The following is a 144,179-nucleotide window of genomic DNA, read 5'->3' on the forward strand; positions in this document are numbered from 1 at the left end:
TTAAGAGAGTTTGTGTGCAGTCTTTCTACACCAGAAAGCAAACAAAACAAGAACAAGAGGGTACTGATTACACAGTAAAAGACATTAAACCTAACGAAAATGGGCTGAGCCCTCACAGCGGGCCTCACAGTGGCCCACAGTCTTTATGTACAATCAGTGAATCTTCCCAACAGTCACCTTAAATAGATTCTCTTTTAATCCCTATTTAAGTGGGGAGAAAACTGAAGGGCAGACAGATGAAATGATTTGTTGCCCAGCTAGCTAATGGTGAGACTGGGATTTAATCTGTTGCAGCGTGGTATTAGAACAAGACAGGTCGGCCATACTTGTTCAGTGGTATAGGACACATGTAATAGATTTTTATAGTTTTATTAAATATTGAACTCAGGAAAATTAAATCATAGCAGGCTGCAAATATAATTCAAACTTTTATTAAATGTCAGGATATTGGCTCTTTGGATGCATTTTACTTCTGGGCAATGGCCCAGGCTCGACGCGTATTTAAGATTTTGCTGTCGTGATTTTGCATTGATTTACAATTGCAAACCAGATTATATGGCAGGGGAGATTAAATCACTAACACACTTCTGGGAGGAGACCTTTTGATCTTGGTGAACAAGTTCAAATGTGACCTGTAATCAGCAGACCTCTTTGGCCTGGGTATTTCCTTTAACTTACTATTCTATTGAATGACATGTTGTCCGCTTTGGCCTTTCCAAAAGGGAGGTTTATTCTGTATCTGTTAGCCAGGTGTATTACTACTGTAAATAAATCACTTTGCTTTATGAAGAGATGTATGTATGCTTTCAAAACTGTTTTCTGCTTCATTTAGAAAGCCTAAAATCACTAACTATGCCAACTTTCCTTTCTTTCCTCGGACTTCTCTAAAACATTATGAGAGTGGAAGAAAGAACAACTTTTTTTTTTTTTTTTTTTTTTTTTTTACCAGAATAAGGTCAAAAACGTTATTCTTCCAGGAATTGCCCTTATTACCCTGTCTCTGCCCACCCTCCTTTTGGCTACACCCTGTATCTCTTCCATTAAAGCTAGATTCCAAAGGGCTCTGACTCCATGCCCACCACAGTTGTGAGATAAATCCTGGTAGGAACTAAGCAGCTTCTTCTTTGGAATTAGTGCCCATCCGGGTCCAGTGACACGGGCCTGGTATGATTGCTGAGTACTTCCGGGTTGACAGGCCTGCAACACCCACTGCTAACCAACTGTCTGATGTCTGAATGGACTTCCCCATGAGTCTCCTGCTCCTGTGTTCCTCCCTTTGAGTTGAAGTTCTGAGTAATTCACAAACTGGGCCAGGCTTCAATCCACTACATCTTTTGAGGATTGTCCGAAAAGTTTCCTCTATCTAAGGGCCAAGGGAGAGTCCTGGGTGCCTGAGCTTGCCAATAGAGACAGTCACAGGAGTGGGTCCCCAAGGCAGACTAAAGGAACCTTGACGCTCATTATTTTAAGAGAAGTCATTTAAGCATTACCAAATAGAGAAGAAATGGCAGCCCCAGTGGTAGGTTGTGGTTGAAAAGGAAATGTAGATGGGGTGCCAGGGTGAAGCGTGCTCAAAGGAAGGAGCAGGGGGTTTGGAGAGCAAGCAGAACATGCAGGACACTGCAGGGCAGGTTGGGGAACGAATCCGGCAGGTTCTGGGATCCTTTAACCAGCAGTGACCGGCACCTGTCGGCATGGACACATGACTTTTGGGTTTGCAGCTGGCCTGGCTTGTACCCCGACTCCTCTTGCGTGTTTCTGCCTGTCTTTTGCTGCCAAGACCTCAGCAAGCCTCTGGCCTGCTGGACTCTGTGCTCTGTTCCATTTTCAGTTTAATAGAATTGATGTTGCTCGGTGCTCCCAGGACACACGGCATTGCTCTGTCTGGCGCTGGCAGTGCCTTCAACAGAAGAGGGGGCTGCGGTAGGGAGAGGACTGCCAAGAAGCTATTTCCTTCAGCTGGGGTCCCACTGCGCCTCCTGCTTCTTGTGAGCGACAAGCCTGAGTGGGCTTTTTAAATTAAAATGTTTGATGTTTTCTATCATGGAACATAGGAGATCATCTCTAATTAAAGTCAGCAAGTGCTTATTGAAGGCAGTGTTTACTAGCATTGCTTACTTTCCTAACCTCGTTATAAAAATCACAGAAGCATAATAATAATAACAACAACAATAATAATAGTATACAGTGAGGTTATAGAGTTCAAGGACATACTCACAAGTCATCACTGTTTCCTCTTTCCCTCCCCTCTCTCTTTCAGTTCTACAGATTGAACCCAAGGCCCGGTTTATGCTATGCAGTCATCCCACCACTGAGTACAATCCTGGTTACATTATAGCTCGAAACCATCTAATGCATATGGTCAGGTAGCTAACATTACAAACCCTTTCAGAACTTTCCGTATATCGTGACTCGGATGATGCCAGCTACAACCAAGCCACACAAAGAACATTTATTTCAGTCTCACTCCGGGATCTGAACAGATTCTGAATTTTTTTCCCCCTCAGCTTTGCTGAAGTTTGACAAATTGGAACTGTGCATACTTAAGACATTCAAGGTGTACAAGCCGATGTTTGGGTGTGCGTGTGAATTACGAAGTGATTGCCACGGTCAAACTATTCACATGTCTGTCACCTTGCAGAATTCCCATTTCCTGTTCTACCTGGAGTAGGAACATTGAAGAGGATTTTGAGGCTGTGACACGGTATTGTACAGCATAGTCACTCTCCAGACTAAGACAAGCATGATCTAAGAGGCTGGCATGGCAGCAGGAATAGAGAACTGAGAGTCTCGGGCATGAAGCAGAGAGAGCAAACTAGAGGTAGCGTGAAGTTTCCAACCCTTCAAGCCTGCCTCCAGTGATATACCTCCTCCCACGAGGCTACACATTCCGTACCTCCTCCAGAAAGCACCATCAATTGAGGACCAAGTGTCCAAACAGCTGAGCCTATTGTCATCCAAACCACCACAGGGTTGTGACTTAGATTCCACACTGAGATGCTATCAAGTCATCTTTATTTTGCCGAGTCTGGTTTATCAACAACCTAATGTACTCAGGATCATCCACATGGAGACATCTGGCTTGACAAGATGACAGGCACTTTAGTTATAATCCAGTGCATTGACCTGGACCCTGGAATTCATTCCAAGATATGTAGATCATCAGCTGAGTGTGATGTGCCGACCATGGCACCCAGGCTGATGCTAGGCGTTTCTGTAGTTTGGGGCAAGTTCAGGTACATTCGGTTGTCTTGTCATTCTCCAGCTTAGCATGTGACCCTTTTCCTTTTGTGCTGGAGTATGGAGATTCACCTGTATTGATGCCCCTTAAGAAACATTTGTTTTTGTCCCTAAATTCCCAACACATTTTTCTTCGTGTCATCCTGGATCCATCTGCCTGTTTCTGGTTTCATGGCCTTCTACCTTCAGGGGCCAGTTCTTGCCAGGACTGGGTTTTCCTGAAATGTCATGATGTCACAAATAACAAGGTTCTTGGCAACACACCAGTGCTTGTATGTATAGTCTCTCGGTCTGTCTCTCTGTCTCTGTCTCTCTGTCTCCGTCTCTCTGTCTCTGTCTCTCTGTCTCTGTGTCTGTGTCTCTGTCTCTCTGTCTCTCTGTTTCTGTGTCTGTGTCTCTGTCTCTCTGCCTCTGTCTCTCTGTTTCTCTGTCTCTCTGTCTCTCTGTCTCTCTGTCTCTGTCTCTCTGTCTCTGTCTCTGTCTCTCTGTTTCTCTGTCTCTCTGTCTCTGTCTCTCTGTTTCTCTGTCTCTCTGTCTCTGTCTCTCTGTCTCTGTCTCTCTGTCTCTCTGTTTCTGTGTCTGTGTCTCTGTCTCTCTGTTTCTCTGTCTCTGTCTCTCTGTTTCTGTGTCTGTGTCTCTCTGTCTCTGTCTCTTTGTTTCTGTCTCTTTCTGTCTCTATCTTTGTCTCTCTATCTGTCTCTGTCTCTCTGTCTGTCTCTGTCTCTGTGTGTGTGTGTGTTCTTAAAGATCACCTAAAGAACTCTGCATGCTAGATAAGCACTCTACCTGTGAACTATAACCACATCCCTATGCCACAATTTAAAGACAATATAACTTTAAGTTGGGTATGGCAGCACACACCTGTGATGTGAGCGTTCAGAAGGCTAAGGAGGAGTTAAAGGTCAGCCTGAGCCAAGTGCTGAGACTCTCGCTCAAAAAACCAAAAACAAATATATTAAGAGTTCTAACTTTACCTTTCTATGGATTTTTGAAATCATAACTAGTAATAAAACCTCTCCCTTCCTCTCTTTCACACACACACACACACACACACACACACACACACACACACACTTGTACTCTGCCAAATCAAATTAAATATATACAGCTAGCAAATAAATAGCTAGTGACTGACTAGATGATTAACCCATAGATTATTGGAAATGTTGAAACAAACCACAGAAAGAGTGCCCTCAGACCAACTGAAAGGGTTAACCTCATTTACTTTCTCCTACCAAAGGGCTCCATTTAATTTTCAAGTTCCCATGTCTGGTGTCCTTTGATGAAGTATGTCATCTGCTCTTCAAAACTTCCCTGCTGGTAAAAGACACACATTTATTTTTAAATACATTCATAATTTCTGCTCTATAGGAATAAACCATGCCTCTGGGAAAGAAGCACTTTGCATGGATACACTTTGTGAAGGTAAACACACAGAGACATTCTGCTTTCTGTTAATTAATGATAGCGATGCCAAGCTTTTATAGGAAACCAATTTTGCTTTTGAACACCAGGGAGATCTTTGAGCCTAAGAAATGTTTCAATTTAGGAAAACTATAGCTCAGCCAAAAGTGCAAACATAGCAGGTGAATTACGGTTGGTCTAGAAATTTGGATGCAGTAAGCATCTGTCCACGAATGCTCGGTAAGTACAAATGGGCCCCCGGAAGTATGTTCTTGAAACTACAGACAACTCTGGAAGTTGGAATTTGTTTCGGTGTTTCCCCAGGAGTAGGAGTTGAGACACGTAGACTGAGGCTGTGGGGGCTGAGAGAGGCTGGAGCTGTTGAGCAGCCCACCAGGGTAGAATTTTGCCTTGGGCATGCAAGGGCCTTGCTTGGCTGGTGACGGATCCATGTTCTCTGTCTCCGACGGAGATGTGCCTGATCTTTTGGCAGGGTGGAAGGTTGGCGTCCTCTTCTTTTTATTCATTGGGAGGTTATTTATGAAGCTCACTAACTGTGACATGACCTTTTTGGTGTATTTAAAGCAACCTTGGGCTGATGCGACTGGGGGTTGTTTTGTACAGGCAGATGCTCCTCGTCGGCAGGAATTTGTGATTAGACAAGGTGAGAGAAGAAGGGTAGGAATGCCAAGTCTCTCTGCAGAGCTCAGTAGAGGCATGCTTGCTGATCGAAGGCTAGTAGAAATCAATGTTACTTAAAGTGAAAATGAGGGAGCCAGGTCGTGGTGGTGCACACCTTTAATTCCAGCACTTGGGAGGCAGAGGCAGGGGGTCTCTGACTTTGAGGCCAGCCTGGTCTACTGAATGAGCCTCAGGAGAGCCAAGGCTACACAGAAAAACCCTGGTCTCAAAAACCAAAACAAAACTGAAGGAAAGGGTTTCTACTGAGTGAATACTCGGTGTAAGCTCTGCACAAATAAACCGTGTCCACACAGGTATATACACAGGAAGTCCGATACCGTATATAAGGTTTACCCATTGCAGGGCTGAAATATAGTTCATTTCTTAGAGTGCTTGCCTCGAATGTCTTCGATTTGATCTTTAGCACCAGACACATTAACCTGGGGTGGTGCTTCAAGCTTGTGATTCTGGCCCTTGAAAATGAAGGCTGGGACATGAGCTCTTCAGAGTGCCATCCTCTGCTGCATCCAATAGGAAGGCAACCATGAGCTACACGAGACCCTGCCTCGAAAATAAGTACAGATTGGAAATAACCTCATAAAAGAGCACAAGTCATAATGTATTTACAGTGGAGTATTATGTAACTGTGAAAAACAGCTCCCAGCTTTGTAAGGGTGAAATGCCCATCACAGATCCCTAAGTTTAACCATACTCCAATATGCACACATACATATGATTTATATATTTGGAACTGTCTGTGTGGACCAATGCTACCCATGGGGAACGGCATTGGGGAAGGTGAAGGGACTGTCCCCTGGACTTGGAATATTTCTGTATTAATGCAAAGATTATAGTTAGCATGTAGTATTCCTGTAGCTAAATATATACATATTTTAAAAAAGAAGTTTAAATGATTTAAAAGTGTTTCAGCCAAGTTTCTCAGAGTAAGCCTGGGACTGCATAATAACCAAAAGAACAAATTTGTGGCTGCCAAGGAGGTTTTATGGTAGCTTGGGGCTATCAGGAGACTGTTTCACAGGAGTGTAATTCTAAAGGATTCGCAAGCTTCTGAGACAGGGTGAGGCCATGAGTCTACCTCAGTGGTTCTCAACCTAACACTGCGTGGTCGACCCCCACTGGCCCCACCCCCACTGGCCCCACCCCCACTGGCCCCACCCCCACCCCCACCCCATTCCACCACCTTAATGAGATTGCCTCCGATGTACAGTCACTCTTTTCTTTTTCCGAGTTTACAAAGCACTTTTCAAGTCTTGAACAAGACAGGAAACCTGTGAGGGGCCCTATTGTCCCCATTTTCAGGGAGGCTAATGGAGGTTTAAGGGAGTTAGTTTACATGCTCCAGTGATACACACACAGCTAGCGTAGAGCTAGGACTCAGACAGGGAATCTACTCCCAGTGAGGCCATTAATCCCAGGTAAATCACTACTTTTCTAGGTCTCGGGCTCTTCAGCTATGAAAATAGGCTTACAGCAGTTTCCTAGGCATGAGAGTTTAGAGTTGTTTAAAGGAAAGCAGATGCCTTCCCCACCCCATTCCCAACTTTGAAACAGCGGCAGGCCCATCCCTCCAGAACACACCAGTTGGGGTTGGGTGGATGGGGGAAGGGTCTGTGTTCTGAAGGGACTTAAGGGACTGATTCTGCTCCTGCAGAACATCTGGAAAGGGCCGGAGGGAGCACATCTCTTCATCCCTGTCATCCTCCCTGGGGTGGTACAGGCATGACATCTAGAAGTTTGAAGACAGTGAGAGAGAACTGCTTTCTCCTGACCCCAATCTTTTCAGCCTCTTATGTAAGGGCTTGGCTTGAACACAGAGTGGAAAGATGGTTCTGTGCTGTTCTAGCTGGTGCCTAGAGTCTCTAAATAAACATGCTAAATGATTGGATTTGCTGTGTCACTGGCAATGGGTCAGAGTAAAGTCATCCTGTCTCATGACCCAGGACTGCCTTATGGTTATTTAATTTTTTAATCTTTATATGTGTCTACACTGTGTATGTCCACATGTGGGAGGGTTCTATAAGGTGTGTGGGCAAGAGCATGCCCCAGATAGCATGTGGTGGTCAGAGGACAGCTTTAGGTATCAGCCTTTGCTGTCACCTTTGAGGCTGCCGTGCTAGTTAAGGTAGCTGGTCTGTGAACTTCCAAACTTCCAGGGCATCTCCTGCCTCCACTCACCTCACTGCAGAAGTGCTGGGATTACAGGCAGACACTATCATGTCCAGCTTTACACAGGTTCCAGGCCATCCAAACCTGCTCATGCTTGTGCGGAGAGCACTTTATTCACCGAGCCATCTTCCCACCCCCCACAACTGCCACACTATTAATAGCATCGGCCAAGCAACTGAGCCCGAATCGCAGGCTAATCAACAAGGCTTCACACGCCTATGGCCACAAGGCGATGCTTTTGGGTATAGTTTTCTTAGTATTCTGGTATACTGTGGAAAAAAAACCAGAAGATGACTTCCTTTGGAAAGGAAACTTATACCTCACAGATCCTGAGAGGAGAAGGAGGAAACGGCCTATGGGGGCCCCAGGAAGGAGTTTAGGCCTGTTGGGAACCTGAAGAAGGAAGCAATAGGGAACACAGGCCTGAGTCTTTCTTGGAAGAGTTTTTCCTTCAGAAAGGAGTGGGCAAGTGAGGTAAGCAGGCTTACGGATAGCTAATTTGAATCTTCTAGAAGGTTCTAGCTTTAGCGAATATGGCCAGTTCAGAGAAGCAATATCTCTCAGGGCATAAACTCTCTTTCAAAGGGCCCAAGTTAATTCTTTAAAAGAAAAAAACATTATCAATGAATCTATATATCTAGGTATTTATTTATTTATCTGTCTTCTTCATTATCATCATCCACCTATTTACTTATCCACTATCATCTGTTATTTATCTTGTATCTATTATCTTCATCATTATCACCATCACCATCATCATCATCATCATCATCATCATCACCATAATCAATTTACTTAACTGTTTCCATTTATTATATATGTATGTATATGAGTACATATATGTACCTGTCTATCATTGATCTATCTCTTGTGCCTATGTATGTTTTGTGGTGTTGCTGCATACATTTGTGGAAGTGAAGGAACAACTCTCAAGACTCATACTTTCTTCAACCTTGGGGATCCTGGGGACTGAACTCGGCTCCTCACACCGGGCAGCAAACACCTTCATCTTCGTCTGCTGAGCCCTCTCATGGACTCCCACATTGTTTAACCAGAGCGACTTCTTTTCGTGGCTCATTCCTTGCTCCAGCCACTTTCCCACCAGCCCTACTCAGGTCTCTGTTCTGGGTGGTGTGCAGAGGCGGCAGTTCCAGAGGATGAGCCTGCTGTAGCAGGCTCAGTTCACAGGAAGCTTCTGCCCCCTGCTGTGCTGGTACCCTCCCCCATCCCTGTGCTAAGACTGATAGCTCATCTTCAACCTCTTCCCCTCCCCCTTGTTACTTTCCCCATGAAGTCTTTCTGTCTAGTCCTCCACATTCATCTGGATTTATTTTCGTTCCCCTTTTATTTTCACCGGTTTACCTCCATGTCTCTCCTCTCTCCAATACAGATGCTCACTCGGTGTAGATCTATCTGCCTGGAACTCTCAAAAAAAAAAAAAAAAGCTTGAGTCCTTTTGTGGCGTCCACAAGCAAAAGCCAAAGGCACCGCCTGTGGTCTTGGCACAGGTGAACTTGGGTTCAGGTAACCAAGGCAATTGCTACACTTGCTTTATTCTGTAAATGTCAAGTAGAAATCCATTCCGATAGCATCCCGTGTGTTGGAAGGGAAAGACATCTTCACTGCCGTGATACTGGAAACACGGGGTTCTGAACACTAAGAACTTCCTACACCGATCATGCCTAAGACTGTTAAGGACGTAATAACCCACACCTGGGCTTCTTTGTTGCTTTCTGGAGAATCTGTTACAATTATACCCAAACGCTTCCTGTTCGAGGTGGTACACAGGGCAGTGCCTTGGGCAACAGAGGAGGAGTGCTCAGGGAAATAGTGCCTGAAGGAAAGGAATTCCTGAAGCAGGAGGGGGGGGGTGGGAAGTGGGGGGGAGGGGAGGGTGGGGGGGAGAGAAGGGTAGGGGGTGGGGGGGTGGGGGGGGTGGGATCCCAGTCACTCTCCAGCTGTGTAGCCTTGGTGTTAAGGATTTCAATTTTGGAATCTCTTGGAATTCATTCAGTACAGTGAGGGGCTGTGGAGGAGGGAGGCCGTGGTGCGCTGGGGTGAGCTGGGGTGGGGTGGTCCTGTCTGAAAATGGCAGCTTGATAACCACCTTTACATCTACAGCTGCCATGACAAATTACTAGTAACTTAGCCACTTAATACACGATATCACAGTATAGGTCTGTAGATCAGAAGCCCAAAATTAGACCCACTGGGATGAAAGCAAGTGATTTCAGATGGGTTTCTTCTAGAGACCTGGGGAAAGTGGGTCTCATGTTTTTTCTGCCTTCTGGGGGTTAGCCTGCATTCTGTGACTCTTGCTACTTCCGTGTTCTGTAACATCCTTCAAGGCCAACGCTGCCCCTCTGCCCATTTTTCCACTGTCACACTGCTTCCTTTCTCTGACTATGGCAGGGAAAAGTTCTATGGTTCTTAAGATCTCATATTGATTAGATCAGATACATGTCTATAAATCAGGATAATCTCATTTCAACAAAATCCTTAAGTTTTCATTTTACTGCTTAAATTGCGTGCACGTGTTCACGTATGTGTGAGTGCATTTGTGGGTTGCATGGTGGCAGGTCTGGAGGTCAACCTCAGCTGTTTCTCAGTCAGTGCCCACCCTGTGTTTGAGACATGATCTCTCATGGTCTAGGCTAGCTGGCTAGCAGGCCCCAGAGATCCTTCTGCCTCTACCTTTTCAACACTGAGATCACACACATATACCACCATACCCAGCATTCCAACGTGGTCCTAAGATTGAACTCTGATCTCCGTGCTTGTGTGGCAAGCATTTTACTGACCATATCACACCTGCACAAGTCTTTTCTACCATGCACAGGTTCCTGGGATGTGGAGGAAGCTGGCAGTTACTGGATCCTACCCCAGTCACAAAGCTGACATTTTCACTGAGACCATGAATGAAATGCTTCTTCCTCACCACCAAAGTGCTCCCATCCATCTATGCCCCACCATCACGTCTGTGGATACTTCTGTTCATGGCTTCCCTATCCTCTTAACACACAACCACCGCCTGATCGGTAGATCACGAAATACCAATCAGCAAAGAGCTTCTGCAATGACAATTTATCACAGTTACTCATCTCTCGGCTCCCTCTGCTGGGTCCTCAGCTCTTTGACCACTGATGGCTGTAGGTGACAATGTTGTATACACCTGTGGCATTCTTTCTGTTTATTTAGCAGATCCGTTTCCTTCTTGCTTGTATATGTGAGATGAGAGATTAGGGAACAGACTAGCAGCCAGTGATCCATTTGGTTTGGGCTATGCACAACCATCTTCTACTAATTTATTAGGCACGACTTCTTGTAAGTACTAATGTATACACCTCTGAATATGGAGGGTATGGGGACAGATCTGACACAAGCTGGATTGTAGCACAAGTCAAAATTGTGTTTTTCAATAATCGATTAGCTTCCTAATACCTACCAATAATGGCATGCACATATTGACATCAGATGAATCAAGGAAAGAATAATTCTCAGTGAGCAAATGTTGATATAATCCAAGCTAAAAATCAAAAGAGAGAATCACTTGTTTGTACCCCTAGCACCAAAGCTTCCTTTTTGTGTGTATCCTACAAAAAAAAAAAAAAAAAAAAAAAAAAGGCCCAACCGGTACTTTGGAGCTTTGAGTATCTTCATACATGTGGCCCATGGTTCTCTTGTAGTATGTTCTGTTCCGTTGCTTCTCTTGAATAAAGTCTCCTCAGTAGTTTGTAAATCTGCATGAGCTATGATTTCAGGCAAAGAACCTGGAAACGCCTGGTCTAGATCCCGACTGCTATCCACACACCAACTTTGTCTAGGTTAAAAACAAAACAGAACAAAACAAGGCAAAAAGCAAAGACAAAATAAAAAAACTCTACAAAAGTGTCCGTTTCTTTGTGTTTTATTTTCCTCGTTGATCATTCTCTTCAGTGCGCACCCACATGCTATGCCTCATTGAAACACACTGCACCCCATTTCCACGGCACCCCCCACTTACTCCTACGGACAAGAACACTCTATTTCTTTCTCCTCCTAATCTTCCTCGGATATACTCCAGTCAAGCTCATACATCCCAGCACTGTTGAAACTCTTACAGTTAAACTTGCTGGTGACTTCTGCATTGCCAAACCCCACACTGAAGTCCCAGCTCTTGCCTCGCTGGACAAGTCGCTGCCTTTGGGGGCTGATGAATCCCTCCTGTCTGAAATTCTTGCTCTTGTATCATTGACCACATCCTTTTGGCTTCCCTTGCTTCCCTAGACTCTGATAGACAGCGATTTTTCCATGTCTCAGCCCTTGACCTTTCCTGTCAAGGTTTACTCTCTGGCTGACATCATACAGTCTCATGGTTGAAGCCTCATCTATATTTGGATTCTCTTGGTTCCAAGTTTCTATCTTTAGCTTGAACTTCTTCCTTTAACTCCATGCTTGCACATCCCGTGGCTTGCTTACTATCTGCACTCCGTAGCTAACAGAATTCTTCGTGTTCTCTGTCCGAGTGCCTAATGTGGCTCACACTTTCCTCCAGCAGCCTGTGCTTGTCTGTGGGCTGTCTTGCCACCTTCCATTTTGTCCTCATATTGGCATCCCTTTTGGTTTCACGTTCAAGACCTCCCCAGAAACCACACACTTGTCACCATTTGATAGGCTGCCTCCAGCATGGTCTAAAAACCGTTACCTGCTTATGCATTAAACCGACAGCAGGTACAAGTAGAGACCCTGAAGTCCTACCATGCACTAAAACAGTGGCTCTGCCAGTGAAGAAAGACCTGAACAAGGTGCTCAAATCTGCGTCTCCAGCTTCCTTAGGCTGGGACTTCAACAACAATGAATGACTAGGAGCTTTAGAAAGAATTAAAAAAAAAAAAAAAAAAAAAAAAACCTAAGAAATATCACCAGCCCCTGTCAAATAGCATGTGACCAATACATGCTAAGTCTCATCTATAAATCTATAAAAAAAAAACACTCCATGGTAACAGATAAAAGGTGGTCAGCAAAACCAGAGAAGTTATAGAAATACCCACTTGGCTGAGCACAAACCAACACGATCTTTAAACACCCAAACCTAAGACAAGTGTGGTGGCGTGTGCCAGTAATCTCAGCGCTTGGGAGGCAGAGGCAAGAGGGTCAAGATTTCAAGGCCATCTTCAGACAATAGTGAGTTCAAGTACAGCCTGGGCAGCATGAGATGCTATGTCAAAATGCAAATATGAATAAATAAATAAAAGTTAATTGATACCTAAACCCATGCTGAATCAGGATAAAGAATGTTTGCATCAGTTACTCTGACCTGTGCCTGTTGCTTGGCCCATGGCCTCCTGTGCAGCTATCCTCTGTCTTACAGTTCTGCAGACACAATCCATTGCCAAGATGCCTCGCTCTTGTAGTACTTAGTATTGCCACGTTGCTTCCCTCAGCTTTAAGAACAATTCCTTCTCCAAATCTCCTTCCAGATCCCAGATATCACAGACGGACAAATCTCAATCCTGGCTCTATTCTAGGTTGATCCCCCAATAACTCTTAGGGATACCATATCTGGTTTACTGTCGATGCTACTGATTGTCAGATTTAAAAGTGAGCTCTGGAATTCAAGTCTGCATGTCTCTGTGCCAGATCCTCTGCCTATACACTATGGCTTCCCTATATACTATGGGATTCCCAAGTGTGCAGACCAGTGGGTCTCTGACACTTGTGCCTTCTCTTGGGCTCTTTTCCTTCTGTTGATTTGTCTTGTCCAACTTTGAAGTATAGTTTTTTTTTTTATCTTATTATATTTTATTTTGCTATATTAAGAAGTGAATGAATGAATGAATGAATGAAAACATAGACAATAGAGTAAAGGTGAACAACTGAACGTTACTTAGACCTTCTGGGAGGGACACAAGAGTGACACTGGGTACATCAACCACGCCAGGACAGGCCTCATGTTCAGGAGCAGCTGACGGACACATAACTGGACTCCACAATTATTTTTTGTATGTGTAGTTTTATGTAGTTAAGGTATGGGGGTTTCTTTTTTCTTTTATAGCATTTTTTTACCTTGTTTTCTTGGTTTTGAGGGGCTCTGTTGTATTGAATATATATGTATATATATATATATATTTTTTTTTTTTTTTTGAGAAAGAACTTAAAGTTGGGTGGGTAAGGAGAGAGAGGGAATCTGGAAGGACAGGTAAGGTGAAGAATATGATTAAAATATATTAAAATTTAAAAATTATTTTAAATAGTAAGACATAATTAAAGATACATTAAAAATGAACCCTATAAATCTAATTAATGCAGCCATGAATACCATTTTAAGTTCTCATTTTATTGGGAAAAAAGCAAGCCTAGGCTTTTGAGAAAAGTGGTTGCTACAGAAAATTGTAAGCCACCAAGTGAGACTAGAAACACTAATAATTACCCACAAATTCCAAGGTGAGGCCAGCCAACCATGCCTCTTTGGGAGGAAAAAAAATGGTGTAATTAAATAATTTTCCTGAACACCCAAAAGTAACCTTTCCCATATGTGACTAAACTTTATCAGCAGTTATGAATTTTGTTTTAGCTAAATATGGGGGTTTCTAGGAGAGAACCACTTTCTGTGTTGTTGGGATTTCCACAGTGTTCCTAAAGTATGAGGTGCCTTGGCTAGAAAACACTAAGAGATGTCTCCCCCACTGCCAGTCCTCTCTCTGACTTGCCACTCACACAATCCAAGGTTCTCCATCACAAGCAGGTTGCCGACACCAAATAAATTAGGCAGATGGAGCTCATACATCAACGCCACCTACATGGATTCCTTTTTGGCTACTGATGCATTCCCCCTCTCTCTTTTAATCAGCCTCATAAATCTGACCCTGACAAGGTCCTGCCCATCTTCATCCTGTAGTCGGAGGTGAGATGGTAATTTGTCCCCAAGCTTTCATTCGAGTCTCTCTTTGAGTGACCATCAGTGCCATGTGGCGCCCATTTATTACAGGGGCTCAGGTGTGGCCATGAGGATCGTGTGCCAAGGGCTGCCAAACCGGTGGCTCCTTCCAGGAGGACGGCATGGTTCTCCAAGCACCGTGGGCATCAGATGCTCACACCCCACAGCGCTGATGAAGTCTGGCACACTGAGTGCTGTGTTGAATAGATCACACCTTGAGCTATTCTTCCAGGCATCCAGTTGTTGATAGCATTTTGCATCTAAGCTAACAAATACTTGGACTCACCCAGTTTTTCAAGAGATTTATCCAAAACAAGAATTGAAGACGAAAACAGAGCTGTCCAGAGTGCGACCTTGCTCTCACAGGTGAGGACAAATGTTTATGTGATCCTGTTGATTTGAGTTCAACTCAGTCTTTGTCTCCAGATCTTAGCCATGAGAATCAGGAATGTTGACCCAGATCATGCCAGCGGACTTTATGTTCCTCATTACTTAAGCAGTGGTGCCTTCTGATGCACTGAGCCATCTCTCCAGCCCCATCTCAGCTCTTTAAAACCATAGTTTCCTTGGGTATTGTCATCTAACCCCATAAATTTAACTGACAATGTGCAATTTGCACCTATATGTTGACATCGCTGAACCTAAGTCTCTGCTCTAAACTCTCCCAGGGCCTTGCACACATCAAGAAAACATTCCACCACCGAGTGACACCCTCAGCCAGACTGCTTCTCTTAGTCTTAAATTCACACATCCAACTGCCTTTTCCACTGGGCTTGCTAAGTGCCATCTCAAAGTCAACATGTCTAAAGCATTCTTCTACTTCTCTCTCTAAATGCTTTTCTCCTCTGGTCTTCCCCTCAGAGCTCTTGGCAAACATTTTGGAACTCACACTGAAAATGTCGTGTGGGGCTTGGTTTCTGGTCTCCATCACAGTCAGATCTCTACCTGTTTCCCTGTTTCAGCTGCTGCCTCTGTGGCCCGAGGGCTAATGGTACCTACCTTGACTAGACCATCCCCTCTGACTGGTTGTCCTGCATGAAACCGGCCATCCTCGGCCCCCAGGCAACTTCACGCAGCAGTCTGGGTGACATTTACAAACATGAGTCAATTCGTGCCCTTTCCCTGTTTAAAGACTTTCTGTTGGTTCAAGTCCAAGCTCCACTATGGTTGAACATGGCTGATGCCACAATGTCATCTGGAACTTGAGCTGTTTCTCATTCCTTCATCCCTCATCAACTATTCTCTGGCCACGTGCTCAGTTTTCAGTTCCTTCAAGATACAAAGTTCTTTCCTGCCTCGGGGCCTTCGTGCTGGCTATGAACTGTCTGCTTGGATGACTTTCTCCATGGCCTATCGGAACTCGGCAAATAGTGTTGAGTAAGTGAAGATAAAGGGTTGTCTCCTTTATTTGAATGTAAATAACAACATGGGCATGTGTCACTAATAAATTATTTAGCCACTTCGTCTATGACATCCGCATTGGATGTTCTTACTATAATAGACGCAGGCAAGGGAAGGGGGTGGGGTGGGAAGGATATGACGGCCATGTAAGGTAGACATTTGTAGCCTAGTTATTCAGAATTATGTATCTGAGAAGGTGGGTGATCACCTTCCTTGCAGCTCATAGTTAGAGAGCACTGAGTCTCTGTTAGTCAAACTGCTTTGACCTTGCAAGCACCCGTGTGGATTCCCCAGGTCCTGGGTTCTTTGTACAGATACAACTGTGATGAGAAAATGGGTAGACCTTTGGCAAGTCTGGTTCCTTTGTCCATCAGGGCGTACTCACAGATGGTTGCGAATAGGAAGCATTGGACATCTCAGCTACATTCAGTTCTACTTTGGTTGTCAAATAGTGACCCAAGAGCATAGACTTGAACCCTAGCATCTGCAAACACACACAAGGTGGGGGTGCAGTTAGGTATGGCAATTAATGAGCCGCCATCTGCCAGCACATCGCACTTTGAGTGGGACTTAACATGGTTATGGGTTTCTTCGAACATTTCCCCCTCTACCATATGTGCTTAAAGGATCCAAAAAGGAAACAGCTTAATCCAGGAATGTGTAAAAGAATGGTGACATTCTGTGGTGTGTCCGTGAGATGAGAAACTTAGCAGACATCATCTATTTCGGGGCTTTTGTGGTATTTTGTGGTCTCGGGCGTCTAGTCTGGGACAAAATGACACTGTCAGGATGATTTGCCACATGTGTGAGAGCCAGAAGATCACCATGGTGTGGGTGCTGTCTCTAAAATATACCTTTGGGTTTGCCCTGGACTTAGCTGACAGGAGAAATGGCTTCTTCTTCAAGGGCCTGAGAAGATGCTACTGCCATGTCTTTCAGAGTGGAAACGTCTGTCTCTGGACCAGGTTTTCCTCTTGGATGTTGCTTGTACCCCCATGACACATTTGTCCAAGCTTTTGATTGCCTTTTACATCTCTGTTTTCCTCCTCTGCTAACCTGAAGCTTCCTGAGGGCATGCATAGACCATGTTTTCCTCATGTTAGCAGAATTCAGTGAGACCTCGCACCAAGACTTACATTGGAAAGCGCTTAATATATCTTGAGTTAAAATAACATTGCTTCCAGAGAAAAACTTAGAGAAGATACCTCAAGTATTTTTAGAAACGACATATTGTAGATCAAAAACATAATTGACTACATCCTTACATTAAGTACTGAAAAAAAAATGTGTGATATTACCAGGAAAAAGAAATTCTTGCTTTTCATGAGTTAGCTCCTAGTTTTGGTTAAATGACATGGACTTAATCCAAGTGTACAAAATAAGGAAGGGTGGTACCTGGGGTCTTGGGGACTATTCCAGAAAAGCAAAGGTCTCTTAAAATATTTATGACCATCAATGTTAGCTTAGCATTGATGTATCAATAAACCATTGTCACAGCACCATAGCTTTAGGATACATGGAGGTGTGATGTGTGTGTGTGTGTGTGTGTATGTTGTAGACCTTTTTATAAGGAAATATTTATGCAAAGAACTTTTTACTCTAATGATAATTATGATCAGAGTTTGGCAGTCATATATTATGGCAAATGTGTTTGAGGAAGGCAAAAAAGTGTTCTGTGTTCTAATATTAAAAATGGCCAGTATATCATTTGGGACATTTAAATGCTATGGGAATGCTTAACAGTAACAAAGAAGGACTGTAGGGAAATCAGTGAATGATTCTCTCTGTCCTAAAGACTGGGACATGTAAGGTGACAGGAGGAAAGGGGCATTAAGAAGGACAAACTGGCAACTGTATCTGTGGTGACTGCGGAGAGAGCTGGTCCTGAAATCCTGGGGACCAAGGAGAACACTGCTATGCCATTCTGGTGCTGAGATTTAGAGGTGCTGCAAGGGCTGATGGGAAAGACCCAGAAGGATGGACCCCACTTCAAAAAGAAAAGCTGCATGATTTGGAAACTTCTGAGACACCGAATTTGAGTGGCTTATGCAGACTATCAACAGGAGAGAAAAAGAGATCGGGGGCAGGGCAGCTACAACACAGGGGAGAACAGTGAAGTTCCCAGGTGGAAATCCTCCAGATTTCTCTGTCCCCTCAGGACAGGGCTGTTTGGTGAGGGACACATTAGGTCTGGAGATGGCAAAGACAAATTTTAGATGAAAGTTTGAAATGTTGAGGTTCCAGCACTGCTAATGCAGAGCCATCTAAGAAGCTATTAGAGCAGCCCGACTAGATGACTTAAAGACTCGGAAAAATATTTGTTTTACAATGTCCATAAACACTGAAATTTCCAAATGTACTCGATGAGCATAAAACCGAAGCGTTATAACCTGAGTGGGATGCTAATATCGCTGATATTATTTCCTTGGCAACATTGAATCTCTCCTTAGAGAACTAAGTCAAATGCCTGTCCACAGCCCGCCTGGCTTCTGCCCCCCCCAGAGTCGGTCACTTTACGGTCCACCTTCCCACAGCACTCTGTTTATATCTCCGCCACAGCCCTCGCCTCTAGTTCTGTGCATGTTTCCCCTCAATGTCACCACACCAAACAGCACGAAGATGGGGACAGTCATCTCATCCCCGAATGCCCCACTCCCCAGGGGCAGTGGTTGGTGGATGACAATTCATCACTGGAAATCTCCAACAGAGGGACGCTGGAAACATGGATGGAGCAATGTGAAGTCTCCATAACAGAGCCAGTGTACACATCACATGTCACTCCTCTCCGACGCCGGCAATGCGGAGCCAGCAGAGGCACTCTCATAACACGCTGCTGGCCCGTATTTGTAATGTGCGACATTTTTTATGAAATGCTGTCAAAGGCAATCCATCATCGAATAACCTTTAGATTATATGCTGAGGTTGGTTTTAAACAGAGACATAAATGAACTCCAGGGCTGATGCTGGTTTCTAAGAAGGGCACGGTCAAAGAGTTCCACCATGTTCTATAGGCGGGAGGACACTGCATTCTTTCTAGTCACACAGCAATGACTGGACATGTTTTCTGCTATTTTCACTTGGGGACAGGGTTATTACGATGATAATCATGTGACTGTGAAATGTGGCTGAGTATTTGTGTCTTGTACATCTGGTGAGGGCATAATAAAGGGATGGAGACAACACAAGGGCAGGCAATCTTCGAGACTCTTCCGGTTTGTATCACTATCTTGAGAAATGTCATCTACGTATATATGTATGTATATGACACAGGTCACCCTAAGTTAATTTCAGATGCCAGTTGGACTCACAGTTAATGGGGCTCTGTATTTCTGGAAAGATCTAGAATCTTACACATATTATAGAATATAAATTAAATAAACCTTCTAAGTCCCGTCATTTCTGTGTAAATCCTGATAAAGCTGCCTCCGCTGGGTTTAGTGCTTCCTGTTAGGGGAAAGCTGATTGTGAGAAGAACACTAAAATTGTAATTCTTTGTCTTCCTTAATTAGACCCAGAGCTCACCACAGTTCTTGCTGAAGCTGTGAGAAAATCCCAGCAATAATTCACATTGTCAGGTCAGCAGAAACGGACACGGGGGCCCTGATATGACCAAGATTTGCTTAAGGGATCTTTCTATGAATTGAATAGCTCAGAAGAGGTACATGCTCTTCCACAGGAAAAAATATCCCTGAAGATGCTGAGCACAAGAAACAATGAAAATGGATCGCAGCAGCGTCTCAAACCACCTTTACAGATGCCATTCCATAGGATGCAGATAAACCACCTTGATACCAATTGATGTGGGGCACTAATTAATATGTCCCATTAAATCAGGGAGTAACGACATTTAGCATCTAATGAATGCCTCATAATCTCTTGAATCATTAATATTTCACAGCGTCAAAGGATAGCCGCCCTGGGCTGGTACAGCATGGTTTTCTGCCTCTGTCACGGCTCCAAGGGTCCCCAAGGAGGGACCCTGCAGAATATATGTGTGCATCATTCACTCCGTGCCTTGGTCCTAAGGATTCCTCTTTTAGGAAGATCCAGCCTGCCATTTTTGGAGCGAACATCTGTGACGCCCAAAAGCCACGGAAAAAAAAGCAGAAAGCTTCAGATGTTGACTGGTGTAGAGCACTGGTTTGTTGTTGACCCTTGATGACCACCAGAGAAACCAGCACGGGAGAAAATCATTACTTTGATTTATCACTGGAGGCGGTGTGTGTGTGGGGGGGGGGGTCTTGCTTTATTCAAAGGCAATAATCACATGGCAGAGCAGGTGCTACTGCAAGGCCATATTGATCCAGGAGGCCGTCAGTCACTCAGGCGTGGAGATAGCCCAAGAAAAAGAAGTCTATCTCAGAAGAGGAAGAAATGAAGTGGGCGGCTATTATCTCTGGCTGTGGTTCTGTGGCTCCAGGGACACTGGGTATCTTCTTATAGAAGAAGGGCTGGAGCGGAGAGAAGGGATCCAGGCTGCCATGGGAAAGCAGGTCTACAGAACTAGCTGTCAGGGTCTCTGAGACTGGATCCTTCAGAAGTCTTGAAAAGAGGCTGCTGCTCTAGATCAAGAGTCTAAAGAGTCAAAAGCTCCCACGTTCAAGGAAGGGATTTGCTCCTGGGGGCCAAACAGAGACAGAGATCAAAATCAACTTGGACAAGAGGCAAGATCCAGCCTGATGTTGGTGGATGTCTTTTAAGGTCGTGGGAGGGACAGAGGACGAGAGTCTGTGTGCTCAGGGGTAGGAGCAGAGAGGGTTGGAATCCAAGGCAAGTATTTAAAGGCAGAAGGAGCCAGGGACGCAAAAGCCCGCGGGAGTGGGGAAAGAGCGTCTGGAAGAGTTGAAGAAAAGTAAAGGGAAAGTAGGGACGGGGTTAAGGGGAGAAGACTGGAGAGAGCAAAGGGAGGACGGAGGTGAAGGAAGGGAGAGGTGGCTGGAGCGAGGGGGCTGGCCACGGGAGCTGGAAGCGGGAGAGGGACGAGGAGCGTGATCGGCCGGGGTAGGGGGTGGGTTGTGGAGTGTGGGGAGCTGGCTAGGGGAAGGGCCGCGGGAAAGTGAGGGCGCCGAGGGAGGGCGCGGGGCCGGGCGGGAGGAGGCTCCCGCGGGGGAGTGAGGCGGGCGGGCGGCCGTGGGAGGGAGAGTGCGGGGCAGGTGGCGGGGAGGGAGGGCGCTCGGCGGAGCGCCGAGGCCAAGTGCATTGTGTCTGGCGGCGGCGGCGGCGAGCCCACCGGCGGCTGCTGCTGGCCGGGAAGCCATGGAGCCACGGGCGCTCGTCACGGCGCTAAGCCTCGGCCTCAGCCTTTGCTCCCTGGGGCTGCTCGTCACGGCCATCTTCACCGATCACTGGTACGAGACCGACCCCCGGCGCCACAAGGAGAGCTGCGAGCGCAGCCGGGCGGGCGCCGACCCCCCGGATCAGAAGAACCGCTTGATGCCACTGTCGCACCTGCCGCTGCGGGACTCACCCCCCCTGGGGCGCCGGCTGCTGCCTGGCGGCCCCGGGCGCGCCGATCCTGAGTCCTGGCGCTCGCTGCTGGGGCTCGGCGGGCTGGACGCCGAGTGTGGCCGGCCGCTGTTCGCCACCTACTCGGGCCTCTGGAGGAAGTGCTACTTCCTGGGCATAGACCGGGACATCGACACCCTCATCCTGAAAGGTGAGCGGCGGGCCCGCCCCAGTCCCTGTGTCCGCGCGCGGAGCACACCCCAGGCATCCCAGGGGCGCGCGGGTCCCCGCGGTCGCCCCTCCAGCCGCTGCGCTCCGCTGCCCCGCGCATTTTTCACCCTTCCAGACTGCTTCCCTGCATTCCTCCCCCAGCTACTCTTCTCTCTCCCTTTCCTAGCTCCTTCATTCTACCCTTCTTTTACCATTTCCCTGGACTCTGGTTTACCCTTCACCGCTGTCTCTTTCTTTTCCCTTTGACTCTCCTCTGGTCCTTCTCCGCCTGTGCACCTGGCTAACTTGGGATGTAGATATGAATTTTCTTGACACTGTTCCCAGGGAGAGTGACAGCCACAAAGACTGATCTTTCTCAACTAGGTTTCCTCCCTCAAGTTGCATTTTCCTTTGAGAAATGCCCTCTGGAAGAGACAAGGTGTAAACCTCAGAACAGGGAAAGAGGGCTTTCTCATGGATTGATCTGGTTAAACTGAGGTGGGCATCCCAGCCTGGAGGGTTCATGGGGGAGAGAAGGTCTGTCCTCCAAACACTCCAAATTCAGGGTCTGTTAGGATTGGACTTCATATTCTCTAATTCACTAGCAAAGGGAGCTGAGACACCTGCTTTATTCATTATCCATGATGACCACCTTCCTCAGGGTCTAGGGAGGTAGGGAGAGCCAAGGGCCAAGTCCTTGAAAGTGGATTTGGGCTGGAGATTCTACCTGTCACACTCTTATGGTTGTGACACTTTGTAGGCTGTCTGTGTTGTGTTGTTATTGGGCTTTGCGTTGGTACAGCATCTCTTTGCTCTGCTGAGATCTCTGCAGCCCCCATCTTATGCATGTGATCCGGTAGTTGGAATATTTGTTTGCAGTCCCGTGCATGTAAGAATAGTCAATACAACAGTCCTCTTTTGTAGGGCTTCCTTTAACTTCTAAAGCTCAAACCTTAATCGAACCTTCGTTCCCCGAAAGAAAAACAAATGAACTTCTTTCCCTCGGAACTGCTGCTCCCAAAAGGAAGCCAGAGATCCGTCCATCCGAGGATATTCAGAAGCGAGCAAACAGACGCACATTGAATTACAGCTTGCTGTGGAACTACAGAGAAAGGAGAGGGTTAATAATGTGCTGGCCTTCCCCATCTTGTTCGTTGGCATAGTCTTCATTTCTCAAACATGTCAATTTCCTCCTTCCCATGGCTAGCCCAGCTGGGGACTGCCATCCAAATCTGTCTGTGTATGGAAGGGCTCCAGCAATCCAGGGGGCAATCGGATACAGTAACCTTCCTTTGGAAAGTAAACCTTTTTCTTTTCTGTTCCAACTTGCATCCAAATCTGCTTCCTCCTCATAAAAACACTGCATAATTAATCCTGATAGTAGCGTAATACATGGGCAAACTGTAAAGCTGACCGTGGAGGCTCTGTTATGGAGTGTTCATTTACGCAAGGCAATTTTCAAAGTAAGCAGTGTAGTCTGTCTTTGCACATGGCAGAATTGCACTTCTCACACACACATACACACACACACACACACACACACACACACACACACACACACACACACTCCTCTGTGCCTAGAGTATTTCACTGCATGCAATTTGGATAGAGTGTGGTGTTTGAAACAGCAGAGCAGAGTCTAACCCACAGCAGAATTCCCACAGGGATACTCCAGGATAGTTATGGAAGTGTGCTGGTTAGCTGAGGTCTCCAGCTCCTAGAGTACACAGAATCAAACGATCTTAGGAGATGAAGAATGTTATTAGAGGTCGGTGGATCCAATCTTTCAAAAAACTGTTCTAACCTTGCTCCAATTTCTGACAGATGGCTGCCCAATGCAGTGCCTGCACAATAGAACCCATACACCAGTTAGATGAATTACATTGTTCTGATCATGAATGCATCTTTCAGATGAAAAAAAAATTACCGCACACATATACTATTGATAGTTGCTGGTTAATCCCTTGTGGAGAACATTGGGGCTTTCTGGCCTGTCAGAAAATAGAGGGTCCCATACTGCGTCTGTTACTAAACCCCAGCATATTTTCTCCCACATTGTTCAAACTTATTTGGCCTTTGGTTTTGTTGTCTCTGCCTATGAGGGCCGACTGCTCTTTGGAGGACTTGCTAGAGCTGAGATGTATCCTCGTTTAAATAACAACAATGTGGATTTAGAGTCTTGGGAAGTTCATGAACTGGTACTGTTAGAAGATGAGGAGCAGAGGGTGACACCAGGTATCACGGGATCATAATTTGTCATTGGGGAGGCCAGAAGTGCCTCTAGTACTTCCAGCAGCATTCTGCTACTAACCTACATTAGGCTGGGTGAATAGCTTCTGGGTCTGTTTCACCTCTGGGAAATGCAGGGACACGGAAATTTCATTAAAATTTTGGTTCTGCGAATAATATGGAAAAAGCAGAACCGTACGTATTTACCTTCCTCCAGGAGATGGTTTGGGCCTCTATATTAGGAAACATTGTTAGCATCATTTTGGCGCCTGACTTGGAACGGCTGTGGTCTGACTTTCGTAGCATAAAACACTAGAAACTGTTGTCATGTGCACCTAAAACATCTGTCTAACTAGAGACTCAAAGTCCACTCGCTACTCTCCTCTCTGAACCACCTTACGGCTCTTATAATAATTTATAAATTTTGATTATTGACAAGTTGGCTCAGATGGGAGAATCGACGGGGTCAGAACGTGGCTTTACAAACTCTGTGGTATGTTTACTGAAGTTTTGAGACAAAAATAAGTCAGGCCATTTTAAACCTGGGGACATAGAAGGCAAAAGAACGCGGGCAAAGGCTGTGGAGAGGGCAGCATAGAAAATGCTCTTCCACCATAAATGTTAGTGCATCCTATTCCTGGAAACTCTCTAAGTATTTCTCATAGTTAAGAGATAAAACCGCACAAGACAAGTTGGTTTGGAAGTGATCTAGGTAGACTCTATTAATCAATCCAAGAGAAATCATACAAACAGAAAAGGCATCCATCTCAACGACACAGAGATTTAGGAGAAAAATCAAATTGTGGGTTTTTTGGTTTTGTTTTGTTTTTTGTTGGTTTTTATTTTTGGTCCCCCTTTTATGATTCTAATGCACGGTTATCTATTTTATTTTCTAGACAGCTTAGGTTGGACCTCCGAGTAGAACCTTCAGCAAGAATGGCTGATTTATTTTCCTCTTTTCTTCTTTCTCTCTCCCCTCCCTCCCTCCCTTCCTTCTGGATATGAGGCCGCATATGTCCCAGGCTGGCCACCAACCCACTAAGTGGCAGATGATGACCTTGAACTTTCAGGCTTCACCTCCCAGACGCTGGGATTTTATGTGTACCCCTGGTTTATGCAGTTCTGGGGATCAAATCCGGGGCATGCTAGACAAGTGATATCCTAGCTAAACTCCATCCCCAGCCCTAGGTAAAGTTATTGGTAAGCATTTTAAAGACCAGGTCTATAACGCTGTGCTGCCTTTCCAGGCCCACAGTGAGCTATTCCCCAACTGTTTGAACACATTGTTTCTCTGACATCAAGATCTCCCTGTCTGAACAGTTTCTGTTTCACCATCTTTCTCACTTGGTATGTTAATCAATCTTTTCTTGCTGTGTCAAAATACCTTATAAGACCAACTTACTTTTGAAGCATGTTTTAGGCTCATAAACTCTGTCCATAGTTGGTTGGTTCTGTTGCATTTAGTAACTTAGGGAAGCTACTTAACTGGTAGGGACCAGGAAGCAGAGACAGGAAGACCCCAGAAGACTCAGGGAAGGGTGTGGCTCTTCAAAGTATACCCTGAGTGACCCATTCCTCCAACTTCCTCGAAATAAAACCATCAAGTTTTGAATCTCTGGTCCAGTCAGTTCCCCAAAGGTGCATCTCTGAACATTGCATTAAGCACATGAATTTAATTTTAGGGGGAGGGGCAGGGTTCATGTTTAAATTTAATTCCAGGAGAACATGAAATCTTATCAAATGCTTTAAAAATAGTCCACGCCAAATTTCTTTAATTTACTTTCCAATTAAATTAAAAACAAAAGCTTATTCGTGGAAGGTAAAATTAGAAGATTTTGGGACGTATCGAGGGTTCTTTTGTGTCTCATTCTAAGTTATTTTTGCTATGTGTGTTCTTGTGGTTCTGGCTTTCTAAAAAGATTATTTGTGTATGTGAGTGTTTTGCCTGCATATATGTTTGTGTACATAGTTCATAGCTGTTGGGGGGAGGGGGGCAGAAGAGGGATTTGGATCCCCTGGATCTGGAGTTACTGATGGTATAAGCCATTATATAGGTGCTGGGAATCGAACCCTGGCTCTCTGGAAAAGCAGTCAGTGCTCTTAACTACTGAGCTGTCTTGCTGGCTGGTCACTGCTCTTTTGGCTCCAGGAAAGCTTTCTTGGCTAAAGGACTAGCTCTGAGAATATGCAAATGAGTCACTTCTGCCTAATCAAATGAGAGGTGTGGAATAGTTGAGCAAGTCAAGTAGGCACTTGAACAGAATAGACTTAATGCTCTGGGCTTCGTGCTCCTCTGTGCCGCTGGGAGCGCAGGAGGAGCAAGAAGCCTTTCTGTATAAGAATCAAAGAAAGGCTAGGCTCGTGGACTTGTCATGGTCTTTGTAAGGTCTCAGAAAATAGAAAGTAACCTAAAGATAGGTTCGTTTGTTTACTTAAGGAATAGATGGCGAAGTGTCAGGCATCGTCTTGGCGTAGAAGACACTGAGAACTGCACAGAATGGACAAATCCATTTCTTCTTAAGGGCACATTTCAAGGAGCAGAGTTTGTATTTCCTAGTGGATTGCACAGAAGCTACTCTTAGTAGGTGGGGGGAGATTGCCTGATTAGCGTGGAGAGCACTTTGGGAGAGCTGATAATGCTGGTGAGGAAGTGACAGGAATGCAGTGTGGTGTGCTGGAGTGTCCAGCCCTGTGGGAGCCGCTGACATCCTGTCCAAGTGCACGGTGAGCTAGAAGAGCGATGGAAGTCCTTCGGAAACGTTTTGCGTGCTTCCTTTCAGTGCCTGTACTGAAACATTTATATTTTATAAAAAAGTATCTGTGAGGCCTGTGTCTACTGCAGTATGTAGAACTTTGGAGAAATCGGGTGGGAATTGGAAAGGGTCACTGCGTTCTATAGGAAGTCCTCTCTACTTTATTAGCTTTAATGTAAAATTGTTTTCATTACAAGTTCTGGTTATGAACAATTAACATTACTTTTCAACTATATGCCCTTTGAACACACAAAATAAATTTTAGTCCTGTAGTCTGCCTACAATAAACACAATGAAAGTTAAAGTCCTATTTTGCTCTCATGAAATTAAAAATGACAGGATTTCAGAGATGTGAAGATCGTGACTCTGTGTGTGTAAGTCAGTGGGGATTGGGTTGAGGCCTGAAGTAGAAATCCGTCCTAATGATCTTTGAAGCAGGCTAATGAGATAAACAGAGACATCAAAGACAGTGAGTGCTACATAAATACTCTGTCACTTTGCTCTCTGTATGAAAAGGAGAGAGAGAAAGATCTGGAAGGAATTCACTAGGCCTGTTCTGCTTTGTGCTAATGATTTATCTGCTCCTCCTGTTGCTTATTCTCCACGAAATTAATAGTCTGCACAGGACCCACCAAGTTCTGCCTGACGCAGAAAGAGATGGATGGTTTTCTTCAACTCATTTGTAGACCAAAGTATCGTCTGTGTGGGAATCATCATCTAGCAAGGGCAGATCTATCTAGGGAAGCCGAAAGGCCGGCCTTCTTTCCCCTTGGCTCAGGAGGGTGCAGATTGTTGCAGACCTTGTCTGAGACACTGCTGGCACCGGGATGCCTCCATTTTAGGAAGTTTACAGTTCTGACTAGGAGTGGTCAAGAGCACCTGCTGCTCTTTCAGAGGACTCAGGTCCCTTTGCCAGCACATGTGTCAGGGTGCTTGCAGCTGTGTGTATCTACAGCTCCAAAGGAACTGGTGTCCTCTTCTGGCTTCACTGAACACTGTGTGTGTGTGTGTGTGTGTGTGTGCACTCTCCAACTCCAGTTTCAAGGGATCCACCACCCTCTGGCCTCTGAAGGCACCTGTACTCATGTACATGGTGCACATAAACTCTTACACACACACACACACACACACACACACACACACACACACACTCGATCTTAAAAAGATTCCCTTTATGTCTCTAGACAAGTGGTGTGTCTGGGATGTTTTTGAGAACGCACTACTCTGATGCTCATCTAGACATAATTTTCCTTATTCATTTAAAATTGTGTGCACCGTAAAGCAAAAATAAAAGCAAATTATGAGAGGGGTACTGTTAAAATGGTATAAATAGGCACTCAGCTTGAGCACCCAGTACCCCACACACTCTTTAAACCCTGCTTCTCTTGAAGCTCATCGGTTAGGCGACTCCTCCCTTCTGAGCGGAGGAAGGAGAGGTTTGCTGCTTGTGGCTGAGATGGATTTGTGTTTTCCCCAGTGTTCCGTTATGCCACACATCCATCTTGTGCAGAAGAGAGGAGATGCGTCTGATTTCCACATCAGCTCCGACATCAGGCCCAGTATGAAATGAGCCCTTTGGATTAAACAACCGCTACTTCCTCCTGCCCAACTCTTACGACTAGATTTGTAGTTTCAACTTGTCCCACGGCTCGTGGACACGGGCTGCGCACACCCGAGTGTGATATTCTGTTTGAACACTTTCTGTCAGCAACACTGATGAAGGTTGTCTAGACCAGGAATTAAGTTCCTGCTACTTTGTCATCAAAAGAAGTGACGAGTTTCATTCCTGCCTGTTCGTACACCAGCAATATCTTTGAAAAGTCATTTAGAAACACAAGAGCCAATGGTGCTTTAAGTGGCTTGTGATCAAACTTTCTATAACCACTGACATTTTCCACTCACTATGTCCCATGGACAACATTTAGCAATGGCCCTGAGGGGGAAAATGGAAACTATTTTTTTTTTTCCATGTCATAGAAAGTTCACATTCAATTATACCCAAGTTGCTGTGTTTTTTTTCCCTCTCCCCCTTAGCTTCTGATTTTTCTTCTTCAAAGTTCGGAAAAATGTCCTCCAACTCCATCAGGCAGACTGCTCGTAATTGCCGGTGTTCTTGATTGCCGAGCAACACAAGCTTTTGTTGGAGGAGCATCAGGGAACACAAAGGCTTCCCTGTGTCACTGTTAATCATGAGGTTCCAGGGAGAGGGATCGTCGATGGGTTGGAGGTGGTTTCAGGGCTTTCCCAACAGAACCAAGAACAAACTCAACTCCATCAACGTGAACACCCGTGGTGTCCCGACTCCAGCTTATCAGCCTGTGACTGTCAGATTCTCACTCCAGATTGCTAATACTGGGAGCTCTGCCGAGCAAGCTGCCATGGCAGACCATCTGGGCCTTAGCCCACCTTTTTTTTTTTTTTTTGTCTGTCTTATCTTCCAGGGAAAGTCCACCATCTATCTATGAGTCTAAAGCGTGTGGATGTCTGTGGTCTGTTTTCTCCTGCGGTTTGCTGGTTTCCAAGAAGGAGGGTAATCAGACTTTGTTGGACTCTTTTCTCGATATCTCATCCACTTCCAACAGCAGCAACTGGTGGGATGGGAGGGAAAACTGAAAGCAAACCAACCGAAAGGTTGGCAGATAATTCAAATAGAAAATATGTCTCCCTCAAAGCAAAATATTAGCTCATTATTTTGATGACAAAGATAATTTTTAACCCTGTAGATCTGCCTTAGGCTTCAAGATATTTGGTTTTATTTCAGTGTGTATGTGTGTCTGTGTCTGTGTGTGTGTGTGTGTGTGTGTGCACATAGGCATTTATGTATACCATGCACATGAATGCAGGTGCCTTCAGAGGCCAGAGGGTGTTGAAGTCCCTGAAACTAGAATTACAGGAGGCTGTGGCAACTGAGCCTGGGTCTTCTACAAGAGCATTTACATGCTTTTCACCACTGAGCCGTCCCTACAGCAGGAGTGATTAACTTAAAACAAAACAAAAACACCAAGTATTGATCTTATCTACAGCTGTGCATAGCTTTTGGTAAAGAGTTTTTAAAAATCAGAATAAAGACACTGTGGCTACAGAACAGATTTTATCTCCCAAAGCTGCTAAAATTGATAACGTTTGCTTGTTGGCTTGCTCATGGGGTTTCCCCGTGGTTAAGAGTGATTTCGAGGGGCTGGAGAGATGGCTCAGTGGTTAAGAGCACTGGCTGCTCTTCCAGAGGTGCTGAGTTCAATTCCCAGCAACCACATGGTGGCTCACAACCATCTGTAATGAATCTGAATCTGATGCCCTCTTCTGGTGTGTCTGAAGACAGCTACAATGTACTCATATGAATAAATAAACAAGCAAATCTAAAAAAAAAAAAAAAAAGAGTGATTTCGAGAATTTAATTGCAAATTAAATTTAGTTACAATACAAATTGTAACTAAAAAGATATAAGTGAACTTCTTGGAGTGTGAACTCTGGAGGTAATGTGGCAGACAGTGTCTGCTTGCAGTGCAAGGAAGGTACATTGCTGCATTCGTCTTTCCTGCAGCTCAGGCCTGATCAGCTGACTGTAGACCAAGCAATCATGTCTCCAGGGGACACCATCAGAGAGCTCAGCAGGAAAGGAAGAATAGGCCCTGTGATTTACTTTCTCCTTTCTTAAATTACAGAGGATAAAGTGAATTTCTTACCGGGTGTTCCCCCCAGCTTGAATTTTCAAAATATATTTTGTTTATAGTTTTTTGTTTTTTGTTTTTTTTTTTAAAGAAATCAATCAACTCTTTTTCTTCCCGTCAGAAACCGAAGGATTTCTGTTTCTTTTGGTTCCTCCGAGGTTTCTGACATATTTCAGCCAGAAACAGATTCCTGAAATTCTTGAAGTGGCAAATTATGTCTGTTCAGATGATTCTAGAAGGCTTGGTTGTCTTTATCACATGACACTTGCAAATCAGCAGTGATGTTTGTGTCTGCCTGGCGCACTTAGGATGTAGCTGTGGCAATCATAGAGAGGGTTGAGTGGGAAACCAGGATGGGGTGGGGAGACTTTATGTGACTGGAACCTCATTTCTCTACATTTTAAGAAATTTTTAATTTGGTGTGGGAGATGTAAGTATTTGCCTCATTCAACAGTCAATAAATATTACCAGTAAAAAAACCTATTTTAAGAAGTGGTTTCTTGGTCAAAAATGAATGCCAAATGCTGTACTTTCTTATCCTCAGAAATGGACGAGGGCCTCTAGGTTGGGATTAATTTCTTGCAGAAAGTTCCCTACAGTGATACTCTGATTATAGAGAGGTTTTAAGTCTGAGCATTGTGGAAATGCTATTCATAAGGTTATTGAGGAAAATTAAAACCCACAAAGTTTATACCTTATCGTATGATTGAGAAGTTATGGAGCAGGTCACTAGACCAGCAATTTCAACCGAGATAAAATTTCAGGGCCAGGGGTGGGGGAGAAGAAATTCTAATGGTCTACAAGTCTGTGCTACTTGGAGCTCAGGATTTGTGTTGGGCCACTGATGACTAGGAATAGCTCCTTGTAGCTCATTTAGTGCTGAGCGTCCGGCAAAATGGGGAAGTTTTGCCTGGCGGTTAGACCAAGTATTGGTAGAAGAAAGCTTAGACTCTCAAGTGTCGGAAAAGGAAGATGGGTGAATGGAAGAGCAAACAGGAGAGCAGCAGCCATGAGAGCCAACAGGAAGGGCTCTGCAAAAGACTATATTTTTCTTCAGATGCTTGAAACAAAGGATGCAAGGGTGCCATTTACTGCTCAGCAGTTAACAGGGGAAATCTAGCCAGATGTCTGCTGAAGGAAAGAACATGCAAGCTGTGTTACATTACTTTCTCAAGGGGCATCTCATTCTCTTGGAACTCTCTTCCTCTATGTCCGTCTCTGTCTCTCTTTCTGTATCTCTCTCCTACCTATCCTGTCCCCTTCTCCGATCTTTCTGTTCCCCCCTGTTCTCCTGCCCTCCCCCTCCCCTCCTCTCTCTTCTGAAGGGAACTCAAATTGGTAGAAGGTAGGTAGGAAAATACTGGCAGAATCAAATATCCCTGGCCGCCTGATTTTGCGCTGCAACTTCCCATCAGTTGCTCGCTGTTCCTCCGGCTTCCCCTCCCCCGCCCCTTCCTCTCTTAAAGCTTGTTAGCTGTCTGTGCATCGGGGTGAATGTTGTCATCAGCATAAACTCGAATTGGTTTTAAGTTATAAGCAGAAAGCATCGTCTGGAAGGAGAAGGCCCTTTGATTTTATGTAGAAGACGTGATGGAGGAGCTTAATCCACTGTTTTCTGGGGTGGAGGTTGTGGGGGGGGCAGCTGACAGGTACAGTGGCTTGGGCGCTTCAGTCCTTTAAAGTCATCCTTAGGTGCCACCACTGATTTTGAAAAGTGGCAGTTGTATAAATAACTCATTACCCGATGGTCCCCTGAACAGGTCCCTGAACACCTGACTTGGAGAACTTCAAAAGGACATGACAGGAGGGGATAACTGCGCATGTCCTCCAAATGTGACAGCTACTGAAATGAGTGTGTCTGATGGGCCCTGAGTGGAGTCCCCCCGCTCCCTTACGCATGCACACAGACGCATATGCAGTGGCGTTTCAATTACGCTGTGGCATGTTGGAAGTTTGTGGCAGGTGTACATCATCAAGTTAAAATGGCAGGCCCACCCCCATGCCCCCAAATTCTTCCATATATTTGTTCGTTTGTTTTTTTCCCTGAAGTTGATTTTATTTCCAAAAGGGTCAGGTATGGCATTGCTTCTGGTGGCGTATGACACATTATAATTTGGGCTGTGGTTGTAGTTTTGAAAAAGGAGTTAATAAAGTACTTGATAAACATTTATGCACTCCTCTGGGTAGGTTTATTGGTTACGAATTCTTTAGTGTCAAATACTAGAATATCCAAATAAAAATGGCCTAATCTAAGAGGAAAAGGCATTCCTGTGCATAATCAGGAGACTGGAGGAAGTTGGCATCCTGGCTGGTTTATCTCAGAGGTTAGGTGCTGGAAGGCTTTACAGTTCCAGCCATGGCAGCTTTGCCTTAAGCCTGCTTTCTTCCTGGACAAGGCTGTTCTGAGTCACCGCCTCCCACGGTGACAGTTTAAAAGCTAGGCACGACAAGAGGCTGAACCGTCTTCTTGGCCCACTTCTTGAGAAATGTTCAGTAATCTTTCCACAAGTCTCACCGGTCAGAATTATGTCGTGTGGTCATTTCTAAACCAACTCCAGGCAAACGATAATTAATTCTCATGGACTAATCGGCTTGGGTTGAGGGATGTCATTCTTCTCTGAAAACTCGTGGCTAACTGGTTTTCCTCAGAATCTAGCTTTGGGTAGCTGAGACGTGCACAGAAATGTGGAGCCTGCCATAGTGGGGGGACATTCGAATGACAGCCCTAGCCAATCTGTGACTATTGCAGGGTAAGTAAGGTTAGACTGAGACTAGAACTTGGAATTTTGTTGCTCGCTCTTCTAGTTTTCCGCTTCCTCCACACCCTGGGTGGGGGGGCTCTCCATTTTCTTTTCTGAAAATCCCATTGTCTTTCCTTAATCCAGAAAGATCCACAGGCTGTGCTGTTGTTCCTAACGGGTTTGTTTACAATTGCACTTTAAAAATGCAATACAAAAATGTCTACAATTATGCATTTTTGGAGATATAAATGTACTCTAAGGTGAGGTGGTTCAGTTAAAATCACATATACATTAGATTGGTTTGGTCCATATTCAAACACTCCCCAGATACGTAGGCATTGTCTTTTTACCTGTCCCAGTAAATTGATATCCAGCAGCTACCAGGAGAGTCTTGTGGAGACCATTACTTAGAACAAGCACATTTCCTTGCAGGCCAGTGTCTGATAGACCTGTTCACACTGCACCCTGGCTCAGTTTCATGCCTTGATTCTGAGGGAAAGAGCACAGCAATGACACTGTATTTCATTCTTACCTCTGGACTGATTCTAAGAGACTATCGTACCATCATCCAAATGGACCTATGGTAGGCATGAGGGGGAAATCAGCAAGGCCTTCTCTGATGTTGCTTTTGTCCTTGCATGGCCATAGAGGCGCATCTTCCAAATCTGAAGAACTAACCCCTTCCAATGCAAAGAAACGCCAGCTGCCTTTGAAATGACAGATCTAGAAGGGCAGCCAAGGAAGCCACTGCTTAACAGTGCTCTGTTCGGAGGAGGGGATGGAGGAAAGGCATGTCACCGTGGGTCCTTGTCATCGCAGCAGGAATGGGCAGGGCACAGTGCTCCAGTGCACATTGTGTTTCCTGAGGGAATGGCCATGTTCCTCTGCACTACGCCCTGGCCCCCGAGCGGTCTGTTTATTTAAGTCCGATATCTGCTCAGAGCAGGAATTACGAAGCAAAAGTGAACTCATGCAGATGGGCTGAGCTAGCAGGATTTTTTAGCACAGAAAGCCTGAGAAGATGCTGTAAAGCCACAAGGTGTGTGGGTGGGTACATATTTGGACCACCCGAATGCATGCCAACTTGTAGGTCTGACGGAGGGAAGGGGGAGGGGAGAGAGAGAGAGACAGACAGAGACAGAGACAGAGACAGAGAGAGAGACAGAGACAGAGAGAGACAGAGAGAGGAAGAGAGAGAGAGAGAGAGAGAGAGAGAGAGAGAGAGAGAGAGAGAGAAAGAGAGAGAGCAGCCAGGAGGAACAAGTGTTTGCTGAATCCCTGGGAAACCATCTGTATAGGATCTTACGTCCCCAGCAATCCATTACGAACAGTCAGCATTTCCAAATGCAATCTCACTATGTTTCATCTTCTCACTAAAAGAATCTGATGAGTTCTCCCTAAATCTAAACACATTATTTCCAAAGAAACGTACCACTGCATTATAGATACATACACAAACAATCACTTCTATTTATCCAGAGCAGCATTCTTCATTACAGCCAAGAGCGGGGACAACCCAAATGCCCATCACCAGATAAAGAAATGTGATATGTCCCTGTATCAGACCATTATTGGAGGTTAAAAGGGAGGTAGGGGATTTAGTGCTGGCACACGCTACAGTCCGATGGACTTTGTAAACTATGCTCAGTGAATGAAGCCAAGCACACAGGGCCATACACTGCATGGTTCCTTATGAAATAACCCGAGTGGGAAAGCAGGGGATGAGGAAGTGATTGCTTACTGGGCTTATGAAAAATGTTGTAGAAATAGTCGGAGGCTGCATGATGTGCTATCAGTAAAATGCACCATTTAAAATGGCGAACAGCAGCATCGAGAGTCTACAGAACTGGTGACTTCCTATTACTCACAGCTGCAGGTCTGGGCAAACACAAGCTTTTAACCATGAGGATCCAGCTACCACCTGACTACATGTTTCTACACACACGCCCTTTCTCTCCTTACAGCCATTTTCTCCCACTCTGTCCCTTGCATCTAGATCATGACTGCCTTTTTCTTGAAACTCAAGTACCATTGTATTTTCTCTCTGATTTTCAACTCTATCCTTAGCTCAGCTTTAAATCAAACTAGAATGAATTCGAACGGTTACTAATAGAATTGTTCTTTGACAGTCTCGTACATGTGTATGATACATGCTAGTTACTGCCCTCTATACTTCTCTGACTTCTCCCCCATCCCTCCCATCCCCCTCCTTCCTTAAAAATTTGTTTTTCTTGTTCACCGCTTTTTGTTTTGCCTAGTGTCCCACAGAGTTGAACTAGGGCCATCTGTGTGACCAGGGGCTTGTAACTATCTATTGCAGTCTGGTAGGCGCACACTGAATACTATGCTTCCCCTTCTCCCAGAGTCTGTTAGTTACCAGTAGATCAGCAATAAGTGGTAGCAACCCATTAGCCCCTTCCCAGTTGTTGACTATTGTGTGAGCCCTGTGACACTGGACCAGCTGCTCTGAGTTTATGAGAACCATCGATGCCTTGGACATTCTCCAAGACTTCTCCCAGATGGTTCTTAGTGAGTAAAGGTCCTTAGGCATCCTTTATTCTCAGAATCTTCTGTAGCCAGGGGTCTCTACATTCACTCTGTTCACTGCAATAAGAGACCTCTCTGAGTAAGGCTTAGAGTAGCCTTCATCTGTACAAAGTAGTTTGATATTATGTAAGTTCAGCAGTATTAGGTTCCCTCTCCCCATGGGGCCCTTTTAGTCATTACTTTTCATCCAGGTTTACAATACTAGATAAAGATAGCTTTCTGTGAAGCAGACACCAAAATCAAATCGAGGAACACTTGGTTACCTCCTTAACAGCTGTGCCACTATTGCGCCAATGGGCACAGTTGACTAGCAGGTTGGAACTGTAGCTTATAGAATTCACAACCAGATAAGATAGCTGACATCTTAAACCCCCAGAAGCCTGCATAACACCACTGGACACTGCCCCATTAGGGAGGAAGCTTCTGCCTCAGTTTCAGCTTGTTTTTTCTATACCTTGAATCGCACCTGTGTAGTATCCCCAGAAATAGGGTACTATCAACATGTTCTAGTGGGTAACCAAGAAGAGTAGTACGAGCCTGGATTGTTTAGAGGGCTTCTGAGTTCTTCCTGACCAATAATTCCTACAGAACTATTCAATATCAGGCACTGGATTTTGCTTAGCAAGCCTTTACTTCTAGGACTAGTAGTGTCTAGCCTTATGGGAATCTACAGGCTACCATCAAGTAGGTTTCTGAGTGATTTATTATATACTCACTTTATTTTGACCACCACCACCACACCCTCCTTCTGTCCCGACATCCCTCTCCCTGTTTGAACTTTTATACCAGAATGAATTTTTTTTACAGTATTTGATGTTACACCCACAGTTTTGCCATCAATGTCAATCAAGGTCCAAAATTATTAAATGAAAAGTTATGGAAATGAATAGTCCATAAATTTAAATGATACGGTATTCTGAGTGACATAATGAAATATTGTACCCTTCTGCTCGATGATGCCCAGGAATTGAGACTCTTCCCTTGGTCAGCATAACCACCTAGTATATGCTCCTGGCCCTCCAGTGACCTAGTAACTAACCACTGTGTTATCAGGCCTGCCATAACTTCTCAGTGCTTGTGTTCAGGTGATCCCTACTTCATGTAATAATACCCCAAAGTGCAAATGTGGTGATGCTGTTAGTTTTATTATGGTATATAGTGGTTATTTGGAGAGTTATTATAAATTTTAACTGTGTCTCATACATAAATCAAACCTTATCATAGTTAGTTATATACAGAAAAAGCATTAGGTATATAGGAATTTTGGTTCTAACTAAAGTTTCTGGTATTGTAGGCTTGGGGGCATTGAATAAAAAGGAACAATAATTGACTAGGACCCTCTGTGCCATCCATGTCTCAGTATAGCGATGTCTACCATGGACCATCCTTTCCTTGTCCATCCTTTCTTTGTACCTTGAAATAAAGAACAAACGGCAGCCAGCCTGTTATTTGGACCGTGCAGGTCTTCCCATTGATGGACTGCGAACAACCATGTTGGGCGGATCCAAATCACAGCCAGATCTGATCCCTTCTCATCATCTCCCTAAGGTTTTACTTCAAGCATAGAAAGGGAGCAATTGCTCCTTTTTCAGAGACTGAGGATTGATTAGACTAACACACTAATAAATAAGTACTCGGCATTTTAAAAGTACTCCTCATAGTAGAAAAAAAGCCAGCATTCGTGGTACTGTTTTCTTTTCACATCATTCAAAATAGGTGTAACATTAACAGAGAACTTCTTTCTGGTTTTTCCTCCCCAATCCTTAAGTAAAGGACTATGAGTCTATTTGGGTTTTCCTGTCTTGCTGTGTATCCTCACAGAAGTTTCTACCTCCAGGATAAATCGGGTGGTTTTCAAATGACAGGAATACAATATAGCGCTGTTGTTTTGCTAAGTTCCTTCTATGCATAGCCTCATACATTGGGCTGACTAAATGTCCCCTTTTAAATAAAATTATTGTAAGTTCAATTTTGTGTGTGCCATTACCAGAAAGTAGCATAGCAGGAGAGGGTTGCTGGAGGCCTCCTGGTTGGTGCCCTTGACTGGTCTTTCACCGAACTGCCTTCTGCTGCTAGACTTGTGAGACAGAAGGCTTCTCTCCTGCCCCTTCAAGAGAAGAGGGGCTTTGCTGGGATTCTGAGGTAGTTTATCAGCAAGTTTACACTACAGTTTATTGAAGTGACAGGTGTCAGGAGAGTCGGAGTCTTATTTCGCTGTGTTCTTAACTGGCTGTGTGACCTTGGGCAAGTCATAGACAGCACCTCTAGATCTGTTTGTTAGCTCATTTGTAGACACTGTGCTTGTGTGTGAGTAGAGCCTCTTCCAGTCTCTTTCAGGGTTTGCCACTGTGATGTTAGGTTGCCTAGATGACAGCAGCTTAATTACCTTAGCAAAGTGCTGGGCTCTGAAAAGGTCAGTCCTCTGGAGAAGCAGGTGTTAGGACCGGCCAGCTGAAAGGCCTTCACCTCTTTTCAAATCCTTCACCCACACCTCTTCGATCTGCTCTTTTGAGTGTGACATGCTTTCTTTTCGCTAATTTTCTTCTTCTTCTTCTTTTTTTTTTTTTTTTTTTTTTTTTTTTTTTGTTTCACAATGGAACTGAGAGAGAAATAAGGATTTTCCTCTAGTATTTCAGCATTTTGTGAACACAGTGTTGGCCACTCGGTTGGAAGAAATCACTCATCACCTTTCTTCTCAGTAGATGAGTTCACAGGGGCGGAATCAGTAAAGCCGGATCTGCTTTCAGGAGATGGAATTTGAGTGTATATTTAATGGAGAATATACTTTAGGAATTTTCATAGTGTGTCCAATTTAAATTTTGCCTTACCAGTTCATTTTAAAGGTCTCTGATGAACTTTTGAAAAGATTTTGATGAGAGGAAGAAATCTGTTGTCTCTTATTACTGTAGGGAAAATTCTAGGTTGCTTTCCTTATGTTCTTCTTGAGGGTATTTTATTTACATAATCCATGACTATGCCTCATTTCTCTCAAAAGTTTTATTGGCACACTTTCTGAATCTAATAGTTAATGCGTTAAATACCTGGAAGTTATATTTGATAGACTTTAATTCACATTATGAATCTTGATTATTCATTTTAATTTCTTCCTTTCCCCCTTTGAGTGATATTTCTAGGTAGTTTGCTGAATATTGCAATTGGTAAAATAGTTAATTTCATTGAAAGTCCTACCTAAAAACTGTGAACATGACATCCCCTTCTAACTCCAGCTTCTCCCTTTGTGCAGACGGAAGGCGCACTGAACAATAGCCTTTAGTTAACACAGGCAGCCCTTAAAACTGCTGATCTGCAGTTAATTCTCTGACACTTGGCAGGACTGGTCTGTGTGTTTATTCTTGAATCTTTCCATACCAAGCAGATACAGGGTGGACCAATCAATAGCCTAAAGTAGCTGCTTCAGGGTCTGGCTGGTTGTCACTGAGAGAGGCACTGTGAGACTTCCTGTCCACTCCCAATAGTCACATGTGTCAAGCATACTGTCTTGCCTTGGTCCTGCTGCAGGCATTGATCATGGTCATTTGAAAATCTTGCTTACAGGATTATCTAAATCATGACAGATTAATCTGTCCAAAATGAGTTAACCAAACTGCGCCTAATGGTGATGGGAAGAATGTGGAGGGACCCATATGGAACAATGAAGGTTTGAGTGTGTTTCTGGCTCTTCACTTTGCTTCTAAATTTCTCAATAGGTTCCTCAGGATTTTTTTTTTTCTTACTCTGATGGGTGGAATGTTTGTTTCCTTGAAAGCAAGAAGCTTATAAAATCCATGAAAGATGATGAAGGAGGTAACTTAGTCTGTAATGATCAGGCGGTGAAGAACACATTGCTGGTGGAATAGAAAGGATGCCCTGGTCCGCATAGCACCTTCTTGTCACATAATTCAAAGGTGTTTTTATGAAGAGAGGAAAGAAACACTTTTCCTGACTAAGCATGTGCACTTGGGAAGAATGCTGGGGAACTGCTGGCAGTTACTGTTGCTGTGCCATGGAGAGCGCATTTCTAGTAAGTGGGGGACCCCTGAGAACTAGACACTGCACCCTGATCCCAGAACGCTGACTAGTCATTCAAGGCATCCCTCATCCCTTCCCTGAAGGCTCCAGAGTCATACTTTCCATTTCCTTACATTCTGTGATTTATTCATGGCAACAGGAAGTCACAGGCGAGTTTCCCAAGTACCTCAAACGTGCCTCTGTGTGCCTCAAAGTTTGTTTTATCTCACTGGAAGAACGAATCTACTCCGCAGGCTGCGCCTGGTCCTGCCTTCTGAAACAGAGAGCACTGAGTCTGATTTTTGCACCACTTGAGGTCATCATACAATGTGACGAGCTATCTAAGTGTCCCCAAAGGAATGTGGAGGTGCGTAGGAGTGATGTGCCTTAAGACTCGGTGCCACAGTCCACTCAAAAAAAAAAAAAAAGATTGTGCTTGCTCCAATTATTTTTTTAATGTTTTATGTTTGGTGCTTTGATCAATATAATCTCCTGCTGTCTGCTGTCTGTTTCAGGCTATCCCTCCTTATAGGGCACTTTACTGTTTCTAATGGTCAAGAAACGGTGGCCATAAGATGTAGCAGTTGACATGCTGTTTGAAGTTAGGGCACGTGATCCCAGGTGACACTTCAGAAGCTACTTCTTAGAGTGAAGAATGACAGAGCTCACTGCCGTTGCCTGAAGCTTTGGGGATATTTTTCTATGGCACTATAAGTATTAAGTACAGGGTCAAGGTATAAGTTACTTACTGTTTAGAAATGACGGGAGGTTTGTGGCTTTCCTTTAAAGGATGTGGAGATGAGAGCAAGTCCCAGGGATTAAGAGAGGGCTGAGGGATGCAAAGGGCAGACCCAGAGGGTCTGTGAGAGTATCCAGATGATTGACAGGCAGGACCCGATCTCGTTTGTGGGCCACCCCACACAGTCACCCTGGTTACAGCCTTGCCGTGTCACCTGCTGTGTCACCCCACATCTAAGGTAAAATAGAAAAGAAGGATCAGAGCTGCAAAGGTTGGATGAGAACCCTGAAAGGGTGTAGCTCTTCCGACCCTTGTTTTGTTGACCCCCGGGCTCCTTGCAGTAGATTAAGAAAATGTAAACAGGCTATTCACTTTCTGCGTATTTACAGATAAAAGCCACGTTATTAGTTTGCAAACTACAGTCTGTCCATTTTAAAATAAAGTTGGTTGCTGACTAATCTACAGTTGTTTAATCTGCAGAGCTGGCAATTTTTGGAATCCTCCTACCTCCTCCATTCCCCTCCCTCCCTCGCTCTCTTTCTCTCTCATGGTCTCACCTCACCCATCAAACAACAAAAGCCAAGAGTGTTATTTTGGGGATATGGGTTTCTTCTGCAGAGCTTTCTTTCTATTTGGTTGGTGTCCATACTTGAGTAACAACATTCCTTTCAGTTAGACGCTGTGCTCTCTGGGGCCACACACTTTCCCGGGAGAAGAAAGCTCATTAGGAGCTGAGCATTTGGAGCCTGGGGCATCTAGGCCAGTTGTTCTCAACCTGTGGGTTGTGGCCCTTTGGGATCAAAAGATCCTTTTATAAGGGTCACCTAAGACCATTGGGAAACACAGATACTTACGTAACGATTCATAACAGTAGCAACATTAGAGTTATGAAGCAGCAGTGAACGCGTTATGGTTGGGAAGTCACCGCAACATGAGGAAAGGGCCACAGATTTGAAGGTTGAGAACCCTGCTCTGCGGCTTAGCCTACAGTGTGTTTTTTTGTAGCCCATGGGGGTTCTGGGGAGGGCTGTGGAGAAACTAGCCATTTGAGGGCTAGAACTCTCCCTGCTGGCATTGTAGCAAAGCATGTCAGAGTCAGGCGTCCTCAAGTTCAACACAGTCAGTGTGGATGATCGTGAGCAGGGTACGGGCAGCTTCTAAAGCTGGCCTGCTACGCAATGGAAAAATACCACGGCTCAGTAGGTAAAGAATTTGCCTAGAACGGGTAGCATGCATTTGCATTCCTAGTGCCCGAGAGGCAGAGATAGAGCAGGGTGCCAAGAGCTCGGTGATTTCCAGACTCAGAAACAGTCTTAAAAAAGTCAAGAGTGGCCGGGCAAAATACTCACGATCAACCCCTGGCCTCCATATATGTGCTTGTGTGTGTGTGTGTGTGTGTGTGTGTGTGTGCAAGGACACTTGTGTGTTTGTGTGTGTGTGCTCGAGTGTACATGTGTATGTGCACGCATGAATGTGTGTGTGTGTGTGTGTGTGTGTGTGTGTGCTGCTCGAGCAGGTCATTACAAACACATACATATATACACACACACACAAAGAAAAATAAACATAAATACCTCCTTAATTAGGCAGGAAACTCTGGAATTGTAATCCACGTAGCCGTGTTTCCCGCCTTATTTATTCTAAGGCTCAGGATTGACTCCTTCTGTATTGATTTCACCCGATAATCATGCAGTCTATTGGGCTGTTTCTAATTATTTTGGCTATCTTCATTATTGGATTGTGCATGATCTGTTGTGTTCAAATAATTTCTCAGTCAAAAAAAAAAAAAAAAAAAGCAGCTGAAGAGCTCAGGCAGAATTCTACCTCAGGCCTGTCTGCCTTTGCCTCCAGCCTTTCATGTCCTGTTCAATGAACCGGTTTGCTCCTTACTTCTCATTTTTTCTCTATGAGCAAGAAAGAGGATATATAGTATTTAACTTAGAGCTTATAACTTAGGGCAGTTAAATATCAGGTGTCAGCAAAGCAAACTGTTGCTATCGGTTTGATAGGATCACCTGGGCTGGTTTTATGCACTCTGGGTTTTTCTTCTTATTTAAATTCATAAATATATATTCAGCATAGAAATTGCAAGGAAAACTATAAAGAAAGAAACAAAAATTATCGACAGTCCCTAACTTAGTGATGCCAATCTGTTAAAAGATTTGTTCTAACCCAGTCTTCTTTGAATATATACACACATGTGTTTGAGATGATATGAAATAGTCGGTCTCACAGCTGTGGCAGGTCACGAGGATTGTCTAATCTTAATCATTTTTAATCTCTGGATAATATTTTAGTGTGTGGAGACAGACCTACTCAACTCACCTTCCTGACTCCTCATCTCCTCCTGGTATGTTTCCCACCAGCCAACAGAATCAGCTCTCCTACATAAGTTTGATGTATCTGCCACCCTGACTCTTGACTCCTCTGTGGCTCCTGCTAACCCTGGCTGAGGTCCAGCTGTGTTGGGGAAATATCTTCAGTCTGGTTTCCACTGGCATTGTTCTCTTTTTCCCATCACTGCCCCCACACTCCTGCAGGTCTGAGCCTCATCCACAGTCCCTACAAAAACTCCCTTTGACCTTTGTGGTTGTTCCTCAGTTTGGAATGCTCCTTCCTTCTGCCACCTGCTTGACTCCTAGTGGCATCCAGCACCCCACCCCACCCCCACCCCAGTTAAGCCTACTCCTAACTCCCCCACCCCTCAACCCCACTCCTCACCTCCCCACCCCACTCCACCCCACCCTATTTCACCCCTACCCCTACCCCACCCCCACCCCAGCTCAGCCCACCCCCATTCCCTACCCTCCACTCCCATCCCCCCACTCCAGCTCAACTCACCCCCACCTTCCACCTTCCACCCCCACCCCACGGACTCACTCCACCCCAGCTCAGCCCTCCCCCCCACTCCAACCCTCCACCCCACCCCCACCCCATTCCTCAGCCGACCCCCCTTTAACCCCCCATCCCCACCCCACACACATTGGAAACCTCTGCTGGCAGTTCTCTGGAGACCTATCTCTATCACTTAAGTCACTGCTGACCTGCCCAATCCATTCTCCATATTCGGACCAGTGAACAGGCCATACGTATCAATCCGGATCATGTCTTTCAGCAAACTGTCTGAGGCCACAGAGTCTCAGCCTAGACATGAGACTCTCCCCAGCTCAGGCCTGCTTCTACCTACCTCAATGTCCCTCTTTCTCTTTACCCTAGGCCTTCAGGCCTTCCTGTCCCAGGCCTGAGCTCTTCTCCCACCAAGAGCCCTTGAAGTTCAAGGTTAATTCTACAATTCAAGAGCCTCCACCTTCCTCTACTGCCTCTCGGGGACCCTGTTCTCTGATCCCGAGTCTGGGACCTTTTACTTCAGTTCCTCATGCAGTGGTGAGCCCCAATTACTTTCACTGCCCTTCCTACTGTGACAGATTGTAATGTAAGTGTCTGATGTGCTGCCCTGTGGCCCTGTGAGAGAGTCGAAAGCCACTGTACTGAAGGCATTGTTTTACATCTCTTCATCCTATTATTTCAAGAATGCTGTGCTCTTCGTAGGACCTCTAACTCTCCAGGGGAGAGCTTGTGCTTTCCCACATTCAGTTTAGATGTGGAGTGGGTGAAGTCACAGGGTCATTAGCTCAGGCTAGACAAGTGCTTCACCATAAGGGTAAATTGGATTAGAGCAAATGGATAAAGACAAGAAGCTTCCTTTAAAGATGATCATGGTTATGAAGGGCCACAGAGTCTTAGAGACCTCTGAGTTATCAGTTCTTTCATGATTAAGATTCGGAATTATTTTTCTGCACGCCCTAAAGTGAGCGTTCAATAGGGCCGCCATCCGCTCTTTATACCCCGCACACCCAGAACGGAGCACACAGGTCCAGGCTCTGTTTTGAGAAACGACAGACTTCCTGATAAGCACTTTGTAGAGCCAAAGTTGATTTGTCTCCCTGCCGCAAACAAAGGCAGCTGACCAGTTCACTGTGGATTTTGCTCCACCCCCACCCACCCTTTATTTTTTTTGAGTTGAGATCCCTTGTGCCTCAGGCTGGCCTTGAACTTGCTATGTAGACAAGGATGACCTTGAACTTCTGATCCTCCTTCCTCCACCTCCAAGTGCTAGGATTACAGATGAACACCTCCACATTCTGTTCGTGTAGTGCTTGGGATTGAACCCAGGCGTGCTAAACAAGCATTCTACCAACTTGAGCTATATCCCCAGCCTCACCGTGGGTCTTAAACCAGCTAGGAACCAAGAGCCGCAGCCAGGGCCTTAAAACACCCACAGAAACTGATTTCACCTCTGCACACTTGCATCTCAACAATGGCTTGTGCTCTCAGAAACCTATAGCATCAACTAAAGCTCTGTCCACATGGTGTGGGTACATAGATGCACAGCCACGGGCCAGAGCACCAGGAAGTCACCTGATGCCCAGACTGGAAAACTCAAGTTATTTCTGAGCCCTGAGGGAGAAACAGAGGCAGGGGCTTCATTCCCAGCCCTGGGCTCTTGAGCTATTCCGATAGGAGGTATGAGGCCTGTGGGATGCCCTAGAACATTGGCTAGCTAGCCCCGGGCTTTGAAAAACAAACAGATTCAAATCAGAAATCATCTAGTAACAGAATAATCCATAAAGGATGTTGCCAGAGAGATTTGAAGGGGAAAAAAAAAAGTCCTTAGAATTTTCTTAAATTAGGTTTTTCTTTTAATTACCTACTTATCCTTCAGAAACTTGGAGCGCTCCCATCCCTTATCAACATATTCCTTGTCAATTATGCACAGACTCAGGCTTACGGTGCTGAGGGTGATGCTTAAGTACGAGGCAGCTGGAGATGTTTCCCCCTGGGTTGAGGGGCTGAGAGGAATGCTGATATGCTGAGCAGATCTGGCTGCTGAGGAGAGCCAAGGAGCAAGGCAGGCGCCTGGGGGCAGGGAGCCAAGCTGACAGGCTGGTGCCCAGGCTGAAGAGTGGGGGGGGGGGGCATTGATGACAGGGAGGATGGGGGATGGGTGCTAACCTTTTGAATTTTGTGATCCTGATGAACAGTGTTTCCTGGCTGGTTCTTAATATCCTTTTCTTCAAATAACTCATGTAAGGATGCTAAGCAAAACTGCTTATTGGTACATTTTCCCCCCTTGCTTGATTGGCCACATCATGCTGCTTGAGGGAAGATTTGTGCTAGAAACATTGTGTGGGCACGCTCTGATGAGATGTGGGGGGAAGGCAGAAAGGCAGTGGTGTGTGTGTTCGCATGTGTGCATACGTGTGTGTCTCTGTGTGTGTGCATATGTGTGTGTGCATGCATGTGTGTGTGCAGGTGTGTGCATGTGTGTGTGTCCGTGTGTGTGTGTGCATGCATGTGTGTGTGTGTGTGTGTGTGTGTGTGTCTGTGTGTGCATGTATGTGACTATGAGATGCAGTGTGTAGGGTAAAGTACCAGTCCATATTTCCCAGAAACCTTGTTCTGAGTCCTCTCTTTGTCCTTGGTTAGGCGATGTGTATGTCTCTGTTAGAACTAGATGTAATAGGGACAGGTGTGAAACACACAGACATTACAGTTCCCCTTCATGCTGCTATTGGACCTGAACCAAAAGTCCATTTAGGCTCAAGCCGTTGGCTGTTTGTGTTGTCTGTGTGAATAGGTGAGGAGATTAGAGAATGAGAATCCAGTTTTCGAGTGTATAGTCCATGGAGTATGGTTTTCTACCCCCATGCACACAGAGATTCCCACATGGAAATTTCAGCTTTCCTTGGTCAAACTGTGAGGTTTCTCCTTGCTGTTGTCAATCAATCTGGGGTTAGGTTGTGCACCACCTTACTCCAACCCTCCAAACCCCCACTCTGATGTGAGTGTGCACATGTGCGTGTATGCATGTGCGTGTATGTGTGCATACGTGTGTGTGTGTGTGTGTGTGTGTGTGTGTGTGTGTGTAGCTTTCCGGAGCTACCTCCCTAGAAGTCCTTTCCCTCACCCACTTCCCACATCTCTTCCTGGTCATTTCTGCATCTCCCGTTCTCATGTGTCTCAAGTCCCAGTCGGGTGCCCCGGTGCTTGAAAACCCGCTCTGCCTTCAGGGAGAGATATCTTTACTCAGTGGTTGCAACGAGCTTTTTCCTCCCTGCTTCAGCATGCGTGTGAGTCAAATGGACAGGAGTGTAGACAGATAGGATAAAGGCAGAGCCGACCTTTGTGTGGGCCTGCCTGCTCCGCCCTTGTCCACTTAGAAGAATTAACTGGGCATGGTGAGGTGCTTCCTTCCGGTCAGGTCTGTTCAGAGAGCTCTGAAGGGATTGCCTGCTTTTCTTGATCTGAACGGAAAGGCTGATTTTATGGAGTCACTAGATGGGTTGTTTAACGTCTCCGAGTTCGGTGTCCTCCTTAAAGCAGAGGTAATCATAGAGCCAGTCACAAAGAAATTGGAATAAAGCTCTATGCATGGGGCTCACCATAAAGGAAGCGCCCAGAAAACTCTAACCACTACTGTTTGTGCGGCTGAGAGCAGCCCTCCTCAGTGCCCTGTGCTTTATCTTTTTATTTGAGAGAGAAGGAGACCGTCTGCCACAGTAACGGGGCTGGTGAGGAGCTCTGGGCAGAGCCTGTCACACTCTGTAGTGAGGAAAAGCGTGGTTGCTGTTTCCCTGAGCTCTTGCATTGAAGAGGTAAAAAAAAAAAAAAGTGAGGTGTTAGTTTTATACTTAACTATTGCTTAGAAAAAAGTTGAAAATATTGTTTAAAATCAATTTATATGTGATCTTTTAAAAAATAATTTCAACAATCCATAAAAACCCAAGAGTACACTTCTGTCGATTATAAAGCCAGCTATACAATAAACTCTTTAAAAAATATTTTCATGGACTTCTAATACATATTTATAGGGCACAGTGTGACATTTCAGCACAGGCCTACAGTGTGTGTTAATCAATTCCGAGCATCCACTTCCTTGTGTTAGGGACACTCACCATTCTCTCCATTAGCTACTTTAAAATAATTAATGGATGTTAACCACTGTTATCCTACTGCATTGGAGAATATTTGAAGGTATTCCTTCTCTCTCTTTCTCTCTCTCTCTCTCTCTCTCTCTCTCTGTGTGTGTGTGTGTGTGTGTGTGTGTGTGTGTGGTGTGTGTGTGTATGTGTGTGTGTGTGTGTGTGTTGTGTGTGAGCACAAGTACATACATATACATGCACACGTGGAGACTAGAGGTCAAGGTCAGGGGTCTTGTTCTCCACATTATTCTTTAAGACAGGGTGTCGCACTGAGTCACGAGCATACTGATTGGCCAGATAGGCCATCTCATCCGACACCGGGAGCCTCATGTCTGTGACTCCTGGCCTTGGGATGACAGGTGTGCACAGCCAAGCATGCTTTCGTTGTTCGTTTTATGTGCATTCTGAGGATTGAACCCAAGTCCCCATGCTTTCTTGGCCAGTACTTCACCTACTAAGCTTTCTCCCAGCCCCGTTTGATAGACTTTCTTGAGATCTTAAAGGCCAGTTTTAAGCGGACTCCTGGTTTCCCTGTATCTTGATGTGTCTGTGATGTAGGCATCATAAATCTAGTGGTACATCTGGTGGTGAAAGCGACAAGAGAACATTGTCCATCGTAGCAAATATTCATAAATTATTTTTATAATGTGAATAGGGTGCTTACCCTTGGTTACCTTTCTTCATAAACCAGCCGTACTGAATGTCATTTCCTAATTTCCATGAACAGTACTAATTAGACACATCGGCTTGATCCAGGGTTTATTCTGTGAAGGAAGCAAACTTCAAGAAAAAAGTAGCTCAATTAGAAAGATGCTATTTAGACACACGGAAAAGAGCAGCAGCACAGACAACATTCAGTAAACCTTTCCCTGGGAAACTGCCAACTACTCTAAAACAAGTAGCCTTTCCTACTCAGTGGTTCTTGTTTGCATATTTGGAGGTTTATCACTCACCAGGAGGTAGGAATTCTTGTTCTAGTGTCAGAAAGTAAAGGGTGCTGGCAAAATGAATATTTGTTGAATTAATGAGTAAGCAAAAGAGCGAAGAAAAGGCGGTGTAAGGACTGAATTCTGAATACCAGCGCTAATAATTGACACAGGACCAGAAAGGAGGATAGTGGTTTTCACGGGGATGCGGGAGGGGCAGGTAGGAAAGTTTCATTTAATGAAGAGAACTTCGGTTTGTAAGCTGAGAAGGGCAGGGTGGGAATGGCTACAGAGCAACAAGAATGCTCCCAGCACCAGTGAGTAGTGATTATATAAAAGTCATCAAGACAGAGTAGCATCAACAAGATGGACAGATCAGAGATCCCTGTCACTCATGGTTAATCACGGCCCCAAATATTCTTTCTTGTAAACCAGAAGATCAGAGTAAAAAAGCATTTCTCTAGGGAAAATAAAGTGGAGGTTTTGGCAGAGGCCTGATTTTGTGGTCTTTAAAAATGGTCAACAATCCTAGGACTTTATCTTTAAGAGGAAAACCAGTAGAAGGACCAGAGGATTCCACAGGAGGGCCTGAAGGATTTTTGGAGTCTGTTGGTAGTGACAGCCATTCTTTGAGGCCAATCAGTAAAGGCTGAAAGAGAGGGATGGCTCTAGATAATACATGAAAAAAAATGTAAATGCAGTGCTGTAAAAAGAACAAAATAAAAATCAGGGCCTATTCCCAGTTGGATGGAGATTGCTAAGTTACCTGACAAAGAATTCACACAAGCATCTCAGCGAAGCGCAGCAAAACAAACTCGGAGCAGAAAGAGAAGCTTAAGGAGGTCACAAAGCACAAAAGATCTAAACTCTGGAGCTGGACAACGTAAGGACACAGAGGGGCACAAGCAGATATGCAGGCGAGACAACCATACACATAAAATACTAACAGCACAGTGTTTAAAAGCAACGGAAAGTTCCAATGACAGCTTCCACAAGAATATGGCCAATTCATGAGCACACATCTCATTTGAATTACAGTCATGGGAACATAGAGAAAAAGGGAAGGGCAGAAAGTAAAGGACACAGTTGTGGTGGAAGGAGATCCATCAAACAGAACAATATTTGCACCACAAAAAACTCAGGGGGAAAAAAAAGAGGGGAGGGAAACTCAGGGAAACAAACTGAGAAAGGAAGAGAAACCTTATTTCAAGAAACAGCAACAAGGTCTAAAGAGCGGGTTAACAGTTAAGAGCACTGGCTGCTCTTTCTGGGAACCCAGGTTCGATTCTCAGCACCCATATGGTGGCTTGAAACGATTTGCAACTTTAGTTCGGGGGGATCTGATGTCCTCTTCTGGGCCCTTTGCTGGAATCAGGCACACAAGTGGAACACAAGCATACATGAGGCAAGACAACCACACACACAAAATAACAACGATAGAATGTTTAGAAAGAATTAACGATGAAAGACTTCCCGAATTTGGGGCTAGGGAGGTTGATTTGTGGTTAGGAGCACATACAATGCTCACAGAGGCCCAAGTTGTATACCCAGCATCCAAGTCAGGTGACTTGTGTCTCCCGGTAACTGCTGAAGCAGGGGATCTGATGCATCTAAGTTCTAAGGGCACCTCCATTTCACATTCAAATGTGCATGCTGCACTTCTGTCAGACAAAAATCATCTTTAATGAAAAAACTCACAAGAAAGAAGATGGTTACTGTCTGATGACAGAAGAGTTAGTTTAGGAAGATATCCTAACACTTAAAAATACTAACACACACACACATACACACACAATCACACACACACACAGGCATGCATACATACATACATACATGCACACATGCACACATACACACATGCCTAATATTGGGGTGTCTGACTATATAGAGCAAATGCCACTAGCACTGAAGGAAGGAATAGGCAGCTCCTCAGTAATAGTAGGCGACTTGCATACAGCACTTTGAAGAGTGAACAGCTGCTCAGACAGAAAATCAATGAAGAAGCAGCAGATTCGAAGAGCACTGTAGTCCAAATGCAGCTAACAGACAGATATGGACCTTGTAATCCTATGGTAGCAGAATAACCATTCTTCCCATCCCTGGGGAGACAGGCTTCATTCCAGATGACATGCTCAGCTACAAAACATGTCTTAAGAAAGGGTTGCAGTGATAGCATCTTCTGTAACCACAATACTATGGAATGAGACATCTATACTAGGGGAACAAAACAGAAAAAATCGCCACCAAAACGGTTTAAGGTAGAAAATCAATATATAAAAACCAATCGCATTTCTTTACAGTACAACTCAACCATTTATAATAGAACAAAGGGAAAGAGTCCCATTTACAATTGAATTAAAAAGAATAAAATAGTAAATTTAACTAAAGAACTAAAACGTCTGTATACTAAAAATTGTAATACATCAACAGAATTGAAAAACACCAATAAAATGGAAGCAGGCTCCACACTCGTGAATTAGGAGATTAGTTTTGCCAAATCCTCCGTAAGTGGCCTTCAGACCTGGTTAGATCCTGCCAATGCTCCAGCGGTTTCTACGGAACTAGAAAGAAGCTCTTCCGTTCACAGAAACCACAGAAGACTCTAAAATACAAAGACAAACGGCACCACACATCTTGATTTCTAATTATATTATACAACTGTATATAAACATTATATAACATTATATAAACAGACTATATGGTCTTAGCATAAAAAACAGGCTGATAGGTCAATGGGACAAAAGAAAGAGCCCACATGTAAACATACAATACGTCTAACTGGTCCTGCACTAGTCTGCCAAGAATGTGAATGGAGAAAAGATGCCTCCTTTCTGGATAAATAATGTAGAGAACCTGGATGTCTATATGTGAAAGAATAAAATAGAAAAAAAAATGCCTTTACTGTATTAAAAAAATAACCCAAAGTGGCTTAAAGAGTTAGGACCTCAAAACTGTGGGGCTGGACAGTTATCTTGGTGATTAAGAGCACTCACTACTCTTGCGAAGGACCTGGGATTGGTCCCCAGTACACACATGCCAACTAACAACCTTCTCCATCTCCAGTTCAAAGGGATCTGTCGCCACCTTCAGGCCTTCAGGAGCACTTCATGCACCTGGTGCTCAGCCGTACGTCCAGACAGCCTTACGTCCAGACAGCCTTACGTCCAGACAGCCGTACAATTAAAACAGAGTAAGAGAAGATGTCAAACTGCAAATTCTGGGAGGAAATGAAAGCTTCTTAGTGTTAGTCCGTGCAATGATTTTTTTTTTTCAAGTAGGAAGCCAAAATCACAGGTGATGTGGGCAGAAGTGAAAGGGGGGAGGGGCAAACAAACGAAACACCTTCCGGCGATAAAGGAAACCAGTTAGTGCAGGGCAACCTCCAGAAAGGGAGAGAACTTTTCCAAAGAAGATGCCGGAAAAGGTTAATACTCGAAATGTATAGGGAATCATAAAGTTCAGTAGCAGACAGATGGAGGTGTGTTAATGGTAAGTGTGCGTATGAAAATGTGATGAACGTGGCTAATCAACCGCTGGGAAATCAAACGGTGGAGTCATGACCGAGAGGTTTCAGGGTGGCATTTACAACTAAGAGACATTTGTTGGGAAGAGTACAAGGGAACACTGGGACACACTTAGCGGGGAAGGACGTGGATACTCCACAGAGGGAAACAACAGAGAGTCCTCCTATCTAAAACCACTCGGCTTTATTTGATCGAAAGGAACTTGAAGTTTCAAAGTGATTAGTGCTTTCTCGTGTTCTTCACAGTGAGTATCCTCCAACAATGACCAAATGAGGAATGTAGCATTACTTAGCCCTCAAAGAGAGGGACACAGAGGACTCATGTCACATGCTAGGCCAGGACAGACAAATGGGGTGGCACATGCTCTTTGTTCTAAGTGGAACCCAAAATAATCAAACGCAGAGAAGAGAAGGGAGAATGTGGCTCTGGGAGTTGGTGGCAGTTGAAATGAGACAGGTGTGACTGAAGGGTGTGAACAGGACAGAGAACATGTTCAGCCATAACACGAGTCTTAACAAAATTAAGACTTAGCTTGGAGGACCACAAACACAGGCACCTTGGGCAGAAATGAACACCAGTGGAGCTCAGCAAAGTAAACACCTTCTATTGACAAAGGAAAGCAGGCGACACAGGGTAACCTATAGGCAGGAGACAGCGTAGAAATGAAATTTTATTGTCTTTCGTAACTACAATGACATGAAGCTAGAAATCAATAGCGGGAAGAAAATGGAAAACTTGCCCAAAAATGTCTCAGATAGAAAATCCACATATAAAAATCAATTGCATTTCTCTATACTAACAACACACCATCGAGAGCAGGAAGCAATCCCACTTACAGCTGCCTCAAAAAAGAATAAGTTACTTACCACGTGCAATGAATAGGTTTCTGTGATTTGTACAGCCCAGGGCGCTGGGAAACTGTACTGTATTGTATACTTTTGAGAAAGTAGAATCCTAAATGTTTCAACACACACACACACACACACACACACACACACACACACACACACACAATACCCAAACACACACTCACACTTAATCCAAGTAACGGTGAGTTTTTATGTCTAAGTTAAATGGCTTGGTTGTAGTAATTTCACAATTTTATATGCATGTCAAAAAGTCAAGTTATTATCTTAAATATGTTCAATGAAGCAATGAAGGTAGTGAATTTTATGCTATAATATTTAACACAATAGGCATAGTGATTGCTACTTGGCCATTCATTTTCTCTTAAATACTGGGGTGAGAATGAAGTCTTTAGAACTACTGTAGTCTCTGGCTCATGCCCTACTGGTCTTTCTAAAGAGGGTTCATGGACAGAGACCTTTACTAAACATTGGTTATTGGCTCATTCGATCCTAATGATAATTCTGGGACTGTTCCACAAATGAGGAAATGCATGCTTGAGTGTTCAGGTTGGTTGTTCAAAGCGATTGCTTGGCTTACACACACACTACTGGTTACACATATGTATTGAATGCACTCCCAAGCTCTTTCCAGTATTTGTGAGCATAAAGTTGCAACCTTGCATTTTTTTTTAAATCACTGATATTCACAGTACTTGAAAGAGCCATCCTGGAGAAGGAAAAAAGATGTGCTAAAACTATGGTGCCTTCCTCAGTTCAGGACAGTGCTCTCAACCTTCCTAATGCTGTGACCCTCAAGCTGTGGTGACCCCGATCGTAAAATCATTTCATAACTATTTCATAACTGTAATTTTGCTACTGTTATGAATTGCAGTGCAAATATCTAATATACAGTCACCAAAGGGGTGGCAACGTACAGGTTGAGAACCACTGGTTCAGGAGGTTGTACATTCAGGCAGGCATCAGTAACACCACCGAACCAAGCACTGCTCGGGTAGTTCTCTTCTGACTTTATCAATCTCTCCAAGGTCTGTATGTTGTGGTCATAACAAGAGGGGTCAATTATGACCACTGGCCTGTCTTTAGCACAGATAGTGTTCCCTGGGGAAGGAAAATGCCCCAGTGTGTTTGGGCTGAACATCTCCTGAGCTGCTGTCTGTATTCGGTTCTGCCCGAGACTTGGGGAAAGAGCTGGAGGGTGGGGCTGGTTCCGGTCATCTCTGCCTTCTCATTAAAGATGTTCTCTTTTGCACCTTGCTTTCCCTGAGCGAGGAAAAAGGAAAGGACTGGTGTGGTTTGTGTTCTGTCTCCCGCCTGCGAAGGAGAAGGAGAAGCCAGGATTAGGAAGAACACTAGCTAGGGCTGAAATCCTTCATAATCAGGCGCTTTAGCCTCAAATCCTATATTCTAGTCAAGCCTCTCACTATATGCTGTGATGCTTCTGAGAAAATGGCAGTTTCTGGCATTTTGTTGCTTTTTTTTTTTTTTTTTTTTTTTTTTTTTTTTTGCTGGTGTATTTTTATTGCTGTTGTTGCAGGGTGGCACTGTGCAGCCCTGGCTGGTCTAGAAATGAGACCAGACTGACCTTGAACTCAGATTCTAGAATTAAAGACCTAGCTTTCTTCTGTTACTTTTACTGTGAACACAATGTGACGTCAGCACTAAAGAAGCTTTAGACCAGAATCACCAGCAGTGGCCAGCTGCCACCCCAACCCGAAGGACACCCTCCGCTCTTGCACAGGGTTATTCTTGCTTGGGCACTTGGTGTGCTGAATTAATTTCTGCACTGTCCAGCACTCTGTAGCTCTCTTCTCTCACTGCAACGATGACTGTCAGCCACACAGGATGCTGAGTGCCTGAAACAAAACCCCTCTAGAAGGCGATGTACCGTGAGAGAACTAAACAGAGGGACAGACCTACTGACCAAAGGCTATGTCAAAATAGTATTAAGAATGTTCAAGGAAAGAGTTTCAAGGTACCGATTATATGTTTAAAATATTAAATGTGGCTGGGAATATGCTTAAGTTGGTATACCATTCACAAAGGTCCAGGCTCAAGCCACACCAGGTAAAACTAGGTCTGGTCTTGGATGCCTATCATTCCAACCCTTGGGAAGTGGAAAGAGGAGGGTTAGAAGTTCAAGGTCATGCTCAGACATAAGAAGTTCTGTCCAACCTTGGGCTATATGGGACCCTATATTTAAAAAAAGAAAGAAAGAAAGAAAGAAAGAAAAAGAAAGAAAGGAAGAAAGAAGCAAACTTGGGGCTGAAGAGATGGGTCAGTGGTTAGAGATATTGACTGCTCAGTTCCCCGCACCCACATGGCTGCTCAGAAGTGTCTGCAACTCCAGTTCCAGGAGACCTGATGCCCTCACACAGACATACATGCAGGTGAAATACCTAAAATAAAAATAAACAAATAATAAAAACGGTAAAATTGTGTGTTTATATGTTCGTACATATATAATCCTAAAGTTAATCCCTCTGTTCACTTTTTAGTATGCCTACTAGGACATTTGGAATTGTGTAGCATGTGGGTTCTCTTTCCTCTGGGCAATCCTGCTCATATCTATCCCTTCTGTCCGCTCGCCCTCCGTTCAGTTCGTAGACTGGATGGGTCTGCCCTCAGAAGATGCTTTCAGCTGGCTGAGGTTCTCTGGCTAGTCAGGCGCCACTTAGCTTCCTGCATGTGGCTCATTTATTCAAGTGAGCACTCGATAGAGGAAGCCATGAGGGACATTTCTTTCATCTGCCTTACAGTTTTTACTCTGAGATAAGGTCTCTTCGACAAGAATGTAGTAACTGCCCCGGCCTGTAACCCTAGGGTTGATCTCCCTTTAGAGTGAGGCGTGTGCCGGCAGAGCTTTCGAGAAACAGAGTTCTTTACTTTCTGTCCATGGACCACTTGTGGAATCCCAAGTGGCCCTTAAGTGTTTTAGGAGCAGAGCACACTGTCGTGACCTGTCATCTAGAGACTCTCAAGTATTGTCAGTGTCCTGTTATCACACCGTTTTCAGACTTATCTGAGAGATGTTGGATTCTGACAAAGAAGCCACAGCCTCTGCTCACAAGGAACTTGAGTCATGAGCAGAGAGGGTGACTCTCCAATCAACCAGGAAAGAACAAAGAAAGTGCTCAGGAGCTAAGGCGTGAGCCCGAGAAGACAGAGCTGTGCTTGGGAAGAATTTAAGGTGAGCACCGCAGAATAGGAGAGTCACAGAAGCAGACACAGCATCGCCATGGAATGCTTATCAGAAGGACAGAAGGAAGACCAAAATGTGGATGCTTCCGTCCTTCTTAGGGGAACAAAATACTTACAGGAGGAAACTCGGGGACAAAGAGTGGAGCAGAGACTGAAGGAAAGGCCATCCAGAGACTGCTCCACCCAGAGTTCCATCCTATATACAGTCACCAAACCTAGTCACTATTGCTGATGCCAAGAAGTGCTTGCTGACAGGAGCCTGATATAGCTGTCTCCTGAGAGGCTCTACCAGAGCCTGACAGATACAGAGGTGGATGCTCACAGCCAACCACTGGACTTAGAACAGGGTCCTCAATGGAGGAGTTAGAGAAAAGACTGAAGGAGCTGAAGGGGTTTGTAACCCCATAGGAAAAAAAACAATATCAACCAATCAGAGCTCCCAGGGATTAAGCCACCAACCAAAGAGTACATATGGAGGACCCATGTCTCCAGCTGCATATGTAGTAGAGGATGGCCTTGTTTGGCATCAATAAGAGGAGAAGCTCTTGGTCTTGTGAAGGCTCCAGTGTAGGGGAATGCCAGTGTGTTGCGGTGGGAGGGGGAGCAGTCTCACAGAAGCAGGGTGGGGAAGTATGGGAGAGGGGGAACTGGGAAAGGGGATAACATTTGAAATGTAAGTACATAAAGTATCCGATAAAAATAAAAACAAATTTGAAAAACAAAAAGAAAAAAAAAGGACAGACGTGGCCTCTGGGAATCCTTCACAGTGTTAGTAAGATTAGGGCTGCAGAGATTTCAGCCAATGGGAAGCTGCTCACACACCCTCGGGGTGCGGTATGATACAGGGAACCACGAAACCCTAACAGCATGCACTGAGGGATTGTGAGAGATCTCTCCGTCTCCTCTCTCTCTGGTTGTCAAAATCTGAAAGTTGTCAGATTGCTAGAGCACTAAACCTGTGTAATAAGCAAGTGCCTAACACTCATATGTGCCGAGCACTTTATTTTTAAATAAACACATATATTACGGCAAGTAAAACGATCACAGTCACCCAGTGGAAGCCACACAAGCAGGGTGTGGTGGCTCACAACTGTAATCCTAGCACTTGGGAGGCAGAGGCACAAAAGATCACGCAAGTTTGAGGCTAGCCTGGTCTAATAGCCAACTCCAGGCCAGCCATGGAACATAAAGAGACCCTTTCTAAAAACGGGAGTTGTAAAAATATCGCGTGGGTCAGGAGAGAGGCCCTTCCGGAGGATGCGGTTCCAGTCCCAGAACCTAGACTGTGGCTCACCTCCATCAATAACTCAAGTTCTAGGGAATCTGGTGCCCTCTTCTGGCCTTCACGGACAATAGACACACAGTGTCCATTCATTTGTGCAGGCGAAGCAATCATACACATAAATAAAAGTACACAATTCTTTAAAAAAAAATTAAAAAGCAATATAGCATTGTGATACTGTAAAATTCAGGAAGATGTAGAAGAGCCTCAGATGCCTTAAGATTACATTCAACTCATTTTTAAAGGAACATTGGGTGTGTGTGTGTGTGTGTGTGTCTGTGTGTGTGTATGTGTGTGTGTGTGTGTTGCCTATATATCTGCTTGTATACCATGTGTGTGCCTGGTGCTCTTGGAGACCAAAAGAGGTGACTAGATGTTTTGGAACTGGATTTACAGATGGGCATGAGTCACCATGTGGATGCTTGGAATCAAACCCAGGTCTTCTAGAAAAGCAGCTCTTGCTTTTAACCACTGAGCCAATCAATCTCTGAGCTCATCTCTCCAGCCTTCTCATGGATCACTGAGGCCCCGGACATGATCGCATAGCAGATTAGACCAGCGGTGGCACCTAGGTGGCTTGGATCTGAGAGAATCGTGATAAACGACGTTTGTTGGCGATCTCTGCAGGACCAGAGAAGAAAGAGTGGACAGGAAAGTGGGAACCAGTGGTGGAATCACTGCCCACGCAACTGTTGCATGGTTCTGCTTATCCCTTTGTACACACGAGTGAGCAAGTGCCAAGAGATGATCACTCATGGGCCAGCGTTGAGGTTTATCAAGGGCTGGGTTTTGCTTTCCTTACACTAGCCCTACAGAGTATGGGGCACCAGGCTTCTGCTTCTACAAGAGCGGGGGCCCAGGCACAGCTTAAGTGATTTGCTCTGTCCACACAGCTGTAATCCAAACCTGTGTCCCGTCCAGGCGCAAAGCCCGAATAACGTCTCAGGGTTGAATTGCCGTGAGTTTTGTAGCGTCTTGCACTTGCCGTGTGTTTCTCCCTTATTTAACCGTGGTGTGGGTCCCCTGCGACTCACTGGCTCGGAGCTAGTTCACCATTGTTAGCCGTGGAAACAGCAACGGTTCACCAGGCTAAAAGCTTCATTCCTCAACCAGTAGAACGTATTTATTTACATATCTTATATGTTTCTTAGCATCCTTAAAGTGGCTTTACTTGGCCCTGTAAGAAGCTAATTATTCACCAGATATAGACCACGGCTTGCTCTTTTTAGGCCCCTGCATGCTTCTTCCCCTCATTGTGCGATGCCATCTGGTGCTATGAGCTCATGCTTTCTGGGTTCGTTTGCAGAGCACCAGATTCGTCCTTTCTAAGCCCAGAAAGCAAGGTTGATTTCAGAGTTTGCCCGCGTGGCTTTGAGAGCGCCGGAATCTAGCGCCTCCTAGTGGATCCTGCGGATATCACTCCTTAGCATCACCCTAGAGGATTCATCCTCTTCCATGTAGACTGTCCATTTCATTCTCTTTTAATCCACAGCTCTGGCGAGCCACTGAGCACCAGCAGGTCTTTTTCTGTGTCGTTTCTGTTGGCTTAATACGTGGGATGTGGGAAGCCAAACATGAATAATTATACTTACCTCTTCGAGTCTGTCTTACTCTGTTCTCTGAGGAACACCAGACGTCTTGTGGTTGGCCTCAGATCCATCCACCACACACTCTTTCTCTTCCAGTTCTGCCAGAGTCTGGAGTTCATCTGATCAGTTTTCCCAGGAACACAGGACATTCTCTTGTATAGTGAGCTTAGGATGTCAGGGCTTTACCACCATACCCTCGATCTTTGAGACCTTTGAGAGCTGCTTGTTAGGTCTGGCCCCTCCCCTTTCCACCTTCTGATGTTCACTCCAGCATCCTTGGCAATTGGGTGTAGACTAAGCTCAGTCCTCACGCCAGCAGCGCACCGGCCGGAAGTTTGCCCTCTTCCTGTAACCCTGCCTCCTGGAGTCCCGCTTGGTCCTATCAAGTCACAGAAGAGAGTCAGTACTGGGAATGTTCAGTGGTTTCAGGGGCACACAGTTCCCTAAGTGCAGAAGTCGCTCTCAGGAGAAGCCCTTTGAGTCTGAGAGAACTGGGTTTTGTTTTGTTTTTCCAATTCTACACAGGAAGCAGCTTCTAAGGGATGCAGGTGGGAAAGCCATGGAGTCAGGCATGTAGCTGGACTCATCTCCAAAGAACATGTATAGACAGGTGTGGAAAATACACAGATACAACCCCCAACCAGGAAGCAGCTTTGTTTCCAAAAGCGCTCATGTTGGTACTAAATTGGAAAAATCAATTGTAATATTGAATTGATCATATTATTTTAGAACCACAATAACTGTAGAAACTGTAGGTTTCTAAAAGTTAAAGAATTCAGTTTGTCTAACAGCATACGCAGTAAGACTCGTTTACTTCCTTGTACTGTGGCCTAGGCTAATTACTTAACCTCTGAGCGTCAGACTTCTTCTGTTTGGTGGAAATAATCATGTCTCGGGTTGTTAGTGAGCTTCAATTGGATTCGTTTTGCAAGCGTATGTATGTGGTGTGTGGTATGTATATGTGTCCCCTTGTAGGTGTACAAGTATATGTGGATGTGTGTAGAAACCAGAGCTTAATGTTGGGCATCTACATAAATTACTCTGCACCTGAGATACCGAGGTAGAGGGGCCTTACTTGAACCCAGAGCGTGCCTATTCCGGTAATTCAGCTAGTCAGCTTGCTCTGGGAACCCTCTCTTTCTCCTTCCCCAGGACAGGGAAAGCAGGGTGGGCTTCCCATCCCCAACAAGATTTGTGTAGGTGTTGAGGATCTGAACGCCAGTCATCATGCTGACGGGGCAAGTCCTTGGCCTGCTGAGCCATTTATCTCCCCAACCCTCCATTCAGTTTCGTTAGACGCCTTTTCGGTGTGCTTGGGATGCTCAGACCATCTCTGTCTTCTGGCCCATACATGGTATGCTGCATAAACTGAACTTTGTATAGTGAACCGATTCAGAGTCCTGAGATATCTCTCATCTGGTCATGATGCGTGGCTTTTAAAAATGTTTCTGAATTCAGATTGCTTGTATTGTGAGGGTTTTATTATTTTTGAATGGAAAAATGTCAAAGAGTGTGGCATATTTTTCCTGGAGCTGAGTTAGAGAATACAATTTTGATCTGCATAACCCATGATCTTTTATTTGCTTGCTGAAGACTTGCTGGCTGGTTAGTCTAGTTTATTTCAGGCCAGTGAGAGGCCCTGTCTCAAAGAAGAAGGGGGTGGGGGAGGTAGGAAGGGAGGGAGGGAGGGAAAGAGGGCAGAAAGTACAGAGAGCACCTGAGGAATGGCACCCAAGGCTTTGCTGGTCTCACATACATGTACACACACGTGCACACACATGCATGCAAATACACAAACACAGGATATTACATGGTTTCCTTTCTTGTGATGTCTTGATTTCAAATCCAGTTAGGAGGCATCTCCTCCACTTCAGTTTGGTTTCTGAAGAGTCTGAGGGCCTGCTGATTTTTAAACGTTTGGTAAAACTCACCAGCCAAGTCTTGGGCTTCCTCAGAGGGCCGTCTCACTAAGCTGATTACTAACTCCATCCCCTTTTCTTGCTATGGCTACAGTCAGATTAGCTCACCTATTGCCTTGAGTTAGCCTTTGAGTTTGTGTCTTCTTACGATTTTTTCTGCCAATTTAATATTAGTGTTTGGCAGATTTGTCCAGTATTTGTTTCTGTAAGATTAATCTTTTACTTTATGTTTTTTTTTTTTAATTTGCTTTGCCCTTTCACTTCTTGGGAGTCTGTCAAACCCACCAGAAATTAATTGGCATCTGTGAGGATTCTCTAGTTAACAGCTGCTGCAGTTAAAGGGCTAAAATACACACACACACACACACACACACACACACACACACACATACACACACACATTTATCCAAACAACTGGCCAAGGTGACCGACACAGAGAAGTATGTTTTGTTTGTTGCTGCGTTTTAAGAGAAGATAAATGCTGCCCATAGGATTCAGAAGGCCGGAAGGGAAGAACAGACACCAGCCAATGAAAGCTCAGGGTTCGGAGGATGAGGATGAGGTGTACACACAACCCCATGGCTACACATGGTATCGAATATGGGATCGGTTATGCCACCAGCTGAGGGGAAGAAAAGGGTTCCTCTTCCATCACAAATAATGTCTTTCTCAAGATTCATCATTCAAGTCAGTGATATTAAGAGATGACATAGCCTTTGGAAGACCAAGGCTCTGTCAACTATAATTACTTCCTAAGCCACCATGTAGAAGCCAAGGAAAACGTCTCCCAGTTTCCAAATAACACATATACTAATGAATTTTGGGGGAAAACTTAATTGACAGTTTGAGACTAGGTTACATTCAGACAGGGCTTTCAAAGGTTAATTTAGAATTCTAGGCTGGTTGTCTTCAACCATTTGTACATTTGAGAACATTCTCCCAACCCCTTAATAGCTTTTTGTTTAAGTCATATGAATTCAGTGTTGAAAAGCATTTAGTGATAATATACATGTATGTATACACACTCGTAAAAATGCATTTAAAATGGAATGTGAGTTTAAAACTCTATTTCAAGGTTCTGGTTTTCGCTGCCATGAGCAGCCTCTGTTAATGACAGTAATCAAGAGATTCCCTGCCCCTTCCCCATTCAACCTGGTTTAGGATGAATTATTCTGCCTTGGGCTCCCGAATTCTATTACAAATGAAAAGGCTTTAGTAAATCGCATTTCTTCTTTCTCTGAAGGTATCGCACAGAGATGCACAGCAATTAAGTACCACTTTTCTCAGCCAATCCGCTTAAGAAACATCCCTTTCAACCTAACCAAGACGATCCAGCAAGACGAATGGCACCTGCTCCGTAAGTACCTCTGGAAAGGAATTAGACAAGGAACAAAACAAAGATTTCCCCACCACCCTCTCGAGTTCGGATAGAAAACTGCGTCTTATGTGCCCTCTGGGCGCAACTGAACTGGGTCAGACACCCCAAGCATCCGTTTGCTATTCTGTGAACATCCCGTGTTTATAAATCGAGTGTGAGAAAAAGCCAGATGTGAAATACATGACTGGCCGTGTGGCTGTCTACCCAAGTAGTGATGCTAACTCCAGGTACCCGAACTTAGTTTTTGTTTTTGTTTTTTTAAGTTTTATTTTTAATTATTTGTATTGTGAGGGGATTCATGCAATGGAGTTCAGGTGCCCTTAGAGGCCAGAGGTACCCACGAGATGTCCCTGAAGCTGGAGTTACAGGGGGTGGTGAGCCACCTGACCTGTGTCCTGGGAACCAAGTTCAGACCATCAAAAGCAGTATTTTTACTTTAACCACCCAGACATCTTCCTCTTCCTAGCCCATCTCAATCTCTTTTTTAAAAACCAAGTTAGCAGGTTTGCGGAGTACTATTCCTTCACTGCCCTCATTTTTGCTTTGCTTGTATAATATTTACTTTAGCTTCTGTGCTTAGCTCATCGCTGTGCTTTTGCTGAAATACCCTTACGAATGTATGACATAGTTTTCTCAGAGAGTGTCTTTTACCTTTGGACTTCACGGAAAGAGCTGCTCTTTGTCACTGTGAGGGTAAGGCAAAAGTCTAGATAAAATCACGCCATTCAAAACTAAAAAGGGGGGTGTTTACCTGGAAATCCTTGGCTCAAGCGGCCTCGTGGCACATGACAGCAAGACGGGACACCATGTTCTTTCCAGCGCGCCCGGTGAGTGAGTGACAAAGAACGCCGTGATCATGTCTTCTGGTGGAGAAAGCCACTGTGGACACTGTCTCCTTCTTTGAGTAAATCGCCACGTAGTGCGAAGGGCTCCGTCTCGATTCTCACTACAAACACGGAGGCGCGTACATCCTATAAATATCGATGGCTACTTAGAAAGTCACTGGTAAATGCCGGACGGTGATGGTGCTTGTCTTAAGTCCCAGCAGAGGCAGAAGGATCTCTGTTCAAGTCTGAGGCCAGCCTGTCTACAGAGTGAGCTCCTGGACAACGAAGGCTACAGAGAAACCCTGTGAGAGAGAGAGAGAGAGAGAGAGAGAGAGAGAGAGAGAGAGAGAGAGAGAGAGAGAGAGAGAAACCATTGAATGAATAAAATGTGTTTTATTTTATGAAAACATGATAAATCTCTTTCTTTCTTGCTGGCAAAAAAAAAAAAAAAAACAAAAAACAAAAAAACAAGTACTTCCCAGTAGGGCCCTCTGAGTCTTATCTGAGTGGCATCCCTTAGCTTTTTACAAGCATGTTTGGAGCTTTTTGTCTTGAGTGTCTATGACGAGCAGTCTTATTATTATCGACTTTGGTCAGAAAAACCACAGGGCCTTGCAAAGAACCTCACTTCTTTAACTCTACAAGTTTGGACCTCTTTACCCAGCAAGGCGATGGTTTGAGCATTATCCTTGGGGGGAGTTTCTAAGAGAAACGTGCTTTTGACACTTGCATGCCTGGTTCTAAGAGAGCCACCTTTGGTGATCTGTACCACATTTACCAGTGAGACACCATGTCTGGAGCCACAGGATGCCAGGGTCCTGTGGGTTATGGCTGACCTTTGTGCTTTGTAGTAGCTACAGAAAATAGAACTTCCAAATCACGGGGCATTGGAATGTCGCAGCAAATGACTGAGCCATTATTAGCCCCTCTCCTCATATGGCCATGCCATGCTATTTATAGCCTTGGACCAATAATAATTCAGCATGTTTAAATTGTTACTATCTATAACCCCCTATTCTGCAATGTATATTTTCTATAGTGAGGGGCATTTAAATTCAGATTAAAAGAATTTCAAAGCTCTGATCTAGAAATGAGAATTCCCTTCTAAGGAGCAGGGAAACAAAGCTAGGTGGTAGCGTGAACCTTTATCCTGGCACCCAGGAGGCAGAGGCAGGCTTAGAACTCTGTGAGTTCAAGGCCAGCCTGTTCCCACAGAGAGAATTTCAGGACAGCCAAGGCTACACAGAGAAACCCTGTCCTGAAAAACAAACAACCACCCCCCCCCAAAAAAATAAAACCCAACCAGGAAATAGGAAAAGCAGCCTGTGGCTAAGATGCTGTGGCCAATATTGGAAGCTACTGTAGCCCGTCTTCCCTCCACGTGGTGTCTCTAGGTACTCCACTGCAGTGGAGAAGCCCATCCTCCAGACCCCACTGTCTGCCGAGTACTACTGTATTTTGCTCAGACTTGTTGCCTGGCCTTAGGGGACACAGGTGTGTGTGTGTGTGTGTGTGTGTGTGGCTTGTTTTAAGAAGAATGTGCTGTTCCAAACAGAGACACAAGCCAAAGCAGGAAGGACAGAAAGAAACAGTGAGAAAGTAAGATAACCAGAGACGAGCAACCTGAGAACTCTGAAGACTGTAAGGGGGAGATACCTTCCTGCATAGATCAGTGGGTCTCAGCCAGCTTCATGCTGTGACCCTTCAATACAGTTCCTCATGTGGTGACCCGCTTTGAAACTATAATCTTGCTAGTGTTATGAGGTGTTAAGTAACTATATAATGTGCAGGACATCTGATATGTGACCCCGGTGAAAGGGTCGTGTGACCCCTGAAGGGGTTGTGTCTTCCAGCTTGGGAACAGCCGAGACAGAAGTCTGTTAGGCTTGTGATGGAGGCTTATTCCGTGGGCATAGCTCCTTGTCTTTCGCCTGGGAAAATAGGCACTCCGAGGTGAGACGTGTACTTGAGGGGTGAGAGGGTGTTTACAGGCAGCGAGCTGTCTTGATCGTGCACTTCAGCATGCTCCTTCCCCGTGGTGGCTGTACCTGCTCACATTTTTCTGAAATACTTCTTAAAAATAGACAGGAGTAGCTAGAGATGAAGAAAACAAAGCTAATTGGCATCCTTGATGCTCAGACAAAGCCTGCTTCTTTTTGTATGAGCTTGCCTTCCAGGCTCTTTCCTCCAAAGAGGAGAATCCAGATTAATAGCAGTCACTGTGGAATGCTGACCTCCATCTGGGATGCCCTTTGAAGGTTGAGGAAGTGTTCCTCGAATCTTCCTCACCCAATTTGCTATGTGGTGTTTGCTAACTCACGTCTGCACTGGGGTTGTCCCCTCGTCTGTTCTGTGGTGTTACCAACTTCTCCACAGACATTGTACCCACAGATACACGGGAGCAGAAGTCCCTAAATCCTTCACCCTGAAGGCCTTACGCCTGCATAGCCCCTTCGCACAATGCGTGTGAGATTCTTTGTCCTGTGATTTTTGATTGCCTGTCCGCCTCTGCCTCCGATTTTGACGATCTGTTTCTGTCTTGAGATTAGATCTACGAAGAATGACAGCTGGCTTCCTCGGCATGGCGGTGGCCGTCCTGCTGTGTGGGTGCATCGTGGCCACTGTCAGCTTCTTCTGGGAGGAAAGCCTGACCCAGCACGTGGCTGGACTTCTCTTCCTCATGACAGGTAGACCGTACACCATCGGCTTCCTCTTGAGAGGCAGTATTTGGCTTGGTCATATCTCTATTAATTTCGGTTTCAGTGGTGAGAGGTGAGCAGGCAGAGGCTCTCTTTCATCTTTGGGATGAAATAAAGAATTTAAAGGGAACGGTGTACAAAGTGCCTTGCCCAATTTCCCCATGGTAGCATTAGTAGGTCAGGGGGAATCGTCCTGCGTTCATTCTCTACTGGAGTCAATGCTGGTGTTTTCTGCCTTATTGCTTAATCCCATGTCTTGGAGAGAAAAGTCAGTAGCTTAAAGTCCCCTCAAAGTCCATGTACCGGGGATGGTGTCCTTGGCATTACTGTTGGAGACTTTCCTGTTTTAGGGGCTGCTCTTGGTCTTAGAGACATAGAGAGGAGAACAGGCAATGTCCCTGCCCATTCTTATTGTGGAGAGACATAGGAAATGATTTGTGATAGCAATAAAAACTGGAAAGGAGAGCGGGGTACAGTCGGGTTGGAGGTACTGAGGCAGCCGGTTCTGAGTTAAATCATGAGAAGCAGTCAGAAGCTGGGAGAGAACTGTGGGATGGAAACACCACTGGGTCCCAAATCCGAATCCTGAATCCCGAGCAGGAGTCAGATGAGCGTGTTCTGAGAAGGAAGAGAGGTAGGAGATGGAAAGGAACCACACAAAGTGGAAGCCATGATCCAGACCAAATCTTTAGAGATCCCTTAATGCGGAGAAGAGAGAGGGGCATGAATTTATGGTATAAGTGGCGGAAAGTGCTAGAAGGTTTAATGGAAGAACAACTTTACTTACAACATGCGGTGCTAGGTTCGCTTGGTTGGTTGGTTAACAAGTAAAGGGTATTTTTGTCTATAAAGGAGTTGGGAGTTGGGTCAATGGAGAGCTGGAGGAGGCTGAAGAGGAGGAATGTTTTCCTTCTCAGCCTTCACAAGAAGTTAAGGTGGGGATAATGAGAGAATGCCAAATTAAGTTTCCGAAAGTAGTGGTAGTCCCAGGAGAAGAGCCAACACTACCCCAGATGGCCATTCAGGCCCAAAGAGTCCTGGGGCTTCACGGTCAGTAAAATACATCTTCCTTTTTCCCTCCTCTTTGTTAGTTATGTCATGAGGTTTTGGGTTCTGGCCTAATGTACATCAAAGATGTGTAGGTTTCTCCCCAGAGAGCTTTAGTTTAGTTTTGTTTTTGTTTTTGTTTTTTTTGGATAAGATCTTGCTATGTAGTTCTGGGTAGCCTGGGATGCCTAGGTAATCCAGGCTGCCTTTGAACTTGCAGCTTTCCTGCCTCTGCATCCTGAGTGCTGGGGTCTCCGTGTGAACACTATCATGCCTGGCTGCTTCCCTCAAACTCTGGAGAGGCCCCACCCTAAAGCCACAGAAGGATTTTTTTTTTTAGACCACCTTTTACTATCTATGATGCATGAATACCTAAGGATGTTCAGAGTATGACACGGTTGTTACAGTTGAAATAAATCACAAGGCCCCAGCAGTTCTCCTGCACAGGCCAAGGTGTGGAGTTTTGCAGAAAGCAAGGCACAAGTCCAGTGTCTCTCAGTCCCACGGAAGGGCTGACAGTTTGTCTGTCACTTAAAGTGGGATGTGGGGAGGTTCCTTTCGGTTTTGTTACAACAAACAACGCCTTTACACTCCTTCCAGAACCCTGAGGTGGTGGTTAGTCCTTTAGAGTCTACAGGGTTAGGAGGAGGTAGTTAGCTGGAGCTAACTTAGACAGGAGATGCGTTAGCTGGAGCATCTTCGCAGGCAACGGCAGGCAATGATCGCTCGGAAGGGTTAAAAGCATCGATTTTAATTAAGCAGGCTGTCTTCAGCAGCTCTAGACAGCAGCCTTCCCACAGACTTTTGATGCTAAACTTAGCCTCTTCTAATATGCTGGCGTCTTCATTCTCTGCCTGAACTGATTAGCCAGCCCTTCAGTGGAGAACCCCAGCGATGTGACAGTTGAGACGGTAAAGGGGAAAGTGTAGAACACGGTCTTCCTCCTTCTGCCATGGGGCACACGGGCCAGCCTTGATGAGCTGCAGGTAAAACAACCGCCTCTGTCAGTGTGTATCTGAGAGCTGGGCTGCAACACCATACGCCAAGTCCCTACTCTGCAGCCCTGTGAGGTCCCTGGAGAAGGACCTGGGATAGGCATCCTCCAAGGGGCTTCACATTAGACCTGTGATACCGCATGCTTACTCAGGCAGCCTACATGAGGGGCTGAGTCAGCGCTAAGCTCCTGCCCATTGCTGGAATGTACCATTTCCACCGCAGTGGGAACGCTCTATCCACATTAAATGAAGCATTTCGACTGGGGGGGGGGGGTCACTGACTCAGTGAAGTGATTGCCCCAAAGCATAAGGGCCTCAGTTTACTCCTCAGAACTCATGTGAAGATAGAATTCTGTGTGGTTATAATCTCAGTGGTGGGGAAGTAGAGGCTTTCTGGGGATTGCTGGCTACCCAGTCATAGCTGTTTGGTGAGCTCTGGTCTCAAAAAAAAAAAAAAAAAAAAAAAAAGAAAAAAGGCTAGCAGAGCTCCTGGGTTGTCCTGAGACCTTCATGTACATGTACACATTCATATGTTCATGCACATACATATAGACACATACAAAAAACAAACAAATGACACACTCTATTAGATGACCATAGTAACATAGCTGCAATTGTTACCATTAAAGGGATAATCCATTCAGTATTATCAGTTTTAATATAATTTTATTTGTTATAGAATTTTAATCTATCTTTTATTACAGCATGTGTGTGTATGTGTATTCATGTATGTGTGTGTGTGTGTGTGTATGTGTATGTGTGTATGTGTGTGTGGTGGTCAGAGAACAAGTTGTGTGATTCAGTTTTTTTTCCTTCTGCCATGTGTCTTCTCAGGATTAAACTCAAACTTCACAAGTGCCTTTATCTGCTGAAACCTCTGCCTGACCCTTAACTATTTTTTAATACGTCAGAAATCTTAAAGAAAAAAGATAAAGCTTGCATTCAATTCTCTCCCCTTGGTGCAGGTCTCACGACCAACTGTATCTGTTGTTCTTCCTAGGCTGAAGCCTTCTGGGAGAGCCACATAGCATGCGACACTCCCTTGCTATCAGCAGAGGAAGAAACAGAGCCCAGGCAGCCCCCTCGAGCATCAGGAGCACTTAGCATCGACCCTGGCCCGACCCTTCCTTTGCTTCAATGCATCTAAATAAAAGGAGCTCTGCTGAAGTAGAGCTTATCCCAGAATGATCTAGGCTATCCATCAACTACAGCCCTAAACCACAGCCCTTAATACATTACCCAAAACTCTGGGGAACAAATGTGTTCTGGAATTAAAGACCTAAATATTTTATTTTAGAAAGAGGATATGGCATACGTATCCTGTTTTACCTAGCATGTTGGCAAGGTTTGGGGCATTGTTGCAAAATCAAATACATTTAACATTTTTGCAACAAAATGCATGAATAACTGTTCTAAGCAGGATCCTCGAGGACCTTATCCTCACCACAGGAAGGGGAACACTTTGCTTGTCAAGGAAATGGATGCAATATTGCAGAAAAAGATTAGTTTTTAAAAAGGTATTGCAGATTGTATGTCTTTTCCTCGAGTTTGTTTACTTAATTGTTTTTATACATCTTCTCTGTCTCTGAAAAGCCTGTCACACCATTAACTTAAGACAATGGAGGAAAGGCTTTCTGAGTAATCTGTGTGAAAAGGAGCAAGTCTGTTTTGCTGAAAGCGCAAGAAGACCAGAGTGATGGACAGGCTATCTGGTAAAGGCACAGGGAAAGGAAAAATCGATGTTTACGCCGTTGGGTGTTGTAGTCGGTTATTTATCAAGGAACCTAAGCGGAATGAAGCACCTTTGGCTCTTCAGCCTTTTAAGCACATCAGAGAAGGGAGTTCAAAAAAGAATGGGCCTCCGTTCCCCCTAATTACATCTTCTGTGCTGGCCATGGGCACCTCAGAGGTTTTAGGGCAGGAAATCAGGCTGATGATCTGGGACGGTGGCATGCATTTATTTTCTGTCCCGACCTAAAAATATTCCCTCCAGTCCTGCTATTCTGTGATGTCATGGTGTGCTCTAATTAAGAATATCGGCCAAAAAATTTAATATTTTATAAGGGAAGTAGCCACATGCAGGGGTTATCAGAAAACCAGCAATTACTCATTCTTTGAACATACTCCCAGCGATCGTCAGGAGCAAGCTCAGGTCAGGGGAGCCTCTCTCTCTCCTGGGGTCACCAGCTAGGCTAGAAGGATGAGTTTGTTGGGGGAGAAGATGGAGGGAAGGAAGGAGGAAAGACTGGAAAACCAACCTCTCTCCCTGTGGATCCTCGAGATAGCCTGTAGATTTGAACTTTCTGAATGCAAGGATAAATGCATGGCCCACCTTGTACCTGGTGTGAAGTAGGTTGCCATTGGTAAAAATCTGGTATTGCCCGAATTAGCTTGTTGAGCAAGTTAGATCCTTCATGGAACAATCTGGCAAGAACTACTTTAAAAGAAGTTTTAAAAGAAGATTTATCTTTGTGTGTGTGAGTGGTTTTGCCTGCTTGTATATTTGCACAGTGTGTGCATGCATTGCCCATGCAGACCAGAAGAGGGCGCCGGATCCCCTGGAACTGGAGTTACAGAGACAATATGTGGGTGCTGGTAATCAAACCCCCATTCTCCAAGAGCAACAAAGGCTCCTAACTACGGAGCCATCACTCCCGCCCCCACAGATTAATTCTTAAGAAGATATTAATCAATGTGTTGTAGTCTTCAGTTTTGTTTAGCAGGCTTTCTTGACTCTATGAGCTTATGTCTATTAGCCAATATGTCAAAATTACAGATAATCCAAGAAGTGTGTACTATGTCTGCTTGCAATGCCTAATGGGAACTAAACAGAATACTTTGGGTTCCTGATCAAGAAGATCACATGAAGCTACTCATCTAACCAGAACTAGGTCCAGGGCATAAAAGGTCATAAATAAATGGCAATGTAACTGTATGAAGACAGTGCAGGCTTGCTAAGACCTTTAAATAATAGAAGCACACTCCATTCGAGTCAGTTAGCACACTCAAATACAGACAATGCTAAGGGGTAAGTTTTGTTTCCCACAACTTGTGTTTTGAATCCCCGATCTCCAGGACCTCAAAGTGTGACTTAACTGGGAAACAGGGATTTTAAAGAGAAACTCACAGTAAATTGGGGCAGTATGCTGTATCTTAAGCCAGTATAGATAGTGTTGCTCGTAGAGTAGGGGATCTGAAGAGTTATGTGTAAAGACATTAGAGAAGGCAGCCATGTCCAAGGCAAGGTGGGTTCAGAGGCCAACCACCATGCTGTTGCCTTGAACTTAGATTTGCAGCTGCCGTAGTACATTGTTGTGGTACCTTTATCTAGCACAAGCACATGAACACTTTCAGATGTGTGTGGGACCTAAAATGGAGATCATTATATCAAAACTGACCTACACTATTGATCTGACTGCAGTAGACATGTCTTTATTACTTAAATAAAATTTTGTCCTAGAGTGATCAAACTTAGGATTTTGTTTATTTATTGTTTGTTCTGAGACGAGGTCTCACTATGTAGCTATGTGTATTCTGGAACTCATTGTGTGTGTGTGTGTGTGTGTGTGTGTGTGTGTATGTGTGTATGTGTGTATGTATGTGTGTATGTGTGTGTGTGTGTGTGTATGTATGTGTGTATGTGTGTGTGTGTGTGTGTGTGTGTGTGTGTGTATGTCTGTGTGCGTGTGCATACATGAAGCTTGTTTCAAACTCATAGAGGCATGGACCCTCCCAAGTGGTAGAATTAAAAGTGTGAACCACTCTATCCAGGGGGAGTTTTTATTAGTATCTTAAGTGGGACAAACTTCCTTTTACAGTATTCTGTGGTAAAAGTTTGTGTCCTCTCAGTACATTTCATCGTGCCAAGAAGACCTGTAGCCACTAGGCATTTGCAGGCTTCCTCAAGGATGTGAGAGTCTGGCTGGATGGAACAGCTCTTCTTGTTCATCTCTCTTTTCTTTTCTTCTCACCCCGAACATCACAGAGAAGCTTTTAGAAGTAGAAAAGTCACGGTTGGAGGGTAGCACCCTCTGGAGGGCTTGTGAGAAGAAGGAAGGGCAGACAGGGGGCACATGAATGGACCAGTTGGCCTGCTCTCCCTTACACTGTGTCACGAGAGGCGTCCGTTTGAGGAGTACCTCTTCCAGAAAGGACCTGAGTGTCTGGGAGATGCATATACTATTCCATGTTAAGATGAGCACAAGCAAGAGAAAACAAGAGAAAGGGACATTCAATTTGTGAAGCGTATTAGCATTCTGAAAGTATGACTAAATACTTGGGGAAGTATTTGTAAGTATGACAAGCCACTGGAAAAAGAAGAAAAGTTTTGTTTTTGTCTTTGTGAGGGTTTTACTGCTGTGAACAGACACCACGACCAAGACAACTCTTATAAGGACAACATTTAATTAGGGCTGACTTACAGATTCAAAGGTTCAGTCCATCATCATCAAGGCAGGATGCGTGGCAGCATCTAGGCAGGCATGGTGCAGGAGGAGCTGAGAGTTCTCCATCTTCATCTGAAGGCAACTAGTAGAAGACTGGCTTCCAGGTAGCTAGGACAAAGGTCTTAAAGAGTCCATGCCCACAGTGACACACCTACTCCAACAAGACTACACCTCCTAATAGTGCCACTCCCTGGCCCAAGCATATCAAACCAGGACAGTTTTGTTTTGTCCTTGGGTTCATGGTTTTGGAGTTTTAAGTTCATGGTCTTTTGGCCCCATTGCTTTGGGCCTATAAGCAGAGTGAGTATATGGAATTCCAACAGCCCCCTCAAGAGTACACCTCTGTGACCTAATTTTCTTCTACCAATCTCCATCTGCCAAAGGTTCCTTTGTCTTTCAGTCATGTTCACTGTTACATGTAACAACAGAGTGACACATAACACATTCCTGTATCCAGCTGGCTCCTCCATTTTATTATCAGAGTTAACATTGGTGCTGTCATTCGAGATCTGGAAAAAGAAGCTAATGTCACTTCCTGTCCCGCTCCCCCACCACTGTCTTCCCCTTTCTCCTGATGTCACTTCCTGTCCCGCTCCCCCACCACTGTCTTCCCCTTTCTCCTGATGTCACTTCCTGTCCCGCTCCCCCACCACTGTCTTCCCCTTTCTCCTGATGTCACTTCCTGTCCCGCTCCCCCACCACTGTCTTCCCCTTTCTCCCGACTTTTTGCTTATGGCATAATTTTGTGTCAGCTTCCATTCTCAGGCCTACCACTGGCATACAGTTATTACTATTATTATATTTAACACCCACATGCAAATAAACAAAGCTTTGACACATGGCCTTTGATGGATATTTAAACAACAGACCAGAACACAAGACAAGTTGGATCTAGGAGTGAGGGTGGAAACTAAAAGCAAGCAAAACTAGTTTATATTGTGCTCACTGGATTGGGGGTGGGGAACAGATTTTAACTTTAAGGAGCTTCAGACCTTGGCATCTTGGAGAAAGATCCAGTTAAAGACACTCCATATAGTGTTGTTGAGGTCCGCACTCACCAAGGGCCGTGGAAAACACTCATTCAGGGCTCAAGGCAAAGAGAAACCTGGTCATGTCTTCAGATCAAGTGAGAAGTGAGTCTTCACCACCCTTTCCTATTCAACGTGAAAATGGGGTAGAATAATAAAATGCATCACACCTAAAACAGTTTCCTAGAGTTGGTAGAAGGAGGGGGTCTTCATAAAAATCAACATTTATTCAGAAAGCAACGGATGCAAGCTATGGGTTTTCTAACGGTACTGTAGTCACAAATAAATGTATTTTTCTGTCTCTTATTTTGGATTAGCAGAATTATGAACATTTGACACCATAAAAGACTTGTGTTGCTAAGGCCCGTGCTGCACTAAGGCTCATGGGAAGGCCAGGCAATATCAGGGTCGCACAGAGCTGAGACTAGAATCAGTATTTCAGGCAGCCCAGCCCCGTGCATTTTACATCAAAGGCTGCTTGGGAAGTCTAAGTTTGAACTGAAGCTTTCAGAGGTCATAAAGACTGCGCTGCTTGTTAAAATGCTTGCTTTTAGGCAGTCGGCTGTACGCAGACATCGGAGAGTGAGATGAAGCTGTTTTCCCTGGGTCATTGTTCCACCATGATGCTCTACCTGTTGACTCTCCTGAGATCAATTTCCCCCCAAGAGCCTTATTGTTTTAGCATTCCTTGAGGGTCTTACTGTGCACAGATGTGGTTTTCGTTGTCAGCAAAATCATGTGCCCAGATTTAAGGACATTTGCTCTCCTCAGGGCTTGGTAAAAGCCAGAAAGTATTATTTTAAATGTTGATGCCTTGATAAAAGAATGATTTCCATCCGTGTTTCCCTCGTGGACAACTTGAGGGGTACATCTGCTGTTAAACACAAACACACACACACACACACACACACACACACACACACACAGCAGAAAAAGTCAATAGATACTACTTTATCCAGTTCAGAAAAACAAAAATTATTTATTTTAGAGATTAGAAACAAAGCCAGACAAAGAGTAGGTTTTAGCGATTGCTGAACAAAGAGTAGGAAATAGATTATCTCAGAGAGGACACCTCTTTTTTAAAAAAGAGTATGTATTTTCCAAGTGCACATCTGGAAAAAGATTTCAGTAATGTGCCCTAGCAGGATGACAGTGGGAGCCTAGAGCGTGTGAAGAGGCACCAGGGTGATCTTCATTCCTACAGCTGCTACCAGCTCTGTCTCTCACAGTGGCTTTGATCTCCAAGCTGCATATTAAAACAATGGTTGGGCTCTTGCTTCTTTTTGCCTCTGTTCTAAAATCTGTGCCTCTGTATCCCCAGGGATATGAAAGCCATTTATCAGCAAACATATGCCACTTCCTTTGTCCACAGGGATAATCTGGGGCGTGACAAGGGACTCTGGAGTCTAGACATTCTGACACTTGGCTGAATACCAGTTTCTGTTTTCATTTGTTTGTTCTTATCCTATGCCCACCCTGATAAATTGTCCCTACGAGTGTCCTCCAACCATCCCTTAACACTAAGAAGCTCTTTGATTAACCTTCTGTTTTGTGCTGTGCTCTGTGTGTGTGTGTGCTGCTTCTGGTATGTGTGTGTGTCGGGTATATGTGTGTGGTTTGTGGTGTGTGTGTCTAGTATTTGATGTATGTGTGTGTGTGGTATGTGTGTGGTGTGTGTGTGTGTAGTTTATATGTGGTGTGTGTGTGTGTGTGTGCTGCTTGTGGTATGTTTGTGTATGTCTGGTGTATATGTGTGGTATGTGTGTCTGGTATTTGGTGTATATATGTGTGTGTGTATGTAGTGTATATGTGGTGTGTGTGTCTGGTATGTGGTATGTGTGTGTGTGCGTGTGTGTAATGTGTATATGGTATGTGTGTGTGTCTAGTATGTGGTGTGTGTATGTATACACGATCATGCTTACACATGTGCACACCTACATGTTGGAAGTCAGATAGCAAGCTCAGGTGACAAGCTTTGTGTTTTGTATTTTGACAGTGCCCCTTACTGGCCCAGTAAGCTAGGCTAGTTGCCTGGAAAGCTGGGAGGATATCTATCCGCCTATCTTTATTTTTTTAGGGCTGTAGGTGACACAGGATTGGGTTTTTATGTTGGTATAAAACCTTTATGCTTGCCAAGCAAGAACTTTACCAAGTGAGCATTTGTTTTGTCTGCCCAATCCTGATCTTAGTGTTATTGAAAGACAATTATTTATACACATATTGGTCTAATAAGGTAAATTTTGGTATATACATATATCAGATGTACCATAATATATACATGTATGTCATATATATATATATACACACACACACACATATATATGGTATATATTTTCTTACCACTCAAATCATTTACAATTTGCATGATTGAAACTTTTCCTAAGATATTTACATCAATCCCAAATTCCTACACTTAATTTATAATATTTTAGTATTTGGAAGTATTCATTTACTTTCTTTCTTTTTTCTTTCTTTTCTTTTTTTTTTTTTTTTTTTTTTTGTAAAAATTGCTGAAGGTCTATCTTCCAAAAATTGATTTCTTCTAATAAATCATTTAATTTTACAGGCAACACGATAAATATAAAATCATCATTAAAAAAGAAAAGTTGATATATTTGTGTAATGGTTGCACCTATATGAAAATGTGGGTCTGGTATGGAGCAAAGGAAATGACAGCTGGTTTATGTTAGATTTGAGAGATTGTTAGATTTTTTTCCCTACTAAAAACAGAATTGTTAAGGACTGGAATGTCACTCTGAACTTAGGGTGCTTGACCGTGTGCTGGAAGCCCTGGGTTCAGTCTTCAGCACTGCCTAAGACCAGGTGTGGTGGTACAGGCCTTGGGTCCCAGCAGTGGTGACAGGAGGGTCAGATGTGCAAGGTTATCCTATCCACTAGTGAGTTCCGTGCCGGCCTGGGCTAAAAGAAACAGTGTCTCAGATAAACAAACAACAGAAAGCATGGCCCGGGAGTCGGCACCATTGGTAGAGCACTGGTTGTCTTGACAATGGAGCTTGGTTCCCAGCACTGGGGAGGCAGAGAAACGAATGTCTGGAGCTCACTACCCAACCAGCTTGCTCCACGTGGTTGAGCTCCAGGCTTGTGAGAGACCCTGTCTCAAAAAGAAAAGGGGCAAGCACCTCAAGGTGACGCCGGAGATCATCTTCTGGCCTCCATCTATGCCTGCCCATGTCCAAGTGCCAGCACATAGGCACTCATACATGCACACACACGTGCGCATGCACACACACACACACACACACACACACAGAGTAAACCAAAGACCAGATATTTTATTCAATTATTTATTTTATGTATCTAAGTACACAGTAGCTGTCTTCAGACACACCAGAAGAGGGCATTGGATCCCATTACAGATGGTTGTGAGCCACCATGGTGGTTACTGGGAATTGAACTCAGGATCTCTGGAAGAGCAGTCAGTGCTCTTAACTGCTGAGCCATCTCTCCAGCCCCCATCATTAGATGATTTTTAGGAGCTAAAAACAAAACTAGTTGCTTAAACTAGGCAAAACCAATCTGAATGATTTGAGTTATCAGAATTTTCACTGCTCTTTGTCACGTCTTCTTGAATGAATCCATCCAAGTAGAAGAACTGCAGGTGTCCAAGGATTTGGAGTGAGCTGAGTTCTATAAAGGTTTGTCTGGCATTTGCCTGGTTAGCAGCGAAGCCCAACTGACGGTTCTGTTCTCTCCGTGTCCAGGGATATTTTGCACCATCTCACTCTGCACGTATGCTGCCAGTGTCTCCTACGAGTTGAACCGGGTCCCGAAACTCATTTACAGCCTGCCTCATGATGTGGAACACGGATACAGCTGGTCCATCTTCTGTGCCTGGTGCAGTTTAGGTTTTATTGTGGCAGCTGGGGGTCTCTGCATCGCGTATCCGTTTATTAGCCGGACCAAGATTGCACATCTAAAATCTGGCAGGGACTCTACGGTATGACTGTCTGCACCGAAGAAGACCCAGCTCCGGAGCCGAACGGGTCTGAGTTCCATCAGGAGCAGAACTGAGTTCACATCAGGGTTCCAAGCACAAAGAGGTCTTTTACATTCCAACCTGTTGCCTGCAGCCCTTTCCGGAAGACTGATGGAAAATCGTGCAGGACTCCCCAACCTTTCCAAGGACGAGATGACTGCAGGTTCAGGTGTTTTAAAGACTATGCTTTGACTGTGTGAAGTGAGGAACGGGGGCTTTGGGACATTTGTAGGCATCGGAAAAGGGGGTCGGCGATGGAGAAATCTGTACAATTTCCATTTGTTTCAGAAAGTTTGTATATAACGATTACCGGAGATCGTTTCTCTTGGCAAACGAAGTCGTAACAAGACCAGTAGAACTTTCTTGTCTCTGTGCCAGGCTTGTTGGATTTGAATGCAGCATCTTCAGAACTCGTCCTGATGGGTCTTGTTGTGTCAGCTCCTGACATTTGTGCATTACTTGTGAATGTTCCTTGTCACAAGAGGATTCTCCTTCTGTTGCCTTATTATTACTTTGAATGAATTGAAGTCCACTCTGTCTTTGTACTGGAGTTCAAACGCATAAGAATAACAAACCAACCGTGTAAGAGCTGTAAGAGCTGACCCGTAACACTATGCAGCATCGTTTGAAGTCTTCTCTGTTGTTGTTTGGCTTCTGTCTCTTTATGTTAACTGGATTTCTGCATTAAATGACTGCCCCCTTGTTTATTTAGCTGTGCTTTCTTCTTCTTCTTCTTCTTCTTCTTCTTCTTCTTCTTCTTCTTCTTCTTCTTCTTCTTCTTCTTCTTCTTCTTCTTCTCCTTCTCCTTCTCCTTCTCCTTCTCCTTCTCCTTCTCCTTCTCCTTCTCCTTCTCCTTCTCCTTCTCCTTCTCCTTCTCCTTCTCCTTCTCCTTCTCCTTCTCCTTCTCCTTCTCCTTCTCCTTCTCCTTCTCCTTCTCCTTCTTCTTCTTCTTCTTCTTCTGTCTTTTAGCTGGGTCAGCAAGTTTTTCCTGGATATAGGCTAGCTGAGAACTCTGTTTTGTGAACTATGTTTTGCTTTCAATTATTATTTTTTGTCTGGTTGGTTGGTTTGGTTTTTCAAGGCGAGGTCTTGCTATGTAGTATGACCTCTAACTCATTGTCTGACTCAGGCTGGTCTTGAACTTGGACGGACCCTACTGCCTGGGCTGAGTGCTGGGATTACAGGCATGAGCCCCTGTGCCCAAATTACACTACGCCCAATTACTTGATGTGATTAAGCTGGTCATTACTATTTATCTTTTTGTAGCAATTATGTGTTTCCTATTGACAGAGGATGTTGTTTTCAAAAATTTCTAATATTAGGTTTTAAATTTCATTAAGTCCCCACCCATTTACTGCCTGTCTGGTGTTCACTCCATGATGCATATGGGCCTGGCTTGGCCTTATGGGTTCTTCAACTTCACACAGCTGCACATCAGAAACACCTGGAAAGTTCTCCAGTAGGACTGTTAAGTTAAGGTCCAAAGGTGAGCATTAGCTTGCATTAACCAAACCGAACCGAACCGAACCGAACCAAACCAAACCAAACCAAACCAAATCCAGAAATCCTGACATGCATCTAAGACTGAAAAAAAGCCACCATTTGGGTCAGAATGTGACTTACTTCCTAGGCTACTAACTAGTCTAGCTAACTTACTAGCTCAGCTTACTAAGCCTCTGAGCCTTCCCCTCACCCTGAAGCTGGGCTGTACTTGGAGCTTTTCCAGATGTTATTTTCTCCACTCCTCTCAAAAGCTCTATGAGACAGAGACTATGTCAGGGAAGCTGAGGACCAAGGATGAGAACATTTGCTTCATTATATTTTTCCTACTTAAAAATCTTCCCACTGTTTGTGGAGGGCTGGACACCAAGGCTTTCTTTGTTGTTCAAGACCAGCCCCTATTTCATGTGACATTAGGTGATAAGGTTCTATAAAAAGGGAGAAATGTGGCATCCTCAATAAGACTGTTTCCCATTTCACTTTCACTGAAAAAAAAAACCTCCTTTTGTAAAAGCCCGTCTTAGTGGCTGAAGATGTACTTCCATTGGTAGACCCTTTGCCTAGCATGTCAAGCCCTGGCTTCAATTCCTTTCACATCGTAGACTGGGCATGATGGAACATGTCTGTAACCCCAAAACTTGAGGAGAAGCCAGAGGATCAGAAGTTCAGGGTCAAATTTGACTACTACAAAGTAAATTTGCAGCCAGCCTGGGCTATGTTGAGATCATCTCATAACAACACGACCGCCTGACAAATTCGGTATTTAGAAAGAGAAAAAAATAGTAATTTCTCCAAAGGAGAATGAAGTATATTTCCAAATTCCAGTGCCCACATCGTATCTGGGGGCTGCTGGGAAGAGGTAATGAGAACAAGAACCCCTCCCCAACGGCTCCCCACTAGAATCCACAAACTGCTGAGGCCCCGGGGGAGATTCACATTCATGGTCTCTCCAGCCTGTTTAACCAACCGGTCTCTCTAGATGAGATCAATGCATCTAGAAAGGAGCAATTATTTTCATTTATTACTTATGTGGGAATTTCTCAAAGCAGGAGAGTGCTTCCTTTGAAGTCTTGTTGAAAGAGTCCCCATAGATGATGTCAGGACTCTTTACATTGATATTCTAGCCACCAACAGCAGTGTCTGAACGAGCTCCTTTTGAAGTCTCCGAGACTCTTCCTAGTGGTTTGAGGGGAGAGTGGAAGAAAGCTTCGCTGTGGCGGGAGGTGGAAAGGGTCACACACCAGACAGGTTCCCAGGAAGCTTGGGGAGTTCACAGGATGCAAACAGGATCTGTCAAGAGCCTCCCCGGCTCTAAGAGCTGGGGATATGGGGAATGAGCCTGGCCAAGATTCCTCCATTTCTGTTTATTGTCCGAGCACTGAGTGAATGGTATCAATATTGGGCATTTAGCCTCCATCTTGGGACCCTTCAAGGGGTGTTTCCTTAGCTGATGTTTGAGAAAGACTGGCTGAAATAGCTGAGCAGGACTCTGTGGGATGGAAAATTCTTGATATTCTCTGCTTGTGTGCTGCCCTGTTTTTTATTGCAAGCATGTGAGAAGGCTATTTCTTTGCCTCAGGGGATTTTGACGGGCAGTAAGTAGAGGTAGCCAAACACATTTGAAGTGGTGTCCAACAGGTTCCTTATGTTGGAATTGCCTGAGGGCACCTTGGCAGAGGGAAGAGAGAGGTGACTTAGTTGTACCCTCCCTGCAGTAACAGGATGTCCAGGGATCCTGGAGCTTTTGGTATAAAAACTCCCATAACTAAGCAGAGCAATGGTGGCTCACACCTTTAATCCTAGCAATAAGGAAGCAGAGGCAGATGGGTATCTGAGTTTGAGGCCAGCCTGGTCTACAACGTGAGTTCCAGGACAGCCCAGGCTACACAGAGAAACCCTGACTGGAAAAGCCACACACAGAACAAACAAACAAAAACAAAAACACCCATATCCCAAGACCAGATTCAAAAGCTGGGAGGAATCAGACCTTGATCAGGGACTTCTCAGAAGTGGCACTAGTGGCTGTTCTTAGCCTTGTAAAGTCTAGGGACATTCACTTATCTGTGCTCATGTCTCTTTCGTAATGCTTTTGATGTTTCCGTCGGACAAGGTAAGGCTCTGAACAATGAGAGGATCTGCAGAGCATCTGAGCTTGCAGGATGAAAAAAAAATCACACCTACCTGCAACATAGAAACAACATTCAGCAAAGACACTTTAGCAGAAGCCCCAAGGAGAGGGCCACGGGGTCCACACTGCCCCTCTTGTCTGCGGTTCACGTGCACTGTTAGGAATGACATATTTCAACAAATATTTCCGGAATGCCTAACATGAGCCAAGCACTCTGCTGGGCACTTGGAAAACACCGCGCTGAAGAAAGGCTTTTGAGGCACGAAGCTTGCACGCGCTATAGTAAAGCGAAGTAAGTTATAGACAGGTAAATTCATGCTTTCTGGCCCTAAATTGCATAAGTAGAGAATTGAAGTAATTCAGACAGTTGTTTCCTCAGGGTGCTTTTGAATGACAATCACACCCGGACTGTGTGCATTTTCCTGCACATTGTTCATATAGCGTACATGAAATGTTTTGGAGATTGGACAGGGCCTTCTGAAGAGTTCCCATTGGAAACAGAGGCAAGAGCTGGTTCCTATTTAAAGGGATCAAGAGATACCTGGGGGTTCCAAGGACAAGGAAGTGAGGTCTGTGTGCCCCAGGGAAACTGTCTGAGGAGGGTGCTCAGCTGTCTCTAGGTCCAGTTGGGCTGATTCCCCTGCTGAGGGCACCCATACCTCGGCTTAATTAGTTTGAATTTACACCCACCAGATCACAAACCTCCTAGACACTGACTTGAACAGGCTACACCGCTGTTGTCCCTTTCCTTACCCTTCGAGTGCTAATTACGAGCATCATTAACTAGCATTAACCGGACTCAAGACTCTTGCAAGACACAGACAGCCTTGTTCCTACTATGCCTCTGCTGCTGTGCCCAATGTCTGGCCCACAGTGGGTACTCTTAAATCTCTGTGGAATCAGTGAATGAATTCAGTGTCATAGATATAAATTCTCCTCACCCAGACAGCCTTGACTCCCCTGACGCCCATTTTAGGGAAGCCATTAAAAATAGGCAGCTGCATGATGAAGCCAAGTGGTTTGAGAACATGGCTTGCTGAGCGAGTAAGCCTCATTAGGATAATTAAAGGGGCTTTTAACCCAAGCTTGCCCAGATAGAACTTGCATGTGACAGAACAAAGCACTAGGGAACATTTATTTGATGGCTCAAACGTTATTGAGTTAGTAACCTCCATATGATTCTACACCTCAATTTAAACCTTCCTTCCCATTCATGTGCGGGGAATTTTACCTCTCCAATTAGAATTCTGAGAGGGATGCTTCAGAAATAATTTCTTTTGTATGCAAATGGATACACTGACCAAGAATTCTTTCAAATTGCATTTGTATTTCTCCAGGGCTTTGTCCTTTGACCAGAAGGAGTGGAGGTTCTTTGTTCTGTAAAATAACCACAAACGCTTGAAGATGCCTGCGGCACCCAGCTGCACACTGGAAATATGTCTATTCAAAATATTTTCTCTTTGAATGCAACCTATATTTTTGCAAACCTTCAAAGCAAGCTTTTTAATTGTTCTAAACTTGATATTTGAGGTTGTCTGCCCGAAGAGACATAAGAGAAAAACAAATTGGTTAGCTGTAAATTAAGATTCTCCCTCTCTCTCTCTCACTCTGTGTGTGTGTGTTTGTGTGTGTGTTTGTGTGTGTGTGTGTGTTTGTGCATGTCTGTGTGTGTATGTGTGTGTGCACATTCGTGCGCCTGTGAGCCCGAACTTCCTTCTCTTCTTTACCCTTCATTGTTAAAACAGTGCCTGCATGCTTGGACTACCATTGGTCCCTTTGGGTTTCTAAGTGAACTCTTTGCCAGTAGGAAACAGAGAAGGTCAAGGGTCTGGAGTAGAGAGAACAAAAGGTCAGTAGAGGTGAGGCCCTGAGGCAACAGAGTTTTACTGGCTGCCCTTAGTAGGGTGTTGCACTTTATTCTGCCATGGGGAAGCAATTACAGGGTTTAATGAGGGAGAATGATTTGTTTTCATTTCCAGCTTAGGAAACTAAGAACCACAGCTGGGTAGAAATAGGACCTGAAGAGACTGAGACCAGCTCTGGTGTCAGGAGACGAGACAATGACCTGGACTGGCAAGGGAAAGGGAGAGGAGTGGGAAGACACATTTTAGAAACATCAACAGGACTGGCAAGTACACTGGATAAAGGAAACTTGTCTGCCACCATTTTGACTTCAGACTCCATTGTACCTAAGCTGACCAACCCCCTCTCTAAGCAACAATAGTTACCCAAAATATAATGCCTGTTCCTAACAAATATATTTGATTTGATTGGTTGGGCCATTTGACAATGTTGACAATGTTGACCAGTTGACAATGGTGGAATGCTGGGGGAAAATCCCTAATTCCCCGAGTTCTGATTGGTAAAAATTATAACTGTAACTTGGCTTAGATGCGTATGGGCTTTATGATTATAAACCTTGCCTCACACCCCACTCAGATATACCAGAAGTAACAAGACTTCTACTCCCCTGTCTGGCTGCCTGGATCAATCCGCTTATGTGGTGGGAATAATAAGGATTTTGCTGCTTCAGGAGCCCACAGGTGTATTCTCTCCCCTTCTTCATGGCGCACTGTGGTCTTAGTGTAACAAAAGGATAATCAAGGATGATGACTTTGGATGATTTTAGAACTAGATAATTTACTTAGGTTCTCAGCCTCTTCGAATGGGTGTGGTAGCATGCACCTCTAATCCCAGGGATTGGGAGGGAAGATCAAGGCCATCATTGGCTGCATAGCACATTGGAGAGATTAGTTTGGGTTACTGAGACCCAGTCTCCAAAAGTAAATTAAACAAACAAAAAATTAGACACCTCCCCCCTTTTTGTTGTAAATCTGATCGTCCTGCCTCGACTTCCTAAGTGATAGGGTTACTGGCACGTGCCATCACTTCTGGTTTGTGAAGTACCGGAAATTGAACTGAGGGCTTTGGGGGTGTTGGGCAAACACTCTACTCACTGAGCTAATTCCTAGCCTGAACAATTGTGGTTCTTATACCAGGAAAGAAAAGCAAAAAGGATAAAATAATCTGAAAGGGAGGGGCAGGCAGGGAAGAAAGCACATTCAGCTTCATCATGAAGTCTGTGTTACATAGGATGGAATACATCTCAAACTTGATACATCATGGAACTGAACACTGTGGTCCCAGCCCTTCCTTCGTTGAACTTCCCCAGTTTCTAGTCCATCTGCTTTTATTTCCAGATGCTCTCTAGAAACTGGCAGAACAGGGCTGGAAATCATCACTCAATATGTGGGGCTGGCAAGATTTCAGTTCAGGCTCAAGGGAGATGCTTCTAATGATTCTAGGTAAGTGATCATGAGAGGGAGAGGCAAACATCCCATAATTGTGACTTCCACACTCAATGATACCCACTAGGATCTAGGTCTTTGGCCAAGTGTTTCCCACCTCCAGAGTTTACTAAAATCACGAGAATGTGCTCCTGAGTGACTTAGGGCTGACATTTCTGAAATGCTTGGGTTTTACCCAAAGGAATCTTTGGGTCCACACAGGACCTCTGTGCATTCTGTTCATGTGTATGTTCATGTGTATATTCATGTGTATGTGTGGAGTGACACCCTCTGGGGATTCTAGAAAGTGCACAGTACCTTGCAAGATTCCTAGAGGTATCATTAGACTCTCTCTGTTGACCATGTCCCTAAAACAAAGTAGATACTATACTATCATAGCCAGATGTGAGCACAGGGAAGTTCATTCACTCACTCGCTCATTCATTCATTCATATTTATTTATTTATTCCTTCATTTTTGAGACAGGGTTTTTTCTGGAACTTGCTCTGTAGACCAGGTTGGTCTGAAATTGGAAATCTGCCTGCCTCTGCCTCCCAAATGCTGGGATTCAAGGCATGTGCCACCACCACCTGGCTTAGAAGAGTTCATTCTTAAATCACCAAATGGCTGCTACTTCGATCTTTCTGGCTTTGTTTGACGGTCAGGTTGACCGTGATGAGCACATAAATACTTGCTTGAAAGGCTTGGCCGTGCCTGAACTGAGCCGTCCTCCGCCGTGGCTTTAGTGGGCTTCGAACACGTTCCCCACAAGTCAAACGCCTTCCACCTCAGCTTGTTATTCTGCTCCCGACCGTCAAACCCAAGTGTTTAAGACGCACCAAAGACATTACAGAGTCTCTCATTTCTTCCCTGAGCCTGGTTCTCCACCTCTTAGTTCTAGACTCTGAAGGGTGCTTGGGGGGAAAAAAAGAGAGAGACAAAACAAAAAACCAGCATCAAACTTCACTTTTGTGAAGCACTTTTGTTTAAGAAACCTATCCCAGGATTTGCATTCCCATTAACACATTAACTGTGTGTATTTCTTCACTCTGGTTAGACATATGCAAGAGGTAGAGGAGAAAGCTTTGTCCTCTGGGTCCCTTTCACTGCTGGTTCTGGGCACCAATGAGTCTTGGCGCAAAGACCTGCCTCACAACCTCCTAAAAGGTACTGAGCAGCCGGGTTGCAGTTTGTTTTCTAGACCACTCACCCCACAGACTTTCTCACTCACTGTGCAGCCTTCATGTGGACACCCCTAACCCCAGACCCTGCAGACACTCCAGTAACCTATCCCTAGCCAGGATGTGAGACATCCTCAACATTTTATACTTCTAGCTAGATTCTTATCCCCTCCCGATCTTGACGGCTTCCCTCGGAAGTAATTGCTCCATAGTTCTTAATCAAGCGGCTGCACTTCTAAACCAGAACGCAAACTGCCCTTTGTGTCTCTGCTTATTTTTCATAAGCACAGGCCTTTCTCTACTTGACTGACCTCCAAGGGACCCCACAGTCTGCAGTAGCCTAAAGGTATGACAGCAATTTTAATTACCTTCTTGGCACCTCCCCACCCCCGCCAGAGCACATTATAAGAAATCCTCACGTCATCAGGACCGACTGAAGATTAATATATAAGTGGGCGAATCCTCCCTATTTTGTCCCGTGAAAGCCTCCCTGGTGGCTTTTTAAAATTTATTAAATGAGAGCAATTATTTGAAAACGGGAGGTTACAGAGCCTTACAGTGAGAGGCAGGCTAGCAACTCGGAGGCTCAGGAATCACAGTCAGTTCTTGCTTCGTGGCTGACTAGCCGTACGGCTTTGAAAGTCAATGATCTCTGTTGATCCTCTCAGGAGATGTCCACGAGCTGACACACTTTCCAGAAATACTGGCAATACCCACACATTAAAGAACCTTTTACAGCCACCTCCTCAGCCAGCACTGTGAAGACAGCGTAAACTTTTATTTTCTTTCTCCATGTTGAATGTGAACTAATTAACCAGACATCGCATATTAAATCACATTAGCAATAAAATAAATCTATCTGATGTTGTCAGTACAAGGATACCTTCCAAATAATTTTTTTAAATTACATATGAAGGAGAGCAGTCAATTTTATATTTTTCCTTTCTGAGATTGGTGCACTGGTGACTTGGCGGTGGTGGTGAAATAGAATCTACCTCAAACACAGTAAATCAAACCCTGAAGCAGCCTTGGAAGTAAACAGGCAATGATTGCTGTCCTTGTTAGCAGTAGGAAAAAAAAAAGCGCAGTAGCCAAACACCCACAAAGGAATGAGCTGGGCCGTGAGGTGGGCATGTCTGAGGAAGTATCTGGCTTTATGCCAACGCCTCAGTGGAGCATCAGCCCTGCTTTATGCGTCTCTGCTGTGGCTACAGTAAACCGCCGTCCTGCCAACACGGTTCTCAGATAAAACGGACTTGGGAATGAAAGTAGACCAGCCGTGAAAGGTAACCTAAGGAGATGATGCAGCGATTAATGCGGTATCGACTCGGAGGATGAGCCGGATCTTAAATAAGGATTTCTCTGAGCAAAGCAACGGTTTAAACAGTGCTCACAGCAGTGGGGAGCGATGGTTTTTCAAGGGAGGTTACTGCGGAAGGAATGAGGCAGAGCCAGAGGGAGGACCATATGGGGCCCACAGAGGGGACGGATGAACAGCCTTTTCTCACAAGCCTGTCCAAAAATGCAACCGCAAAGCAGATAAGACACAAATGAGTTACCATGGGGAGCCAGAGTGAATGTGATAGGCTAAGAGGGAAGGCAGCCGCATGGCATTTAATCAGCTTGTGAATGTGCAGTCGCCTACATCATCGTGAAGGGTGTCATGGGAGGCGCCAGGCCCGCCCCCAGCAGGGTCGGAGCAGTTCTCTGTGTTTCAGTGTCATAAAGAAAAAGAGAGGGCTTCCAGTAGGGAAAGATTTTCTTTTCTCCTTGGTGACATTTAGAATGCATGGATTTGTCCAAAGCAAAGGGGGACTTGCTTTCTGGCTCTGTTCTCATGGCTGACAGTTGAACATGAGAAGGAACTTGGTGGTGGGTGGCGAATTACAAGGAAAGGATGTGACTGCTCCAGGGTCTGCTGGAGAAGGAAGTTTCTTACAGATGTGTGGCGAGAGCACAGCCAGAGGCAGACACATCTGGGAGAGTCCAGAGTGGTCATGACCACGAACCACGTCGGGAGAGCAGGAGGAAGGGGGAGAGTGGGCTACCAAGTCCAGCAAGAGATAGGTAACCAAAGTGTCTGGATTACATAGGGAAGAGTCTCTGTGGGGAAGGGCGGCCCAGACCCTGAGCTGCAAAAGTCCAAGGCAGAAGGCAGCCTTACCCTGTAACAGGTAGGGACTGAAGGGTCCTGGAGAACTTGGAGGTCAGGTCTGCTTTGCTCCCTGCAGGTGGGTAGGGGTCAGTGGAGTGTGGAGAGAGCACTAGGTGGTGTGCTGAAGAAACGAGGGAGTGTGTGAGCAGAATGCTGTAGAGACGTGGTCCCTGGACATGCTGACCCATAGCCCTATAGTCTCGAGCTATTGAGAAGCCCACGTGGATGTTTTAAGAGCAAGGCGACAACAGCAAAATGGCTCTGGGCCCGAGTATAAAGGAAGCCGCCTCTCGGTTATAGCACAAAGATGGTTGTGGTCCTTAATTCGTGGGCTCATCCACACGTCAGGTCTAGATTAAGTGCAGTGTGTGCGCCGGAGGTTGACGTCAGTGCAGATGGCTAACAGTGAACACACCAAGCTGCTGTCCTCATCCCAGGGTTCAGTCTGTGACAGTAGAAAGGCAGGTGACAGCCAAGACTGTCTTACGCCGTGGAGATGTGTGCTGTGAACTCAGAGTGGCCAGGAGAATCAACGGTGGCTACTTGGACAAGGAAGCTATAGCTGGCTTCTCCTGGAAGGAGGAACTTAAGGAGAGAGTCCCAGCAAGGCAGGTAGCTGGAGAAGTGAGGACAGAGGACCCAGGGCCAGTAGACGCAGAATAAACAGAAGGCTATTTGGAGCGAAATGAGAACAGAAGGCTCAGCTCAAGACTTTGGGCTTTTATCTTCAGGGAAATACAGTCTTTGGAAGATGTTGGGCAGAAAAGTAATATAATCTGACTTACAGCAAAACAAAAACAAAGACCGGTTGGCTCAGTAAACACAATTTTTTCCCCCATGTTTACTCCCTGCAAGCCAGTGATGGGCTGATCCCATGGTGATTGGTAAACTCTTTCAAGGAAAAATCCATCCTAAACAGTGGAGAGGGATGGAGGGCAGGAGTCACGAAAGAGCAACTAGGAGGGTGTAAAAGAGCAACCGGAAATCATGTGTACGGGGGGGGGGGGGTCAGGGGGAGTGGTCTGAAGAGACCCTCACTTAGTTGTCCTTCATCAGGCAGTAGGGAGTGACTGAGAGGTGGCTTGTCGGAGACGGTCAGTATTAAACCATTGTGGTAGTCAGAGGGCAAGATTGTACTTCAGATCACTGTGTCTAGCGTGATAAGTGTATGGGTGAAGCTGAGCTTCCTTTCCTCGGTGTTTTCCGGACTCTGTTCTTCCTTCTCTCTGTGTTAGGGGTTTATGGGCAGGCTTCAGCCCTTTATTTCCCTTGGTTACGAACATTCCTCTTCATTCCTAAACCAGCCATCAGCTTGGCTATCTTTTTAATAATCTTGGCAGCAGTTCAGGAAAGGCCAGTTTACCCAGGGTCTGATGCCAAGCTGGTACTCAAAAAAATGCCTGGTGGCTGGCTGGTTGGCTGAATGAATGAATGAATGAATGAATGAATAAGAGATTTGAAAGAGCAACACATTCACAAAGCACAATGTAAGGAGGTGTGAAAACGCTTACTTGATATGTCTTAATTAGCAGGGTCTCTCTGTCAAGACTCTGTATCTTACACATTTGGTCCAAAGCCGTTCATGCACAGCTCCCTGAACAGTCATATTTATCTAATGTTGGAGAGAACAGTTGCTCTTCAAGTGTAGTTTATTTGGAATCCTTAATGAGCTTTGGGTTACACAGGAAGTCCATGTCCCCCCTCACAGCAGTCTGTTCCCAGTGCGACTTTCTAAGTGTCTCTTTCCATTCTTAGAGCCACAAGCATTTATCTGTTCACTTCCCATGAGAGCTGGCCGAGTCTAGTATGTGGAACAGTAGGTGCTCTTGGGTCTATGGGCTGAACCCTGAGCCAAGTTCAGGAGAAGGGGGAAAAAAAAACTCTAGAAAACATTATGCCAATAGGACATCTTCAGTTTTGGGGGAAAATATTTTAGAATACCTCAGAATTGTGTGTCTTTTCTGTTAAATCTGTGTCAGAAGAACCTAAAACCATGATTGAATTCTGCAATACACACAGAGAGATTACCCAAACTGCTGCCTGTCCTGGTCAGTTCCACTGTCGCTCTAATCCATGAAGAAACCTGAAGAGGCATTTAAGATTCCCAGGTACCCACTGTCCCCACATAAAGTAGCTATTCTTCCTCCATACTAGAACCCATCCTCCCCTCTCTCCTCTGACAAGGGTCAAGGACACTCACATTTCAAGAACATGGTTTCTGAGCAGTTTCAGTTTTCCCTCTACAAGACATCTTGTGGATAGTGGAATAGACTGTGATGTTTAAATCTCAAAACACCGGAAGTAGTGAAAGGTTGTGCTGTCGGACAAGTGTCAGGTGTGAGCTGGTGAGTAGGCATCCTCTTCTCTTGTCTGTTGCGTGGAAGAACTCGTCACAGTTGCTTCTGCTGGACAGCGCACCCACCACTGTGCTTTCCCTCTGTCCCCATTTCATTGCTTCTAGGCTGCCATTGCCCAGCAAAGCAGTCTTGGTCTCAGCTCTGCTCTTGCTGGAAACCGAGGCTGACACTTGCGGTCCAGACTGGCATACCTGTCACTGAGCACAAGATAACCTTCCACCCCACACTGCGAACAACCCTGTGCTTCTCTATCCATCGGGACGACGGATCTAAAACAGCCAATACCTCCTCATCCGGTGGCTTCATTGCTATGTCTCCTGTTCAGAACAGTTATGTAAGGAACAGGGTTATTTCTCAAATGGTACTGGCTGCTCACAGTGAATTATAGCTGTAGAATTTGAGGGAGGGTTTCACTTTCTATAGAAAGAGGGGTGCCTTCATTTTAGGCTCGGATTCCCACAGAACCAATGCTTTCTTTCTGCCTCTTATCCCCACCTGGGAAAGACTATAACGTATCATCGACCTCCTTCTGTGTCTAGATTCGTAGACACAGAAAAGCTGGGTTTCCAGACAATGTCTGGAGTGATCTAAAAGATTAAATCCAGACTGCCTGGCACACAGAAGCTTCCATGTTCCCACAGAAAAGGCTCTTTTATCACAGTTGTCAGATGAGAAAGAAGGCCCCAGGCTGGGAGTCATGGTGACGGTTATTTGCCGTGATTCAGTGGATTTTTCTGTGAGTGGATGAGATCAAGAGATTGTGTGGAAGATCTCCTGACTCTTCATGGAACAAGAGGTCTTCAGACCACAAAGCCAGGAAGACCAGACACTGGAGTGGGGAGATACAGATGTTTCAGTGGGGTAATTAGGAGTACCATGGTGGAGAATTCTCACTTTCAGCCATGGACTCCTTATTCGGGAGAAGCAGCGCCATCTATTGGCATACGCAGCATCCTACAGGCTGGTACCTCACAGACCACTACATATAGCTCTCCAGAAGGAACAACTTGAGTTTTAACAGACCAAGCCTTGAAAGCACAAGGGGTGGGGTGGGGTGGGAGTGCTTCTTGTGGAGATGGGTGAAGGAGGGGAGGGAAGACGAGAGATAGGGAGGGAGCTGTGCATATGACCAAAGTACAATGCTATGTTTGCATGAAGTGGCATTGAAACCCATTCCTTTGCCTCTCAATTTATCTTTGTAGCAATTACATGCTTTTTTTTTTTTTTTTTGACAGAAGATGCCATTTCAAACTACTTTTTATATTTCACTGTAGTAGCCAGGTGGGAGTTGTACACGCCTTTGACCCCAGCCCTTGAAGGCAGGCAGATCTCTCTGAGTTCAAGGTTAGCCTGGTCTACACATTAAGTTGTAGGACCCTCCTCCCACCAGAAGTTTCAGTGTAGTAGTAGCGAGCCCCTTATCCTTTACCATGTACCTGGTGTTCCTTGTGCTAGGCAAGTGCTTTGCTTGCTGGATCTTCAGCCGGTGGATGGTGTTTTTAAGGGAAGAAAAGTACCTCTGGCGAAATTAAAATCTGAAATAGTCTTTCATTCAAGATACGGCATCTTCCTTCCTTGACATGTAAGATAGGGGCTGGTGTGGAGCCAAAAGAAAAACAGAAAGGGAAAGCTTGGGTGTGAATGCCCGTCCCTCCGGCCAGAAGATGAGGAAGCACAGGGGGAGGAGCTTAAAGAGGAAAAACCAATGACAAAAAAGCTAGTGCTCCCTGATTGGTCCTCACCTTCCCTGGGATGGTCTCTGCCCGATAGAGCTTTGGAAAGGTTTGGCTGAGATAACATCTGCTTCAGGCAACAGGAGACTAGACAAGGAATCGTCTGTCATTTCATTATCTGCGCCGCCCACCCCCGCCCCCAGCCCCGAGCTGTTTGGTCAGAAGCATGATAGCACGTGGAAACACAACTGTGAATAAGGTAATTCTAAGTGTGCACAGAATGTGTTCATTTATGGAGACTCTCTATAAGCAGAAGAGATGGTTGTTCCAGCAAAGTGTTGCCCAAGGGTCTCTCATGGAACCCCCTTTCTGTTTACTGTGTTGCCAGTCTCACAGATGGTCACAGATTGGGACTGGCAGTAGCCACTTCACTGTGGTGAGACGTCATTGTTGCTTTAATGAACTGCCTTTGTCCCTGCCATTTGTCCACGAGGTCCTGCCTGAGCATGTACCAAGGAGGCCAGGGGAGGAGCAGACTGACGTCTAGAGGGCACAGGAAAGATGAGCTCCCTCGAAATGGAACCCTCTCCACAGTGGGGCCTCTGTGGCCATTCCAGTGGGGTACTGCTGTTGTCCTGCTGTGAGGTTGTGAGAGACACAGTCATATTCCTCTTTTCCGACTATCCGTGGTCTACAAATTTACTGGACAAGAACATGCCTTTTAGGACATCTCTACTTCGAGCAGGGTATGCCTTGGTAGTAGCTCATAGTGCACAGCTCCAAGTTTGGGTCACCAGGAAGACTTCTTTCTCATATCCCCTCATTAGGAGTGGGGCTGAAATGCCCCCACAGGTACCAGAAGACACCTTTAGACCAGATTTCACTTGCTGATGTTTTCAAGCTTCCTGCTGCTAATTCCTTGGGAGACTGAGAGAAAGGGTTTCAGGTGGGCGGTGGCGGTGGCAGTGGTGTGACGGGAGGCATCTAGCCAGGACGCAATGTAGACTGCCTTTCCCTGCAGCCCCATGGAGCTCTGCACTGAGCTACCTCACCTCAGTGATGAGGTGCTACTGCTTTGCTGGGTCTTGAGCCTGGTAGGTCAACTCACTCCCAGTTCAAGACATGCATCGCAGGTAACATGGTTACACATCGTGAGCAAACAAGTTGTTCTCCAAAGCAGAATAATTACTTATATGCTAGAGCTTGGCATTGCTCCAGAAGTTAAGAGGCTGCAGCTGTGTTCCCTCCCATTGGGATCTGCCACAAATGTTCTGGGCACTGTTAGATCTCTTGGGTCACAAGGACATTAATGTGGAGCTTCTGACAGCGAGGCCCAAACCAGCTGGAGACTCTTAGCAGGCTCTCAGGAAATGAGAGTAGCAACCCCAGAGGTGTCATTGGGGTGCCTTCAGACGCCCAAGAGCTGCATCAAGCATCTGTGTCTCCCTCTCTGGAGGTACTGATGCCTCCGGTTTCTGGACTGACATGGCCTTGCTTCTGGTTAGCTATTTTGGTAGGAAGGGGAGCAGAAGGCACGCAGCCTTGGCCCTTTAGTTGACAGCCTTCCTTCACGAGTCAGACAGAGGGTCCTGGGATTGCCTTCCATAAGCTGTCATTTCATTTTCACTGAGAGAAGTGGAGAGAATTTCCACACTGTACAGTTGCCATGTCTCCTCGCTGTCCAGCATCTGTCCCACACTTACTACCAAGGAGGAGACAGTGCCACTGAAGTACTGGCTACTAAGTTATCTCCCCCTATGGCACATTAGCATTCTGTGGTATCAATCATGAGCACCAGAATACCAACGGTGAGAACACAATGAGGAGACCGAGCAAGCTCCAGAATAAAGAATCACAGTGGCGGTCACTCCTCTGTGCAGTGGTTTCCATGCTTAATGTGTCATGGTGACTTTGTCCTCTTCGTGGAAAACAAAAGCCCTTTATTTACTGGGAGAGTGGTATATCTTTGTTTGAATATGTATAGTATGGGCATGCATGCGTTTGTGTATATGTGTGTGTGTGTGTGTGTAAGCCTGAGATTGATAGTGTTTTTTTTCAATCTCTATGTATACTGAGGCAGAGATTTATTCTAGAGCTTCCTAGTTGGGCTAGCTAGCTTGCTCCAGTGTTTCTCTCGGCCCCTCACACACTGGGATTATACGTGGCTGCCACAGCCACCCCGTTCTGATGTGGGTTGTGGAGATCTGAATTTTGTTCCTCACAGCAGCACAGCAAGCACTTTCCCCACAGAGTCACCTTTCCGGCCTAATGGGCCCTTTTGATTGCGCTAGGTCTTTAAAGGGAAGCCTAGGGGTAACATGTCTTGCTATGTTATCCAGTCACTTGCATGTTGATTAAGGCTGGTATTTCTATTAGCACCCAGGTTGCAAGGCTGTTAAGATTTGGGATGCTCAGCCCAACCTAACTTACTATTTTTAAAAAGAAATTCTGATGTTTTTAGAGCATGAATTTGATAGTTAAAAACTGTCAAGGAGCATATTTATTGGGTTATAGCAGGCATATTGGTGACACCCATAACCAGGGCGGGGGGTTAATTATGCTGTTCCCTAAAACTAAGTCCTCTGCTTGTAGACCACATTTCATCCCTTATAAGAGATGCTGTTCCAGGATTTCCCCATTCATCAGTTTCTCAACTCTCCTAGGATGCTCTAACACCTTATAAATGTATATAGGAACATATATGTTTTAATGTTGTATCTACACATGTAGGTACACATTATATGCAGACACTCTTCCCACTTTCCCCAATTAAAACAATTATTTTCTGATTCTGCATCTGTTATATGTCTTTGCTTCTATTTTTAAAACCTGTAGTCTCTATTCACCAACTCTTATCTCCTTTCCTGTTTTTCTTGATCCCACTGCAGTCGGGTTTTGTTCCCTCTTCTTTTAAAGATTTTTTTGTTATATGTGTATGGGTGTGTTGCCTCCATGTTTCTATATGCACTGTATATATGCAGTGACTCTGAAGGTCAGGAGGTGTCAGATCTGAAAGTGGAGCCATGGATGTCATGAGCCACTGTGTAGGTTGCTGGGAACTGAACCCAGGTCCCGAGATAGCAGTCAGTGCTCTTAACCAGCATGCCCTCTCTCCAACCCCTATTTCCCTCCTCTTATCAAAACTTCTAGTGCCAAAGCCACCAGAGACCTTGTTGGCAAATCTGGTGATTGATTTCCCATGTGGTCAGTTAGCTTCATGGGCAGAGTGACTCCCTACTCTGTAGCTGGTGCCCGTATGATTCCAGCCAACCACACTCTTGCATTTCTTCCCTGGTGGCTCCATCTCTGTCTCTTCTGTTAGTCAGAGGATGGCAGGGCAAAGCCATGGCCCCATTTATGCAAAACTCTCATCTCAAAAGAAATAAGACAGTTTATCCTGGATCCATTTTGAGTGGCTGAGGCTCTGGAACACAGATTTAGCCCAGTCACTTTAAATTCTATGCTCTAACAGGGGAGTAGTTTCACTGTCTTATAGTTTTACAGAACAAAGAAGTTTATAATCAAGCAAAGCTTAAGATACAACGGGTAAGTACATCAGAGAGGGAGAGCAGCAAGACAGAGGAAGGGTTTCTATCGGACCAAGATGCTAACTGACGACAGCCTTAGTTTTGTGGGTGAAAGAAGCCAGTGGGTCTGCTAAGGTAAGAGATTACAGAGGTTTTTATTTATTAGTTGTTAAGTGTTTGTTCTGACACAGAGATGGCCAAGAAATGGCTGTCCCAGGTTGAAAGTGAGCCCAGGATAAGGTATTTGGCCTCTGGACCTGCAACATCCCAATCTCTCCACTGTCCTGAAGTCCCAGCCAGTTATCAGACTCTGTGGACAGAAATTCCATCCAGAAATTCGGAGCTCTCTTCTATCTTATGCTTAGTTCTCTGTTGGTGACGCCCAACCTCAGGCCACTGTGAACACGCACCTACACCGTCCTAATACGCAGCTCCATTTTTCTTAAACTGCAGATTCAAACATGCAGTTGCCTATCTGACATCTCCACTTTGCTTAATGCACGTTTCAAAATTAGAAAGTCTAAAACTGTCTGGTGAGCAAGTCCAAACCAGATTTGTTAGTTGAGACGGTCTCGGCTAGACAAGTCGAAATTAGGCTGTCTAGACTTACCAAGTCTGAAATCTGAACTTCTGATACCCCCAAACCTATCCCTGCCCCACCATCTCTGCAGCCTTTCCCCATCACAGCTGACAGAAACCCCCTTGCTTCAGGAGCATGCCCAAAGGCCGTGCAGCCATTTGTGGCCTTACCATCTATCACACTGCTGTTAAGCACATCTCAGAGCCTGTTCCTTCTACTTTATTTTTTTTTATTCCTTACCGCTTTATTTAAAAAAGAGGGATACATTTACAGATTTTTAAAGTCATTTTGGCATAACATTATATGAATAATTTTGTCAGTACTTAATTCTTTTAGAGGTTTGATAGCATGCATTGAAATCCCAATAGTTACCATAAGCATGAAGTACATGTAGGATGGAACGTAACATGGAAATAGATTTCTTGTTGGGTATAGATTAAGCATAATGATGTTCCTTCTACTTTTAGAGTTTAGCCAAGCTACCTCCTCCTGCCTTGGCTGTTTCCATCCTGTAATATGTCATAGTTTTCTCTTTCCCATATTACTGCAAAAGAAAAAATACCCCCCAAACAACAATAACCACCCCCACCTTCTAGCTAGCCAGGTGTGGTGCAGCTTACAAGGAAGCTAAACATTCTGGAGGAAGAGTCGGGGGACAATCAAACAAACAAGGCTCCAAACAATCTTCTGCTTCTGTCATTTCCTCTGCACAGCTTGCCACGCAGGTGTGCTGGCTTCAGCCGTTCTGTTACAGGTAGCCTTTGTGAGCTGCCTCCACGCCCTGTCTGATCGACACGACATCCCCGAGGTTTCCTGTGATGTTATTCTCCTGTTCCAGGTACCTTCGCTTTCCCCTCCGTTCTGCTTAAATCCCAGCATCTCAGAAACCTGTTCGAGTTTGAAATGTGAATGTAACAGGGACTGGGGAGACGGTCAGTGCTTAAAACACTTGGTGTACAGGCACGTGTTAGCGAGGGTGCAGTGAAGCCACAGAACCAGACCATCCCATGGACTGAAAGAAAGGTTTATTGGGGACCAAAAAAGCAAGCATGTTTGTGAGTCAACAGGGTGGGGGCTTTCAGCTGATACTGCCTATACGGATTGATGGGCATTAGGAGCCCTTTCTGCAGGTGGTTGATCTTTGGGGGAAGGTTAAAGGAGGTTCCTGGTAAAAGAAGCTGCCTTAAGACATCTGCTTTTCTAGTAAATGGAAACCTTTAGGCTTCTACACCTGATAACAACCCTTCTGTTCACCCACTGAGAGTCATACTGTTTAGAACAATGTCACCAGCACTGCCACTTGGGGGGTGCCACTTTAGATCAACAGCAAGAGGGCTGGTATTTGGTTCCCTAGCACCGGCTGGGTAGGTGGGAATGGCAGCTGTTAATTCCAGCCTCAGAAAGTAGAGACCAGGGATCCCCGGAGTAAGCTGGCTAGTGGGAGACCAAAACTGAAAAAAATACAGTGTAGGTTAAGAGCTCTGTTTACAGTTAAGAAAAAGTTCCTGCTCAGTTTTCTTTAAAGGGCTGGCTACTGGAAATTTCACTATCCTCCAGTGAGTACAAGGGTTGCTGCTTCTCCTCCTCCTCCTTTTGTAATAGGGGTGGACGTGGGAGCAGACCTGGGAAGACTGGGAAGTGAGTATGATTGGGAAATATCATGCTATATAATGCTATGAAATTCACTAATAATCAATAAAAATATAATGCTATGAAATTCACTAATAATCAATAAAAATATGTAAAAAGAATACATTTCTGTTTGTCTCACGTCTGTTTGACCTATCTGTACTAGATGTGCTTAATCACATGTGGGCGGGAGGTACATGGATGGGAAATATGTCAGGATGCATGCTTGTCCCTAATTGGATCTGATGGGAAATGTGGTGTACTGTCAGTTTTACTTTCTTAAGCCCTTGTAAAGCATAATTTGTGGCCATTTTTGGAAACCCAGGATGGACTTGGTCAGAGGTCCATCCTCCTGGCCAGTATTTAATTAAAGTTTGCTCCAAAATTGTAGAAGTGGTGTCGTTCTCGACCAGTGGGATACCAGTGGACTAACTATAACTTCAGATCTGGATTATATTGAAAGAACTTGCTTCAAGAAGAATAAAGATAGAGAGTAGTTTAGGATATCAACCTTAGTCTTTTACATGCATGGACTTACACGTCCTCCACATACATACACACACACATACATATTATAGACATTCACACATGAACACATACATACACACATATACGCATGCACACACATACATTAGATACAACACATGCATACATGCATGCACACAGACACATACACACACACAATCACTCATATCATACACACTAAGCATGAGAAGAAAAAATAAAATCTAGTTTCCTGTTCCACAAGTACTTAGTTGCTGAACTTGGGGTGTCACAGCCTGTGCCCCAAGCCAGTTTTAGCCACCTGTCCACAATAAGTCAATTGAGAGTCAAATTAGTATCAGAAAGCAGAAACAGATGTATTCAATGTGACCACGTTGGGAAGGGGGACAAAGACCCAGCAAAACCCCTAATTCCCCATAAATACACCTTTATGTTTCTAGAAGTAAGATTAATAAAATAGGTAAAAATATGTACATCTGAACAGCCAAGGTCAAATATGTGGTCCCATCTACTCTGACCCAATATCTGGGCTTCAGTCTTATCTGTAAAGTGGTCTGACATGTTAGATGTGTGTAAAGTCTGTGTGACAGGTTCTTCTCTGGCTGGGGCCTTTTCCTTCTCCCAGCAGATTCCTGGGGGAAATTCCCATTTCTTTGAGGTCCAGTGTTTCAGTGGTCTGACCGTCAGACTGAGAGTTGCCTCATTTCTCCCAGGCGGGACCTTCATTCTGATTTCCCATCTCCAGAGCTATCACAACTGATCTAACTTAGCAAATAAATGTGTTGTTTCCTATGCATCCTTCCTCCCCCACATGTTTAAATTCACCTAGTGTTTGGGTGACGAATGTGCCTCAGGCTTCAAACGGCTCTGTGATGAAAAGGCAGGACAGCCTGATAGGATTTAGAATCGCCACGAAACAAACCTTTGGGAATGTCTGTGAGGGGTTGATAGAGGTACTACTACCTGGGCTGGGGTCCTAGATGGAATGGAAGGAAGGGTGTGGGCTGTAAGACCCTCACCCTAGCTGCCTGGAAGCCAGTATTCTGCTAGCAGCTTCAGATGAAGATGTAGAACTCTCAGCTCTTTCTGCACCATGCCTGCCTGGATGCTGCCATGTTCCTGCCTTGATGATAATGGACTGAGCCTCTGAGCCTGTAAGCCAGCTCCAATGAAATGCTGTCCTTATAAGAGTTTCCTTGGTCATGATGTCTGCTCTCAGCAATAAAACCCTAACTAAGACAAAAGATGCATGCCAGGATTCATTGCTTTCTGCTTCCTGACTGTGGCTATAATGTGACCAACTGCCTCATGGTCTTGCCACCATGGCCTCTACCATGTTGGATGGTAACATCAAGCAGTGAATCAAGATACTTGTTCTTGTGCAGCTCTAACCAGGTATTGCGTGAGAACAGAAACAACTATTTATACAAGTGCCTCGGCAGCAGTAGGTAGTAGTTGTATAAAATAAGACTACTTTTGGGGTCCAAGGTTGACTTATCACTGAAGTCCCATGAGCCCCCATTCTGAGACACTTGTAATTCCAGAGATGGCACTGCTAGCCAGCAATGGGCATAGAGGCCTGATACTGCCCTTGCTTGGTGAGCAGTTATTTTTATCGGTCTTCTCTGTGGAAGAATAGAGGAGGTCTGTCCTTTCATTTGAAGGGATGTCTTGGCATAGTCATGAGTGATCCTTGGTATCTCCTGATCTACTTAAAGCCAGTGTTTCTCAGCTTGGCACAAGCGGTATTTTGTTATGAGGGGCCGCTCTATGGATTGCAAGATGCTTAATAGTTCTTTGTCTTTATTCACTAGACCCCAGTTTTCTCTCTGCCTCTTAAGGCAGCAGCTAAAAGATCTGAAGACACTGCCATACATCTACAAAGTTGCCCCTGGCTGAGACCAATGAGGTGACTCAAACTGAATGTTTCTCCTGGGCTGTCAAGTTCTGTTATAACCAGAGAGGCTACCACACAGAGCTGATGCTGCTCTGGCTCTTTGTGAATCCTGGGGCAGTTGGTAAGCACATGAATAATAGATTGTTTCACCATCAAGACCTGCCAGAAACTTTCTACACGGCTCTTTCTCTCAAACGGTCTTTCACCCAGCCAGGCTACATGACCAACAACACACTCATGTTTCTGGGGGCTTTTTGCTTGAGATTCCTCTGAGCGTCTAGCTCCACATTAGCACCCTAGTCATTAACTACCACTTTCTCTGTAGCAGTCACGCCTGAGTCTATGGTGCCAAACCCATTCAAACCAGCACACATACAAAAGGGCAAGTAGGGAAACTGTTCACTACCTTCCCGTCTCTCTTTCTAATTAGTGAACACAAGAAGCACATTGCATTTCTATGGAGAAGAGTAAGGAAACAATTTATGCTTTTTCAAAGAAGCAAATTCCAGATTCTGGAGATGGCTCCATGGATAAGGGGACCCGCTGCTCTTGCAGAGGGCCTGGGTTTAGCTCCCAGCCAGCACCCATAAGGCAGCTCACAACCGTTTGTAACTCTAGTTCTAGAGGATATGAAGCTGTCTTCATGTCTTCATTGAAACTGCACACATGTGGTATACATACACACCAAATAAAATTAAAAAAAAGCAAACTTCCTTTTCACCATGTTGAAGAATTACGGCTTACTGTTATTATCTGGTGTTTTGCAAACTAAGAGTCACAAATTGCAGCAAACAAAAAATACTTTCATCCGAAAGGATAAGCAAATTATAGGTTAAAAAAATAAAGTTTAATATATACATAAAAAAGTTAGACATAAAGGTTTCCTCATTTATAAAAGTTAGACTTTTGGGAAGAAATAGTTTTTACAAGTCGTTTGAAAACTGTAATCAGCTGTCCTTTGTCAAGAACTGGATACTGGAGAGTCCAGCAGGAAGCCCTATTTGACAAGTGTGTTCTTGGCCATATCAACCATGGAGGCTGTGTACCTGGAGCTCCGGGGCTATAAGGAATCCTGGAGACAAGGGGATTCTTGCCTGGTTGTCATCTCAGGATGTGCACCAGGCTCATGGGATCCAGTTGGGGACAGTCCTGAAGCATGTGCCTTCTTATACTTACATATGAATGCATCTGTTTTTCCAAGGCTAACTTTGAAGGACTCCACCGGCACCAATGAGCCACAGGGCGACATCCTGCCCAGACACTGCAGGCTACTTGCTTTTTGTGAAGGTGATGCTGTGTCTGGTGCACCAGTTCTGTCAGGATTCAAACGTATCTTCATCTCAGGGTCAGCAACATTGCTCTGGGAAGTCAGGGGGATGCTGCTGCCCCCACAGTCTATAAGATGCCGGTGGTGATCTTCACTGAGCAACAAGACCATGGCTCCACCGACACGCAGCACTCTGCGACAAAAACAGAACAAAAACACCAAAGCAAAATCCAAAGAACAAATGGTAATTACGATGAGTGGTTCTATGCTCCGAGACAACATTCCAATCTATTTAAAATAATTGTTAATCTGAAATTTAATTTTATCTATTTAAATACAAGAGTTTTGATAATTAGGTAGCATCTTCCATAATGCATATTCATTATAGTAATTATGGAATCTCTAGTACAAATCTGTTTTAATTATCTATTTTTGCTCTACTTAGATGGCAAGCTTCAAAGTAGTGTGTAGTTACATTCTAATAAATGATTGCACACATACACAGAATTTCTTACAAAAGGCTATTCAGAAATTGTAATATTGCTCAAAATTGCCTTGAACAGCAGCAGAATTTCGGTTCTTGATATATCTATATGATATATGATAATATCTTTAAAGTGTCTTGTTAAAAGGGTGACAAAACTGTATGCCAAACCACAGAAAAGATTTTTCTTCTGCATGTGGCACTGCAGGCCCAGGGGTAGACAACTCAATGACGCTGTCACTGGACCATGAAGACATGAGGTCTCTGCTGTCTAAGCCACCTTCTGCCTCAGGACGGTTGCTTTGCCACAGGTCCCCAAGTAGTTATGCTCCCTTATTCACCGAGTATTAGCATGTATAAAAACACGGCCCCTTTATAAATCCTTTCACAACTTCCAGATTTTACTGGAAACTCCTTTCTTCCCTGAAACCATTCCAGGCCTCTTCAGTATGTGGTGTGTTCTACTGGACCTACTGAGGCACTGTTAACCATGCAGGACTCTGTGGTAAACGTTTAGATTTCCTGAGTGGGCAGGCACACCCGTCACTGCTCACCTCTACAGAAACTTCCAGCTGCTGCTGTGCCGTCTGCGACCCTACTTCCCATGACATGTAGACATGTGTAAAATGGAGAAAGCTAGATCTTTAGTCAGGTCATTTTCTCTCTGTGAAGTTCCAGTTTAAATGCATGTCACGGCTCACACATTTCATTATCTCGCCATGAACTGGTGAATAGTTAGTGAGTGACTCGGGGCCCCAGACTGTACTTAGGAGCAGGGCTGTATGACAGGATCACAAACGGCAGCTTTTAAGAAACATACCCAGGCCCCACCCTCGATCGATTAAGTTAGAGCTGTGGAGAGTGGTGGGAAGTAGCCATGGCATTTTAAACACGTTCCCGAAATGACTTTAACATGAAGCCAGGGTTGTGAAATCTGTTGAAGGAGAATTGATATCAGATCGGGGGATGACTAAGAGATGCCTGTATTCCAAGTGCTGCTCTGAGCAGGACAAGCCGGCCCAGGCAGTAGGGAACACCTTCAAAATGCATTCATTTCACTGATATTTGCATGCCTGCATGTCACAGCAGACGCACACGGGGTCGTTCCAGGGCCAGCTCTTGCTCTCCACCCCTACAGGAGTACTGGGACTGCAGATGCAGGCCTGCTTTACTGCACCTGCCTGTACACATGAGGACCAAGGCCAACTTCCCAGCACTCGTGTGGAAGAGCAGATGTGGCAGCAGGTGCCTTCCATCCCAGTACTGGGTGTGACGGGACAGAAAGATCCCTGGGGCTTTCTGGTCACAGTCTAGCCAAATCTGTGAGCTCCAGCCATGCTCAGAGAACCTGCCTCAAAAACTGAGTGGGAGTGAAAGAGAAAGACACCCAACAGTCTTCTGGCCTCCACACACATGAACCACATGGACACACACACACACACACACACACACACACACACACACACACACACACACACGTACACCACAAATGAGAAACATGATGCGCCCAGCTGACAAGGCGGGCTGAGACCTCAGTCGGGCTTTGACTTTCTCATGGCATGTTTAGTAGCCATGATACTGGATTCTCTCTCACACACTGGAACACACTGGTGACACATTACTCCCATAGAAGGGTAGCAACGCTTATGCCCTGACCCATCAGATGTGCAGGGGATATAATTTATCATCAATCAATCCCTTATTTTTGTCCATTTGTTCCTGAATCGTTAAAAGTGACTGGAAAATGTTTATCTAGGCATCACTGAACCTCCTGAAAAAATACTTCCATTAAACTATACCCAGAGGCCAGCACTGGAAAACAAGGTGTAAACAAATTCTGCACTTCAGCTCATGCCCACGATGGCCCCACCCGTCACTCTGGTCTGTTTCAGCAGGCACAGGCTCATCTTCCTGAGCCCAGTTTCTCCTCTGTGAAGTGTGGGGTCTGGTACGGAGGATGCAGACCTTTGCGAAGATCAGAAGCAGACACTTTTGGAAAATTAATAGTAACAATTTTGGGAAACTGTCCCAGTGCAAACAGACCTAAGGGAATGATATATTCTGGCTAAATGGCCTGTAGCTAGAAAACTATGGAAATAAATTCAACAGCTTACCTCTCCATTTCTTGTAGAATGCTTTTGATGTCTTTTCCTAACTTAAATTTCTTCCCAAATGGAATGTCAGAAATTACAACATCCACACTTTGCGATGGCAGTGGTAAATCTGGAATGCGGAAACCAGAGACTGCCATTATGGCCAGGTCAGGGACCTGTCACCTCAACAAGACACTGACCTGCAAGGATTGTAAGACAACCAACAGAATTCAGAGCTTCTAGGAAAAGACATGATCCCGAAGGCTTCGGAGACTCAAGATAGAAATCAATAGCGTTACTGTGTAATCCTCCCTGGTCTGGCAGGGTAACAGGAATAAACACAGAAGACAAGAATCTCCTAATAATCTCCTTTTGATTTTTTGCCAAAGGTCTTTAAAGGCTTAGGTGGCCATTTCTTGTAAACAGGAAAAGAATAAAAAGAAGATTGTTAGGAGTTTCCTGTCCTCTGTGACCATCTAAGAAGATGAACGACTGGACCGTCTGTGCCCACTTTACATTTTTTACTTTGGTTAAGTATAGGGAGGTACAAATAATGTCAACAAAGTCTTAAATCCGTCACCTTAATCCACAAGTCCAGTCTGTCTGTCTGTCTGTCTGTCTGTCTGTCTGTCTGTCTGTCTACCTACCTACCTATCTATCTATCTGTCTGTCTATCTATCTACCGCTGAGATGAAATGCAGTCCTGTGTACTACAGGCTTGCCATGACCCTGGAAGCCAGAAGTGGATGTCAGATTCTGAGATTGGAATCTCATATAGTGAGTTTCCATGTTGGTGCTAGAACTCGAATCCAAGAAGAGTAGCTAGTGCTCTAATCACTGAGCCATCTCTGGAGCCCCTATAAGTAGTCTTAAACATGTAAAATAACTAATTTGGCAACTGGGTTGGGATACCATTTAACTTATAGTTTAGTAAGGAATAATGTTGGGAAGGAAGATGCTAAAATTATATACTTTGGAAATACCTATTCTACTATAGGACGTTGAGCCTAAGGAGAGCACATATTTGTATACACTAAGGTTTTAACTAGACTTTAAAAATCTTAACACTATAATTGTACTGTACACTCATCTACCAACAAGATTCATAGACACATTTATTTCTGATATCACTGGCTTAAAGCTGTTTTCATAGAACTGCCTGCGAGCTTCAAAGTTCTACTTTCAGATTTAAAACACTTCTTGGGCAAGATTTATAACTGAGAAATATTTGTCTAGAGCTGTTAAAGTAACAATGGATCTCAGAGCAAATTCTAACGAATGGAGGTCACTCTCAGTTCTCCTTCACATGGAAACGGGGGGGGGGGGCATTTTAGCCTCTCACAGACCTTCCACTCAGAGACTTCAACACACACGAAATTCAAATAAACTGTCTCTGCTGTTCTCATTTTACCGAGGGAAGACTCAACAGTTAGGGCTGCAGTTTCTCTCCACTCTAGAATCTACTCATGTCCAGTTGTAAAGTGAAGAAAACCATCAGAAGATTCTTGCCACAAGACAGCAAGGGATAGTCACAGGATTTCACCGTGTGCGTTACTGAGCTCCGTAAGCTGTTCGTGCTTTCTTACTGCTAACTTTATTTTTAATAACAAATCACCCCCCCCCCCCGAAAAAAAACCCCAACCAACCAAACGACAAAACAAAATAAAAAAAAAAAAACCACAAGCGTAAGAACACTGGCAACTAAAGACTGAACAACATTAGTTTGGAAAAGCAGTGACTCTGTTGATGAAAAGCCATGTGTCATGTGTCACAGAGGTGTGAAATGCATCTCTTCAGCTGCATATGACAAACATCTGGCTTTGACCCACAAATATCACTTAAATAACTTCTAAGCTCTGAAGCAAACACGAGGTGCTTCTAGAAGCAGTCCTGTCTCATTCGGTCAGTGGTGTGACTTCTGCCTTTATAGTGGGCAGTAAATGCCAGCAGACTTCATTAAAGTTACATGTCATCATTGCCTTTCTGGAGAAATGCAGGTTGGTACTTACCTTCCCATTGAAAGTGCACCCTAATTAACTTATTGGCACTCAGAGCTCATTAAGAAACAGGAGCGTTACCAAACAATACAACGGCAGCATGCAAATTCTTCTGAGGTGACTTCCTATCTATTTTCTCTGTACTTCATGTACACCTAGCCTGTGACATCCCAAAGGGTAAGCAACCAGGCCAACCGCACAGAAGTGCCAGAGGAAAACACACCACATGGCCTTAGAACAGCTCGTCATACTCCTGAACAAGGTTGGCAGTAGGTGACACAGAACCTTGTGACAAAACTCTTGTTATAAAGCCTGTTGATGAGACGACGAGGGACCAGCTGTCGGCTGTCACTGTAAGCAACACAAACGTCCCCTTATTTAGTTACATCTCCATTACATCACAGGCGTGTTTCCTTTGCTCAAGCCCGCCTGGTGCACTTCTAGCGCACACCAAGAGTATGTGAGTGTGAGCAGGTGACGATGCCTAACTAGCAGCGAGCTCTTACTTCCCAGGGTAACAGCCCACCCCCGTTCTAGGCCATTTCACAATGACTGAAACTCAGGAAGGAATCTGTAGGGTTTTTTCATGTTAAATGATCACCTTTGACTATACTAGCAGAGGGTCACAACGCAAGTGAATGCCAGCAAGAAGCAGAAACAACAAAGCCACATGTATAATATGATAAACTGGGGTCGTAGGATGGCTCAGTGGGTCAAAGACTTCCTGCCTGAAGACCACCGTTCACCCCCTGGACCCTGCACAGAGAGAACCGACTCTTGTAACTTGTCCTTTGACCTCACATGTCAAATAAATATAACGTGATGTGATATAGACAATGAGGCAAATTACTCTATTCAAGAGCAGCAGAGGGACATGCTCTTGTTTTTTAAAGTGAAACTTCACAGGAAACATGTCGACATGAAGCAATAACGAAGCTGGAAATGTGGCAGAAGTCAGGTGGGTGGGGGTGGGGAGTCTGCCTGCCTCCCCTCAGGTCGCAGGGTGCCATGGAGAAAGCAGACTGATTCAGAACTCCGACTCTGAGACAACTCAGAAAGTCGTTCTCTTAAAGGTCTTAGGGAAGAGCCTTCTTAAAGCACCGAAGTCACAAGAACTTGATTTGGTCACCTCTCGGTTTATACGGAAATCTGTGTCTTAAGACTGAGCAAATGGTCACAGGTGGAAAGCAACCATGAGCGTGCAAAAAAGCGTGCAACTCGTCTGAGTCTCTATGAGTCTGCATGACGAAGCTCCTGTAACAGTGGTTCTCAACCTTCCAAATGCTGTGACCCTTCCTCAGGTCGTGGTGACCCCCACCATGAATTTATTTTTGTTACGAATCTGTAACTATAGTTTTGCTACTATTATGAATTGTAGTGTAAGTATCCGATAACAGGGTATCTGATTCGAGATCCCTGTGAAAGTGTCCCTTGAGGAGTCACGACCCACAGGTTGAGAACCAGCAGGCTACACAGAAGTGATCCTAACATTTCCTCCTGTGGCACTCATTTCTGCTGCTTTCTCTCTCCAGAAAAGAGCTTTAAACACATGCTGTTCTTTTGGATTAGAGGTTCAATGTTTACTCATAGCCTTGAGCACAATACAGTTGCTGCAGCAGAATTAACGGAGCTGTTTTTCAGAGAGACAGAGACAGAGAGACAGAGACAGACAGAGAGAGACAGAGACAGAGAGACAGAGACAGAGAGCTCGAGTGTACAGTAAGTAGTCGGGGAGCTCAGTGAGGCCCTGCTAAAGCAGCGTCCAGCCACAGAGGTCAGGGGCTATGAGAGGACGCCGCACACTTCCTCCCTATCCCATCCGCCACTGCTGATTCCCGATCAGTGAAGGAGTGATGCTTACCCATCCTGTGCGTGCACAGACAGTGCACACACAGTTCACAGTGCACACACAGTGCACACACAGTGCACACACAATTCACACAGTGTACACACGGTTCATACAGTGCACACACAGTGCACACACAATTCACACACAGTTCACAGTGCACACATAGTGCACACACAGTTCACACAGTGCACACATAGTACACACATACAGTGCACACTGCACACACATAGTGCACACACAGTTCACACACAGTTCACAGTGCACACATAGTGCACACACAGTTCACACAGTGCACACACAGTACACACATACAGTGCACACTGCACACACAGTGCACACACAGTTCACAGTGCACACACAGTGCACACACAGTTCACAGTTCGAATACAGCACACACACAGTGCACACATACAGTGCACACACAGTGCACACACAGTACACACAATGAAAACAGTACACACACAGTGCACACACAGTACACACACACAGTGGCTCTCCTTGTGTTTACCATCTCACCTGTAACAGAGCCTTTAAGTAACTCAATCCTGTCTGCAAGGCCTGCGGCCTTCAGATTGTCACATGCGCCAAGTAACTGTGTGTCGCTCACATCAGCACCGATGTAAAATACATCCTACGGGGGAAAAGCCATACTCTGAGTATAAATAAGTCCATCAAGTATTTCAATATTTAATAAAACATTTGCATTTTAATTAAAGGACAAAAATAAAGCTAACAGAGTTCTAATTTCAAGTTAAAACAAATAAAGCATTTTTTTTTTCAAAATACACAATAGTAAACTTTAACGTCTGTTAATATATTACCATCACAGTAGCCTAAAGAATCTGGACATTAGTATAATCTAAGTTTGAATAATTATCATAATCCTGCCATATTTTCTTAAATTCTTCATATAATTTAATAAAACAATATAGAAATTTATCAACTCTTCAAAATCTATTTTAATTATAGTAAACAAGAACTCATGTAATTACAGTAATCCAAAAATAGACTATCTGCTTGTAAAAATTGGCGGCTATAATTAAAATAAATACATAATTTGACTTAGACCAAACTTTGTAACTTACTGGCCACTCCTTAGCAGCTTCCACAAGTATGGTCCCAAGGCCACACATTGGGTCTAAAACCAGTGCTCCAGCCTAAACAGAAACACAAACTGGTATTACTATGTCGGTTGTAACGGGTCTACTATGAAAGAAGGCCTAACCCTGGGGAGCCATTATTTCAAAAGATGGAGGGAGCCCAGTGTGGTCAAGGAACAGTGAGTGAGGGGGCAAAGGTGATGGTAACATGGGAAAGGCAGCCAGGGCTATAATCTCCAGACCTCAGAGGTCTACAACATGCAACCCATACTTCATGCCTGCCCAAAGCAGGGCACCTGGTATGTTACTCTTCCTGGAAATGAGGAGGCTAATGAAGTGGTCACCATCTGAAGTGTTCCCATCACCATGTCAGAGAGAGGAAATGCAGGACAAGTTGTGTACTGCTCTGAATGGTATCATCTGGATGTCAGCTGGATGACTTCCTACAGCATCAGGCGGTTAAACCATGTCAGTCACTTGGTACACATAGCTTCAAGGAGTCAGGGTGAGATATTATGTTTAAAGGGTAATAAAAATTTGGAGAAAAAAATTAATTACTCCCACTTTGGGAATAACATCATTTTAGATCCTGTCAGTTCCTGAGGATTCTGGTTCTATTGCCGAAGGACAGACAACTATTACAGGGTGTGATTAAGGAAGTCATATGATGTTGCAGTTGGAAGGGATCACACTGGCTGCTCTGGAAAAGAACCATAAGGAGGCTGGCTAGAGAGACCAGGCAGGAGAGATTAGGAGTCATACTGGGAGACACAGTTGGATTTTGGGTATATTTTAATTTGTGGAGCTGGAAAAAGGTTTGGATGTGGCTGTTAAAGAAATGCAACAGGTGAGAATGACTAGACTTTTTGTCTGACCGACAGAAGAGCTGTCTGTTATTGGTGGGAACAGAGGTGTGGAGGGAGATTTGAGGAGTCAGGAAACTCCTCTGACATTCTTAATTTAGATATCTCTTAGACTCCTGGCATGCAGTGAGTGAGTCACGGAATAGATGAACCTAGAGCTCAAGGTTTAGGCTACAGTATAAGCTTAGGGACAGTCAATATGAGTCATCTGGTTTAAAGCTCGAGAACTAGGTGAGCTTATTCGGGAAGCAAGGGGAGTTAAGAAGGGACATCTAGGCATCAGGCCTTAGTGCTTTAAACACAGATGTTGGGAAGATGAAGCTCAGACATGCTTACTGAGAGGTGGTGCATGTAATCCGGAGAAGCAGAGTGGCTCCTAACCAACACAGGAAATCTGTCTAGAGAAAGTAGCCAAGTCATCAGATGTTAAAAAAGGATGATGGGCCAGTTCACTGAGGCCTTCATGAAAGGTGGGCATGAGAAAATGGGAAGGGAGGAACCAGAGGAGCATATATCAATACATCAGTCATTTCCAAGGTTTGTTTGTTTGTTTGTGGGTGGGGGTAACTTGGATTTATTAGAGGATTTTTGTCTTTTTTTTTTCCAAGTTGCAAGAGCAATGGGACAGGGTGATGGCAGTGGCCTATTAGAGGAAAAAAGTCCTTAAATATTAAAGAAGAAGTTGAACCTAGTGTCCAGTTCTGGAACAGAACAGACCATTCGCCACCGAAGGGCAAAGGCAATGCGGGTGCAGTTTCTCGAAGCTGATGCTCTAGGTAAAGACAGCACATTAGCTCTGAGTCTAGTCTTCAAGTCAAATAAAAAGAGAAAACATTGAAGGTGAAGAAACAAACAAATAAAATTAGTATAAGACAGCACAACTTTTCCTTTTTGAGAGACAAGGTCTTGCAATGGTACCAAGGCTCTCCTCAAAGTCTTGGGCTCTTGTGATGTTCCTGCCTCATCTTCCCAAGTAGTTGAGACTATAGTGGACATTTCCATACATGGCAAAGATCAGGATTATTGAAACAGAGACATGCAGAAGGCATTCTAGGTTTGACATGGTCTAGGGTGGGACTAGGCCAGATCATTACAGGAAGAGGAACCAATAAACCAAGAGGCAGGCTACTGCCTAGCTATGGTGATCATTAAGGACCAGACAGGAATAATGGCTTATACTCTAACATGTGTTCCAAGGGCAGAAGAAAGGAACCAGTAACCAGTGAGAAGCAAGCAGGAAACCTACCCCACTTCAGGTTGAGTGGTGTTCGGATGTGGGAGAAAAACATTCATCAGTGGTATCTACAGAGGAAGCGGGGTCCCCAGGGCACAGCCAGGTGTCAGGACCAGATAGTACCTGAAGGAAAGAAGTGAAAAATCCTTCAGGCAAGAAAATCTGTGTCCTGGTACCAAACATATGTCTACATCTAGACAAACATAAAAGCTCAGATTTGTGTGTGGCCACATCAATTTATATTTAAACACGAACTTTGAAACCACTGAAAGTACAGAAAAGAACAGATGGGAATCACATCTCTAGCCTTATAAAAAATAGATTAGAATGAAGGTTTAAAGACCAGCATGGGGGCTCGATCCCTGGTCAAGTTGATGCTCAGACTCCAAGGCTCTTCAGAGAAGCCTGGGCTTCCTCTGAGACTTCCAAGATGAAACTAGTGGGGGCTCCTCACTTGGGTTGAGTAATAAAACAGTAGTGGAGCCAGGTGGGAGCTTGTCTTCAGAGAGCTATATGCCTAGAAGGAGACCTGGCAGCTGCCTTTCCTTCAGGCATCTCAGGGCTGACAGTCTCGCACACTGCTGATACAGAGGTCTGTTTGCCTCTTACCATCTGCTCCAGGCATTCACACACCCACTGATAACACACTTTGACCTTAATGAGCAAACATAAAACACCTGGCTAATCTAAGAGGAGCAAGACATTCTATTTGCCCCAGTGAGCAGAGCTGTGGACGACTGGAGGGGTTGTGATAAGAGACTTCACAGATACTCACACTCGACAACCAAGCCATGACTTTAAAGCTAGAAAAATCAGCAAGTGACTAAGGGAGACCATGTCTCTGTTACTCTTGGGACTCAGAAGAACAGCTCAAGCAGAGGTAAGATGTGAAGAAAGCACACAGGGAAGATGAATGGCTTGGGGCAGCAAGTCAACACACTATACTAGAAATCTCAGCGTCAAAACCAGAGTTCAAAGTCACACTCAGACAGCTGAGGCAACGATATTAAATAACAGAAGGGTGCCTAGCTAAGAGGAACAACAGACAGCAATTACTATTAAAGAGCAACCATTTCAGACTCCACAACAACTTTAAGAAAACACTGCCATAGCAACTCACACATGTACATTTTCCATGACAGCCACTAGTTTAATTGCTTTATTAACGCCAACTCATCCAGCCTTGATCTGAACCTACTGTGACCATCACCACAGGTAGGAAGATATGAGGGTCTGTCTCTCCTCTCATGGACCTGAGAAACTTTGGATCTTCTGCTGAGAGAAAGCAAAGCCAGAGGAGGAATTTGTCTCGGAAGGATTTCACAGTCTGACAACTGTCAGACCAGTGTGCGAGGGGCTGGAATGGACAACGCCTTGACCAGCATTGTTTAGTTATCTATACTGGTCCTTTATTTAAACCTAAACACCCCGTCAGGACCACAGAGACAGACTTGTAGATGGGTATCTCACTGGACATTTTTTGTTAGTTTTTGTTCCAATGTTGTCTCATTGACTAAATCTTTTTTCTTTCTCTTTTTTTCTATTCATGATTATTCTTTTTAATTTAAAAATTATTTTGTTTTCGTGTATGAGTGTTTTGCCTGCCTGTATGTCTGTGCAGTTACATGTGTGCCTGAGGAAGCCAGAAAATAGCTGGATGCCTAGAACTCGAGTTATAGATGGCTGTAATCCACCACACGGGTGCTTGGTCTTCTTGAAGAGCAGCCACTGAGTTTAGCCACTGAGCCATGTTGTCAGCCCTGTTTGCCACTGGCCTACGGAGGACAGGTGGCTGAGCCTCGCCCATCAGGGCTGCTAACACCCAGGCTCTTACCCTAACGACTACTCTAACAGTACGCCATACTATTCTTATATAGCAAACAAGAAAATGAGGCAGTGTTGTTACATATCTTCCCTAAAAGTCCTTGGTCAGTATGTGCTGGAAAACTCACCAGGCACACGGACTCAGGAACCTCTGGGTATAAATGGAAACATACTCATACATGCTCCACAAAACTCTCCATATACAGAGATTCTGGCAATATTCCTTAGTTTTAGGATTGAAGACAAAACTATTAGGAGCCTACTTTTAGAAAGAACCAAAAAAACCCCACCATGTGTGGTACCTGAACTTAAAGGAAGGAGAACATTCCATGCCCAAAAGAGGACTTCAAATCAAGACCCTCTGTTATCCAAGATGGGTACGCCAGGAAGAAAGAGGGATCTGATGATGGGATGGATTCAGACAGTGTTCGAGTCAAAAGTGACAGAATAGGGCATGGCCACAAACAGACTCTAACCAAGTCACTCCAGTGGCCTAGATAGGAAGGGAAAGAGAACAAGGTGAGCCCACCTTGGAGGGATGTTTGCAACTGTACCCAAATGTGCTATGAAAGTGTGCTTTACCTGGGAGTCATAAAAGAGTTAAGATTCAAAGACAGCAGAGGCAATTTTGAGGGAACCTGTGATACACAGTAGTAATTTAGTTCTGTTTAGCAGCTGGGGGTTGGGAGGGGAAGCCAGGACAGTTGCAACAGTCTGGCTGCAGGGAAGGGAAGAGGAAGGGCTGCTCATGACCCAGAAGGAAGAAGCAATGGGAATGACCCCAAGGGAGGAGGACATCAAGTGGTCAGCAGTTACCCTGGTTACAGCAGGGGCAGTTCACAGTAAACAGTAAGAAACACTACAGACCCTGGAGGAGGAAGACAGGAAGTGATTCTGCCAAGCCTCTTTCTGGATGTTTTCAATGAAAAGTCAGGGTCAGAATAGATCAAAGGCAAGTGTGAAGCTGGGTGTGGTGGTAGTAATTGTTTGAAAACAAGGAGGTTGATTCAGAAGCACAGTCAGAAGTTCAAGACCAGCCTTTCTTCCAAAGGGTGCTCAGGACTGCCTGGGAGAAACAAAAGGCAAAATAGCAATAAAAAAACCCCTTGAACTTGAGAATTAAAAGCTCGGTGTAAAATAATCAATAAGACGTAAGGCATTGGGGAAATCTGAGGGGAGCTGGCTAACCCAGACAGAGAGGGATTTCACAGCAAAAACAGTGTTTGCAGTAAAATCTCATAGAGGGAGATATGCAAATTAATGCAAATACAGCAATACAGGGAAGTTTCAGAATAGCTTTTAGTCAGTAACACAGGTCACAGAGATCACACAGAACACTTCCCAACAAGACAACACAATTTTCCCATTGTCAATGGAACTTTCACAGACTGATGAAGACGCTGGACATGCACAAAGTCAACATTTTAAGGATAAAGGTTCTATAAGCTGCGTTTTTGGACTATGTCTCACAAGGTAAGAATTAATAAAGGACATTTTGTTTTTAGTCAACATGCTTACAGAAGTTCAATGCAGAAAAGCAAATGCAAGAAATAAAATGAAAAACAAGTATAAGCTTTAATGGTTTTTAAGTCTGCAAAAAAAATAAATAAATAAAAAACAAAGAGGAGCAAAAGGAGAAGCAAGCAGCTGAAGACTGTGTAGTTAACACTGTGCAGTGAGGAAAAGCCTCACGGGCCCTGAGAGGAATACAAGCATCTTCCTGACCTTAATCTCCGCAACAGATGACATAGCCCACGCTATGGTTGACCGCAGCCCAGGTGTCTGGATGTAAGTTCTGCTGGCTAGGGGAGCTCTGCAAGAAAGAGACGAGGCAGGTAACAGATACTACAATACGCCAAAGAGCAGACAAAAAAGATGGTTATTTTATCTCTGAGAAGCACTTTAACATAGCAACCTGATGTGTTCTCTGAATTAGAGGGTATTTTAATCTCATTATTAAATACCTTCTACACTGGGCTGTTTAATCAATCAGTGTGGTATTTAAGAATAACATTTTTTTTCCAGACAATTAAAATTTACACTCTCCTATGTTCAAGTTTTAAAAACATAATTACACATGAAGGAAACCTCTTGCTTAGCACATCCCTGTCTTTTTACACGGAACAGCCGGCATCATCTGGAGGGACAGGGCTTTGTGATCTGGATGCAATATGGGGAATTTACAGTGTCTTCCGTAGGCTTGGTATCTGCCAATTTGCGTCTTTCTCAGAGGATGAGAACGATGCATACAAATGAGTCTATGCTTGCACTCTAAGTGCAGCACAGGGCCACCCATACCCACCGGTCTTCCTAGATGTTTCTACAATGCTGGGGTTCCAAATGGAAGCCATCTGGGGTTCTGAGGATGAAGTCAGGTCCTCTTGAGGGTATAATAAGCACCTTACAGACTGAGCTGCCTCCCCAGCCTCCATTCCTATCCCTCTAACACAATCAGTAAGGGGTATCATTTTGTAGCTACAATTTTGAGAAGATAAATAGGTTATGAGTTCAAGAATTTGTGCTGGTATGTTTGGGAGCAGGTTTAGTTAAAACCAGTGAGGGGACTGTCACACAAAGTTACAGTTTTCCTCATTCTTCTAAAAACTTCCATTCTCAGAGGTTAACCAGACAGCCCACACACAGACCACAGGTTCCCTGGAGAGGGAGGGCAGTTCCTAGGCATTAAGATGATACAAACCACCACAGTCCTTGTCTTGATGGAGACTGTTGTGTAAGAGAAGAAAGAAGAATTTAACAACCATATTCCTAGAGACATAGTTGTTTACCTCAAACTAGTGGAATGAATTTTTATAGCTCTAGTATATTCCTCCCCTTCCTGAACGGTTTCAAAAACACAAGTTAAAATGTATTCAGTAAACTATGAATCTTAGAAACTGTCACACAGGCTGGCTCATTTAACCCCAACAACAAAGCTAGTTTGGTGGTTTGAATAAGAACAAATCCCACAGACTCATATATAAAAATGCTCACTCCACAGATGGTACTGTTTAGGAAGGATCGGGAGGTGTGGCCTTGTTGGAGGAGGTGTGTCACTGGAGATGAGTTTTTAGGTTTCAAAGGTTCATGCCAAACCCAATCACTTTCTCTACCTCCTGTGGATAAGATATGAGTGTTCTCGGCTACCGCTACCTCACTATGCCTGCTTGCCTAATGCCAAGCTCTCCACCATGATGGTAATGAACTCTAAGCATTTGAAACTGTAAGTCCCCAATAAATGATTCCTTCTATAAGTTGTTTCGGCTATGATGTCTTATCATACCAATAAATAACTAAGACAACTATAAAGTAGGTAATATCATTTTCTTGATTTTATAGCAAAGAAGAGATATCACGACCATGTTGGTGTGGGTATAGTTAATGCCCTTGAGACTTCAAATTGCTCTTCAAAAGATCCATACAGTTCTTGTCTTTAAAAGAGCAATCCTTCAGGAGCCCCTATGTGGCCATCAGACATCCTGGCTATTTTATGCGGTTTCCTAAGTTTCTTCTCTTCCAGGCTCACCATGCTGTTCTTCAGTTCATACCAACACAAGTCACATCAGTGTGAGACACCCTGGAGACCACTGCTTTTCCTCACTGAGGTAGTCAAAGCAACTCACCACAGGGTATCGACTGTAACTTCTCATGACACTGTGTGTTCCAGTTCGGAGTCTTAATCTTCAGGTACATATGTGCTTTTAAACTTTTAGCTTATTACTAATTATTATTTGAAATGCTATATACATGACTTGTGTTACTCAAGTATGGGAAATTTATGAATAAAATTTAATGACTTTAAAACACTTATATAAAGCTATATATACTTACAGAATAAAAATTTAACAGTTTTCTATATAACTGAAAATTTAAAATATTAGTTTATTTGGCACGGGAATCTAAATATGTCACTGCTGCATTTTAGTACTACTTGGTTTGGGATCTTCTTTTTCTAGTCAATTTCTAGACTCACCTTTTTGGGGGAGGTAGAAAGAGGCCGGGAATGTAGTTCAGAAGTACAACATCTGTTGTATTGAATGTGGGTGTGAAGCCCCTGGTTTGACCCCCAGCATCAAGGATGGGGGAGGGAGACAGGGAAAAGAGGAAAGGAGTGGGAGGGGTGAGGCACAGGGATAGACAGAAAGTGACTGAGACTTACTTTCTGCTATGAATTCTTATAAAATATGCTTTAACTATTTTACCTGGTCTTTGTTTTGGTGATCACTAATAAAACACACATCTCAAATGTAATCATTCTGTGGTTTCCCCCATTCTTCCTGTCAGCAATTAGGGGATTTTTAAAAAAGCCAGATGGGCCAAAGAACTGGAATTCAAGTCATGAAGGGCCCGCAGCAGGGCAGCCTGGACACCATGCAGTGTCTGGCAGGTGAGGCTTGGGTTTGCAGGGCTGGCAGTGGGTAAGTGTGGTCCAGGGACACCAGTTGCAGTACCAAGAACCTCATCCAATTCTGCTCCTTGGTGAGACACAGGTGGAGCCTGTTGTATGACCAGCAGTAGGCAGGGACACTATCATTCAGCATTCCTGGGCATGCCCAGAGCTCCCAGAGTTCCCAGCCTTGTGCTGGGCAGCTGCAGAGCCGCACTGGAGAAGAGCCACTATAACCACCTGGGGCATGTAAATACATTCTCATTTAAGACTGAGAAAACTGGAGCTTAAAGCAAATGCAGAATTAACAGAAAAGAGAATGTAAATCACTGTATTGTGTGCCCTGGGTTAGACACACATGACATTGTTAAATGCCATTGCTATTTATGTGCTTTCAAGAACCTAAGTGTAGGAGCTGGAGAGATGGCTCTGTGGTTAAGAGCACTGACTGCTCTGCCAGAGGTCCTGGGTTCAAATCCCAGCAACCAGATGGTGGCTCACAACCACCTGTAATTGGATCTGCCCTCTTCCGGTGTATCTGAAGATAGCTACAGTGTACTCACATACATTAGATAAATCTTAAAACAACAACAAAAAGAACCTAAGAGTGACTATTTGCATCCAACCAGCTTTCTCCCTAAAACACCTAGAAAAAGCAACTGTTGCTCACCAAAAATTCAGTAGATACAATTTTTAAAAAAGAATTTGAACTTTTTAGTATTCCCATGTGTAGAGAGACTTGAAAATGATGTTTAAAATGAACAATAGCCACACGTAATAGAACAACAATAGCGATAGAATCTGAAGACTGTTCAATACGCATTTAAATGGCTATGCTTCGTTTTCCTTTTAAATTCTATCACCGAGATGCCACACACTAACAATCTTTGCTTATACACGGGCGCCAGTGCAGATTACTGAATAGAAACAGTGTTTCAAGATTTATCCTGTAATCTGTGGAAGACTGTGGTCAACCTTTCTCTGCTCCAACCATACAAACCAAGGCCCACCCCCAAGCAAAGACCTCAGCAAGCTGCCTCCTGAGTCTGTACCACATAATAAACATGGTTCTTAATTCTGCAAACACAGCTGTTACCTGAGCAGGGGAATCCCCACCACAGAGTACGAGTCACTCAGGTGCATGAAGATCTGAAAGAACAGACACAGGAGTCAGAGCAGCACAAGAAAATCCCACAGCAAGCTACTGATGAGCAGAAAGCATTTGCTTTGTTAATGTATTTTAACAAGAGACACCAAGACCTACCTGTCATGTCTGGGAAAACTAGTGCCTTTTGTTTAGGTTCATTTTATGAAAATAAAACTCTGAGGTCTGGGTGGTGGGGACTCTAGAGTCCTATGTCAAAAACCTCAGATCTTTCTGCACTGGGACTCTCGGGACCGAAGTGACGGGATAGAGCTGGGGTGACCGAGACTTCCTCAAGTCTGGTCTAACCTCAGGTAAGACTTGCAGCCGTGCAGAGCTGCTTACTGCGGACAACTCAGGCAAAGGAAGCTTCTGTGAGCCATGGTGCCTTCCTCTCTACTGTCTGCAGGCGAGTGTCTTAGTTAGGTTTCTATTGCTGTGAGAAACACCAGGACCAAATGGAACCTGGGGAGAAAAGGATTATTTCGTAGTATAACTCTCAGACCACTCTCCATCTCTGAGCAAAGTCAGGGCTGAAGCTTGAGGAGGGAACCTGGAGGCAGGGACTGAGGCAGACACCATGGAGTGCTTTTGGCTTGCTCCTAAGGTTTGCTCAGCTTGTTTTCTTGTACAGGTCAGGACCACCTGCCCAGAGTGGGGCTGCTACACAGTGAGCTAGCATCTCCCACATCAATCATTAAGAAAATGCCTCACAGACCCACGCACAGGCCATCTGATGAAGGTATTTTCATTGAGATCTCTCTTCCCAAATAACTTCAGCTTGTGCCAAGCTGACAAACAAAACAAAACAAAACACAACCCTGGCCTCAATCCTTCCTCCTGTTAGGTCCTGGATAGAATTTAATGTGTCATCATTAGTGACCATATTTAAGTTAAAAAATGGGGATTTCTCTTACTTTTCTAGTCTGATGAGATTTATAGATCACTCTAACATGGTGAACAAATGGGACGTGTGACCAAAGTGTCCTTCATTCTTGCTGCTACAGTGTCAACACTGAACCCGGGGCTTCACGCATGCTGGGCCAGGTTCAGTACTGGCAAGTTCATGAGTCATTTTAACACAGGTGATCCTCGTCAAACTTGTGCATGGAATGGTCACACTTGTGCGTAAGCCCTCCATCAACCGACGCTTCACAGCTGAACTTTCCAACTGTGTTGATTATGCATTTTCGAAGAATTATTAGTAGAGTTCTGTTCAAAGTTTAATATATATTGATCTCATTTTCACATATTAAATATCAGTAACCGATTCTCTCAATATAAAACTGAATTCCTATCAGTTTTACAGGACCCAATTTAAGATCTGACTCCTCATCGGTTGAGTCATGCATTTTATTAGATATTGCTTTGATACCAAGTGTGCTTTGCACGATTACTTCAACCCGTTAAAGCTATTATTATAGCATGAGACGGTGGGTAGAAGCTAAACTGATGACACTTGGGGATGATTTTGACAGTACACTGGAGCTGGAGGAGAGGAGAAAACAGATGATGAAGAGACAGGTAACACAATGTCAAATAATATGGGACCAAATATTCTGGGGACGCCATGGAATTTATAGCAGGTGCTACATTTTAGAGATGAAAAATATCAAATAGGGGGGCACAAAACAACTGACAACTCACAAAGGGTTCTGACCTATATGATCAAGTCTGTCCCCATATAAATTTGTATCACATGGAATAAATTTATTCAGAAATTATGAAAATAACTATATGCCTGCCAATTCAATTCAGAAAATGTTTTTCAAAGTACAGGGAAGGCTCCTTTTTTTGTTACCCTCCATATGTATTTGTTCTAATAAAAAAATAAACATAATCCCAGAAGCCCTACAAAGCCACTAGTACCATCTCCTGAAGGAGACTTGTCACACACCCGAAGAGCACAGACTGTCTGTAACACCACTATGGATTTTTATTTCAGCTGTAGCCGAAGGACTCAAGTCTGGGGAAGACATTTTCTGAACTATTTGGCGGCTGAAAAGAAACAGGCTGCTGGGTCCATGCTGACATGCAGTTTTTTATAACTGAGGTTGTCATTCGAAGTGTGGACAGGAGCCGATGCTATTGTATAGACACCGAGAGAGACATTCATCACCTCTAAATCTGGATTCCTCAAATCAGCTTTCCATCCAAACTGCTTCATGAGAGCAAGTCCAACCACTCTTCCTGCCTCCTGCAAAGTGGCAAGTTATAAGCAATGTAAGAATATAAGAAAGAAGAAAACTTTAAAACACACAAAAGCTTGCAACCTGGGGAAAACCAAGTCATATCACTGATGGCAAGTTAGTGATATTAAAATATGCCTCCAAAGTTTGCCTATGCAATCTAGGGCTGAATTTTTACTTTCTCCTTCTTTCAAACCCCTTGGCAATCTCAGATGTGTGAGATAAGACCATACGACCTGCTACATGTGATCCTTCTAATAAATAAACACACACTGAAAGATTAAGCATGATTATCTTATGCTTACATGACCCGATGATCTTTATTAGACTCAACCTTTGTGTGATTCTAAGTCTGACTAAAAAATCCAGACCAATTTTGTGCTATTGAACTTTATAAAGACCAAATAATGAGGTCATGAGATGAAAACAGGTGTTTCATCTGGACAGTCAGACTTTGTGTATATTGGTGTACTTGTGGTCTAGGTCTAAGTGACAAGCTTAAGAACATCACACAAGCAGGGTGGTCCTCAAAAGACATACGGATGTAAAGAAGAACCCCCAACACACTGAGACCATAGCACTGGGATTCACAAATGCAAAAGGACACCAATGAACCCAGATAAACCTTTATTCAGGAAACAAAAGGAAGCTGTTATATAGAATAGCATACTATCCCTTTGAAACCTCTGGAGCTAAGTTGAAAAGGGGCTTGCACTTTGAAGATGTACAATCCTATGCAGTCAGGCCATGGTACCTGTTCTGTAAGAGATGTTCGTTGAGTGGCTCCCACTTAGGAGTTGAGCATACCTGACTGGTGACGACCTTTCTGATATTCCCACTGCAGCGACAGGAAACCCTGAAGGTCAAGTCCTCCTGGTTCAGAGCACCACCTGCCTTCTGTGTGGCACTACAGAGTGTCTGTCTGTGAAGCTCATCTGTTCTAGTGAGAGCTTCCCCTTGCTCCGGTGAGTCCTGCGGTAGTTTGTCCTGCTGGCTTTCCCCATGACTCTTGCCAGCCACTTGTATCTCCTCTGGTATCAATTTCTTAGCAGTGATAATGTCATCTTCTCTGGCTTTCCGTTTTAGTGGGTTAGCATCCTTTTGAGAAACTTCTTCCCTTTTTGCATCATGTTCCAGAAGTTTCTTCCAAAGTGAAATGGCCTCCTGCCAAGTTCCTGGATCATCATTTGTAAATCTTTGCATCTCATTGAGTATTCTTCCTAAATCAACAAAACCTCAGTTTACCCATCTTCAAGTTTTATAGATCATTACCTATTATATTCCCCAGTCACAGGTTTAATGACCTTTATTTCTTTAAAATATTTTGCTGAACTGCTACACAAACAAGAATTGCTACATGAACAAAATTTCACCTTTATTTGGAATTTATATACTTTACTCCAAGAATATAAAGCAGAATAAATTTCACTATTTTATATTCAAAGCTTGACGTTTTATCAGATTTATAGAAATCCCATGTATTAGCAAAGCCATTTATCCAGTGATAATTACTCAGTTAGACTGTGAGGGTTGCTATTTTTTAATTTTTAGTTTTTCGAGACAGGGTTTCATCTAAGACCACAAAAAAAGTTGACATAAATTTTAGGATGAGTTTTTATGAAATTAAACTTCAGATTAAAACACAAGCCATTACTAAGTTAAGGGTCATCAGCTTGGCCAGCGAACAATCATCTTTTCTGATAAACAAAAGCCACCAAGATGATCTGAAAATCATCTAGTGCCCTCAGGACGCCAGTGTGTAATGGGGGGAAGAAACCACGCTGTACACAAGGCCTCAGGATGTACCCAACGTCTTTTCTTCACGCCTTGAGTTTTGTCATCTGCTATTTTGTTTTTAAATAGCTTCTTACAGATTTATGTAATTCTTTGATGTCTTATGCACATAGCAATCAGAGTGAAGGTTAAAACAGTGTTAAATCCTGCAGGGTCTGCCATTTAAAAATGTCTTTAATCATGATCTTGAAATTATTTATACAATATAATTTTAAAGTTTATGAGTAATAAGAAATCTCCTAAGCTCCCTTTATACATGGTCCAAAGTTTGTTGAAAACATTAAGGTCCTAGGAGAAGAAAATTTTACTATGTAGTAATTTTCCAACGATATCACTCAGTTAAAATTTGTAAGATGACAGTTTTTATCAACTTGTGATGCATAATTAATTGTATTCTGGTTATTACATGCTTCAAAAAATCAAATAAATACAACGGAGCATATTTATCCCTAGAAAGGAAACCCATGAACAATACAATCCAACAGGTTCCACGGAGAAGACACGGAACCTGCCAGAGCTGTGGGACAATACCGGTGCTGGGACGTCTGTCACCGACAGAGTGTGGTGTGGAGGCACGCACTGCTGAGTGGGTAACCTTGGCGTCACACAGCAGGTGGGTGGAGGCAACAGGGACGCTCCGTACCTTTGTGCAGGGAAGAGACTGCAATGGGGAGCTGCTTCTTAATCAACAAAAACAGTCTTTCTGCTGACTTTAACTTCTGCATCACGGCCAAATCTGAACAGGCAGTGAAAAACACTTTTCCTGAGATATATTCAACCTAGACACAGAAAAACAGAGATGACTATGGTTACAGGTCAGAATAAGGACCACTTTCCTCCTCTGATCGTGTGTGGAGCATCTAAGGTTAGGTTCTGTAGTAGGCACTGCCAACATGTGCTTTTGCTTTAAGCATCAACCTCTTTCTACATCAGAAACTGACACTTAGGGTGTGCTAAGTAATCTGAGGTCATGTGGTCAGACTACTGTGCTACTTCTTCTGAAGTACATAGCCATGTGACTGAAAAATATGGAGACAAAATATTTAGCAATTGCACTGCCAAACCCCAATCACTGCTTAAAGTAGGCAAAAGAAAGGTATTCTATGGGCTGGAGAAATGGCTCAGTAGTTAAGAGCACTGACTGCTCTTCCAGAGGTCCTGAGTTCAAATCCCAGCAACCACATGGTGGCTCACGACCATCTGTAATGGGATCTGATGCCCTCTTCTGGTATGTCTGAGGATAGCTATAGTGCACTCAACATAAAAGAATAAATAAATTTTAAAAAAGGTGCTCTACATAGCAAAAACTAGGTATCTAGACCAAGGCGGATGTTTCTTAAATATTTCCATTGTCTACTAGGGAAAATACTGAACTACAGCAAATACTGAACAGTAATGCAACAGACATGTCAACTAAGATACAGAACTCATGAGACAACCCCATACGAAACCCAAAAGAATGGAAACATTTATCAGACGTAGCTTATCAGATGTACGATTCGGAAGCCACCATTTTTAAACGCTGGAAGAATCCTGTGAGAACAGGAAGCATAGGAGTCTAACAAACAGGAGCAGGTGCACAAGCAACAGACCTGGCTGCGGTGAGCTGTCAGAGATCCTGGCAGCGCTGGCTGAATTATGCTGATGGATAATGCCGGGGACGGATGGCACAGCTTAGGCCAGCCTGATATATGGCCGTGAGCTCCTGAGTGCCGCAGATGGTAATGGGCAGCCATTAAAGAATTTTGATGAGAACTATGACAGCAATGATTTAACTGACAGAAAAATTACCTTGAAGGGACATAAAAGATGGGTACAGAATAAGATGCTGGAGGGGGAAATAGATTACTGAGGCAGAAATGATGGGGGCACCATGGCCACGGAACAGGAAAACAGGAGTGAGGCATACACATCACACAGAAATGAGTCTTTGGGATGAGCATGTGGTACACTGGGGAGGAAGGATGTGAAACTCACCGATCCTTAGGGAACTGCACGTGGTGCCAAAGGGACCCTAAACTTTCTAACCACTGTTAGATCCATGAAAAATAGTGACTGATCCTAAACTTTCTAACCACTGTTAGATCCATGAAAAATAGTGACTGTCCTGGAGTTCTCATTTTCACAACGGTCATCGCTGACTGACACAGTCCTAAGTTATCTGGAACTGAGGTACTACAGAATGTGGGGTACCTTGTGCTATAGGCTGAGTATACACCCCAAGGGTCAATAAAGAAGGCTGGGCACTGTGCTGGTACAGAAAGCTGGCAGAACTTTTAGATTTTGCCTAGCAAGCAGTGTTTGGGTCACAATGACCTTGGGACCAATGCTGGTCATACGGTTTACCGCTGGGTCTCCTGACAGTGACTACTTCCTGGAAAAGCACGTCACTCCAAGAGAAGCTTGGATCCTACCCTCTCTGGCAGACAGGCTCTCTGACTTCTCCATCTTCCTGTACAGATGGACGTGGCCATTTCAGTCACTATCCATGCTATTTCAACTTTCTGCGACCACAATGTTGAGTCAAATACATCTCGTTCCGTGGCACCCAGTCCAGCCATTCTGCCACACAAGCAGAATGAACTAAGAAAGCACACGCTTATGAAGGTATCATTCCAGGGCTGGAGCGATGGCTCAGCAGTTACCAGCACTGGTGGCTCCTTTAGTGTCTGACTCGCAGCACCCACACAGGGGTGCACAGCCACTTTAACTCCAGGTTCAGTTCCAGAGATCCGATGCTTTCTGACCTTTGCGAGCACATGACACATGTATATACATGTATACACATGGTATACAGATACACATGCAGTCAACACATCACTACATATAAATCATTCATACACACACACACACACACACACACACACACACACACACACACACACACGTAAAGGTCATTATGCAACTTAACCATTTTTATTTTTTATTGGATATTTTATGTATTCACATTTCAAATGTTATCCCCTTTCCAGGTTCCCCCCTCTCCTATGCCCCTTCCCCTGCTTCTATGAGGATGATCTCCTCCTACCCACCCACTCTCTCCTCACTGTCCTGGTATTCCTACACTGAGTAATACAAAGGGTCAGGAATTTGAACAGAGGTGTGTAGCAATGGGGGATGGAAAACTGGGGGCGGCCACCAGCAAGTCCTAGATGCCAGGAAAGCAAAAAGCTCCCAGGACCCAACAGGGATGAGATTAACAGAACTGCCCAACAAAGGGGAGGGAGAACCTGTAGAGACATATCCAGAGGTTAGGTAAGGCCCCCACTTGGGGGATGGGGCCACCTACCCTTCTCAAAATTTTAACCCAGAATTGCTCCTGTTTAAAGGAAATTCAGGGACAAAGAGTGGAGCAGAGACTAAAGGAAAGGCCATCCAGAGACTGTCCCACCTAGGGATCCACACCATATGCAGCCACCAAACTCAGTCACTACTGTGAATGTCAAGAAGTGCTTGCTGACAGGAGCCTGATATGGATGTCTCCTGAGAGGCTCTGCCATGGCCTTACCAATACAGATGCGGATGCTTGCAGCCAACCACTGGACTGAGCGAGCTGAAGGAGTTTGCAACCCCATAGGAAGAACAACAATATCAATCAACCAGGCCACCCCCTCCCCGCGAGCTCCCAGGGGACTAAACCAAAGAGTATACATGCTCATGGTTCCAGTCGCACATGTGGCAGAGGATGGCATTGTATGGCATCAATAGGAGAAGTCCTCTGTCCTGTGAAGGCTCCATGCCTCAGTGTCAGGGAATGCCAATGTTGAGGGAGTGGGTGGGTGAGCATCCCTCATTATGCAACTTAACCTAAAATCCTCAGATCCTGAAGAAACAAAACTACTTTACTGAAGACGAATAGTTTTAGTACTGAAGTAACAGAGACAAAAAAGAGATGGCTCAGAGGTTAAGAGCACTTGCTATTCTTCAAAGGACGAGGTTCCTGGTACCCAAATGGCTGTTTAGGAAGATCTGTAACTCCACTTCCAGGGGATCTGATGCCCTCTGCTGGCCTCTAGCGGCACTGCATAAATATGATAGTTAAATGCAGCAATAATACACTGATACACATTTTAGAAGAGATTAAAGTAATAAAAACAAGAAAACAAACATAAAAATCTGGACCAGGGATTTTACTTAAGTATCTGGTGATCTAGATGTTTATACTTCCTAACTGTTCAACAATTTTTGCTTCTTTTACTTGTTTCAATATTAAGAGAAACAGTTTATACAATATGATTTTCTTAAGCTTTTATAAAAAGAGGTTTGACAAGAACATGGCAGGCTTATCAAGGGACATAACTGAAAGCCTGATGTATACAGGACGTTAAGTCGTAAGAACACTATGTTGATTAATTAAAACACCAAATCCAGAATCAAAACTCAAAGCACTGCTACCATCTTTAGAATCTGCGGAAGATCCACTAGGCTTTTTGCATGTAAGAAGCTCTCCATCAGAAGGAGTTTACTGATTCAATCACTGTGAGCATCACAGTCACATACGTGAATAGAAGCACTTTTCTCTTAACATCGTCTTGGTGGAGGGAGAATGACTTTCAGCATTTAAGAATTCATCAGCTGGCCTGAAGCGTTCTCAGCAGTCAAAAGCGCTGGCTGCCCATCCAGAGAGCTGGGGTTCAGTTCCCAGCACCCACATGTCAGCTGACAACTGCCATTGCATCTGGCACCCCCTACAGACGTACATGCAACCGAAATAAGCAAACAAACAAACAAACAAACAAAAGTCATCAGCTCCTAAAGCTAGTATTTCCCCTTTCCTCCCGCCTTTTTCATTGCTTTGGGGTAAGATGTATCTTTATTATCTGTAATTAAGTGTATGTGTGTAGATAAGCACATATGTGTTTGGGTGACATAAGAGGTCATAGGTGTCAAAGTCTCCTGGAGTTGAAATTACAGGCAATTGTCAACGATATGACGTGGGTGCTGGGAGCCTAACTCAGATCCTCTGCAAGAGCAATGCTGTGCTCTTAGCATCTCCCTAGCCTTTCAATGTATCTCTTCATTTAAAAGGTGGTTTATGTGCATGTGTGTATGCCATGCGTGTTGTTCGGGTGCCCACGGAGGCCAGGCGAACCCTTTGGAGTTGGAAGCGGGTGTCAGCTGTCTGAGTGTTGGTGCTGGGACCTGAACTCAGGTCCTCTGGAAGAGCAGCTGGTTCTCTTAAGCTCTGAGCCACCCCTCCAGTCCTGCCACTACTACTTCTTCCTAACATTTATTTATTTGTGTGAGTGTGTGGGCATGCGTGTCACAGTGTGTATGTGGGTGAGTGTGTGGACATGCGTGTCACAGTGTGTATGTGGGTGAGTGTGTGGGCATGCATGTCACAGTGTGTATGTGGGTAAACGTGTGGGCATGTGTGTCACAGTGTGTATGTGTGTAAGTGTGTGGGCATGTGTGTCACAGTGTGTATGTGGGTGAGTGTGTGGGCGTGCGTGTCACAGTGTGTATGTGTGTGAATGTGTGGGCATGTGTGTCACAGTGTGTATGTGTGTGAGTGTGTGGGCATGCGTGTCACAGTGTGTATGTGTGTGAGTGTGTGGGCATGAGTGTCACAGTGTATGTGGAGGACAGAGGACAACCATGGAGTCAGCTCTCCTTCCACTGAACCCCGACGGTCAGGCTTGGCAGCAAGCGCCTCCCTATGAGGATCTCTTAAGCCTTGGTTTAGTTGATCATATTCAATTATAATATTGTGGAGCAATGTAGCATTTTCATCTCGATATTTGTGATTTGAAAAGCTACTTACAAGTTGTTTCTCCCATTTTGAATCAAATGAAATCAAAGTGCCTAAGCCAACTGGTCCAGTGCCCATCACTTATGCAGACGAGCCCAAAGCCCTTCCTCGCTGGCACGTCCTAAGTGGAAGTACTAAGTGATCTGTGGCAGTATCTATGTTTGTTTTGGTTCATTTTATAAGACTGAAATTAAAAATAGATTTAATTTTCAAAATGGCATCAAACTGAAAGAAAAGGAGTGTGCAGAATCTTGAAAAGGCTTACACAGTCATTCTGACCCCGCGGAAGGAACTATGAAACAACCCCCTTAGCTCTAAATACCCCCTACTGTCATGGCACCATTAAAAAACAAACAAACAAACAAAAAACCCATTTGGCCTCCTCAAGGCTTGGGTTAATAGTCTCTGCTGTGTGGATTTGTAAAGATCAGTGAATCAATCAACAGATGCCTCTGCTTAGCAAGCGTAATATCATCTCCATTGCATTCAATTTTATTCTAAAGACAACTATTGCTACTGTAATCCTTACCCAAAATTAGTGTTTAAGACATTACATATTGTTATAGAGTTTTTTTTTTCTGCACCGAGAGTAATCTAAATGTGTGTATTAAATATTGTAAAACATCGCCATAGCTTTAAAAACATCTACCCCACCACCGGAACATGGGCATCAAGCTTCAGTCTGACCAATTTTCAGGAACCCAGCTTGTAGGAAATAGAGGATGTGGTTCTAGGTTTCCAAATCCCCCAGTGTCTCAGTGCTGGAAATACAATGCTCTATGCATTATGGGAGGCAGGTGCTTTCTAAGGCACAGCTTCCCAGTGGATTGATGTTACTGAGGAGATAAGCTTCTTGTAAGCAGGACCCTGGCCCTAGTGTGCCCCTACATGATCCTCTACTTTCTCTCATGGGAAGCTGGAGTCATGTTAGAAGGGAGTACGGAGTTTTTACAGATACGATTCCTCACTCTTGGGTTTCTGAACCTCCAGGACTGAAAAAAGTCCATTTCTTGTCTTTGTACAGTATTCAATCTGCGGTATTCATCTATAGTAACACAAAAGGATCAGGACATCGAGTCGTGACATCAAGTCATGCCACTGAAATGTGGGTGTCTTAGTTACTTTACTATTATTATGAATAGACACCATGACCAAGGCAGCTTTTAAAAGAAAGCATTTAATTGGAGGTTTGCTTTTGCAGAGGGCAAGCCCATGACACCGCGGTGGGAATTATGGTGGAAAGGCAGACAGGCAGGCATAGTGCTGGAGTGATAAACTGAAAACGTTACTCAAAATGGAGCCAGAGAGAAGAGGGAGAGACAAAGGCAAGGTCTCTCTCTCACTGAGACAGACAGACACACAGCCATGCGCTGACAGACAGCAATAGAGGCAGACACAGAGAAAAACAGCTGGACCTAGCATGGGCTGTTTTCCAGAGATGTGCCTCCTTCACAAGGCCACACCTCTTAATTCTTCCTTAACCAACCAATAACTGGGAACCAAACATTCAAATATATGAGCCTAGGAGGGATCAACCCCACCCAAACCGCCACAGTTAGAGCGTCCAGACTAGGGTAACTTTGTATCCAATCCAGAAGGTGTAGCTTATGAGTTCCTGAAGTGTCAACAAGGCGTCTGATTCTTACTTAACTAGCCACTGATAGTTAATTAGTGACCCTATTGGATAGTACAGCCATGGAGGGGCATGGTGAGCTGAAACTAGCTTAATATTTTTTAAGGGATGTAAATACAACAGCAAATACAAAAAACATCATAGAAATCACGTGTGACCAAGCAAGCCAACAGAAGTGTGACAGAAGCTGATTGTGAGGCACCCAGCTTTTATTTTACAGATTGCTTTAAGGGCAAACAACCCAGTCACTTTAACACGAAAATTCCAAGAGAAACAGAGGTAAACTTACAGATTAAATGAAAAAGACTATCAACCAATCACAATGTGTGGATGGCATTTAAATCCATACACACACAAACTTAAAAACAAAAGTGGTATTATAAACAAATTCAACTTCAATACTAATTGGGTATTTGTGGATTAGGAATAATTTCTTTTAGCTGTGTAAATAATACAGTGACATTTTAAAAGCCTTCATCATCTCCTTTACATTACACTACACACCCTGCTGTGAACATCATAATTTAGATGAGTTAGAGATCCATAAATCCCGTGGGTTGGATGAGTGGCAGGAGGGAGACTGGAGCAGAACTCACTGTGTGTTCGTCTCTGAGGCAGCTGCTGGCTGATGGGCACAGAGAATTCACCCTGTAATTGTTTGTTTCTGTGTCCAGGAAAAACAGATGAGAGGAATACACCGGAGGCTTTCTGGAGCAAGCTGCTTTGGAGGATTTACTGGAGTGACAGCCCCGGGAAGGGAGAGTTTTCCTGTTCAAACGCAAACACCTGGGCTCATAAGCCTACTGAAGGAAAAACCTTTTGGGGCCCACACCAGGGAATATGCACCTTTAACAAGCTTCCCTGGTGAGTCTTAACATTCACTAAAGTCATAAAAGCACTGATTAAAATTGAGTGATTACCTTCTAAAAGTAAACAGTCACTTCTGAATTAATCTGTTTTTATAAATTCAGATGTCTTGAATAATTAATTTTCTTCCAGCAAACCTAAATTTCTAGGAGACTCTTCTTCGACAAGAATGATCTTTACAGAAGATTTACTTAGTTATTATGATGTGTTCACTGTTCTGCCTGCATGCATCCCTGCACACCAGTAGAGGGCGCCAGATCTCATTATAGATGGTCATGAGCTGCCATGTGGTTGCTGGGAATTGAACTCAGGACTTCTGGAAGAACAGCCAGCACTCTTATCCCTCTGAGCCATCTCTCCAGTCCCACAAGAAAGACTTTTAAGTATTCCTCGTACAACTCATTTTGTAGGAGAGCATTTACAGAGCACCAGCTGGTTGCTATGCACTCTATACTATTTTTTAGCTGAGTGACGTCATGAAAGTATCAGCCAAGGAAAAGTGAGGCTTGGAAAACTGAACCCTCTATATGAAATCAAGTTGGTTTATCATGTTATGTTCTTTACTGTGGCTTTATAGCATAACCTTCACTAAGGGCTCCAGGGAAGGGTCCTATACTGCACTTGACTCTCTGCATCTGCCCCCTTGGGGGATTCAGGATCTCAGACATAAAATATTTAGGAAGTATATACTGAATGTGCACAGACTCCTTCTTTGGTAGTATTTCCTAAACAATTTGTGTAACAACCGGCACAGCGTTAGTGCCTTGCACCATCTGGACAGTGTTCACACGAGCAAGCACTACTTTGTATCTAGACTTGAGCAACCACGCAGGAAGGGGTCTTAGGTATTAACACCCTCAGAGGAACCCACCTTGGGGCAGTTTATTGTTGCGGTTCTGTACACACCAATATCAACGATTGCTAATCATTATCTACAAAAAACCCCACAGAACCCTCTTAAGGTTTGTTTTTCCTTTAATTAAGCTAAGGCGTTGGTGGCTGGGGAAATCTGACTCCAAGTGCTTCAGACCCTTCTCTGGTGCTCTGGCTGCTTTTATCAAGGACAGTCAGTTGTGTGGCTGGACTGCCCTAATACCTAGTACTCCCTGGAGGCCCCGAGGAAGGTGCATGGTAACAGTCATTTAAAACACTGTTTCAGCCACGGTGTTTTCTAATGCCTTGCACGGGACACCCCTTTCTCCCTTTTGAGTCTACAAGTCTTGGTAGACTATAGGTGACCCTGCATACCCAGAACTTATTCTTCCTCAGGCCTATGGGAGAGAGTACATTGCCTGGCAACCCAGCAAGAGGCCAGTGATTGGTACAAACAGACCTTCATTGTTGTTGGAAGTTTTTCTCAAATGATACTGTCTTTCAAGGAGACAAGCAGATACCTATTCTAACAATCTTAAATAACCAGACTGAATGACAGCTTGCCATCTGCACGCTAAGCTAACAAAACCAATTCCTGGGCCTCACTATGTAAAAGTAACTTTTATTCACCAGATAGCATTGTCTCGGAGACTTACTGCCTTTGCCTGCCAACCTAGGCCTAGTCCTGGAAGCTTCCAGCCTCTGTACAATCTAATGGAGGCCTAGAATGTTTGCAGCCTCTGAGACTGACTGCTAAATAAACTCACCCTTTCTAGTTCTTTTTTGAACTCTGGGTGGCTGGTTCAACTCAGCTGTTCTGGCTTAGACTCCTCTCCAACCTAACTGATTCAGTCTACCTCTCTCTCTCTCTCAGTCTCTCCTGAACTGCTCTGCTTGGCCTCATACTAAGTTTTGGCGATCTGTTCTAATCTTCTGGCTCCTTCTCATTCTCTGGCTCGTTCTGTCTGCACTGTGTCTAGCTTGTTCTCTCTCTCTGCAACCTGTTTTTCTGTAACTGTACCAGTAAAACTGTCTCCTCCTCCTCTCTCTGATTCTGCTCAAGCAGCTTCCCTTTCTTCTCTTGAGAGTTGGACATGTCCTTATTCTGTGAAATCTCTCTGTCTGTCATTCAATTAGACGTCACTTTCAAACATGGCTGCCTCCTTCTACAAAGTAACTGTACCTTCACTGTTTCGAATCAAAGATGGGTGCTCAGGGTGTGTCTGCATTCCAGCCGGAGGGATTAAAGGCATGTACTAAAGGCTGAGCCAGTCCATAACTGGAAACAGTTTTTCCCCCCATTAAATAACACGATCTTGGGGTTCACAGTGTGATCAAATGCCCTGCAACATATATGTGACCACATGTGGCTGGGGTGGACATTATATAGTTAGGCTTGACTTCAGAACCTGAATATCACCATCATCATTTTGTAATCGCATGACTTGAACGCATCATTGGATTCACCTGGTTAAGACTAGCTGTTACTCTTGTAGAGAACCCATGTTTGCATCCCAGCACCCATGCAGGGCAGCTCACAATCACCTGTGACTCCAGCTCCGGGGAGATGAGCCAACACTTCATTTACACTAGTGTTCTGCATGGGTATGAGCAGACACACGATTAAAAACAAAACAATCAACAAACCTTAAATCCTTGATGAATGCAGCTGATTATTATTTAGAAACAATTTTAGGTTAAATTCGGTAGTCTAATGTGGCTGATACCGTTCGTTCCTGGCAACTTCCCACCAATGCATCTGCATCTCTATCATCCACAACTACATCTCCACCATCTACATTTGAATCCCCACCATGGGGAAAATCCTTTTGTGGGCTTTGAGCACTGCTCTCAGAGGTGGGCAGCTAGTTTGGTTTTAGCAACTTTTCCCTTGCCAAGAACACATCACACACAGAAGTACCGACTACCTACCCTACGACATCCATTCCCTAGTTTTCAAGAACTCAGCACATCCTAGTTTGAAATCTGCTCACTAGTCACTCACTGAAGCGCGTGGGTAGAGAGACGGGCAGGAATGAGTTCTTGATCTAGCTGTTTACCACGTGTGTTTTGGGTGTACTTGTCTCATAGCTATCCTACAATGTGAAAACACATTTTGCCAAGTAACAGGAATCAAACTATTTAAGACCGGAAAGTATACTTGCATTCAAGGTATAAAGGGAGGCTTCTAACTCCAGCTATCGCCCTTTCAGCTTCTTTTTCAGGGATCCGGGACAAAAGTGGCTTCCGCACTCCTTTGTTTAAAACTTTGGCTGTGACAGATGTGCAGTGACCATACTGGATAAAGAACGAAACCTCCAGAGCAGCGGGTCGCTCTCAGCCGTCATCGAAGGACCTGGGTGGGGCCCGCTGCACGCAGGGATGGGGTGCCGAGTGCTCACGAGCCTGGCCGGGGCCCAGGTCCCAAGCTGGCGGCAAGCCCCGGGTGGGGACGACCCCGAGGACCGTGGACCCGACTCACCTGCGTGGCCTCCAGCCGCGCGCGCACCTCCCGCATCAAGAACGGCTCCAGGCCGCGGCCTGCGGTGCAGAAGAACCGCGCGCCGCCGGCGGGGTCAGAACCCGGGTCCGCACGGGCCGCCGCCATGGTACTCAGGCGCGACCCCGGGGCCCGGTCACGTGAGCTCGGGGGCGCGCCCGAGAGCCTTCGGAGGAACGCGCACCTGAGCGTCGGCTGCGCAGGTCCGCCCCCTATGGAGCGTCCCCGGAACTGCACCGAGCCTGCTGCAGCCTGGCATCTCTGATACTCAAGGATCCCGGGGATGCTGTCCTTCCTGTCTTCATCAAAAACGGAGCCAAACCGGTGAACTCCGGACCAAGAGCAGAATTTCTTGTTCTCCAACAAAATGTCCCTTGCGTTCCCGAAACTTGTTACGTTTCTTAGATTTGGTCAGTCACCTAGGTAAATAGTGAATATGCCTTCCAGTTTAGTCTAGCCGATTTGAGCTAGCAGTAGTAACAGTATTTGAATGGTATTTAAACACACACACACACACACACACACACACACACACACACACACACGCACACGCACACACACATATGTGCAAAAAATACTTGAGTTTTAAAATAACAAAATATGATATAGGTATAAAATCTATCTTTAATTCAACAGCATTAAATTAGCTATATTGAATCAGATATTAGAAATTGTTAAATGAATGTTTCTCAAAGTCCAAAAATAGATGCTAGTGGGTAACTGACATTCTCTTCCCCCTTGCCCGGTGGTCAGTTCCTGAAGGGTTGGGGCAGTAGAGCAAAGTTCCTTATGGAGTCATGTCACCTGAGCTCTTCCAGAAGTCTGTCCTAAACCGTTTCATTTGGTAAGTCACCCTAGACTTGTATCAAAAAATAAAAATAAAAGATGTACACCTGTGGAGAGACACCTGAGGTTGTCTTCTGGCCTGTGCATGTGTACAAATGTCCCCCCATTCTCCTGCATACACATATGTGTGCATGCATACACACATACATATACAGTTTGCGCTAAAATAATTAACCTCAGATGCCTTCAGATGAATTTAACATATCCAGATGCATTTTGCTATTTGAATATTGCTTATTCAACATTCAGGAAGTTGAAAGTTGACAGAAACAATTTTAGAACGGACAGACGTTAATTCCTTTTTGTGTTTGGCAGTTCCGTACATTTCTATACTAAGTTTTAGTCATTTTTATCCCACCTCATAATACACTTTTAGAGTGGAGTAGTTGTGAACATGTAGTGTAGACATTTGCTTCACAGTTTCTCCTTGTTTTGATGTAATTATCAATTCCTTTAATTTCAAAGGTGTTTATGCAATGTACTATCAGAATTCAGACACTTTAGGCTGCAAGATACTTGGGGAGATTCATTCATCTGGATACCATAGTCATATACTGGCTTACTCTTGGTAGATAGCCAGTTTGGTGCTGAATTGGATGCAATCTCTTGGCATGAGACTAAAAGAAAGACCAACAAAGGAAGTCTCTCTCAGCTAGGAAGATTGTTATAACCATCTATGATGGTTAGGTTTTTTAACTCGATACAACTTAAAAATCACCTGTAATCTTCAACTAGATCTTGCTAATTGACCCAGCCTACTGTGGGTGGCATAGAATAAAGGAAAGGAAGCGTAGTCAACAAATTAGGAAAGTTGGGGTGCTACGGAGTAGGAGACCACTGCACCCCTGCACTTTTTGGTAACATTGCTTGGTCCTTTTCTTCTTCCATTCCACCCTTGTCATCTCATTCCACCCTCCTCCCCCAATAATAATATTCTATCACCAAGAGGAATATCCCTCAGAATCAGTGGGATGGCCTTTCCAGCATCATTCTTGCTATTCCCCTTCCCTCTATACTGATGCTGTTGAGTGTTGGTGTCAGACCTTGTCCCCCTTTCCCCAAGAGATTAAGATTCGATAATAGAGCCAACAGCAGTAGTTACTTTTCCCCTGATGCAGCCAGGTACATGATAGTAGAAACGTCATCATGGTGGGAAGAATGGTTGAGCACATGACTTCAGAGGGGACAGTCTATGGTGGACCATATCTCGGTTAGTTTTGATTGTCAACTAAAGTCACCTGAGAAGAGGGAAACTCGATTGAAGAATTGTCTCAATCAGAGTGGCCTATGGACATATCTCTGGGGCATTGGTTTTATTCCTAATTGATAGGCCTTTCTCTCTCTCGGTGACACAGATATTGGTCCGATTAGACCAGATAAAAAGTAGATAAAAGTGCTGGAGAGATGGCACTGACTGCTCTTCCAGAGGTCTTGAGTTCGATTCCCAGCAAGCACATGGTGGCTCACAACCATCTGAATAGGATCTGATGCCCTCTTCTAGTGTGTCTGAGGACAGCTATAGTGCACTCATACACCTAAAATAAATAATTCTTTATAAAAAAGTAGATAAAGGCAGGCTTATTAGGAGGTGGAGCTCGGGTAGGTTCACCGATCTCACAGGTGGAGGTCAGTGAAGTCACACATCGGGGGCTAGAGCAATGGGGTTTTATAGGGATTTGGCAAGGAGTGATGGCATGTCAGTTGGGGCTGGGATTGTCTCTGCACATGGTCAAAAACCGAGCCCCTTGGGCTGGTTCTCTTGCTGGAAATGGGGAGACAGCGAGTGATAACATGTTAGCCTCACGTGTTCTCCAAGCTGATGGGGGAGTTTCCTCTGTGGGGCCTGTGTTTGGGGAAGGAGGGCAGACAGGATTTCCCAGCTTGTACAGAGGATGAGCAGGGGTTCTGATGTAAAAAACAAAGTTTTCAGGGGCTCTGAGACTTTTCCAAAACACCCAATTTTGAGAAAGTAGACAAAGACAGAATTTACTAGAATGTGAAACCCTAAAGACACAGAAATGGCTGAAGTCAGACTCAGAGACTTTCCAGTCATCCCAAGGCTATGAGATCCTGCCTGTGCCTGACAAATAAAAACAATGGCCCAGAGTAAGTCTCAGAAAACCACAGAATATACTGACTGATAGCCACCTGACCCTCTAGAAAGCTCTCGATAGGGTCCTGACGCATGTCATAGTTAGCTCATGCTCTAATCACCCAATTCTGAGAAACAAAACAAGGACAGAACCCCTCAAAGTTTTAAAAATATATAAACAAAGTTCTAAAAGTATAAAAACAAAGTTTTAATGGACAGGTCAGGCTATGCTGATTGCTCCCGTACCCCTCCCTGTACTGAATTCCAAGAACTACAAATTGTCAACAACCTTACTGCCAAAGTTTCTCCCAGTTTTCTTTCCCCCCTTCCTTTCCTCTTTCTGAAAATTATACTGCTGACCAATGGTAAAATAGTAGTTCATCCCCCTCACAAAAAAATTATTAAAAGATGTATGCTTTTTGAGTTTGAGGTTGACTCTCCCTCCTCGGATGAATATGGAATTAAGATTAAACCTCTTATTTTTACAGCGGTCTATCATCTGATTGTGTTCTGTGGGTTGCGCTCCTGAGCTAAGACTCCTGGGGGGGGGGGGTCTTACAACAGTTCCAACCTAACGCTAATTGGTTCAGGAGGGCTGAGGCCACTGTGTTGCTTCCATTTCTACACAAGTGAGTCTGTGCTGTAGGAAAAAGCTAGCTAATCACGAGCCTGAGAAGGAGCTAAATCGCATTGTTCTCTGTGATTTATATTTCAATTCCTGCTTGAGTTCCTGCCCTGGCCTCTCTCAGTGATGGACTGAGACATATACCCTTTTGTGGGTTGATGTCTATATGCGGGTGAAGGCTGGCACTAGTTAGGTCAAGGCGATACGTGATTGGACAGTAGAGAGTGGGGCGGGGACAAAGTTTTGGTAAGGCGGGAGAGAAGGAGAAAGAGGAGGCTCTAGATCCAGTTGGTCTTAACAGTCATAGGTAGATATGATTATTTCTAAGGGTTTCTCTGGGTCAGTTTGTTTTATCTAGGTGGGCGGTTTGCACCTTTGTCAAATGGTTGTAAGCTTATTGTGTGGATGCGTTGTTGGTTGAGCATTTAACATATAAATCTGATTGGTAAATTATTGATTATTGTCATGATTTTACTGGGCTGTGGGGAATGTGAGCTCAGTACTAGCTGGCAGGGAGACAGCTGGAAGGGGATGGCTCGTGGTCTGCCTGGGTCTGAGAGTACTTGGGGGCAGCATGGAGCCGCCGAGACACCATGTAGCCCGAATGGTGCCGGCACCGTTTTACACCATTTTACTCCAGTTTAATTTACTGCTACACTCCTTGCTTCTTGAAGTAGATTCTGGTCATGGTGTTTGTCGCAGCAACAGAGAGCAAGCTACAGCAGAAGGGATGACAGAGCTCGTTCATGGGGGCGGGAGTACGTGGCTGGTGTGGCTGGGGCTCCTCACACCTTAATGGACTGGGAGACGATATATGGCTCCAGTATGGGACCAGGCATAAAAGTCAAGGCCTCTGGTGACCCACCTCCTCCAGGTAGACTCACCTCCCAAAGATTTCACAACTTCTTAAAAAGTACCACCACATCGTGATCGAGTGTTGAGATACTGCATGGGGACATTTCATGTTTAAATCACCAATACCCTCCGTCTTTTTATCTATCCCTCAACCTCACACTTCCAGGATGTGGTACATCCTGTTCCCTCTCCCTCGAACACTCATTAGTTTTTTTTTTTTTTTCTTTAAGGTTAATCTAGAATTCCACATCAACAATACTCTTTCTTGCACCATTTATGTATATAACATTTTATTCCTTTATGATTTATATGTTCATATATATTTATTGAATACATGGCAATATGTCACATAATATGGCAAGATCCCAACCCTGGGACAACCTTTAATTTAGGGTAGGTAATGTGGAAGGGACTGGAATGCCAAGAGAAACATCTAAAAAGTTCTAATGCAGTGTAACGTCTGGGGAACTCAGCCAGGTGACTGGGCCTTGCATACTGTGGCTACTTCATAAGAATAAGTGAAGTTGAATAAATGAAGTAGTTTGGAAGTCCTATGGGCTTTGGTCACTCCCACCTAGGAGCACCTTTGCCAAGACTGAGTGATTTTGAGGGGATTTCTGTAGATGTGACTGAGGCTCTACCAGTGAGAATTATGTGAGGAAGTGGCTCAGCTGACCAACAGCTAACTTGGAAAGATTGTTTCCTGGGGGATAGCAGTAAAGTTATCTGATCTTCAGGGACAATTTGACTATCAGGGAGAAAAACTGCTAGGAAGATGTCGGAGGATTCGTGTCTTGGTTATGATGTGTGCTTTGTTTTGTTTTGTTTTCTGGTGGGCTCAGTGATGTGAATCTTATAATGTTTTGTTTTCTTTCAAGAAAATCTTTTTTCCCCCTATAATCAGATAAACGGAGCATCTTCTTGGAACCAAGAGCCTTGATTGATGCATGGATCTTCTGCCCTACTCTTTCTGGGCTGGAGCTGCTAAATCCACTTAGTTCCTTTCCCCCTTTCCCTCCTGCTCCTGCTCCCCTGATTTGTATCAGTCTCTGTCCTTAATTCCTCTGTAAGCGCTGTGGAGGAATGGCAGACACCTACCAAGTAATTTACAAAGAGTTAAATGTAGGTCCACCCTGAAGGTTTAGCATGCAAAAGCATTTGCTACGCCCACACACACATACAATAGCAAAAAATGATAATAATGATGTAAGGTTTTAAAATTCAGCTACACCGTAACGTTTGGTAAGACCTTAGATGAAGGTGTCTGAGAGACACACTTTAACTGAGTCAGTCAAAGAAATCACAAACCAAAAACAATAACAACAACAACAACAAAAAACCCCGAATCAAAGTATTTTTTTGACCACAACAGCAAGCCACTTGGGAAAATGCTACCACCAGCCGCGATCACATGCTGATTACTGAAACCACTTATATGTGCATGATAATTGCTTCAGATGAGGCTTCTTTGAACATACAGTTAAAAAAGAGAAAATTCAGCAGAAAACAGTTGCCGAGGATACATAAATACTGTCTGTAGAATGTTGCCTGCTAATTAGTGTTTACAATAATGTACTCTGAACGTACCACTGAAATTCTAAAGATGCAATCTTTATGTTCTCATCCAGAGGCAGTTTCTGTTTACACATTGTCTGGCCTTTGGTTACACAGTGCAGGAAACCTTTTTTTTTTTTAATGTACAAACACAGTCAAGTATTTCTAGTACCTTTTGGGAATAATGTGTCATGTATTTATTTCGTACCTGTTTCAAAACACTGAGCTATTTAATTGGATTTTATTTGTTTAAATGCACGTTGAGCCTATAAAATTGTATATATATTTGATAGAGCCCTTGAATGCCTCAGTTAGAAGAAAGTAGGAAAATTGTTTCTTCAATGTATCTGTAGAATGAATGACTGACTTAATGTGCAGTTTTCTTCAATTTACTGGAATGAGCTATATTGCCTAAATAAAACAAAGCCATTTTCTCCTTGCAGTTATGCGCACTTTAATGCAGATTGTTACTTTAATATTCCTTTTTTCTTGTTGCACTATGATTGTGGTTGTATAAATTATTTTTCTTTAGAGTTTAGCTATTATCTTCTCTTTAACCTCTTTCTCTTTTTGTTACAGTGTGTGTGTGTGTGTGTGTGTGTGTGTATGCTCCGACGCCAGTGCCCACATGCACTGACCAGAATAGAACTGTGGATTTCCAGACCTGTGTTTTCAGATATTTGAAGACTACCCAGCACTGATTCTCAGGGTGGTTCTTTTAGCCACTGAGCTGTTGGTCTGTCTGTGTTGCTCCGGCTGGCTTCAGAATCCTGCATTATCGCTGTTCTCTTGCCTCAGTCTCTGGAACTTATTAGTATAAACATGCACTGTATTGTATTTCCTGATTGTGTTTCTATTTCATCCACTGAATCTAAAACACCGGCAAAGGTGCTTTATTTTGACATTTCTCCCTTTCACTTTCCTTAAGTCTGATTTCCTTATAGTAGGTGCTCATTTATTTTGCATGTTTTCTCCATGATGTTTTAAAAACCAAATCACCACAAAGACCAAGGAGATGATCTAAAAATAAGCAGAAACAAGTAGGGAATGAGTTTATTTTCTTAAAATACTGGCAGGGCACCCTGTTATTCTACAAGATCATGCTATGTCACATAAACCACTATGATGCTATATACAATATATCTTATATATACCACAATATGTATCCGTTTTATTTTCATATTTTATGCATCCAGTATGATTACATACCATACATAAAAAAATCAGTTGTCCAGTCGTTGAACAAGTGCTTACTAATTCTACATCTGAAAATTGTTTTAGGTAAACATACAGAGCATATTGATTAGCAGAACAAAGGTTTTTGGCTTTAAAAATGCGCATCCTACCTGCTGTAGTGAGGTTTCTATGATCGAGTGTGTACGTGGCACATGTGGAGATTTAGTCACCCGAGCAAGCATGGGAACACGCATACAGATTTGCTGTAATTGAGCTGCGGTAAAAGGAGACTGCAGATTAGATCACATGTGGTATGCATGTGTGGGGGGGTGGGCAGCTGTGGTTCCAAGTCCTCTGTTTTCTCACTCTCAGGGTGACCAGACACTGCTGCACACCTCGCTGGAAGGATGAAGCCCAGTCTGGACTGGGCTGGTTTTGCAGGATCCTGGTCTGACTGGGAGAGGGTGCTGGGGGGATCGGGCAGGGAAATGCCTTTTCAGAGGATCTTGGAGACACAGCTTTTTAAGAAGTAGGCCTTCTCTGCCAATCTTCAGTGAATCAGCTCTCTTAGATGATCTTAGCTTGTGAGCATATGTTTATTCTGGGTGGGTTTTTATGCATGCACCTTTTCCTTGGAGGAGAAGGGCTGTATATGGACCTCGGAGAGTAGAAGGGAGTTTTTAGAGTAGATGAAAACCGTGGGCCAGAGTTTAAAATTCTATGAATGCTTCATTAGCATGGAGAGGCATTTCAGGAATCCCAGATGGGTAAGATCTTATCAGGGAAAGAATTGAACTTATAGGTTTGTCAAGGCTATGTGACCCTTCTCCTTGGGTAGAGGGTGTTGGGGATTTGGGTTTCCCAGGTAAGGTCTAACAAAGAGAAGCCCTGCTGGTAAAGGGTGATATGTTTTGTAAAACCAACCATTTGATTTTTCCAGCCATTGGATTGCTAGATCTCTCCATCTAAACACTACCAAATTGGTAAGCTACCCAATGGTCAGTATAAATGGTCTCTGGTCTCAAAGGAGGGATGTTGAGCTCTCAGCCACCTTCTGGTATCTTTGAGGATGGAAGTATCCAGTCTTCACTACTGGCTCTTCTAGCTGATCTCTTCTTTGGTGCTATTTCTCAACCGTTTCTTTCTTATGGTTCAAAAATCCCAGGCCTAGGTGTACTGTTCTCCCTTGGGCACTGACCCTTAGCCTCTAGTTGACCTCATGATGACCCACCAATCTAGTCTGACTGCTTGCTCAGTTATTAGATCTGTCCCCAGGACACCAACAGTGACAGAATAATAACTTCTGTCTTCACTCTATAGGGATGTCTTTGCTGATACTTCTAGGTTCCTCACTGGGATGCCTCTTGGTCTTAAAGGCTTCCAAATTCACACACTACATTTGGCTCTGATACCCATTAGATAACAACTCTAAATGATCACTCAATGGCACCAATGATGTGTTCGTAAAGCATGGCATGGTATGGTGGGAGGGAGTATCTCAGCAGGCTTATGGTGAGGCATCCATCTCTCCTCCTTCAGTATCAGTCATATGATGGGTCTAGTATAGAATGGAGTTTGTTTGGGGGCATGCGAATGGGGGTTGAGAAGGGAACAGAGGGGAAAGAAAGGGGACAGAGGACAGGGAGAGAGGAGAGAGGAGAGAGGAGAGGAAAGGAGGGAGGGAGGAAGAGAGAGAGAGAGAGAGAGAGAGAGAGAGAGAGAGAGAGAGAGAGAGAGAGAGAGAGAGAGAGAGCCAGTCAGGAACACGTGGAGAGAGGCAGGTAGAGGAAAGAAGAGAGAGAAAGAGTAAAGAAGAGGACAAAGAGTCCCTTCTATAGTGAGCCAGGCATACCTGGCTCTTGCTAGGTAACTGTTGGGCAGAGCTTAGAAAAAAATGCTAACATGCTGACAAAGAGAATCTTCCATTTTGCACCAAGCTCAGAGGAGATAGCCAAACATGGCAGATTTCGACCTTAAATAGTAAGGTTTCCCCATAGCCAGGTAGACAGAGAACAATGAATTTCTCACTGTTGTGGAGGCAGGCCAATCTAAGACAGAGGGGCCTCTTTTTGTGAAGGATCTCTTGCTGTATCATCCCAAAGACTATGAACGCCAGTAATCTCACCTCATGACCTCATGATTCTAATAGCTCAGTACTACTAAATCCCTCCAACACCCAACATATGGACTTTAAGAAACATATTACACCAAAGCAATAACTACATAGAGTTTATGTACTATGGGAAAAATGGAAGGGAGAAAAATCACCATCATAAGATCTATAGGATAGAAAATTGTTCATTTCCTCTAGATATTCCAGTTTTGTTGAGTATAGGCTTGTGTAGTAGGATCTAATGATTTTTTAAATTTCCTTGGTTTCTGTTGTTCTGTCTCCTGTTTCATTTCTGATTTTGTTAATTTGGATACTCTCTCTGTGCCCTCTAGTTAGTTTGGCTAAGGCTTTATTGATCTTGTTGATTTTCTCAAAGAACCAGCTTCTGGTTTTATTGATTCTTTGTATGGTTCTTTTTGTTTCTATTTGGTTGATTTCAGCTCTGAGTTTTATTATTTCCTGCCATCTACTCCTCTTGGGTGTATCTGCTTCTTTTTGCTCTAGAACTTTCAGGTGTGCTGTCAAGTTGCTAGTGTGTGCTCTCTCCAGTTTCTTTTTAGAGTGCTAAGAGCTATGAGTTTTCCTCTTAGCACTGCTTTTATTGTATCCTAAGTTTGTGTATGTTGTGCCATCATTTTCATTACATTCTTAAAGGTCTTTGATTCTTTTCTTCCTCCCTCCCTCTCTTTCTTTCTCTCTCTCTCTCTCTCTCTCTCTCTCTCTCTCTCTCTCTCTCTCTTTCTTTCTTTCTTTCTTGACCAAACTATCATTGAGTAGATCATTGTTTAACTTCCATGTGTACCAGGTTCCAAAGTTAAATCAGGATCAGATAAACCATCTAAACAGTCCTATAACACCTAAAGAAATAGAAGCAGTCATCAAAAGCCTTCCAACCATAAAATCCCAGGACCTAATGAGTTTAGCGCAGAATTATATCAGACCTTCATAGAAGACCTAATACCAATACTCTCCAAACTATTTCACAAAATAGAAACAAAGGGAACACTACCCAAATTGTTCTTTGAAGCCACAATTATGCTCATTCCTAAACCACACAAAGACCCTACAAAGAAAGAGAACTTTAGACCAATTTCCCTCATGAACATTGATGCAAAAATACTCAATAAAATTCTTGCAAACCGAATCCAAGAACACATGAAAACGATCATTCACCATGATCAAGTAGGTTTCATCCCAGGGATACAAGGATGGTTCAATATGTGAAAATCCACCAATGTAATCTACTATATAAACAAACTCAAAGGAAAAAAAAACCACATGATCATCTCTTTAGATGCTGAGAAAGCATTTGACAAAAAACAACATACCTTCCTGTTAAAAGTTTTGGAAAGGTTAGGAATTCAAGCTCATACTTAAACATAGTAAAAGCAATATACAGTAAAGCAGTAGCCAACATCAAACTAAATGATGAGAAAATTGAAGCTATTCCACTAATATCATGGACTAGACAAAGCTGCCTACTTTCTTCCTACCTATTCAATATAGTACTGGAAGTACTAGCCAGAGCAATCAGACAGCAAAAAGAGGTCAAAGGGATACAAATTGGAAAGAAAGAAGTCAAAATATTACTATTTACAGATGATATGATAGTATACTTAAGTGACCCCAAAAATTCTACCAGAGAACTTTTATAGCTGATAAACAACTTCAGCAAAGGTATTTTATATTCTTTGTAACAATTCTCTTATATCTTTCTTAGCCTGTTTATCCTATGAGTAGAGGAAGGCTACTGATTTGTTTGAGTTGATTGTATATCC

General features: G+C 44.3%; 2 protein-coding genes across 3 annotated transcripts; one reads left to right on the plus strand and one right to left on the minus strand.

The window, feature by feature from the left end:
• Window positions 1-21,085: 21,085 nt before the first annotated feature.
• Window positions 21,086-77,490, plus strand: TMEM178A (transmembrane protein 178A; the record flags this gene model as incomplete). Its single annotated transcript, XM_080914713.1, has 4 exons — window positions 21,086-21,485; window positions 61,703-61,816; window positions 65,214-65,351; window positions 76,601-77,490. 4 exons carry the CDS (start codon window positions 21,086-21,088, stop codon window positions 76,840-76,842), a joined length of 894 nt encoding a protein of 297 aa, XP_080770839.1. The 3' UTR covers window positions 76,843-77,490.
• Window positions 77,491-100,313: 22,823 nt separating this feature from the next.
• Window positions 100,314-133,248, minus strand: THUMPD2 (THUMP domain 2 tRNA and snRNA guanosine methyltransferase; the record flags this gene model as incomplete). 2 transcript variants are annotated; one of them, XM_080914017.1, is made up of 10 exons in its annotated part: window positions 100,314-100,753; window positions 103,159-103,267; window positions 107,500-107,614; window positions 108,069-108,140; window positions 113,730-113,817; window positions 117,485-117,537; window positions 119,652-119,729; window positions 120,529-120,941; window positions 122,159-122,294; window positions 133,123-133,248. In XM_080914017.1, 10 exons carry the CDS (start codon window positions 133,246-133,248, stop codon window positions 100,354-100,356), a joined length of 1,590 nt encoding a protein of 529 aa, XP_080770143.1. In that variant the 3' UTR covers window positions 100,314-100,353. The 2 variants fall into 2 exon arrangements, with proteins under 2 accessions (XP_080770143.1, XP_080770144.1); XM_080914018.1 differs by lacking the exon at window positions 103,159-103,267 and having other exon boundaries at window positions 100,581-100,753.
• Between the last annotated feature and the right edge of the window lie 10,931 nt (window positions 133,249-144,179).

This window comes from Micromys minutus (genome assembly GCF_963924665.1).
Source record: "Micromys minutus genome assembly, chromosome: 3".
Classification (NCBI taxonomy): Eukaryota; Metazoa; Chordata; class Mammalia; order Rodentia; family Muridae; genus Micromys; species Micromys minutus.